At 40.5% G+C, this 144,179-nt stretch overlaps 5 protein-coding genes across 7 annotated transcripts; 2 read left to right on the forward strand and 3 right to left on the reverse strand.

Annotated features, from left to right (window-relative positions):
• Positions 1-906: 906 nt before the first annotated feature.
• On the forward strand, positions 907-19,066 carry znf574 (zinc finger protein 574). 3 transcript variants are annotated; one of them, XM_044359399.1, is made up of 10 exons: positions 907-1,013; positions 3,452-3,609; positions 8,486-9,677; positions 9,779-9,993; positions 10,282-10,461; positions 10,752-10,846; positions 13,897-13,991; positions 16,007-16,155; positions 16,591-16,878; positions 18,039-19,066. In XM_044359399.1, the coding sequence occupies exons 1-10, from the start codon at positions 1,001-1,003 to the stop codon at positions 18,636-18,638; spliced, it is 2,985 nt and encodes a 994-aa protein (XP_044215334.1). In that variant the 5' UTR covers positions 907-1,000; the 3' UTR covers positions 18,639-19,066. The 3 variants fall into 3 exon arrangements, with proteins under 3 accessions (XP_044215334.1, XP_044215335.1, XP_044215333.1); XM_044359400.1 differs by lacking the exon at positions 907-1,013 and adding an exon at positions 1,150-1,233; XM_044359398.1 differs by lacking the exon at positions 907-1,013 and adding an exon at positions 2,435-3,130.
• A 1,933-nt stretch (positions 19,067-20,999) lies between these two features.
• grik5 (glutamate receptor, ionotropic, kainate 5) lies at positions 21,000-112,026 on the forward strand. The gene is made up of 23 exons (XM_044358417.1): positions 21,000-21,399; positions 28,008-28,145; positions 28,426-28,580; positions 31,811-33,893; positions 79,070-79,231; positions 80,845-81,009; positions 83,570-83,667; positions 84,097-84,262; positions 88,531-88,709; positions 89,468-89,521; positions 90,294-90,452; positions 90,861-91,013; positions 92,492-92,596; positions 93,833-93,940; positions 94,832-95,035; positions 96,117-96,230; positions 96,780-96,889; positions 97,142-97,315; positions 98,264-98,429; positions 99,580-99,805; positions 104,709-104,837; positions 106,142-106,263; positions 107,603-112,026. The coding sequence occupies exons 5-23, from the start codon at positions 79,120-79,122 to the stop codon at positions 108,236-108,238; spliced, it is 3,180 nt and encodes a 1,059-aa protein (XP_044214352.1). The 5' UTR covers positions 21,000-21,399; positions 28,008-28,145; positions 28,426-28,580; positions 31,811-33,893; positions 79,070-79,119; the 3' UTR covers positions 108,239-112,026.
• LOC122986910 (E3 ubiquitin-protein ligase RNF12-B-like) lies at positions 42,032-43,128 on the reverse strand. Its single transcript, XM_044358416.1, has 2 exons — positions 43,083-43,128; positions 42,032-42,895 (listed from the first exon to the last, which is right to left on the reverse strand). The coding sequence occupies exon 2, from the start codon at positions 42,593-42,595 to the stop codon at positions 42,143-42,145; it is 453 nt and encodes a 150-aa protein (XP_044214351.1). The 5' UTR covers positions 42,596-42,895; positions 43,083-43,128; the 3' UTR covers positions 42,032-42,142.
• Positions 112,027-124,975: 12,949 nt separating the features above from the next.
• On the reverse strand, positions 124,976-129,549 carry LOC122987339. The gene is made up of 7 exons (XM_044359160.1): positions 129,050-129,549; positions 128,031-128,103; positions 127,279-127,617; positions 126,566-126,668; positions 125,874-125,908; positions 125,704-125,759; positions 124,976-125,510 (listed from the first exon to the last, which is right to left on the reverse strand). The coding sequence occupies exons 1-7, from the start codon at positions 129,104-129,106 to the stop codon at positions 125,373-125,375; spliced, it is 801 nt and encodes a 266-aa protein (XP_044215095.1). The 5' UTR covers positions 129,107-129,549; the 3' UTR covers positions 124,976-125,372.
• Positions 129,550-132,500: 2,951 nt separating this feature from the next.
• On the reverse strand, positions 132,501-135,240 carry LOC122987281 (carcinoembryonic antigen-related cell adhesion molecule 6-like). The gene is made up of 5 exons (XM_044359073.1): positions 135,194-135,240; positions 134,707-135,036; positions 133,709-133,984; positions 132,917-133,165; positions 132,501-132,538 (listed from the first exon to the last, which is right to left on the reverse strand). The coding sequence occupies exons 1-5, from the start codon at positions 135,237-135,239 to the stop codon at positions 132,501-132,503; spliced, it is 939 nt and encodes a 312-aa protein (XP_044215008.1). The 5' UTR covers position 135,240.
• Positions 135,241-144,179: the final 8,939 nt, after the last annotated feature.

Consider the following 144,179-nt stretch of genomic DNA (forward strand, 5'->3'; position numbering starts at 1 on the left):
GCTCTGTGATGTTCCTAATCTGTCCAGATGTTTGTGTTGGTATAAACAAATGCATCAATACCACGTATGCACATTGTTACCAAAGATACTGCAGGTTTCAACATTGCATTGTGTTAGATATATATGCAAACCAAGGTTACCGTAAACTAATAATTAAGTTAGTTAAGTTAATTGATATAGGCAACCTGTCAACATCACTGTTGATATGTGTGTATGATTTGAATGAATGTAGCTTACCCACAAATTATGTTTGTGATGCTACACCTTACTCCAGTCTCTCCTTGCTCTTTCTCATTTGCAACTCATTTTGCACAAAGAAAAACACAAATTCCCTCTTGTATCTCCAATATCTTTCATGCATCCAGGATAAAAGATGTTTTAAGTGATTACTGTTGGAAGTTATTGTGGGGAAAAAGGGGGAAATCAAACATTAACTGACTGGATGGGACTTTCTGATTAATCACTTGTATGCCAACCACAAAGCCATCTACAGAATGTATTCTGCAGCAAAGTTTGCTTGTTTTTTTCATGTGTAAGTAACTAATATTAAAACACCATATACCTATTGGCAAAAGTGACAGTTTACCAGAGCTGAAGATTTTGAAATTTTTGGACGTGTGGAATGCTTTTTAAAAAATCTTTTAAACACATTTTTGAGTTCAAGGGGAACATTGAGTAAGATTTGCAGGACTTTTACTTGTAATGGAGTATTTTTACACTGCTGCATTGGTGGCTGCTATAACACTACAATTACCTATTGGGATCAGTAAAGTACTCCATCTATCTATCTATCTATCTCATCCTTTATATCATCTTTTCCCATAACCCTGGACTGGAGCTGCTGTATTACTGGCGCGCTTTTGGAATACAAACTCCTCTAGCTTTATGTGTAGTGGAATACTATTGGTGCATGAAGTGACCGCCACAGCCAATCAGAGCGAGGCTTGTAACATGCAGAAAAAAACTGAAGTTGCTGACTGTCCTACTTCCTCGACCGGTAATGTCTGATTGCGGTGAGTAATGTTTAAATAATTTTACTAATTTTATGTGAGCGTTACTTTTTTCGGGGAAGGACATATTTAACATGTATTTTGTGTGTGTGTACGGAGGATTTCAACGGGGGGAGACAGCTAATCTTAGTTTTTCGTCTGTCGCCGCCATTATACCACCGAAGAAGCGTATCCCGCCCTCCTTCTTCGGTCTTTTTCTTCTTCTCCTCCTTGGTAGCAGAAAGTAAGCAGCACTGGTCCAAGCGGTTAAAGCAAGGAGATTATTTGCTAGCCAATTTGGCTGCGACGCCCGCTTTCAAGCAGTGAGATGGCAGTTGTCTTAATAGCTATCTGAGCTAGCAGGGGAGCTAGCTGCCAACCACGCCGAGGACACGTTAGCCATATTGTTAGAAAGATGGCCATCATTATATGTTAGCGACACAGCACTGGTCAGAGATAGTACGAGCTTGCTGCTAGTCGATAGCTTTGAGCAGCAGTGAAGCTGGTTGTCTCACTAACTCGGGTCAGAGCTCTAGCAAAACGGTCAAAGGAGCTAACACGAGCTAGCCAGCGTCTGTTTGAAACACAAGTGACTTATATTTTTCTGTTTCCCCTTGTGAGCTGATATTTGAAATACAGACATCTCCTCTGCAGTAAACACAGAAGTATCGACTAGGTGACCCTCCATGATGCATGTCATGGAAATGCATGACATACTAATAATAGGTCCACCTGACCTGCTGATAAAACCATACTGCAAAAAGGGAAATAAACACTGGATGCACATCACATCTGATCCATTACTGCCAGACTGAAGTGAAACAGTCCTGCACTAAGTGGTCTGTATCTGACCATCTGTGCTATTAGAGAGTATAGTTTCTACAAGGACATAAACAGACATGTCCCATTAGACCATTATCCCAACGGGGGGCAGTGGGACATAATAATAATAATAATAATTGTCATCATTCGTTAATTTGTGGTACTCATAATATTTGAATAATTGCATTTTTTTCCTTTTGCCTTTTTTGTCTTTGTTTTTGTATTTTGATTAGATTTATGTCAAGTGCCTGCTGTGGCATTTTAATTTCCTTTCTGGGATGAACAAAGTATCTATCTATCTATCTATCTAATTTAAATTTAATTCTTTTTTTAAATCAGCAAACTCCACCAACACATCTAAACTAACAATAACTTGAGCCTAGTAACAGGCATTGTCTGTGTAGAAAATAAATGCTTTATTATAGCTTAGTCATCTGTGCCACACACGTCCATTGAGGTCCACAAACTTTTTTTTAAACACATCAGTGCGCCACACCGTTGTGCTGAGTGTGTGTTCTTCATTACAATTAACATGGGCACTGTAGTCTAAAATGAATTGTTCCCCCATACACACACTGACCCGCTGCTGTAAATACTCACTCAATCATCAAATCTGCAGCTGAAAATAATCCGCAACAAATACACCATTTACTCTAGTTTGAGTAACATTTGCTAAAACCTGCAGTGCTCTGCTGTGGTATCAAATTACTGTTTTTGGCAAGGTGCCTTTTTAAAAAATGAAGCTATATATCTGTGACCCGTTTTCAAAGATTCACATTCTTTAGTGGGAACAAATGGTCTTGGGGCTGAGTGCCACAGACAATTTTAAGAGACGTACTAATGGCTTTGTTAATTTGGTCTTTCCACAGGATTTATTGACATTATCAAAAAATATAGAATATCCCTTGTAGTGTTCTTTTAAAATGTAGCCTTGTCTGCCAAATTTACTAGACCATAGACAGTGTATCACATTTATGTCTTTTGAAAGGTATTGATAAATTGCTTTTCCCATATATCTTTCAGTGAGTTCTTTGATTTGTATGTTTTAAATCTTTGTTGTTGCAACATGAGGTCTGATCAGTGACCAGAGAGAGGGTGGCGATGCAGAGATTGTGTTTTGATTATAGTTACATTCAGCAGCAGCACGCGCAAGACTGCACTTCCAGTGGGTCCAATTACAGCACATATCTAAATGATGTTAGAGCTAAACGTCAGCTTGGCCCATGAAAATGGCAGAGAGAGTGAGGGACTTGGCAAGGTCTCTACCTGAGCAGCAACCTGCATGGTCAAAATAACAATTAGCCCAGGCTCGGCGCATGGTGAGTCATCTCAGGAACCCCAGAGTTAGCCTCCTGGCACTTGTGTCCAAGCTGTTGTCTTGATAAAATATGCAGGCACTTCTTTTCATCAGGAGAGGGCAATGTTCACAACCCTCTATGTAACGTTCACTAACTTCAAATGTAATGCTCTGGTGGGTAGGCATCTGTATAAAGCTCACGTTGCGATATTGCTTTCATATTCAAAGCTTGCTGAGTTTCGTGAACTGTTGCACCTTTATCTAAATCAGCTTTGCATTGCTGCGTTTCTTATGAAATGTTTTTTTTTTTTTTTTTTTTTTTTTAATTCTAATCCCCTGGCAGCCATGGAGAGTTCGTCAGTGTACATGTGCTTCCCCTGCTACCAGGAGTTCAACACTCTGGAAGAGGTACTCAAGCACCAATTGACATGCACTGCTGAGGATGACCAGCCAGACACATCTGGAGCCACCCCTGTCACTGTTCCAGTGCTACAGACACGGGTAAATACTGGCACAGTCCACAGTTTCCTCTGTGTATTATGTGATTGTGCCTGCCTTGGTGGTTTGAGTGCAATTGCTCAATTTTAGATGGGGAATAGAAAGGAAAAAACACCAATAATGTGACAGTGTGGCCTGAAATGACCAGCTGTGTGATCACATAAAAGCTTCAGAGTCAAATCTGGAGAATGACATTGAAGTGACAAGTAACTTTAGTCATAAACTGACAATGCTCTGCTACTCATCATGGTAAAAGTGACTTTGATCGGAGCACTTAACATTGAGTTGTTTACAGTGATTTACTGATTAATTTCAAGGCATTGCTGTGTATTATCTGATTTAGGTGTATACTGCTGTAATATTTTTAATCATAGAATAGCCAGTAGGTGTTTTGGAGGTTAGATAGTAATAGTGATTATTTGGGAAAATTAGCTATAATATATATATATATATATATATATATATATATTTTTTTTTTTTTTTTTTTTTTTTTTTTTTTTAAATTTAAATAGGTAAAAGTCTCATTGACATTAAAATCTCCTTTTTATGAGAGACCTGGCCAAGAAGGCAGCATTAAACCATTGTTACAACAATAAACATAATAGGCTAAGACATCTGTTTTTTCTTTATTTTAATCATCATAAGCAATAACAAGATGATATTTTCAAAGTCTAAAGTTTAAAATGTCATTTTTTTCTTTATGTGTCCATTACATGTGGAGATCTTGACATTAACCTGTAATTTTTTAGGTCAAATTCTCCTTTTCTGATTGCACTAGAGCACATACATGTACATATATTACACTTTTAAACATATTAAAGACGAATAGTCATTAAGTCATTGTACCAACGCATCTGTCATACCCCTAACTTTTACCCTGATAAATGGGAAAAGACTGTGTTGTAAGGTCGACATGTAATTCAGCTGGTTTTCTAAGTACCTAAGTGATACATGGAACTGCTTTCTGTCTAGCTTAATGGCAAAATAGCACATTAGCATTGTTGATTATCAGAGTAATGAGTCTCTAGTGAGCCAAACAGGTGTAACAGGCAAAATGTGGCAGTGCAAAAACTGAATCGATTATGAATGAATGTTCAAATCTGGCTTTGTATTTCAGAATGTATCACTGTGCAGATTTTTGTAATTTGAGAAATTGCTGGTTGGCCTCTTTTTTTTTTTTTGGACGGGGGGGGGGGGGGGGTTATCATTTATTGGATGGATCGGGAAAGATTGGGAGCAGGAGGGATTGACATGTGATAAAGGTTGCAGGCCAGATTGAGGTCCAGGATGCCACAGTTACATAGTCTCTGCAGAGGCCAGCTGAATCACCAGAATGCTACTCATGCTCCAGTAATACTGAACAATTTGTTTCCAAAAGGAAAAAATTAGTTTTTTTGTTCTTTGTGTGACAAGGCTACCCTTTTGATTCAATGAGTGAGCACTACAGTCTATCCCATTTTCAGTGTTTTCCGTCTGTGCACTAAATGTATGCTTCTGTATGTTAATTCAGTTGTATTTTTTATTGTTTGGCTCATGGTGAATTTGAGAAGCCTGTGGATTTTTACATAATGCATTGTAATCAGCATTTTTTACATTATGTGTCCTGTTTGGAATACCCTTCTGGGATGCATTTCATCAAAATGCTGAGCTCTATTAATTCAGAGTTCTGCGGAGACGCTTTCTGAATTGCAGAGTTTGAAAGTTGTGTAATAGGGTGAGTTATTCCATTTAACTTTGACATATTGAGCTGAGTCTTGGTGCAGCTGGCACTTTTTTCTTCTGCCTTTCCCATGACAGCTTCAGCAAGCCCTCAGGGTTAAAAGCAGTCATTGGCCCTCGTTTAGCAGTAGGGCATGGCTGTCTGAGCTTGTGCCCAGACTTCCATTCTTACCGACTTCAACACAAGTCCATAAAGCACGGTGACACTCGTGATAGACAGATTGGATTCTGAATCGCCAGCGGGAAGACGAGCATGGAAAGGCATCAGTCATTGCCATCCTTTCTCCTGACGGATCATTCATTGGCCTTCTCATAGATGAATCAACTGGAGAAACACTATAAAACCTGGGTACCTTATGGCTTTTTGGCCCCCATTTTACCATAAGCTGGTTTATCGCAATTAGCTAGGTTACCACAATTTCTGTGAACATTATATGACGTTTCTATAAAACAATGGCTGTTTTATAGAAATGTCTTAAATGGATGTAGAGAGCTATTTTAACAAATGTCGCTACCCTTTTAGCACATACGCATTTGAATTCAGGGGACTATAGTTGTAGGACATCGGGTTGCTAGGAAAATTTAAGACCAGGTTGTGTTTAGGTGTGTTTCATATATGTCTATTATATCTGAAAATGATCAAGCTTTAAAGGAGAAAAATAAAGGAGAACGTTACAGAAATGTCCCCTCAGTTTGCTGTAATATGTCCAATTAAACCCTTCATTTCTACATGTCACGCTTTGCCCTTTTGGTTTGTTCTGACCAAACAAATTCAGTCCTTCTGATTTTCCTTATTTGACCAAAGTGTGAAGCATCTGCTGCATCTGCAGAACTCTCCATACCAAAAATGTTCTCTTTACATATGGCCCCATTAGAGGCTCTCAATTAACATTTGAGTTATTGGGTAATCAGATTCACACGGGCTGAAATCCTTACTTTACTGTATTTTAATAAATTGTAATATGTCAACTGCATGCTCAAGTGTCGCTAGACATTAATACTGGCACATTATTTGTAGATTACTTGATGTATATGTGCTGCTTCTCAGTGGTCTCAGTGGCTTGCTACCTTCCTGGCTGATGATACTAAGAGACTCCAGCTTCGACAACACTCAATAACCTATCCAAGCAAAAGTAATTTAGGGTACTCAACATAGTTTGCTGGATGTTTTTCAATAACCAAAAATTCACTAAAACTATTCACAGAAGCTATTTAGTTATTCATTATTAATTACAGTATGAAACAAAAAAGTTCACAGCTTGTGCACTTATCAGCCAGGTGCTAAAGTGAAAAATACTTGTTTAAAATTGTTTTTGTTTGTAAGGGACTATTCACTGTGCATTAAACTTGTGTTATGTACAAATATTGCCTACAGCTGATTAAATGAAAGTCTCACTTTTATAAGAAAAAAAAGAACATATGCATTAAAACAAGCACAACTTAAAACACAAAGTTGTTAACTGGTATGTGAAGGTGAAAGACATTACAGGGCGGATTTTATGGAGGTGCAACTTTCTTCATCTGATAAATCTATGTGTTTCAGGCAGCACAGACTCCATTTTAAAGTGGTCTAAGGTTTTTTCTTGCATGTTGTGAAAAGCCTTATTTAGAACGGTAAAGACCTGCCCACTAACAAGAAGAATCACAAGTTAAGACTCTCCAGTTTGATATCAAGCTATAAACCTTTATAACAGCCCTTTTCACATACAGTTTTACACTTCTAAAGTTGCTTGGCTCAGAAATCTGAGTGAGGAAGCAATCTTTGGTCAGCATTGGTTGACACTTGACACAAGTGTCACAAGACTTTTTTCCTAGTAATACTTACTACTGATATTATTGCTCTGATTTTTAATAATGCGCCACCCATGTGTCGTACCAGAATTGTGCTGATAGTTTTTGTTTGAGGATTTTTTTTTGTGCCGTATCTAGAATTTTTTTTTTTCATGCTGGAGCTGCGGAGGAAGCATTATAGAAATGTTATTAGGTCTTTTGATTGGTTTTGATGTGTAAACTTGCAAGAATGTTTATAGATTACAGAGCATGTGCATAAATAATGCTTACATAAAGGAATAAAGGAAATGCTCTTCAGATCATGTCCTTAGATGGCTAGACTGTGCAAAAAAAAATCATTCTATCTGCATAGAAGATGCAAGTTCTCTATTGTGTGGAGCTGAAGTACAGAAGATAAAACATTCTTAACATTCCCGGTGGGTTCAACACATCGATCTTGATCTTGAATGATCTTCACTTTCTGCTCCATTAAAGGTTTGAGTGATGTAGCCACAAAGGTTTTTAATCAGAACATGCTTTAGATCCAACAAAATTATATTCTGCACCTTAATAAAAAATATGCCCTTTGTTGGCAAGGAATTCATTGTTCTCACCAACGAAGGGAACTGTGTCAGGTGGCACAAGCAGAGAGTATTTTAAAGAGTTTCGCTTTATGAGCACAAAAAAACAAATTCATGTCCAGCTGACCATCAGCCACATCCCCCTGAATTTTCGTCTGCTTAAAGGATAAAAAATCTAGCAAAACAGTATATAACAACATACAAATTAAAGCTCCCATGTGCAGTTTTTTTATGTTGTTATAGCGTCTTTCAAATTATTTTACCAACCTTAGTTTTCTTTGTAGAAAAACAGTAGAATACCAGTTAATGCAAGGTGAAAAATCAATCAAAATGCTATTGAGTCTTCAGGACTCACATGCCAGAATACTAAAACAAAAGCCTACAAATCATTCCTGTATGTAAGACATGTTGAACTGGTTTGATTGAAGCGGTTTCAGATGTCTTTAACCTCGACCTTGATTTTCTGTTTCCATCATCCAAATGGATGGAGGGAGCAAATGTAAACCCACTGGAGTGACCCATTCAACCCTGAAAGGCCTTTGATACTTATCAGCCAGGCTGAGGCCTTATCTTGGCTGTCTGGTGCTCTCAGAGGAACCTTGGCTCTAAACACACGCTGCCCTTATTGACCTCAGTATCCCAACACTGAAATCTCATCCTTCATATGTCAGAAAGAATTAAGTGAAATAAAAAAAATGCAGGTTAAATTGACTTAGAACAGCTTTTGTATTTTTCTAGTAATTTCTAACACAAGTGAAACATTGAAGAAAATTTGATTTTGTCTTTTTTTTTTTCTTCTGTCTTTGCAGCAACAGGTATTAAATATATCAAGGACAGTTGCAGTCCCACAGACTCAAGTCCAAGCAGGCAACGCCTCTGTGCAATCGGTTCAGAGTGCACTCAAGCAGACTGCTGTTGGAGTAAAGGTGCCATCGGATCAGCCCAGAATCCTCTACCAGTGTGGGGACTGTGATGAACTATTCAAGAGCCTGGACCTCTGGCAGCAACACCGTAAAGAAGAGACATGTCAGCAGGCTGCTTCTGGGAGCAAGTCAAAACCTGATTCACAACCTGAGCCAGAGACCCCTTCAGTTCAGAGCTCAACTCCAACTTTAAATCCAGATGAGTGCTCTCTCTCAGAGAGTGATACGAGCAAAAATCTTAAGCCCGAACCAGAAGAGAAACCTGTTGTAGAGGAAGAGGAAGAGGAGCAGCAGGTTGCAGAGGCGTCTTCAGCTCAGAGTTCTGATCTTCCTGTTTCTGAGGTGGTCACTCCGACCTCTAATCGAGAAGATTTGTCTCCCAGGAGGAGAGGGGCCAACAAAAAACCTAAGCCTGAACCAGTGCTCCTGTGCGTGGACTGTGGTTCATGCTTCGGCCTCGTGTCTGAACTCGTTGCTCACCGCAAAACCCAACACGGCTTTGAGGAAGCCCTGCACCGATGCTCTGTGTGTGGGGAGAGCTTTTTAAACACTACCCTCTTCCTCTACCACCGCAAGCAACACAGGCAGAAAGGTGAAGAAAAAATGGTAGCAGTTCCTGAAGTGACAGAGGAAGTTTGCATTCAGAACAATGGGACTGATGAGCAGAGGCAGGACACCACTGCCTCCACCACCAGTGAAACCTCCACTTTTCCACAGCCTGAGTTGTTCATGTGCACCCAGTGTGGGGAGAGCTTCAGCAACGAGGAAGGGCTGGTCACGCATCGTACAGAGAAGCATGGTCTGCAGGAGCCCCTGCACAGTTGCTCTCATTGTGGCGAGAGCTTCATGAACACCACTCAGTACCTGTACCATCTCCGGCAGCATCGCTTCACATCAGAGTCGGAGGTGGTGGATGGAGGTGAAACCGGTGATGAAACAACCACCACGACAGCTCAGGATACCCCACAGAGCTCAAAGAGGCTGCTTTCTTCACCTGCTTCTGCTACTGAATCAGGTTCACCTTTTCCTAAGAGGAGTAAACCCTCTTTCAGGATCCTGAGTGGTGGTGCACTCAAAGGTAAGTGTTTTAAAGTCCATATCGGAAAAATAAGGCATTTGTTGCAGGACATTTTGGTCCTTAATAAACTGTTTTTTTTTGGGTTTTTTTTTAAATTTCAGGAAACAAGAGTTCAGGCACCAAAGAGGAGTCAGAGGGCAGCACTGCAGCAGACTCGGACACCACCAACCTCCCTCCGCCTACCAAGCTGCTGCAGGACTGGGCCCGCACACCACTACCCCATGTTTGCCCCTACTGTGGCAAAACCTTCACAAGACGCGTCTTCCTCCGCACCCATGTCTACAGCCACACTGGAGAAAAGCTTTTCACGTGCAAGGTGCCAATCAAAATTAAATAAAATATATCCTTTCCACAGGGGGAGGGATAATTTGCTTTGATGTAAATGTGATTTATGTCATGTAGCTGACATTGAAAGGATGATGTAATGCTTTGAAGTGGGTTAGGTGTGAGACAGACATAATTTGAACCTCCAACCTCATTATATTTGACAGGTTCTCTGGTGTTTCTGCACAGTGGAATTTGTTTTATTTCTCTTTTATAAGAGGTGCTTAAAACTGTTGTCAATTCAACTGTGGCACTAATCCATATTATTGTTATTGTGAAGGTGTGCACAAAGTCCTTCACTAACTCCCAGAGCCTGCTGCGCCACAGCATGAACCACACGAGCACCAGGCCCTTCAGCTGTGATGTTTGTGGCAAAAACTTCTCCCAGGCAGCCACCCTGAAGAGACACCAACGCATTCACACATCAACGCACCCTCGGCGCAAGCGTGGACGCAAACCGGTACAGTTTCTGCCATTTGAAGGGTTCAATTCCAAAATTGCATATATAAAATTTAAAAAAAAAACATCTGCATGAAATTTATATTTTCAAATGATTCTGAGAGTTTTTGTTAATTTGTTAGCACACACACACTCTTGAAATAGTAGATATTGAGTATGGAATATGGAAGCTTATTTTTAAGTAAAAACCTTGAATTTTAGCTTTCCTAAAAAAAGAATTGCTTTTTTTTTTGTAGAGAACTCACTGTGAAATTGTTTTTTTATTGTCCTTGACTGTGTCCCTTAATGCAGGTGTGTAGTCTGGACAACGAGGGAGCTGCTCATCTCTACCCTTGTCCTCTCTGCCCCTCACGGTTTAACACGGAGGATCAGCTTAACCATCACAAGTAAGAACATGATAACAATAACTCTTGAGTAGCATTAGTCATTCAGTATCCTTTATGGAAACAACACATCTACCAACAACCATTAAATGCTGTATTTCCATGTTGACTGGGGATAGACTTTTATTCAATAAATTCCAACCCTGTTTTTTGTGTAAATACATTAGAATTACAGTTCCAAACCGAACCCAGGATGGGATTTAGATAACCTTCCTCTCCCTAGCCAGGAGCTGTAGTATCTGAGCCGTGTCCGACTACTGAGCAAGACCTTTAAGCTGTGTTACGAACACACTGACTGAGATGTCTGGGTGCCCTTGAGCTTCAGCCACATATGATTGACAGACAGAGGCCAAGTAAATTAAGATGATAACGATAACAATCCAAGACGAGGGAAGAGCCCGGTCCTGTCCTAGCTGATTGAGCAATGGGGAGAGGATTTACAGAGAGTCTGTCTGCATTTTGTTGGTTTTGGCTGCAATCTATTGGATGTCAAAGAAAACAGACTCTAAGGTTAAAGTGCGAGCTTTTAACTTTAACTGTGAACAGTGTAGAAAGTGTAGAAGTAAGTGTTGAAATCCCTTTTTATACAATTTGTACCAGCAGGATAGTGAGGTTGATGTGAACACTTGACTTAAATCTAAAAGTTGGCACTTTAATTTCATAGTAGAGCTGCAATGATAAGTTGAATAATTGATCAACAGAAAATTAATTTGCAACTATTTTGATAATCGAATAATTGTTTTAGTAATTTTTTTAAGCAATAAAGCTAAACATTTGCTGGTTTCAGCTTCTCATATGTGAAGATTTTGAAGCTTTCACATGTCATACATGATAGTAAACTGAATATCTTTAGAGTTTGAACTGTTAATCAGATAAAACAAGACATTTGATGACGTCACCCTAAGAAATTATAATGGGGTATTTTATAGACAAAACAATTAATTGATTAATCAAGAAAATAATCATCAGATTGATCGATAGTGAAAATAATTGTTAGTTTCAGCCCCACTTCATAGTCATTGTTTCATTTTAAATCCTGTGTGCTGCAAAAGGAAAAAGTTGTGGGAAATTAAGAGGACAGAAAGTCTGATAGTTGATTTTGATCAAACAGTTCCAGGAACTATTGAACCAGAGGAACTAAACTGAGGGACTAAACTGGCAGAACCATTAAGATTAATCAGGCAAATTAAGACCATTTAGAAAAATGATGAATTAAAAAAGCAGCGGTGACATTTGAAATTAAATTTTCACACACAAAACACAAAGTCATCCTGTTGTTTATTGTACTAACTGTTACAGGACTCTGATGTTTGAGTTTGGTGAAAAGAATGAGAGTAAAGGAGACGTGCAGAGATAGAAAATGAGGCAGAAAACTCCAACAACGCCTGTCTCTAAAGAAGATGATCTGTTGAGTGTTTGATAGTTATGTGTTTCTGTTTTTAGAACGAAACTGCAGTGAAACTATCAGGAAATTAATTTTATTTCTCTCTTATTCCTTTGCTTGTGCTTTCAGCTATCACACAGTCTCTCTTTTTTATCTCTCTTCTTTAATTAATTAGTTAAGCCTACAACATAACCCCCTGAGCAGTTTTTTACACCTGGAACTATGCTACAGGAACTAAATTTTGTTTCTAGTTCCTCTGGTACCTCAAAAGGTTCTGGGTCCCCTTAGAAAGTTCCTGTGATGGAAACACTTGAGAGAATAAAGCAAGACCCCCCAAAAAGTCACTGTTTAAATACAGACTACACTTTGATTGTCTTGTCATTGACTGCCAAAGCCAGTGGCATGTTTGGGAACCATTGTTTTTGGTTTACGAGTTGAAAAAAAAGGATTCAGTGCATATCCACGTATGTGTACTTCCCTAATGCACTGTTTGTGGAGCGTCATTCCTACTCATTAAAGAACATCTGGCTCGGAGGAGAGGTGACCCTGACTGAAATTCTAATTTTCCCAGCTACCTCAGGGTCAGCTGTCCCTGAAATATTGATTTTTATTGTCTATTTAACAAGGAACAGACACAGCCAGGCCTGCTGCAGTATATGGGCCTTGAGAGGTCCTTGCAAATCACCTCTAGAATCGTGCTTTACTTTAGGTTATTTTGTGGTTAAGTATTGGGCTGCAACTAACTATTTATTGCTAGTTATTGATTAATTATCTGCCGGGTTATTTTCTCGATTGTCTATCAGATGTCCTAGTGTCCCAGAGTCCAAGGTAATTCATTCAATTTTTTTTCTGAGAAAAGCAGCAAATCTTCATATTTGAGAAGCTGGAACCAACAAACCTTTGACATTTTTGCTTGAAAAATTACTGAGACAATGAATTGATTATCAAAATAGCTGTTGATTAATTTTCTTTAGATCAACCAATTGGCTAATTGTTGCAACTCTAGTCAAATACTTCTGCTGCTACATTACTGGTAGCAGTATAGATAATACATATACTGGTATATGTTTAATATTAAGTGGAGCGTAATGGTTCCTAAATGTCAGTGTCGGCTGTGTTTGTTCTGATTATGAGAAACCAGTGTTTTCTTTTTACTTTGCATTTTCATTTTGTACATGCTGTGAATGCAGACCTGATGCAGCATTAGGTGAATACATCCTAACACTTCTCTCCTCCCCTAAGGCTACATCCAGCGTAATGTTATGAAATGGATAAATATAGTCTTTCATGTCCTAACTCTGACTCCTCCCAGTTTACTGCTGTTCTTTTATCTCCAGCCGTTTATACACTCAGCTAATACCCCTTATTTAACCTGAAGCACAGCTAAGCACATACTTGGAGGTAATCCTCATATGAGTTGCATACAGGGTGCCTCTCTATTTATTATGTTTTTTTATGTGTCTTTGAATTGGGGCATTTAAGTCTTCATACTGCTAGTAATGTATGATTATTTAATTTAATTGTATGTATGAATACAACCTGTAGTTTTTCCTTTTGCAAGCTAAAGCAAGTTTGAAACTTTAGATTATCACTGGTGCATACGATGTTTAAATCATCTTCCTTTGGTATGTACTTCTGTTAATATGTGTGTTTTTGTGTGTTTGAACAGACTGCTCCACACCAGCCACCCGTTCCCTTGCCCAGAATGTGGCGAGGCTTTCAAACGCAGGAAAGATCTCGACCTGCACTCGCTCACTCATCAAGGTCAGTTCAAGGGTCAGTCTACCACATACTATACTACATACAGGAACAATATACAGCGGCCATTGGGCTGGAGTGTTTTTCTTTGTCATTAAATCTCTTTTTTTACTGCACTGTTTATGTCACATATCTTGCTGTAAAAGTCACATATCCCCACATCCTTTCTCTATGTGACCATTTCTCGCCTGTCATTCATCTGTGTGAGAATGCAATATCAAGAAATCCAATCCAACCTACTCTGCCTCATCGTAAAGGAAACCAATTAGATATGATGCTCTTATCAGTACAACATGCAGTGAATTACTATTGATTAATGCAAAGTCTGCGATAAATGCCCTGATCAGCTTGCCTGGGTGGCCTATCTTGTTTATTTACAAACATATCCATGTTATATGTGCATTGTTCCTCTGATGCATTAGGTCAATGACTTTCCATTGATTTGTGTCTTGTGGAATGGAAGAGGAGGGTGGAGGTAAATGAATAGGGTCAACATGTTGACACTTCATCTTAATCGAGGGGGGGCGTTGGCACGGCAACCTTATTAGTTAAGCTTGAAGAGTCAGCGTGCAGCAGGGGTCAGAGGTACGTGGCTCCTCTGAGAGAGATGATTGGAGAGATTGATCCATTGATCAGTCCAGGGCCATAGGCTGAGATTGTCCTTATTAAAGGTTTAATTAGAGGGTCCCAATGGGGAGCAGAGTGGATCGCCCCCACTGGGATAGACTGTACAGATGGTTAGCAGATTGCAAGATGTTGGCGTGACGACCTATGGTCATACTGATGAACCATCAGTGTCAGCAATTTCCCTGCCAGATTTTCAAGAGCAACCCACTGAGAATGTGGTTTGCTTTGCCAGAATTCAGCTAGGGCAGCAGCTGACTTGATCTGAAACGATTAGGTGATTAATTGATTAGCTGATTGACGGAAAATTAATTTACAATTTTTAGAATCGAATCATTTTAAAATCAGTTTCCGAGTCAAAAATGCCAAATTTGTAGGTTGTAATTTTGCAGGTGTGAGGATATGCTGCTTGTCTTTGTTTTAAATTAAAAATGTTGCTTTTGGACTCTCGTTTGAGCAATTTATAAAAATAAGTTTTAGTTGCAGCTATAAAACAAATGATCATTTTCATTATGATAAAGCTGCAAGTTAATTTCAAGATAAACTGATAACACCATAAATTGTCCAAAAAAAGTGAAAAATGTTATTTACAGGTTCCGAAAGACAAAGTATTCAGGTTGCTTGGTTTGTGCAACCAAGAGTCCAAAGCAAGTGTTTTTAATGAAACTGATTACTGATCCGATATCAGTGCTTTCTTTATCAAATTTAAATTTGTATAACTCACTGCAGGGAACTGCTGGGGTCATTTTTATGTAAATTAACAGGGACTGCTGTGGCACTTGAAATTAGTCAACGGCCTTCTTATGACTTAATTAATGTAACTGGTAACAGAAGCACTGAATTAAATGACATTAACCAAGTAACTGTATTTAACGTGGATCAATCATGTTTGGCCAATATTCAGTCCACTTAATAAGGTCAATTTCTGCCCCGACACTGACTCAGTGTATTGGATGAGTGCATCCCCAGAGAAAGTCAGTAAATCATCACATTTGAGAAGCGGAATCAAGCAAATGTTTGTTTTTGCTTTAATGATGAATAAACTAATCAAAACTGTTAATAAATACATTTTCTGTTGACAGACTAGTCAATTAATCAACCAGTGTCTCTCATTACAACACATGTAAATGCCTTACTCCTTATGTCTTTGTCCCTGTTTATCCACTTTATAAACAACCGCTGACCACAGTCACATTCTTCCCGTGTTTGACATTGAAAAACTGGCTGCATCTAAATGTTTGGGCGCCATCGCCAGCCATTTCTGTATGTACCACCTGTCACTGCAGGATCATTGGCACGACATCTACCAATCTACCGACAAGCCCAAATCAGCCATCAGATATTGGCAGAGTTGTAGTAGGACCACCTGTCTAAAACCTGATTTTGTTCCCTCACAGACAAGCAGCCAGCGATGTGCCCTCACTGTTCATCCCAGTTTGTGAATCAGTCAGTGCTGGATATCCACCTGCAGCGATGCCCTACCACCGATGAGGAGAAGAATGCCGGCCGTGGACGGGGCCAAGGCCGAGGACGGTGCACTGGACAGGTTAGGAGCATTGAAAATTATTATGGGCTTTTTTTTTTTCCTTTTAACTTTTCCACATCAAGATATTCAGAGAGTGAGAAACTGCTGAATCTTAAGTTTTTTTTGTCAAGGAAGAATGAAGTACTCAGATCATGCGTTGAACTATTATGAAATACTTAAGCAATTTCTCTTAATCTTTTTAAGACTTTTTTGGACTTTATTATATCATATATTATAGCTGACAGTCGAGACAGGCAGGAAATGTGGAGATCAAGTGAAAGGGTTGACCTGAACAAAGGTCCCCAGTCTGAATCAAACTGTGACGTTGTGTTTATGTCACTGTAAGACCATGAAGACACCAACCTTTTCTCTTCTCATTAATTGCCTCCTCCTTTCTGTTTTCCCATCTTCTTACTCCTTTCATCTTTTTCCTTCTTCCCATTACCCCTTCCTCAGATTGAGTGTGACCTATGTGGCCACCGTTGCATGACCCAGGAGGGCCTTGATCTCCATCGGTTATCCCACACGGGCCAGACACCTCTCAAATGCCCAGTGAGGCCTTGCCGCCGCCGATTTACCTCCAACAGTGCCCTGGAGGAGCACGTGCTGGCCCATTTCCAAGGCACGCTCAGCAAGTCCAAAAACCGACCCCGCTTCCGCTGTGAAGTTTGCCACAAGGAATTTGCCTACAATTCCACCTTCATTGTTCATATGAGGACACATACTGATGAGAGGCCCTTTGAGGTGAGAAGGGATGTGTGTGTGTGTGTGTGTGTGTGTGTGTGCTTACATAAAAAGGGAATTTCTTTTAGCCTTCTGAATCATATTTTGTCCTTATTTATACGAGGCTTTCAAGGCTTATAACACCTCTATTTCAAATTGAAATCCAGCATTGCCTCACCCCGTTCACACCCGTTCAGAGCTGTGGCCATCTCTCTGGTTCCGGACCATGGCCATTTGTGCAGTGTGTGTCCTGCGGGTGTTTCCTCCCTCCCTGTGTACCTGTGATTAATGGCAGGGCTGAGTTAGGGCCTGTCAGCTCCCCTCTGTGCCTGTTACTATTCTGGGACTCTTCCCCCCTCTCTCTCTGCTGCTCTGGTGACGAGGCAGGACATCAACTATAGACCCACCGAAGCCCATCACAGCACGTTGGACTGTAGAAATTGATTGAATGTTTGTGGCTTTGCTTTGAGCCCTATCTATCAGGCATGCTAAAGATTAAGGTTCAACCAGCATTGGTCCTTCAACACAGAGGCGGTTATGGGGATGAATTTTAATTTAAATCAAATATACCGTGTGCGTTCCTGAAGGAACACCTATATTTGCTGAGTATATGAAACCAAACTTAACAGGAAAGCTAATTTTGATATATTTTTGAGAGAGACCGAAACTGAGAACAGGGATTATAGTTTAAATCTGAGTGTCCTCAGTGGGAATCAAAGCAAAGCACAACATAGCCTTTCTTTTGTTGTGCTTCAGGTTTAATCAAGTATCTTGTAGTTCATTGCACTCAGGTGGGAGGAAGTAGAGCGCTAACATTAGTGGCAGGACAGGTTCTGCTGCTGAATTGTTAACGTGATTTCTTTATTTAGAAATAGTTTAATTTTAAACTGACTTAACATCTTTTTTTGTTGCCTACTGTGTAACTGTAAGCCTCCATTACACACTTGTGTGCTTTTTATTGCTTTGTATCTGTCTTTCCCCATATCCTGTTCTCTCTGCTCTTCTGTAACACAGCCAGAAGTGCTGCATCTGCAGAAAAATATAAAGAGTGGTCTCAGAAAATATTAATTGCAGTTGAGTTTGTGCACTGGCACTGTTGTTGCGAATTGAACTGTACTTTCTTGCCATCCTCTTACCTCATATTTTGTCCTCTTCCCCATTCCCCACCATCCCTCCACCAGTGCAACACATGTGGCAAACGCTTCCGCCAGCTGCCCCATCTGCAGGACCATGAGCGCATCCACAGCGGCCTGCGGCCTTTCTGCTGCTGGATTTGCGGCAAGAGTTTCAGCGTGGCTGCCCGTCTCACCGAGCATGCCCGCACCCACAGCGGCGAGAAGCCCTACCCCTGTCCCCACTGCCCTGCTGCCTTCCGCTCTCGCTCCAACCTGGATAAACACATCCGGCTACACGGAGACCTGCCTCTGGAAAAGGCAGAGGAGGCTGCACATGCAGCCGAGGCGGCCCACGTCCAGAAGGTGCTGGAGGGGGCCAAGGTGCTGTCCTCTCTGCCCACCGCAGAGGAGGTTGAATCTGGCTCTGTGCAGACCATCTATGTCCTGCAGGGGGCCGAAGGAGGCACCGAAACGGTCATGATCCCATCTGATCAGCTCAGTGGCATAGAGGGAACCTCACAGGTTGTTATCCTGCCCTCCTCTGTTCTGGGAACTCAGGCCATTACTGTTCCGACTATCACCATGGATGGCAATGAAATCACTATGGTGGAGGCCAGCCAGTCACCGCAGCATGCCATTGAGTTCATCGTGGAAGAGACTGTATGAAGGCAGATACATATGGACAACACAGAAGAGAAAGACTGAGAGATTAGTTGAGAATGTAGACTGTTAATGGAGTGAAAAGTTTGATCATTTAAGGATATGCAGTTATTTCCTCATATGTACTGTATATAGTTTGATAGGTTTCTAAGCCAGTTTAAACACAAGTTCCAGTTTGTGTAGTTGTTCAACTTGAGCATAAATTGAATTTAACATTGTTGTAACAGTGAACCTTGTGACTTAAACATTGATACAAACATGAAACATTCAGGGGAACAGATTAAATTAGTCGTTCAGTTGGATTGAAAAACATGTTGTAAAATTGGCCCGTGATTGTACAGAAGACGCTTGTTCACAGCCCCTATTTATTAGGGGAAGACTGGTGGTGGGCCATGAAATGTCTTCTGCTTTATAATAAAACACTTCAGCTTTCACGTTTGTGTGCGTCCGTCATTTTATAAGGTGGATGACATGAGGGCATTGCCCCATCCCATCAGACAGAATGGGCTTTATAGGTCCGGCTGTAAATAGCCACTTCTACCTTTTGACAAACAATATGAGGAGAGAAATATACAGACTCACTCAGCAGCAGTCAGTGTTCGTCTTTTCAAACCGCTCTGTTTCTATCTGTCACACAAACACTAATGTTAGTTGAAGGAAGAGTGAAAGAGAATTGTGTGTATAGATCAGCACTATAATTTGTTGGACATTATGTTATTGATTGGTTTTGTGCTGTAATTAAATACAATAATAGAGATACGGCAAGACTTATGATGATTTAGCTGAAGTACAGCATTATGCAGTGGCAAGTGGTGTAATGAAATTATCCAGCACTTGCTGCATAGTTATCAAAAATAATGATCCTATTTGTGTCTGAATGGGAAGAGGCATAATATGATATAAGTTTTGCTAGCGCTGCAGTAGCCCATTATAGGCTTCTAAAGTGCAGTTTATGGCTGTCTCCCACCCAGTGATTGCTGACAGGGGGTTTCAAACCACACACACGTGGAGGCACTCAGTCTTAGTTTGTTTTCATGTCATGGAAGGAGAAATGCTGATGATTGTGCGGGGAGCTGAAATGGGGAAATGGCACCATTTCTGCAGAGTGAGAAGCATATCTGGAAATAGAGGGCTCCTGAGGAGCGAAAAGAAAGCTAGTGCCAAGAATTCAGCTGCTCTTCATTGCTTTTTTGAGAGAGTCAACAGGCAACCAGTCGATAAATACATGTTTTTTTTCCCTTCCTAGCAAATCTTTAGAGCTAATATTCTGGTGGAGTGCCGTTTATCATACCTGCTGCCTAACACTGAAGCCGAAAACACACACAACCAACATATAGACATGTAAGGAAATTGTAGATGCTGGAGGTGAAATCATGAGACTCGAATGCTCCAGGGAAGCAGTCTGACTGCAGTATAATGGTCTTTTTGCTGTGCAGAAGACAGTATATTATTTGGCTGTGTTCAGTCCTTAGCTCAGACTTAACCTGGTGATGGTTTCTTTTTGTTTTTTTGTGCTGGGTTAGTGATGAACAAAAAGAGATTTTCCTAAACTCACAGAGTCTTGAAAAACATTTTAATATAATTTAAATTCTGCTGAGTCTTTAATATAAACATGGTTTTTATGTTCTATTATGATGTTTAGCTGACAGATCTGATATTATCTGGTGTTCTCATCTTATTTGCAATATGTGTTTGTTATTAAAAGCCAAAAATGGTGTGTGGTGTAGGCTATTAATTAAAAATGCATATTCCAACTGTTAATTTTGGGTTGGAGAGTGTGATAGCTATGGACAACCTAATTTCTGCTTCTTCATTTTAAAAGTGAACATACAATAACAGCATCGTGATCACGTCTTCACAAAGTAATTTACAATAGTCAAGGAAGCGGCAATGTGTTATAATAATAATAATGCTGATACATAAAAACAGCAGGCGCTTGATACATAGAAATGAAACTGAATAAATGCAGGAAGGTTAACCTGTATGATCATTTTTCAAAAACTCAATTGAATTGTCACCTCACTCCATTGTGTGTGTGTGTGTGTGTGTGTGTGTGTGTGTGTGTGTGTGTGTGTGTGTGTGATTTACAATCAAAAAACTGAAAAACATGGTGAGATGTTTACTCTTTACAGTAATGTCCTTTGGAGATGTTAAAAACACTTTCAAGGACCTTTTTAAAAAGCCTTCTGTACACGGGAATAATTGTTGTTTCAGTGAAAACACACATTGGACTACACTTGCATGGTCAGTATAAAAATGAGCATTTTCTTTATTGCACCCCATTAATGAAAATACACATAAACCAATATACAGTACAGTAAATGATTTATAAACACGCATGTACACAGCTGAGAGGAATATAAACTACATGCTTTCATGTGTGAAGATTTTTGCAATTATGTCTTTAAATTATTCATGACAATTATAGTGTGTAGAAGCAGGCAGTGAAAAGGGGGCGGGGGCTTATCTTTGAATACAACCAAAGGCAATCATTCAGATGCGTGGGGCCCTAAAATAACAATCAGATTTAGGAATGTCCTTCACTACCAATGAAAACATGAGAAACAAGCACATGCAGTAGCTGCTCTCACCCTGGGCATCCCTTTGATTCTCACCTCTTTTTATATCATAAACACTAAAAATACCCAAGTGACCCTCAGGAGAGAATGTGCATATTCAGCTCTCTCAGCAGTAAACTCGCTGACATCACAATGTCCCGTGCAGGGGGGAGGACACCAGGAGCTCTGTTTTTGGCTAACACCTCCAGGTAAGGATAGTGGTGAGGTAGCTATCAAGTGAAAATACATGGTTTAAACACATACAAGCTGCTTTAAATTTTAATTGAATATTACAAGCAATATTTTGACTATCTTTACTGTGGCAAGTGTTTTCCAACCTTTTTTTGTCAGACGTAAACACCTTGGGTATATTTGTTATAACAATATACAAATGGATATTGTTATTACAGCATTTTTTCATATAATTTAACTATCAATTTTTGATGATTTAGTTAACTTTTCATTTGTACTACAACCACCTGGAGTGGCAGAAGATGGACGTTGCAACCGTTTAATGTTAGCTTATCATTCTCCATTAACGTTGCTTTCAACGTTTGGCTAACTTTTAACCGTTAGTCCATTACCTTTGCCTATTACACTCATTTATCCATTACTTTTTTCTCTTTCAACTATTTATCCATTTTTTTTAATTTTTATTTTTTTTAACATTTTCAACCATTTGTCCTTTATTTTAGCTAACTATTTCAACCACGTATCCATTACTTTCAGCCTTTTCAACTATTAGCTTACCCATTACTTTGAGTTAGTGGTTAGCTAACTGCGGTTAGTATATAAAGATTTTATATTTTTTGTATTTTTATTTTATATATAACATAGATCTTTTCTTTATATACAGTCTACGGTTTCAACATTTTGGTTCCCTTGCTAACTAAGCTAACATTAGCTCTGTTTTCGTGCACTCTTATTCGTATCATGGTGTTTTGGGGTTTTTTTTTATAGCTAACTATGTATGTGTATATATATATATATATATATATATATATATATATATATATATATATATACACACACACACATATATATGTGTGTGTGTGTGTGTGTGTGTGTATGTATATATATTTAAATCAAATTGTGATTTTTTTCAAAGTTAGCTCAGCTAGGTTACTCTTCACTCTACAACTGCAGAAGTACCCCTGGCAATGAATCCCTGGTGTGTAAACACTTAAATTCAATTAGGAAAAAACAACAAATATGTATAATCAAACAAATAAATTCTATGAATGAATTCTACTGTACTACCAGTACTCCTGCCTTCCTTTTAAATATAAACTGAAGCTTTTTCAATCTGCAGTGTGTGCTTCTAGTACAAGGTCCACAGTAATGCTATACTGACCTATGTGAAGGATACACTATAAATGTATCCTGGAGGTATATTATAGTAGTGTTGTATCATTGGAATTAAAAAAGGCCTTGAGTAAACTTCTATACAGTGACTATAAAACCCACTAATCACTGAGTCCCCATTGGAGCTTTGTTTGTTGTTGTTTGTTTGTTCATGCTTTGTTGATGGCATTTTTATTGACATCATAGCAGGTTGGAGATGCTGGGCAAAGCTTTGTTTCCAAGGTAACATGATGGAAATATTCATTTTGCTGACAGAGATTAGCATGATAAAAAAAAGACAGAATATTTAACCATGGAAACATTTTCTCTGTATATGATTATTGCCGTACTGTTTCATCTTTGATGTGACACATGCAACATTCAATGCAGTGGGCTTTATTGGCATGAAAGTTTCAAAAACAATGTTGCCAAAGCATTAAAATACAGTTTGTCCAAATATTTATACAGTAATATGAACATTAACACAACATTAAGATTGATATATATTAATTATATACATACAGTATATTCTATGTGTGTATGTGTGTCCCTCAGGTTGTGGCATGTTGATACATACTGGGCAGCAAGATATGCCCTGTCTCCTCCTATGAGTATTTTTAATTTTGAGAGGTCATTAAGCTCTTTGAAATCTGAAATTACAGAGTTGAACATGTTAAAGTAAATGTTTCTTGTTTCATTAATGTTTTGCATTGTAATAGTGTTGTATGAGCATCCATAATGGATTAATTGCTATATATACATATATGTGCTGCAATAATAAATCCATGTAAATCATGTCTCATAGAATTAGATGTGGCAGAGAGGCAGCTGATTTTATCAAATTGTAACAGCTCATAATAAACTAAGAAATAAAGGATATTGGAATATATGAAGGAGTCAACGTAAATATCACAGCAAAACTACATGTAGTCATTAAAGGTCAAAAAATTTTGCCAGTGAAAATCACATACAGTACAAATGCTACAGGAGAAGGAAAATACAATAAATCATGTTAAGGTCAATGTACTGTATATGCAGCACTACACAGTGTGTCCCTGCAAGAAATATTATACTGTGTTTTATAGGGAAAAAGCCATGTTTTAATAACTTGAATTTATCCATATACCACAATATACTGTACATAACTACATAAATCTGGAATGACACTGGTGACCTCTGCTTGGGGTGTGTGCCAAAATAATGCATCCCTATTTACCTCAGCTGCTCTTCTATAATATTCCTTTCTCTTTCACACATGCAGCCTCGGAGATTTTAGGGTGATTAATATTATATAATCAAACCTGCAACATTATGAAGTTGTAGTAGCATTTTATACAGCTTAAATATTGTTATAAGCAGAACTGTTTTTGGCTTTCTAAAATCAAAGCATCACTGTTAGATTCATCTGTTGTTAAAACCATAAAAAATTAATGTTACTCCTTTTACAGTAGACAGTGATTTTTGCTGTGCTCTACAAATGACATTACAGTAATTTATATGCAATACTGCAGATTTTCCATCTTCGTCGAAAAACATTTCGCTTCTCTTCTGATAATCCGTCTTAAAAAATAAAGTCTGAGTTAGATGGCGTGCAAAAACATGATGTAGTTCTTTGTATTTGACTAAGTGAGTGCACTTATGCAAACTTACTCAGTCGGCTACAGCTGACTTCCCAACTCTATTATCATATCGCAGTTATTAATGTATGATTGACCTATTTAAGTAATGGTACACATTTATCATTCTCTATGCCTTGTGATTACATATTTATTGCTTGCACATGCTCCACCCTCTGTCCTTCTCTTATTTTCTTTTTCTCCTTTCTCTCTTTTTTTTTGACCCCCCCACCTCGTTCTGTTCCTTCCCTCTCTTCCCCCCTGCGACATAGCCTCTGTCTCTCTTTGCTGAGGTGGCTGTACCTGCTGTGACTTTGACAAAGTAGTCTCCATGCGTGTAGTGGTGTATTTCTCTCTGTGTATGTGTGTGTGTGTGTGTGTGTGTGTGTGTGTGTGGACGCAAAGGAACAGAAGTTAAGAGTGTTTGTGTGCATGCATTGCTTTGCACTGCCTTCAGTTTTAGCTTGCAAATTTGTGTGACTGTTACTTTTGTTTAATGTGTGTATTGAACACATGCAGCGAGCATCTGTGTGCGTGTGTGTGTGTGTGTGTGTGTGTGTGAGCATACTGCAGCATGCTAGCACCTACGTCTACTGCTCATGTCATACTACTCCTCTGTTTTGTCCTCCATTACCCCTCACTTTTTTCATCCCTTGCTCTCTTGTTCACCTTGTTTCTCCCTGTGTGCTCCTCTTCTCCTGCCTTCCCCCCTCCATACCCCCTCCCGTCGCTCCCCTCACCTCCCTCTGCTTGTCTCCTCCCTCTCTGTCCCCTCCCTCATGTTTCCTCCTTCCTTTCTCTCTCATTGATAGTGAAGCATATGTGACTAGAATACTGAGGAGCTAATCATTATTCCACGAGCGGAGCACAGTGCTCAGGCAGAATGTCAATTCCTGCCCCCCCCACCCCAACCCCCCCACTCCCCCTCTGTCTTTCCCTCCATCTCCCTCCCCTCTTTTGCATGCTTTCCAAGCAATAGTTAACATGGAAGCAACATTTGCGTTCTGCAAAGAGAGAATTAAGGAAACACGCTTACAAATACACATTCACAATTGCAAACACCAGGCTTTTACCACCTGCAGCGCAGTGTATGTGTAATAGTTGAGTTAAGGTTTACATTTGTGCTGTGGATGTTATTTTGAGTGTGCGTGTGTGTGTGTGTGTGTGTGAGTGTGTGTGCGCGATACGTAGTTGTTATGTAAAAGTGCTCCACATCAATTTGTCAAGAGCAAAGAGGTGTGGGATGGAGATGAGAGAGAGAGACAGCTGTTGAATGCATATTTAGAGAGGAGGGAGACTGAAACAAAGAGAGACAGCAACAGCGGATACAGTTAGGCCTAAACCATCACTGATATTATGTTTAATTGCCTTATTGCATGTCTGCATGTGAGTTTGTCAAAGTACGAACATAAAACAACCAAGTTATCTATAGCGTGACATGTGATATGCGACAATCACTCTTTGAGTAGATTCAGTGTCACAAAGTTGTGCTGAAAACCAAGTGAGGGGTAAATTAGACCAGAGGTAAATTAAATAGACAATACACACTTAGACAATATACACACACACACACACACACACACACACACACACACTCTGGGACTGCAGGGCGTATGTCAGTGTGTGTGATGGAATGGGAGAGACAGCACACGGAGACTCCTCCTGACTTCCTGAAAACTGCAGCTGTGGGTCACAGCCAGGGGTAACGCTGTGTACACGACCCTCCCAACCTGCGCACACACACACATACACACACACACACACCACATGAACAAAGCCGCACAGCCTAAATAAAGAATTTTAAATTTGCAAGTTGGACGGCTGCAGATACAGTCATATCCAAACGTCCACACAGACATGCACACACACACACACATACACACACACACACACACAGAAAAAAATGCCATGGCCTAAGGGAACCTCTGGCGTGACATGGCTGCAGTCTAATAGGCTCAAGCATGAGTGAGTAATAGGTGCTCCAGCACTGTCCGCCCACTGGACAAAGACATCTTGAGATGCGCATTATTTTATGAGATGCAAAGTGAATAGGTGAAAACATGATGAAGCATTGGGTAGGGGTGGGGCTGGGGGTGGGGGGTGGGGTGTTTGAGACCAGAGCAGAGGAGACAGCTCAGCATTGTCACATACTATATTTGCTTCCCTATTTGATTAGGGGACAGCTACCAGAGTTGAAGTATCCAAAGGCTCAGATCAGAGGGCATTAGTCAATATGGGAGACACAAATAGGCCCTAACTTTAAATTATGCCACTACGTATTCACATTATGAGCGGAGTAAGTAAATGCTGTGGTTGGACGGGAGCAATGTGGAATTCATTTGTAATACACAAATAATAAACACATAGCAGGTTTTTATCATTTTATCAATTTAATTACTAATAGCTATCTTGTAACCTAACCGCTCTTTTTAAATATGTTTAAGCATAATTTACAAATATCACAGTAAGCCAGCACAGTGTTGTCACTAGCAATTAAAGGGCCACCTCATGCACAGTGTGACAAAATCAATGGTTCAACACACTGTGGTGAGTTTAATAGCCTTGGAGGACATGAAATGCTAAGGGAGCATTGGGGCTGCATGGTTGAGAAAAAGATCTATACTGAAAAGGCTACTCGGACCAACCAGTGCACCAGAGAGGAACAAAGGCATCATAAGGCCAATGTCCCAGCCTCGTTAGGGGGGATGAGACAGCGTAGCGTGATACAAGTTAGGCTTGTGACATCATATAGTGTGAGTTGCCTCTCTGGAGACTGCTGTCTGCTTGCGGTGGGCTCATGCTGTTGTGGAGTTGTGCCTTATATGAGTGAACATTATAAATAGTGAGGAGGATGTCAGCTCCATTCAAGGAAGTCCCACGTGAAGTGTCAGTGTGCTCCGGTGAGAGGAGAGATGATTTTCAGAAATGCGAGTGTGCAGCATGTGTGCATTGCGTACGCCTGCATACATGTTTGATCTCACCTCATGCTCTGATAGGATTTATACTCATGTGTGTGTTTACCTCTTCTTCCCCCGCTTGTGTTTGTGCATATCAGTGACATTATGTCAATATGTGCCGCTGTTTGTCAGCCCAATAGTGTGTTTACATATGATTCTGCTGTGTGTGTTCACATGTATATGTTGGCGTGTGTATGTCATAGGGTATGGGGCGAGTTGCGTGGTGGTGTGATAGTGTTTGTCACCCTGAGCATGTAGCCATGTCAAACTCTGTCAGGGTAGTTTACTCTGGCAAGGGATGTAACACATCCCTATGATTACTCTCTCTCTCTCTCTCTTTCTATCTATCTATCTGTTGGTGTGCGTGTAAGTGTGTGTCTGTTTCTGATTGTGTGGCCAGTTTTTTGCCTTTCCTCTTATTTCAAATGCTTATCGCAGAAACTGACAGAGAGAAGAGAGAGGGTGGGGAAGGGGGGGGGGGGGTGAGTTGATATTCATCTTTGAGAAAAATACCTTGGAGGGAGAGAGAAAGAGAGAGAGAGAGAGAGAGTGAAGAAGTGGGTGTTGGGAAAGAGGAGGGAGGGAGGGGAGAGAGTGGGAGGGTGCAGAGAGAGAGAGAGAGAGAGAGAGAGAGCTGATTAGATTGGAGAAAGCCAAGGAGGTATGGGTATACTATTGAGCAAGGGGAGAGACAGAGAGGAGAGAGGCAGAGGGGAGGGTGACTAAGTGAATGCAGTTTGCCATCGCGTGTCGCCGAATCACAGCGAAGTCCACAGGCAGGCGGATGGATTGGACCTGAATCAACAAATGGATACAGAAAAACTGGATATACACTGCATATGAGGCGAAAATACGGGAGGACGAAGAGTCTGCCTTCATATCCTTTTATCTCTGCATCAGATACTGCTGTGAGGTACCCACAGGGAGGGAAAGGAAAAAAGCGGACAACTCATTTCTCTCTAACACCCTTGGAAGCTGAGGAGCTGTGAGCCAGAATAGAGTCGACTGTGGGACTTGCTGGGATTGAATATATGCTCAGTAAGTATTTGTATAGGCTGTAAATGCCAGTGTATGAGTGTGTCTATGTGTGTGTGGATTAATGCCTCTGGCTTGTGCACTGCCTCTGATGCTTTTTTCATGAAGAAAGAGAAAAGGGAGAAAATAAGAGAGGAAAGAAGGGAATGCAAATGCAGTTATGCTGCAATGTCTCTTCTATTGTGATATGCTGTTTGCATCACTGAACAGCTTTTTAAAAAAACAAAAATTTAAACAACTACCCCAGACTTGACTCTGTGTGTTTGTGCCTTTTCCTCCACAGTGCCGGTGTGTGTGTATGTGAGTGTGTGTGTTAGCTGATAATAGCAGCCCCATTGGTATTCAGCGGAGGGAGCTCCAGGATCTCGCTGCGCCTTTCCCCAGGATGGGATCACAGAGCAGGGATTGTGCTTGCCTGTGGAGAGCCCGCTGAAATGGGTGAGTGTCCGTCCTTCTCTTCCTTCTTTTTTCCCTTTCTCCGTACTCTTTCTCCCCTCTTTTTTGTTTCTTATTATCTCTCTGTCTGCCTCCTCTTCTTCAGTCTGCAGTTATGTTCAGAGCATTTTCACCCCTGATGGGTTTTCCCTTGGTTTCCTCATGTCTCTCCTTTTACCTCACCCATTCAGCCTGTCCAACCCACCTCTCTACCTCTCCCCCACCTGTTTCCCTCCATCCCTCCTTCTGCCCTCTTTTCATCCAGTATCCATCTCTCCTCATCTCCTCCCCCCCCCCCCGTCGAGACATAAACAGGCCTGTCCGGTTTGATGGATTTTGATGAAATCTGAATGGCTCACTTCAATTTGTCCCCCCCCCACCACCCCCTCTCTCTTTGCCTCTCTCTCTCCTCCCCTCCTCGGCTGTGTCACCCCTCCCCCCTGCTCGCCTCCATCCCCTCTCTCGGTCTCTTCAAGCTCCTCTCCACATTCACTTTGAATTCAGACACGCCGCCGATGTTTGAGTCTCTCTCCTGACATAGGCAATGAATGGAGATGCTGTGGATCAGTGTGTGTATGTGTGTGTGTGTGTGTGTGTGTGTATGTATGTGTGTGGAAGGATTGCTATTTCAGTGTCTGTGTCAATCATTTCAATAGTGTTTCATGTGTATGCATCTGTGACACAATGCAGAGAGGGCAGAGGTCTGTGTTCAGCCTCAGTGTGTGGGATTGGTGGAACATAAGGTTATGAAGTAGATCAATGTGTTTAATTGCTTCAGGCATGTCAGCTGTGACACATATGCAGGTGCAGACACACACACACACACACACACACACACACAGACTGTAACTCTTTTTACACGCACCTCTGTCTTTTTGCACTCCATGCTGACATACCTTCTGCACACCAATTCACACCCACCTACATCTTTTCGCACCTGCGACACAATAGCATGCTAATGGCAACAAAGGCTGTGTGCGCACACTCACATACACACGCAAAAACAAATACAGACACTACCTAACCACTGTGCCAACACACACATGTGGTCTCATCCTAAATGGTCCTATGAGGATATGAGTGTCACAGGAGGGTCATATCTATCCTCACAGCAGTATTGATTGGAGCTGATACACTGAATGGCCTCTAATGTTTCATTTTAAATGGACCATCACCTCACTGGACTCTGTAAAAAGGAAGCAGTCACTAAACCTATTTAATGATTTTGTTGTGTTCTGTTAAAAGAAATGATTTTGTGACTGCATGGCTCTGAACTCTGGACATCTACTTTTAAAAAAGTGTGTGCTCTCTCTTTACTGTTCTGAATTAAGACAGTATTCATTAATTTATATGTGAGCTGTTTTATTAGAAAAAACAGCTTATAGTCAACAGGTGCAAACTGTTGCATAGTAACAGAGAGGCCACTACCTGTTGGGTAGCTAAGATTTGACATCCTGCTGCTATTTTTAGATTTAGGTGATCTATTTGACAAAACGCTGTATGATTTATTAGGAAATAAAAAAAAATCTGCAGGCAGCCAAGTCTGTCTAAGCTCAGGCCAACATTAGTTTTGCCATCTGTCATCGACATGCATACCTGTCAGCCTGGAACATTGTTGGTCTGAAAGGATGTAAGAATATGTCTTGGCACAATAGAAAGTCATACATAAATGTGACAATATGCATTGGAGTCAAAATAATGATCAAAGTAAGAACAAAGTCTGATTAGTCATGGCTGTATTTTGTTTGTATAAATTAAATGCCAAAGGACACAGTCAAATGCCAACACTTTACCCTGTCAATTATCTCAAATGCTGCCTGAAAGCTGTGACACACTTAAAGTCGTAGTGTTTGACTGTAGAAATATAAAATTAGTTTGTGTGAAGACATGAAACCTAGAATTTGTGGCAAAATGAAATTGTTACTCCAGTCAAGTTCAAAATTTCTTTTAGTGGAAGGTCTCATCTATACATTTTTCTTCTTCTGTTTATTATTTTTTTCTTTAATGTCTTGAACAAAGCTACTCAGTGACTTAATTAAGAGATTACTTTTTTATTGCATTTGCACAAAAACCTCAGTTTTACACCTAAGAGGGAATTTTCAACTGTAAGTTTGTTATGATTCCAACTTTGTTAAAATATGAAATAAGTGTGTCAAACCGTGATCCTTGTAAGGTGTTTTGTACTGAACTGTGAGCTGAATAGTGTCACACTCCACCACTCCTAGAATCCAAACCTGTCTATACTAGGTCACTTTTTCAAGAAAGAAAGTTCTAATGAATTTTAATCCAAACCAAATAGCCAAATCTAAAAATATATTAGAATGAACTTTGTTACACTCATTCATGGTGCCTCTGCTGCTTAAGTGACAAGCTCATGTTACTGTTGCATTTACCTTCATCCATGATTTGACTATGGTGCCAAATCCAAAATATTCCCTCCCATTACTTTCAGATGGTTTGGTGTCAAGTTCTGCACGACTCACTAGTTTTCTCCTTTTTGTATTAGCAAAGAGAGTAACAATAGTCTAAGGCAGCGGGGCATGCAGTATTTCAGACGGACAGTGTGTTTTAGGAAGACCCCCGCTGGAGTACAAGGCACACCCTGTTGCTCTTCTACACAGAGAATTTTGAATTTCAGCAGATCATTACAGATCAAATAATAGTTTAAATTTTGTATAAAAAGTGACAGGCCTAGTCTATACCAGTCAAGTATGACTGCTTGTACCTGACCAATGCTATGTGCCCGGACTGCAGTCCTCCACCTGCCTCAGGCACATTCACCAGTCAGAGGTCTCTCTCTGTCCTTCATTGTGCTCCCTCAAATGCATCTTGTCTTGGATACTGTGTGACATGATGGACAGCTAACTTGGAATTGAAGAAAAAGACAGGAGAAATGATTGGATGAAAGTAGTAGAGGTGTAGATATAAAATTGGATAGAAGGAATAGAAGAGAGATGTGACGGGGGAGAGTGTTTGAAGGTGAGCTTGTTGGAAGAGAGTGAAAGGATCAAATCATAGAGTGAGTGGAGAGGAGGAAGGAGCAAACAAGCAGCAAAGTCGGAGGAAAAGTGACAAGGACGGAATAGACAGCAGGACGACAGACAGGGTGGAGTGTGATGAGGAGGAGAATGACGTACGCGATAAGGCAGAGTGACACAAATGTCAACATGCTAACCTTTCATGCACTCTCACTCTCTCCACTTTACTTTGCCTCTCTTCTTCCTCTCCTCTAGATCTGAAGCCTTGCAGAGATGGACACCAAATGGGCAACATGGAAGCCAACATACACCCTCCAGCGACTAGCTTTCCACACCTAACTGCCTCCACCTTCTCCAGCCATCAGCTTGAACCATCCCAGCGAGGGTTGCAACTGCAGAGTTGAGGACAAGCCAGACTGTGATACCAGAACTACAGGAAGTAGAGAAAAGCAGAGGGGGACAAGCCTCAGAGGAGTTGACGTACAACAAAGCAATCAACCTGTTGAGCATACGATTGAGCTTGTCGGACTTCATCAGAAATGAAATAGGTTGCAGTGATGCTTGAGCAATGGTATGGAGCCTTCGGACATATCCGGATTTATCGACCGGATATCCTATCGAGATTACGACACTTTTGTGCACACCTCAGAGCAGGGCCGCTCTTCCAGATTGGCTTGTGGGCAAAAGCGAGTAATTGAAAATCCCCCCTCGAGAGGCTCTCTGTTCTGATTTGTTGTGGGGGGAGGAGGGCTTATTTTTTATAAAGAACAATTTTGAAGAAAAACCCCCCCCCTCTTTATCCCACATTTTTTCTTTTTTCTTTTCCACCATCTTCTCACACATTGCGGAGAAATACATTATGAAGCAGCACCATTCTTCTTCATCCTCCCTTGGTGACGGAGAGAGAGGAGGGACAGACTGTCCAGAATAGATAACGAGCAAGGAGACTGGCACTGAGGAGAGGAGAGGGAGAAAAAAAGGAGCAGAAAATAGAGGGAAACAGGTAGAGAAGGAAGAATACAGAGAGTAAGAGAAGGAGGTAGAGAAGGCAAGAAAAGAATAGAGAATTAACTAAGATTGTTCAAAATCCTCTTCAAGACCTCAAGTCTCTCTTTCTAATTCGTCTGTGCTGTGTTGGAGGCTAGTTAGCGCAATGGGCAGGGGAGGGGTCAAGATTTACACCAGGGGGGGCACTTGAGCAGGAGAGTAGGGTTATGTCCCCCCTGCACCTGCCTGGTCTGTATCATAGTGTTTGGCAGGAAGACAGATTGAGAGATGGCTTGGTAAACAGACAGCTATACTGAATGACAGACAAGCTCTGAGGCTGGTAAGACAGACCGATAGGAAGACAGAAAGAGAGGAAGACTGGAAGACAGGTACACAGCCTATTCCAAGTGTCAGGCAGAGAGCCAGGCAGACAGTCAGCGCCGGCACAGTAGACAGCATGCAATTCATTGTCATTCTATGCAGTGTGTGAGGAAAAGACAGAGAGAAGGAAAGAAAGCATAGACAGAAAGAAAGGAGAGGAGTATCCCTGTGTTTGTAGCTTCTAGAGAATCTCACTTTGTCTGCATCCACCTCAGTCAGTACTGTGGCAAAGCTCATGCACTAAAAAAACAGGTGGGGAGGGAGGGGGCTTTTACTAGAAAGAAAATACAGGTTGGAGCGAGAGAGAGAGAGAGAGAGAAAGAGAAGGAGGGAGGCAGGCAGAGAAACAGAGGGAGAGAGCAGGTGTCTGAAATCCTCCCCTTCATCTGCTTGTCATTTACTCCTTTATGTTCTCTCGTCATCTGGTGAGGTGATTGGTTTTCTGATGCCGGTGTTCCTCTGCTCATAGGCCCTCCGCAATCCCGAGGAAAACAAGAGGTGGGCAGACAGAGGAAAGCAGAAAAAGACAGCATAAAAGAAAAGGTGGAGCCCCATTTTGATTGACTAATCTTCACCCCTACCTTTTTTTATTTGTCAAGACGGGCTATTGTTATTTTTTGCCTTTTTTTCTTAAAGTAAGAGATAGAGGGAAGAAAAACAGCTTCCCGATCAATCCCTCATTCTCTTTGTACACAGAATTGAACCTCTTCTCTCATCAATTGTAGATTTTTTCCTTACCTTGTTCTAAAGGGATTATTTTCTCCATCAGAATATAAACACTGGGATCCTCTAGATTCTATCCATATGTCCTCCCCCCGATGAAACAGTGTGAACCCCTCTGACTCCCCCTAAGGCCTCCCCCCTTGGCTGAAGTGCTAAAACCCTGTGGTCCCAGATCTCAATGCCTGTGTTGACTCACTACAACAGCGATAATATGGCACAGCGCTTCTGATACTGTCTGATTCATTCTGTAAGTAGGACTCTCTCTCTTTTTCTATGTGTTTGTGTGTGTGTTTCTGTTCACATGTACACTGCATGTCATTAGCGTGTATTCAGCTCATGTATGCAGAAACACAGACGTGGTCTGTCTTTCTGCAGTGTTGGTTTTATGGTGTCTTCACAGCGGATTTGCTTTCCTGTGCTTCCTCTGCTTCAGGCAATTTGAGCATGTGTGTGTGTGTGAGAGTGTGTGTGAGTGTGTGTCTGCCAAAGCAGGAGATTTTGATCTTACAGCCAAGCTTACAACAGCATCAGAGTGGTGTCAGAAAGAGGCGAAGGAGGGGCTTTTCTCTGGGTGTGGGTTTGTGTGGGTGTGTGTGTTTGTGCAGGCCCACATATTGGTCCTGAGGTTAATTTGAACTAATTAGTGGTGAGTATTTTTGCTTCTCAGAGCAGTTTTTTGGTTCTGTGTCAGTGTACTTGCATTCATTAGGGTGAGATGGAAAGGGGATGGGGGGCTAAAACTGAAGAGGGTGAACCAGCTAATGAGAATGACTCTGATTCCCTGACTAGTTCTTTGTTGCCTCCATTTCACGTCTAATGCCCTGAGCATTACACCCCGGCTGCATATCATTTCAGCCTCCTTTTATCTCCCTATGTGTTGCTTTGGATGAAACCCTGTACTGAGACCCAGCCTCTGCAATGTCCTGCATATTACTAAGCCCATCTATCTCTGCAGACACATCCACATCTTTATACACTCCCACAGTCACCAGGCCCTGCACCAGGAGACGCTCAATCAAGATAGTCCCTTCAAACAGACCAATGAACTGTGAATAACGCCATTACACAAACTCCCAGCTCAGAGCGTTACAGAGACAGAAAGATTGGGAGGGTGGAAAAAAAAAGGAAGGAAAAAAGCACAAGAGAAAGAGAGAGAGAGAATAGAAAACATTCTAGAGATGGAAGAACAAGAGCGGAGGGGAATGAGAGAGGAGACATAGAAAGAGTGAGACAGAAAGCAACAGAGAGGAGGACACATAGAGGAGGGAGGGTGAGAAACAGAGAGGGAAAAGGGAGCGTGTGGGTCTAGAGGGGCCGCAGAGCAGGAAAAGACCTCTGCTCCATGGGAGCACTCTGATGGGCTTAGCAAGGCCCCGCTTTGTTCACACTGTTGGTCAGCCTCTCAGAATTAAGATTACTAAATAATACGATTACTGCAGCTGCACACTGATAACACACTGCTGCCGATCCCCTTTGTCACTGTTAGAAAACCCAGAGAAGAGAGGAGGAGTGGCATATGATGGCATCAAAGGCATGACTGTACTGACTACACAACACTGTCACAAGGGCTTTCGCCTCACAACATGGCTTCTCTGTTTGGAGATGAGTAAAAGTGGGAAGAGTTGGTGTGACTTTTCATATGAGAAAAAATAAACTAAAGTTTTTTTTTTCCTCAAATGGATGAATGTCGTGACATATGTGACATCAATTTTGACTCGTCTTATCCTTTCTCCAGTTGTTAATGTGTCACTGTCAGCCCCAAAGGGACTAAAAAAGTCAACTAAACAAGACACGTCCCAATCTATTGCGACTGCACATGTGTAAACATAAAGCAAGGCTCTAATGGTGAGACGCCTGCCCCTTATCTCCGATGTTTTACACTGCATCCACTGGGTGGGCTATTTGTTTCATGTTTCCGTGCTTGACAGCTTTGACACGGATTCCTGCCAAGTTGACCTTGCAGTTTAAAGAGTAATAAAAGCTGAATTCCCAGGCTATGTTGCACATCGATACGTGTTCTTCTGGTAGCTGATAAATGGTCTTCCACCCCTCGGGAGTGGGGAAAAACAAGCAGGCAGCAGAAAACTGCTGTCCAGTCCTGCTCAGCAGAAGTAAAGCACAACCATCTGAAACCTACTGCTCCCAGAGTAGTGAGCTAATATCAGGGTTGGGCTGGGCTCAAACCCCCCTCCTATGAGATATGAAGTATCTTCTCTTTCCTCTCAGCAGGAGAAACCATTTGCCTGCAGAGCTAAAGATTAGCTTGGAGCAGGAAACAGAAAATACGCATTTAGCATGTGATGGTATAGTAGAAAAGTAACAAACAACAACCCAGAGTGGAGGACACAAAACGAAACAAATGAATTATGACACACAGCCCAAACATCCAGTTTAAAACAGCCTTAAACCACTGAGATTTAGCAACCATTCATTTCAGTTTGTTTCTGTTCCTGTGCAGCACATTTGTCATCTATTGGAGGTTTCATGCAATGTCATGTGGTGTATTTACTTCAGTGACATCATATAAACTTTGAACCCAGGCCCTTCCTAGCCGAGCCCCCCCTTAGTCACAAAATAACTGTATGACTCACACCGTAGAACCAGTACAGCTCCAGTCAAAAAGGATCCATGCTGAAAAACATACACTCTGCTCAGCGAGTCCAGACATGCTGAAACAGAAAGGCCATATGGAGATGAGGTGCCAAATTATCAGTTACGTGTTTGTGTCATTCAGTCTCTCCCTTTTAAGTGCTTTTTACAACAGCAGTATACAGTGTTGGGACAGTATACTCCAATCATTTCACTTGACTTGGTATAAATTGCAGCAGAAAAGCACATGGTTCATAGGATAATCTTTCACTTTGAGTTTCAGAGCTTCCTATTGCCCCTGTTTGTGCCAGTCAGGTCCTTTCAGATCAGTGATCCCGTCATCCCTCAGGGTAAGATTTTCTAATTGCTGGTTCAGATTTTATTCGCTTGTTCCAGTTTTGATTGTGCTTACATCAATCCTTGATAATTCTCCACTTATGTTACCGTTTAGACAAAAGCACATTTTTACATTGTTTGCACCATTAATCATTTTACAGTTCTTTGGAAGTAACAGCTGTTCTTTCTTCAAAGGTGGTCAGCACCTTTCTTTAACTGTGCTATAATAGCTAGCAGGAAATGCTCAATTCTTCTAAAAAATGTCATAGATAATTGTTAGACTGTTAACAACAGTGAATCTATCATTTTCTTATCAACTCTGCTTCTGCTATCATACCCCATGATGCCTCTTGTGTGGCAGTACACCCCTGAAGTGCCTCTGACAGCCCCTGCTCAAAAGTGAGCCAGGCTAATTTTGGATATGAGATCTCTTCTAACACTGAGCAGCACTTCAGTTTCCTCTGCCTTCAATCCTCCACCGCTTGACCACCAGCGCGAGGCACTGCAGCCTGCACTAAACCTTTGCTCCTCATTGCCTAATGGAGCACAAAAAATGGCCCTGTTTGCTTAGTCGTTTGTCCACTCCTGCTTGCTTCAGGCTAGCTGGCCTTGGGGGAAAGATTGAGTGTGTGTGTGTGTGTGTGTGTGGAGGGTGACAAGAAACGGACATTAGGACACACATGCCCTTTCCATAATGTGCTCCCGGCTGGGCTGTTTGGCTGGCCATAAAGTGAATGCCGCTAATGGCCTCTCAGTTAATGGAGTCATTAAGATTGGATTGCAAGAAGATAAAAGCAATGTGTATAATGTGTGTGAACCTGGTGGAAGTGTGATCGTTAGTATACATATGTGTCCTGTTACTGTAACTGCTTTGTGTATTTCTAGTTGTAGTGCCTCAGTAGCTACACCCAGGACAACACTAAAGGCGGCAGTGACACTCCTTGGCATTAGCATTAGTAGAAAAGGTCAGTATTCTATCAATGTAATTGTAATACGGTCTGAGGCTCAGGTGATCAGTCCTGACCCGGCCTGTCCTAATCAGCCGTCTCACGGAGCCTCAGAAAGTCACAGCTATAATGTTTCACTGCTAGACTGCCACTGCCTAGTGTGAGTGTGTAAGTGACAAAGGCTGATAAGCTTGCTTTTGAGGTCATTTCAGGACCCGTCCCCAAGAGAATTCAGCAAGGCTGGCGAAAGGCATTCTGGGTAGTGTTGCGTGTTGTTTTCATGGTGGCATGACTGCTCATTAAGTCTATGTCAATTTCTTGATGCTCACCAGAGGGTTTGCTTATGTCACCGTGCTCATCATATTTTAAGCTTCAGCTGCAATTGGTCCAGCTTGCCTCATTCACTTGTTGTAATGCCCTTTATCGTACCACAGGGGAAGTTAGTTTGCAGACAGAATTAACATTAAATCAAAGATAAAATAATTAAAACAGAATGGAAAACTCTTTCTAATTAGGGCAGACAGAGAGTCAATAGCTTGACTTGCTAAATTCGGCATATATTCACATTTGTTTTGCCGACTTTGGAAAGTATTACTTTTTAAAAAATCTAATTGAAGGTGCATTTTACTACACTGTTTACAAATATACCACACTCACATATCTCTGCCAGCCTCATGGGTAATAATGGGTAATATTTATCTGTCAAATGGTGTCAGTCCATGTATCAGGAGATCAGAAAATACATTTCAGAGTGAAAGAGCGCGCCTTTTAATCTAATCAGTTACTAAGTAGGCGAAGCCCGTAGCTGGAAAATGGTGTCTCAGCAGGGGATGTCATACTGCAATCACTGATCAAACCTGTCTGCAGACCCCTGAGGAAGCCTGAGGGGGTCATGCTGCAAAATAAGAAAAAAATGGTTTAATTTCAGTTATTTTATTTTGAGATAGGATAGCCAGGGCATATTTTAGAAGCGACTCATATCTCAATTCAGAGATTTTTATCATTACTGTCATCACATTATAAACACTTTGTAATTATAGTGTATTCAAATTATATATGTATCTGTTTGGGGAGTCTGTCTGTGAATATGTTTGGAAAAACTGTATTTATACAGTTTGACTGTGAGAGCAATGTATTTTTTGCTACAGTATGAGTTGAAGTACCCTGTAAGCAATCTTGTACTGTTCATCCACTCTGGTATAATTCTACATAACTGCTTTTATGTGAAAAAATGTTCAAAAGTCATTCAGGTAACAGCATTGTCAGCCTTCCTCTAGTGAGTCTCTTTTACATTTTAATGTTTCCCTGCTGTTCATGCTGAGCAGCAGTTTGCCTGACAGTGTAATAATGGCACTCATCATGACATCTACAGGTATCGCATCTCTCTGAAACCAACCATTAATACATGTACGACTCAGCTCAGCTCCACTCGCCTCTGTAGGAGTGCATGGTGGACCTGCATCAGATAGTATTTGAACATATTTGCTTTTCCATACTTGGAAAAATAAAATAGTAGTGCAGATAAGCGCACCACCTATGTAGTGTTTGAAAGTGGGACAAAGCAACATAGTAGTTGTTGTTTGTTGTGTCATTCACATACATATACATAAGAGCCTAGAGCCCACATTGACTTCTTATAACAAATATTACAATGTAAACAACTTTAATTAAAAACATTACAATCTGTCAAAAAAGCTGCTCTTATGAAAACAACTACTACAACTCAATTCATGGATAATCATCCAAATACAAGAAGTAATTAAACATTTTTCTAAAAGGCATAGCCCCTAAATCATCATGTAATGAAAAAGTAAAACATAAAATGGAATCTCTGTGCACACAGAGATCTTTGACTTTTGCTTAAATTCTTTTTCACATAAAATTTATAATTTTTTTAATGAGGTAATATATTCTTTAATTGGGCTGGTACCAAAAATCAACAGCCCATCTTTGCATATTGTAAAATGAAAAATAAATTAATCGTACATAATAAAGATCCCATCTTAGTAGTCCAGAGATGTCAATGAAAAATGTCCAAACTAAAGATCTTTCTAGTAAGCCACTGTTGACAGGTGTGCTCCAAAGCTGGTTAATCTCATACTGTATGTATGATGTTCAGAGGTTCCCATCTTATATCACGACTGACAGATTTCACTGCAACAATATTTTTTTAAATGTATCGACAATAAAGAAGATAAAACACCAGCATAAATGTTCATGTCATTGTAGAATGTTAATGAAATGACCTACGTAAAAGTGTTCTTCCATAAATTAAGATCAAACACCGTTATTTAAGTTGTTTTCAACCTGGCCCAGTCTCAGACTTCAGCAGATGGATCATCGTTTATTAAGAAATCCATAAAAGGTTAATTCACTTAACAAGAAGTTGTCACTTTTTTGACATTTATATCTTCAGTTAGTCTGTAAGTAGCCCAAACTGCAGCCCACTTATATATAGTACATCAAATACAAAAGATGCCAGCATCTGCGTCTTCATACTAAAATGTAGTCTGAGGCCAAATTTCATCACTGTTTCCATGTTTTGCCCTGTGTCTCGTTTCCACAACAGTGGTATTTTGGGATTGTGAGTCAAGAGCCTGTAATCAGCTCCACCAATTAGAAGTATTAACATGCGAGTCAGTTCCAGCTCAGCTGCCTCGGTCCAAATGGTGATGCGGCAGTTGATTATGGGCTTCTGCCTGATTTTAAACAGAATATTTAATTGACTGAATGAAACATATTATTCTAAATAGACTCATATTATATCATTTTAACTGGATTAAAAAAATACAACAGATGTGATTAATTAACTAATTTGTGGTTTTATGGGCTTTTGATCTGCATGAACATGTGGTTGGTCTGGAAAATAATGGCAGCGTTTTTTCAGCTGAGTCAAAACTTGGCCGTGATGACAACCCCCCGCCACTGCCCCCCGCTGCAACCACACACACAGAAATGTCATGGAATAGTATAAATATTATCTGCATCATTGACTTTTTGTGATATAACTTTCAGATGAACTCAAATGTAATAATTGTAGTGTGTGAATGATGTAAATTCAGACACCCAGGGAAGGAAGTGATGACTATAATTAAGGTCATATGAAGGTGTGCGTGACAATAAGTAAAAATTATTTGCTAGAGCAAAGTTATTCTTTAAATGGTTTGACACCTTCCTGATGGTGATAGTTTTCTACTTCACTTAAGCTCAAGGGCGTAGGTTTGGTTTTAACTTAGGTAGGGACATTTTTTGTCGGACAGCTAAAATAATTGTGTATGTGTACTTGCTGTCTATCATTCTTTTCTCTTTCATAGGCACATGTGCACACAAACATACACACAGAAAGAGCCTGACTCTGCAAAATGTTTACTGAATATGCATATGTTGACTTGCCTGAAACTGGACTTGTATCATGATTTTCGCTCTGATTTTTACATTTAATTTTATTGATAGTATACTTAACTATAAATCTGAGACCAAAATTAATATTTAAAAATAACATGTCATAGACTGTCACAATAAATATGTCTACAATAAATTAAATGTATAGAAACATGTAGGCAATGTGCTGTTACTAGGTGCTGTAAGGTTTTCAAACCTCACCTGAGATTCTGTCCTTTCAGTTTGTGGATTTGGGTGACACAACTCAAGAGTTTCATGACTGAGTCACAGTGATGCTCAAACCTATCTTTAAATCATCTCAAAAACTTCTATTTGTATTATGTTTCATTCAACTCCTGAACTTATGGCTACATCTTTCACTATGACATCAGAGCTCACCTGAGAGGCTCCAGCTCACGTGTTTGTGTGTCTCTGTGCCGCTCAGGCTGCTGCTGACAGGACTTTCATAATGAAATGATGCCTGACAGTCACAAACAGATCAGTTGGACAAGCTATAACTAATTTAGCTTATAAATAATGTTCATGTCTAAATGACACATATGCAATAATAACTCTGCTCTTGAGTCACTCATGGCACACTTCTTTACAGAAAACACACAAACCTGGCAACTCTGCAGAGATCTTATGGTTAAGATTGATTGAGATTGGTAAAAATATTGGTTGGGACAGTCTAGCAACTCCTTCATATTGGTAGTGACATGTCCTTACCCTACTGTCCATACCCAAATCTACGCCCATGCTTAAAGGTAAAGTCAGCAATTCTAATCTGATACACTTTTTGTCAAATTCAGTGAATATCTCCTCATGGTCTGCTAGCCGTCCGTTCTGTGTGTGTGCTGAAAAAAATATGGCGTTCATACATAGCACTGGCTCTGTAAACGGGCATGTAAATACAGTGGCTCTGAGCAAACCACACAACACTACTCCAGCCAATCAGCAGCAGGGGGCATTCGTGCTCATGCACAGGACAGGAGGAAGTCATCAGAGCAGCTGTCAGTGTGAAGACATGACAGTCTCCTGTCTCCAGCACTCGCTGAATGGTGGGGGAGGGCTGGCAAACTACAGAGAGAGAAAGGCTGTGGCCAATTCACTTAAGAGTTTTTTCATGAAATAGATATGCTTCCATTTTATTAAATGTATAATTCCACACTGAATCTGAGACAGGGTGTGTAGGACAGACAGATCGCTGTGCAGAGCAAGAGGCGGGCAGCTGGAGGTCTGGTTAGGTGTTGGTAAGGACGGCCAACTGATGTTCTAGGAGGTCTGGCTGTGGGTTGGCGGAGACGGCTGACTGCAGGTCTGGTTGTGAGTTGGCAGGGGCTACTGACTGGACTTCTGGCTGAGTGTCGGGATAGGAGGCTGACTGGGGTTCAGGCAGGGCATTGGCAGGGGTGGCCAACGTGGGTTCAGACAGGAAGTCGGCAGGTGTGGCTGACGGCGCGGGAACAGGCTGGACATTAGCAGGGGTAGCCGATGGCTCGAGAACAAGCTGGATGTCGGCAAGGGTGCTGGGCAGCGGAGACTCTGTGGCACTGTACTGCTGAGAGAGCCAGTGGTGTCGCATACCATGGGGACCACACCTCCTTTTAGAGACTCCACAGTACCCTGTAAAAACAGCAAGGCGAGTCCCAAAGTATGACCACTGGATGACAGGGTGGCTCCTTGGTTTTTCCATATGAGGCTCGTGGGGTTCAGGGAATGCAGGATCAGTTCAGGCAGGTAGCTGGCTAGCTGGCTCAGGATGGGCAGGCTGCAGGCTCACAAACTAGAGCCTAATTGACTGGCATGCAGGCTGGTTGTGAGCAGTCTGGGATGCAGGCTGAAGGCTGGCAGGCCAGCGTGCAGGCCGAGATGCAGCTGGAGTGCAGGCCAAGATGCAGGCTTAAGGCCATTATGCTAGTCCCTATCATGCTGGTGGCTATTATGCTGGTTGCTAGCATGCTGCAGGTTAGCTGGCTGGGAAGCAGACTGAAACCTAGGAGGCCAAATGCAAGCAGACAAGGAGGTTAGAGCAGTAGTCAAGTCCCCCTGCAGTTCCAGCTAGGCAACTGCTGCTAGGCAAGGCCTGGAAGAAACCTCCTAGAGTGCCATTTTCAGAGCTTGTGCTCTATACTGCAGGTATTGCTGTAATAGTTCATGAGGCACTGAGTAGTGTGACTCACCTCACCAAGTTCGTCCACTGGGTCCATGTTTGGCCAATAACATCTGAGGCAGAGCTAGATGTAGTTCGATGATTTAATATACAAAGTGGAGGTACAAAAGCATACAGGATGGTGAGGCAGGCAAGGGTCAAAACCAGAGACAGCAGTCCAAACAGGCAAACAAATCTGAAGAGGAGCAGGCAAGAATCAAAAGTCCATTAAACAGGCAAGATACGAAACAGGCAGGTAACAGGTCTCGGGTACAACAGATGAACAGAACACAGATACAGAGGCTAGAGAGCAAGACGTGAGATTCGTGGCAACTTAACAATCTAGCAGAGAACAATGGAAGTGGACCGCATAAGTAGTGAGTGGCTGATGAGGGAATGAGTTGCAGGAGAGGAGTGGGCGGAGTAGGCCAGGACTGATGAGAAGTGGGAACAGGTGTGTAGATGGGGAAAGGAGGGAAAGTCTGAGGGCATCTGGTGGACAGCTTGAGGATGGCAGGTCTGGGCAGCTGGAGGAAAGTACATGGCCTGGGAAAAGTGAGCAGGGGCTAGAGAGAGAGACAGAGAGCAATGCAGAGGGCTGGGGATGAGAGAGTGTGGCTGCAGAGAGGGACTGAGGAGCAGATTGTGACAGTATGATGAACTGCATTTGGGCACAAGAAGACTGACGAGGTGTTTGTGTTTTTGCATGTGTGAGCATAAGCAGTTTGTATGTCCGACTGTGTGTGCGTGCCATGTTTATGCATACCATGCTTGTATGTACATTATAAATGTTGCGTAGGCGCTTTTCTGTCTGTGTCAAGATGAGTGATCTGTCAAGACGAGAGCCCTATTGTGCTGCCTGTGTGTGTTTATAATTCCTTTGAATTGCATACATGATGAAACCCTGTGGGGGGCCGTTTTCATCGGTGCATTCTGCCGATGTCATGGTTAGCGCTGGTGTGTGGTAGATGCCAGAATCGATGTATTTCACACAAGTGGAGCTGTGGTCACGCTGAGAGGCACGGAGGATTTCAGACTGCTCATGAGACAGCCTTTGATCCAAAGGAAAACAGGCTGAGGGAGCACACACTCCACTGATCCACACAGCCGATACCAGCCTATTAGCACCTGCAGTCAGCCTCAGCTCTGTTGTTTGCAGGTCGGTAGTAGAAAATAATTTAAGAAAGTCAGCAGGATAACTTACAACTAACAACATATTGTTTGTCTTACCTGAAATTCAAGCTGTTAAGCATTGGGTACTAGTGAGCAAATTGGGGATTAGGAGTAGATTTAGGTGCTATATATGACTTTTATTTTATTTTGTTTTATGTTATTTGAACCTGAGGTGACAGATTTTTTGGCCAATTGGGGCCAATGAGAACAAGCTGTAAACACTTCCATATTAATATTACCTCATTAAGTTGATATGGCAAACACTTACAAACAATGCAGATATGAAGCAACATTAGATTGACAGAGATTGTACAGTAAGTCCAATATTCACTCTCCTTATAGCTCTGGTTTGGTCTTCACCAACTCCTGATGGAAAACTTTTGCTCTTTAGCGGCTAAATGCTCCACTATGTTCACCAGCTGGTTGCTAACTTTGTGTGCCATTTGTTGCCAGGCTGGTAGTGTGCGCGGGAGGTTTTTAGAGCTTTTTTTGCTGAAAAAAGCTGTCTGCTGCATCTGAAAACGGTGACTAAGAGAGTGAACAGTAAAGTTGTGGGCTGTAAAATTAAATAAATGAGCTGACAGATGCTAAAATGCTCTGTAGAGCTGAGGGGAACTACAGTCATGAGTCGTGTGATAATTCTGTTTTGTGTAATTCTGAATTCAGAACTACAAGTGATTAATATAAAAATAGTGATTATAGCAGCTTTAGCAGTACTGTACAGAGTAATCTGAATAATACATCTAAAAAAAAATTTTGGTCTTGTAGTCGGATTGTATCTCGATGAAAACACAAATACATACCAAATAGCAGTTTAGCAATTATATGTTGTTTCCCCAGTGAAAATTCATGGATGGTGACAATTTCAGACCTTTGCCCACTCCAACAAATGAGGGCAAAACACACAGCCATCATTTGTGCTGCCTGAAGATCACGTAACTTCACCTCCCAATATCACCATTTTCCAATTTCCCCCGCTAGTCTCAATGGGACATAATCAGTCACTAGCAGTTGGCCAGTGGCACTTGCTGGTGATATCCTGTCTATGATAATAACAACAGTGTCTCATAAGGGCATAACCTGCCTTATTGCTCAATGGATTTACATACAGCAGGTAATCATTTTGACCGCAGGCTATGTGTGACTGATGGTGTGTGTCAGCACTATACATGCAGCCTTTGTTTTCATTTGGCAATTAGGCCTGTCGGGCCATGCTGCCGCGGAGATCAATGTACCGTTTGGATGATTGTAATGCGTTTGATTGTCTGTGTGTGTGTGTTTGTGCAATTCATCTAAATGCTTACCTGTGGGCCATCATCTTTACAGCCTCTATGTATCCATCTCACTCAGTGTTGCTGTGAAGCAGAGAAAACATAAGGCTCCTTTCAAGGGAGACCACACCATTACAATTGTGACCTGATTTACTCTCCCACAGTGGCTTTGATATTAAAACACTGTTGTACAATAATCCATTTTAAAAGAAAACCCAAATTCAGAAATATGCTAATAAAGTGAAGTGTGTGTGTACAACCGCATCCTCCAAGGCTTCTCTAGTGAGGGGATGTGAAAGGGAGAGGGGAGTAGGTGTGGGGGAAGAGGAGATAGGAAGCGATAGCTCAGCAGAAAGGTGTAAAGTCCTCTGGTGGCTAGCTAATCTGCCAGGCTTAGGGCAGCTGGTTTTCTCCGTCAACCTGATGGAGGAAGGGGGAAGCTCTGCCGGGCTCACCTTTCAAGCTGCCTGGGCCACAGCCACAAGGGGAAACCCAAACACATCGATTAGCCGTCAGGAGGGGGGGAGGCAGAGAGGGAGACATAGACTAACTCTCCTCTTGTCTTCCCTTCTACCCCCACCTCCTTTGACCACCTCCTCCAGCTCAGGCCAGTGCTTTCTCACGGGAACATATGGGTATGGCGGCGAGAAGATTGAGGATGGAAGGAGAGCAGTCAAGAATGAGGAGGAAGAAAAATGAGGAAAGTGTGGTGAGGGAGAACAATCAACAAAAAGAAAGACAGGAATCAAACAAACAGGCAAGCCCAGGACAGCCATGTTTTGCTTTGCTCTGATCATAAGCCAAAATCTGGGAGTGCGTGTGTGCACAAAGGGGCTTGGATGTGTCTGTATGTGTGTATGTGAATGTTCGTGCACAGCAGCTGCTGAGTTGCTGTGTTTATCTGTGTGAAAGCTTTACGGTAAATAAAGCTTGAGCCCTGGCAGGGAGACAGGTGCAGCAGGCTGGGCCAAAGGAAAGCTACTGTAACTCAGGACGAGAGAGAGAGGGGAAGAGAGCAAGTCTCTTGAAAGTGCCAACCGGACAATCTTTTGAAGTGGCCCATATTGGCATATCGTGAATAAACATGAGCAATGTTTGCTTTCGAGCAAAGCAGAGGCTGAAGGGGTGAGGCTTATTAGAGACCAAGAGGCCATGTTGATGATGTTGAACTGTGGCCATGATCATTTACTTCACTGAAAAGCCGCACAAGCTCATCCGGTAGTATTTATCATCTTAATCCTCATGTTCGTCTAATCATGCATGCGCTGATGTGAAAGAATGGAGGCGCTAATTAAAAAGAAAATTCCACGAAGCTGAAGTGTACCATGTAGACATGAAAACATCTGAGATCATCTACTGTACTGTATTATCTATTCATTGCTCAGTTTTTCAAAATTATCTACCAATTATGTTGTCAACTGCCTAATGATACTATTTTGTCAGCGCATTTATTAAGAAAACCATTATAATAATCTCGAGAGTTTCACTGTAATGCCATTTTGTAAGGATAGGTTTCACAGTTTTCAGTTGCCGGAAACAAACGGATGATAATGTCTATTACTGCTGATAACGATGGCGCAAATTACATAACTCTCCCAGCACCTCCACTCTAAATCATAACTCATCTATAGGCACTTGGAATATTAACCCAGTCTTCCCCCAAGGCTCAGAATATGAACCAGCACCTTATAAGCTGATGCAGCCCTGTGCAGCGGTGGTGTGATTAGAAACCCTGCCTGGTGAACTGCTAATACACTCACTGGAGTTTGATAGCCTCCAGTATGTCAGGCTGCTGGTTATGAATAACCCTCTGCATAACCGACCCTCCCCCACATCACTTAGGGTGAAATACATAGTTTTCACTGCTTTTCCATCAGTGTTTTAGGTTGTGCACTTTAAGTTTTTTTTCTCGCTAACTGAATACATGTCAGAGCATAGGGTTCATCTGAAAGCATTAGAGGAATCAGTAACAGCCCTTAAGTCTTTCTGAGGCGGATCGGGGTGGAGATTAAACAACATCGGTTAAAGGGAGACGGGAGGGGAAATGTGTTTTGGTCTTATAGGCATCTGACAGCTCCTCCATAATAGTGAGCTAATCCGTTTTATACAGTGTGTGTCTGTCTGTCTTCCTTTCCTACACACACTGGCAACAACCAAACACATACACAAATGCACCGCATGCATGCAGACACAAATTCATAAGCACACACACATACACGAGCATGCACGCACCTACACGCTCAAGGGCACAGACACATGCATTCATAAACACTTATCATCTTAGTATTCTTGGCTGAACTGATGAATGGAGAGGCCTTTGAACTGTTGATAATTTATTGAAATGTCTTCTCATGTGACTTGACATCTGTCAAAACTACTCAAAAAGATTTTGTCCCTCCATGAAGACGCTGGCTAGGAATTATTATTAAGGCATGCTAACAGATAAGGTGTTAAAGGAGTGTGTGTGGTTATTCCTGGCAGGGCACTACAAGATACTTAGACACCAAATTGACTCATTATAAGTGCTAATGACAGGTGTCCCTTTGTGTTTGGTTTGTGGTACTGAAACGCTGCCAAATGCCTGCCATCACTAGCGTCAAACGCCGCGGTGTGCAAATATTCTGTAGAATGAGGTGCCCTTATCTGTTGCTGCGCACTCGTTCAACTCATTAAAAATTAATTGATATGTGACATTTGATATCCATTGTTGAATCACTTTAATGACATTGATGTGACAGACTCAATTTAGCCAGTTAGGCTACATAAGAGGAAGAAGTCATTTTGTCCCTCCCATCATTATCGTCCTCATCGCGCTCTGTGATTGCACAAACCAATTAAAACAGATTAACCTCCCATCCAGTTCACTACTTTCTGCCACTGGATTGTTGTGTCATTTATAGAGCATTATGGCTGCCCAAGCTCACTCTTTGTTTTTTTGTTCCACTCTCTCAGGGGCTGTCGAAAGTAATAATTGTGTTTCTTGCTGTGTGATAATGCGGTGCTCTCTGTTCCTTTCGGGTCTGTATTGAAATCTCGATCCTGTCCCTCTGCAGTGGCTATCTCCCTCCGTATCTGAAGAACTGATGGTATCTCCCTCCCCCTGTGAATTTTCTCCTCTCCAGCTGAATTATCCATCCTCTCACTATTGCTCTCTTTCTCAACTTTCAATATTTCCTCTCTGGCTTCCCTATCTCACACCCTTATCTCTCCTTCACCACTATATTTCCTCCATCTTGCTCTCTCTGTCTTACTCCTCTCCCTCCTCCTTTCCCCACTTTGTCACAATTCTCTCTTGCCTCTTATCTGTCCACCTCAATTGCTCTCCTCTGTCTCACTTTGGTCTAACTTGGTATCCTAAAGACGCTTTGCATGTGTCTGGCCAGGAAGCATCAGAGTGTAACCTGCTAAATTGGAATGTTATGGTGAGGCAACACACACGCATGAGGAACTCTTGAGTTAATGGACAATTTACCTCACCTCATTGTTATAGCCTTTACATTCATTAAGCCCCCTCTGCTCTCTCCTCTGCCTCTCCTTATCTTTCTCCCACTCACTCTTTTATTCCTTCATTCTCTCCAATCTTTCTCTCCCCTGGTTGTCTTCATCCTAAAAGCCTGGCTGCATTCTTCTTCATTGTGTCCTACCTACTGTATGTTTCCTGTGGCTCTGGTGTTGCCTTTTCTCTTCTGCTCTCCGCTCTATCCCCTCCCCGCCCCGACCCACGGCGTGAGCTGTCCAGCCTGGTACCTCCAGCTCGCTGGAGTAAATGGTAAAATAATGGTAACAGCTAGCCATAAATCAACCCAATTGAAAAACATCACCATTAGAGTCTCCCTCTCGTTCCCTCCCTCATCTGCTCTTTTCTGTGCCCTTCACCTTTGTTCCAGGAGGGAAGGAGGGAGGGAAAGACAACTACTAGCAAGTGTTCTGGGGGGAAAACAGAGGCTTTCAGAGAAGGTGATGGATAATGAAAAATACAGCTCACGTGTTACTGTTTGTACATGTATTTATTTCGGTGTTCATGTATTTTTGTGTTTGTCTATTTGAGAGAAACCCAATGTTTAAGCTGATACTGCTATATGTGGATGCTATGTACATTGTCCTGACCCGAAGCTTAGAGGAGAAGGCTCATGCGGAAGGAAGAATATCCTTGTGTCAGCACATCCACAATCCGTGTGTGTATGTGTGTGAATGGGCATGCATGTCTTACAGGCTTAAAGGAGGAAAGAGGAAAAATGCGTCACAGTGAGACACCGCAAAATGGCAAAAAGAAGGAGTGATAGCAAGAGATAGACAGAGGCAGAGTGCATGATGGTAGTAAGAAATTTGCAATAATGGGTGGTGAGTGAAGCGATGCATTAAATGTGATATGACACACAGACAGGCTTTTATCTATCTGATTCAAACAAATGTGTAGATACACATATATCCGTGCACATACATTTAGTTACAGCTGCTGATTGCGGGCAGCGGTGCGTTGTTCAAGCTTTATTGGACCAATAAAAGCCGGTGCCAAGCAGAGGCCTGTCTGGGTTTGGTTGCTGTGGTGATGCTTGCCAAGGTACACGGCAGAGAACAGTGGTGGTAGTATTCAGTATTCAGTATTCAATACAACTAAGCACTACCACAATGTAAAAATACTAAAATACAAATAGAAGTCCTGCATTGTAAATTTTACTTGAAGGGTTGGTTCACCTGATGTACCGAAATGATACCTTTAAAAAAACATTCTTTCTTTCCTTATTTAAGAGAAATTTAGTGAATTGGCTACAGAAGTATTATCAATAAAATGTATCAAATATAGTCGTCATTATGGCAGAATTTTCCCTTCTCAAGTGTTTTATCATACTATTGGATTATGGTTATTGAAGCACTAACATGTAAGCAGCATTCAAATGTTGTAGCTGGTTGTGGTTTTAACAAATTTTAAAGATCCTCTCCAGACATGTGTTAAGACATAAGATACTCTGCTTGGAACAATAATGTGTGTCTGGTTTTGGTTGTTTTTCCACAAAAAAAGTATAATTACCACTTTTAAATCCTTAAAATGACATCTACTCCTTCTCCCTCATTAAAAATTCCAGACTCTATGAATATGCAAATATATTCATGGCAGCGTGCAGCGGCTTCTCTGACTCCCGGTTATGGTGTAAAGAGTGTTAGGGAGTCTTTTCTTCAGTGTGTAGATAACACGACCAGTGCAACTAGGCCAAGAAGGTACAACCCAACCGAACTTCTGAACATTATCAACAACTCGCCCGACTCACTTCTACTGAAGCTTAGAGCGGCGCTCAGCAGATTGCAGCTCCTGAGGCCCTTCGGTAGCAGACTGGAGTAGCATACTACAATGGCTCAGAGGCACGAGGAAGCCGTGTGCATGGAGGCAGAAGAGGGGTTAACAAGCTGGTCTGTTAGCCAAGCTAAAAGCTAACGCGACCAGGCCAGCCATTCCATCGGTCTTTCTTGTCAACGTTCACTCTCTGGATAACAAAATGGATCTGATCTGACTGAGACTGAGCGTTCATCGGGAGAACTGTTGTGTTTTTCTTCTTGAAAATTGGCTAAACAGCAATGTGCTGGACTCTTCTTTTCAACTCAACGGGTTGCTACTTGTCCGTGCAGATCGGAATCAGCTGTCGGGGAAAACCCGAGGAGGCAGAGTCTGCATATTAATTATCTTTAATTATAAATGATTAGTTCTTTAAATTTGTGATGTAGGAAATCCCGCCTGACTGAATCTGTGTTTTTGAGACTGTCCTTTGCACACTGCAGCTTCAAAATGGAAATGCTCAGCCATGGCGTTGACTGCTTATTTCGCTCTTGATATGTCTTGCAGGATATAAAAAACACCACATGGACATGTTAACAAAGTTAAAAACTTGATTTTCATTGGAGGGGGTCTTTTATTACATATGTTGTTTAGTAGTTTAATCTACAGTGATGCATTGTGTATCATAATCTTTGGATTAAATTTTTAATCTAAAAAGTAATAAACACCCGCAGCCATCAAACAAATGTGGTGGATTGAAAAACAATGAGCTGAAAAAACAGCTGAGAATACACAACACATACAAACACATACAATAAATGTAAAATAAGTATTCATGCGTGTGCTGTCTCGCGCACACAGCTCCCACACACTTGACTGAACCACACATGCCGTGACACATCTTGACAGATACACACCCATCCACGCATTCTTACAGACTCACAGCGCAAAGGCCATGCTGCACAGAGGTGCTGACGGCTGTCATGTTAATATACTAGGGAGCCTGGAGGATTGGGTGGTTACTAGCAGGATGAGATGGAAGAGAAGAGAAGAGAAGGAAAAACTGTCAGTCTTAAATGATTTATTTACTAAAAGTGACATCTATTCCTGCAGATTGATTAAGTGCACAAAAAGCTTTTTATTTGTCGTCATTCTTTTACACAATACATTGTAAATAGGGCTGGGCAGTCTCATATCGTGGTGACATGGACATATTGTGTTACTGCTTTTAAAAAATGAAAAACTGCTAAACTCCTCCCCTGTAAAGTGATTGTCCAGTCATAACTTAGCAACCCTAACTAGGCATGACAGGCCTGTCAAGCTTTGGATTTCTCCACATGTTCAAACAGTGTGCAAGGGGTCGTAGGAGGAGAAATACTCTGTATCTAGAGAATTTGGAGGATGATGTCTTTTTAATTGGCTTCCCAGAACCAAAAAGACTACTGCCAAAATGTAAAAAATGGATTAAACTGTCTGCTTATCTGCTCTAATGTAAGATGCAACCCGTATGTCCAGCTAGTATATTAGCATTACTTTCTACAGCAGTAACACCAACAAAGGGTTATTACCCTTTAGCTAATTTTGCGTTATTTTGTGGGGTTGCTGGTAATATAAATAATATAATAATATAATAAAAGAAAAAAACTCCATTCAGGACTGGAACAGCCGTGGTGTGGTATATCACGCTACAACAAGCTACTATATCATAGCAATGTCAACGGCTCTCCCCTGCCATTTATTGGATCTGAGCAAGTTTACACTCCAGCAACCAGAGAAAGAGATAGTTTAGCATTGCCAAACTCATTGATCGGTCCTCATCCTCGAAACCTTTTTTCTTGTAAAAGTGACAATAGGAAGAATAACGCAATCAGTGCTTGTGTGTCTATAGTAAGCCAAGCATCCAACCAGTTTACGTTTATGAAAAACCAGTCTCTTACATTTTCCTTATCATACTGTACTATAATAACAGGACCAATTAGCTCTACACTGCAGTACGAGAATAATTTTATTTCTTTATTTCCAGCAACTTGAGGGTGTTGACTTTTTTCCTTCAGTCTTTAGCTCACTAGCTCACACTCTTTAACATGGTTCTTGTTTTAAAATGATACAGCTAAAAACATTTAAGTCAGTCACAGACTGCGTTTTCAACAGCAACATTGCAAAATTGTCACTGGCTAGAAATTAAAAAATTGCTTTGTCTTCCTCTGTGAAATCAAGAACCTGCAGTTTCAAGAATAATTTTGAGTTTTAAATCTGTCTTCATTAAAATTGTAAACTGCAAATGTGCCGTGCGAGAACAGAAAGTAGCCATAGCAACAGTTAACTTAGGGGGACGAGGTCAGGTCTGTTTTCCCACAAATAACGATTGCAAGCAAACTAATTAAAAACCAAGAAAATTCGTTAATATTGTATCATGTTTAAAATTATGCTCTGCCCACATCGTTTCACTCAAGACCATAAATTCATATGCCTGAACAGGAGTTCTGTGTATACATTTCCAAACAACAGAAAAAGCTCAAATATAGAAAAGCAACTCTTCGTTATCTATAATGATGTGAGCATCATTTTAACAATTTTGAGTATAATATGTATAAATATTTGGAACATATTGTTCCTATAATTTCCCACTTGCAACTTCCAAGCAGTGATTTTTTCCCCTTAAAATGAATAAACAGAAGCATGGAGGAGAGGTCCCTCGTATAAATGTAGGGATAGTGGTTGATGAGATGAAGATGAGGGGTGGAGAGATGAGGGAACGAGGGAGAGAGGGAGATGGGGAGTTAGGGAGGGGCAGAAGGAGGATACACAGAATGAGGGAGGGGAGAGAAGTCAAGACTGAGAGCGCAAGAGGGGATGTTGATGATAGGATATACAGGGCGGGGGGTGAGGGGTGAGGGGGGGGAGGGCTGTTGTGAAGGAGTGAGGACGAAGGGATTGTTAGAAGGAAGGGAAGGAGGGGGATTTGTCCTCCATCCAGTAGGAGTGTGGTCTTTGCTGGCCCCTGCGGCACTGTCTTCCCAATCTCCATCCCTTAATCAAGAGTAAGAACAAAGATATGCATGTTATTAAAAATCAGGCCCGTCAAAGGGAGCAAGGGAGAGAGGGAGAGAAAGAAATAAATAATGGCATAGTAGAGTATAAATATAGTGATATCCTCCAGGCATGTTCTATCTATCGCTCTTTTTTCCTCAGCCATGAAGGAATTCTTCTCTCTCTTTTGCCTCTCTCTTTTAAATAAAAATGAAATGGTGTTGATTTTCATTGTCTGCCTTCCACTATGTCTCCATGTCCCATCTCTATTTTAATGCCGGCTGTCCATCTCTTTTTCACTCTCTTTTTCTCTGTCTTTCTCTCTTTCTCATTTCTATGCTTCTGTACTGTGACTGACTCTATCTCACTGTCTTATTAGCTTTGTTCTCATTCCCTGCCTCTCACCTGTTCTTCATTTTTCTCTTACGCTTGCTAGCGCACCCGTCCCCTCCTCTCTTATTTTGTGTGATGTCAAGCTAATCACTCTGCTGCTGTTTCTCTCTGCATCTCCCTCTCTCTGTCCCTCTGTGGTGTGAAAGTGATTATTGTGGATGGTGCATTAGGTGGTTTGTGGTGTGTGTGTGTTTGTGTGTGTGTGTGTGTGGGAGTGATTATGATGGCATGTTGAGAGACAGGTGAAAGGTGAAGCATGGGGTACAGCTACAGACGGAGGCGTCAGTGTGTCATCTCTTATCACCAGTATTTAGTACTGGATGTGTTACCCCAGTGTAATTTGCAGCTCAATATGGAATTATACAATATTTACAGCCCAGGATAATTAGAGGGCTGCAGTCAGCTATCACAGTGTCACTGAGGACACAGGCGCTCCTAATTACATGTCACATGTCTAAATTTAGACTAAAGGGGGTTTGGTAATTATCTGTGTGTCCACTACACAAGAAAATCAAGACCCAAAATACACACATTTTCAAAGCTGGTTTTGATTATGTAGTGTGTTCACAGTGGAAAAGGGACAAATTAAGTATCCTCCAAAACAGTCTGCAACAGTATGCAGACAAAAAAAACTTGATTTTTGAGTATGCTCTTGATGTACACTATTCCCACAATGTAATTCACAAAGGAAATGGTGGAGTTGCTCACATATTGCATCATATCCAAAATGATAAAGTACATTGACTTGTATACTAACTGCAAACACAATATACTTTGACAATAATTATATTGTACATACTGTATACAGATAATATCGAGGGCTTTCGCTTGTTCAAAAATCAAGTTTGAGAACTAACATTTGATTCATTTGAATTAATTTGAAGTCAGCTAACAGCCTTTCCGTCTAGGCTGTTGCATCCAAAATTGCTTCCAGACATTCACCTCTGAGATAGTTTGGTGTCACAATTGATTATTCGTTCAGCACAGCTCATTAGTTTTCTTAATTTTGCATTAGTGAAGAGACAACGATAGCCTACTTTACTAATCATACGAACTGAATTTTAGGAACGTCCTCCGCTGGAGTACAACACTGTGAATTTTGAATTTAAATGGATCATTTTAGATTTTTTAACCTCACGTTCAAACAGTTTTGAATCGGAATTTGAAATAAAAAGTAGTATATGGTATTTAATTAAGTGAGGCTGCAATGCTGCTGATTGTTCTTGACTGTATGAAAAATGGCAACTTTGCTATGCCTACATATCCTTACCAGTAGCAGGGAAAAAATTATGATTTGGCCTGATGGTGGCACCATAGGAAGGACCATACTGTTATTTAAACAGTTTATCTTCGGTTCAGTGCTATTTCAGGACATCTCATACTCAACTGTCAGGCTCAGCTCTATTTGGCTCCACTTTCATCACTTAGAGGCCACATTAAAACAGACAACAGCACTGTGTGGAAAAATTGCATCCTCCTCATTCAATTGAACGGGATGACTGCATTGATGCAGCTGGAGGTACCAACGTAGAGGGCGCAGGGGTCGTCTAGCAAAAAAGTTGAACCTGGCTCAACTTTGGCCAGAACATAATGCAACATCATCTGGCCAGGGGCTGCGTTGGCCAATCAAATACGTGCAAGTGCACATTCCTGGTAGATGACTGTGCAACATGTCTGCTGTATTCCTACTGTTTACCTGGTGATTGCTGTGACAAAAGATAAAATGATTGCCACAGTGAAAAATTTCCGGAGCAGTAAAATCCTGTCTTATAGTATTACAAACTGCTCATGTAAACTTATGGATCTGTTAGTAAAACTGAACTTGCAGGATTGTATTTTATTATCTCGCTGGTAAAATGCACACTCACACCAACGCAGACACATGCTTTTTTTAAATGCAAGTCTGTTTCCGGATGTTCTTGAATGCCCACTAAGCCTCAACTCTACGTAAAGTTCAGTGAATGTTACCTGAAACATTAGTACTGCACTACTAGCACATAGCATAGAATGCTAATATCACCAACACCTGTATAATAGCCCTGTTGAGTTCAAAAGCTCAGCAGTGACTACCTTTGTGATGATTATAATGTTTCTATTGAATGTACTGTATGTCACAAAGTGATCATTCATAGGCTGCAGTTGTTTCAGGGCTGTTGTTTCGGATTGCGTAATACTGCATTATATTTCATGTTATTGTGTTGACCTGCTGTATTTGCCATAATGTAAGTTTGAATCAGTCACTTACCACCGCTTCTCCCTCTCCTCTCTATTGTATAAAAAATGTGGAAACACAGAGGGGGTGATGACCACTTTGACCTTTATTGACCCTCTCCTTTGTTATCATTTATGAGTTTAAAGTGCTTCAGTATTTGTACTCTGAAAGTACATAAACTGTGTACTCTCTCCCTCTGCTCTGTTAAGCTCTCGCTGTCTTTCTCTCTCTCTCTTTGTAACACTCACACACACACACAAACACGCAAAAAAAATGTACCTGCCTGACACAAACCATTTATTCCAATATATAAACAATCTACCAAATGCTACCCAATTTCTCAGGTTTTCCAGCAGCATTCATGATTTTCCTTCTATGACAAATGGAACATTTGTAGAACAAGAAATAAGCAGATTGCAGGAAAATAAGTGAGATTTCTAGGGTTGCTCCAAATTTCTACCATCTATAGGCCCAGGTGCAGAACATGATTGGTTTTCTAATAGGTAAGCTGGGTTGAGACACATTGAGAATATGGGACCACCTGGGCGTGGGTATGTGCACATGTGCCTCATGGCATCTTTGACAGCAGTGTGTCTATGTGTGAAAGCGTGCAGCTGCATTTGCCCTTGGTTGTGCTCATTAGACTATTATGAGGACGGTATGTGCTCATTACTGAGAGAAGATTCACAAGAGCTGCCATAGTATCCAATATGAAGTCAGTGAGGAAGACAACAAAGACTGTGCTGTATATGATTTGTCCTCTTGTACCATCAGTCGTTTAAACATGCATTGAGATCAAAGATTCCTTTGAGTTTAACCAAGTGGCAACCTTTAAGTACTTTAAATCCTGCTTTGTTGACATCCATGTTAGCTTGCAGTTTTCTCTTCTTCACTGCCTTTGTTAGCGATGCATTTCATGGTGCATTACCGCCACCTGTAGATTGGTGGAATAGTGTGAAACCTTTGACAGGACTCTGTATCCTGCATGCGCACGCACATCTCTGTGAGCGTGCACGAGTGGGGACAAATGGGGACCAACTTATAAAAAAACACTTCATTGCACCAGTAGAGGTCACAAACTCCACAAACTCCACAGATGACCTTTAAGCCAATGCATGCTCATTGAAACTGTAGTGAGAGCAGAAAGTAAACCAGAACATATTGGTTCTGTTCCAATGTAAGAAAACCTAATTCAAAATTACATTGACTGTTGTAATAATGCAAATTACTAAAACTTCAGCCTTGGAACATAACCTTGCTCCACACTATGTTGTGCTATTTACTGCATTTGTATAGACAGGGAGTAAAAATGAATACAAGTGTTAAATGTGGGTTGAATGTTATCAGCTGGATAGACTAAGGCTTGTCAGTGTTCCTTGTCCCTAATAGCACCACATACACTGAAACATGAAAAGGCATAGAAATATTCAGAGGTAAGGATAAGGAAGGGTAAGGGAGAAACAGTTACCACGGTGTATGTAGTAATACTGAACAAATCATCGTTTTTTTTCCCAGGAAGACCGATGAAACAAAGAGGTTAGTGGAACAGCAGCTAGCCCGAATGTCTCATCATGACTTTGCTCTCTATTGATCTCAACAGAAACACCCTGAACTGTGACAGTAGAGAGATGATGAGGGGAGAGAGAGTTAGGGGATGACATACAACAAAGATCCACTGCCGGAATCAAACCATTGAAGCTGCAGCCACGTGACATGTGTCCCAACCAGCAGGGTTCACACCATTGCTACAATTTGAAATTTCTTGCTTTGGTATCTGATGGCAGCAAGCAATTAGTCCAACTTCAGGGTTTAAAATCTCTTATCAGACACCTTTGGGTGATGTCACAGATGTGAATCCCCTGTTTTTCTACAGTCAATGAGTCCAGGCAATCACTACCATCCCTCTGTCTCTGTCTCTGAATCCAGCAGTCGCTGCTTGGCATGCTGCTGATGTGTCCTCCTTGCAGACATGACTAATGCATGGAACACACAATATATATGCCAGTCAAAGCTCATTAGACTTGTGTGGGTGAGAACGTTCTCACATTTACCTTTTGTGTGTGCTTAATGAAACAATTTGATCTGTTAAATATACATAAGCCTGGATTATAACATATGAAATAAGATCACAGACCTCACACTGCACACACACACACCATCTCTATGTTCATTGTCCTTCACCTGATGAGTGTGTTTACATAGTGGTGCTGAGATTCCTGTGGTTCGCTGATGTGCCATCATAGCGTTCCCTCTCTGAGCTGGCACTTCGCCACAGGGCTGGTCACGCTAATAAAGACCCTTTGAACTGAACCGAATTGACTTGAGACACGCAGAGAAAGGGGGAGGAGAAGAAAAAAAGAGAAAGAGAAATGGAATTAGGAACAAAGAAGGAAAGACAGAAAGAGATAATGAAAGGTTTTGTCCTCCAGGTAAAGACCTGCCAAGGTACGAGTCTATGAATTTTGCCATTTTTTCCGTCACCCATGCTAACATTCATAATTAAAGGCTAGGCAGGCTGGATGGGTCCCCTAGATAAGGGCAGATGACGTCCACAGATAATGCTTGTTTCAACCTTCACTTTGATTTTTAAGGTCGTACTCAAGGGGCATTTGACATTTTGACATCTGACATTTAAAAGGAGTGGGCAATAGACTTCACTTTGGCATTTTATTAGATTTCTTTTTTTTTTTTGGACAGTACTTTGAAGCTAAAATATGAAGAGATAGAAATGTGACACAAGCCTGATTTGAACTCATTTCTGGCTCTCGTGTCAGTACTCAAGCGCTGCCAGACTTCATGTCATGCCCTCCTCTTCAGTCATTCTGCACCTCTAACTGTTCCTCCAATGACAATGGAAGTCTCCACATTTCAGTGCCCTGATGTTAATACTTAGTGTTATCTCTTTCAAATCTATCAAAAGATCCTGTACAATCCACCTCACTTGCAGTCTGAAATATAAACTGGATTGATTCTTATAGATCAATGTTGATGAGTTTATTTGGGACCTGGTCCCAGATTAGCAAAAAGGCTATCATAAGAACCAGACTGAATGTCAATCAAACAGTCAATTATGGCACAACAAGACATCCACAAGCAGGATGAAACCTAGGGGCTGTGTGCATTAGTTACTGTACCACTGATGAAGCAATGTGACATCTTGTGTGTGGGCCTGCGGCAGCTTCAGGCCTGTAGAGGCTGTCTAGTCCAACTAATGAGGATGGAGAGAGAGGTCAGAGATGATAGCCAATCTAAATAAGGACCTTGATATGACTTTAACACTGTGTCATAGTGTGTCACTGTGTATGTGTGTATGTGTGTGTGCTTGGAGGTGATGTCCTCCCACCTTCCTGCTGTTATGTTATGACTGGTGTCCTTGCTGCGAGCCCACTGTCAACAGGAGGTGTCATCCATGCAGCTCAGCCATCAGCGCACTGCTGGCTGCGTTCTGAACGCTGACAGATACAGACACACCTTCACAAACACAAATATTTTAATGCACACAAATATACACACAGTTGCATATCTAATGTGCTCTTTATTAGGCATTCTCCGAGCATAGACAAATACAGGGCACATGCTCTCAAATGTGCGCACATGCCTCCTGCTCTGTCAGTTCTCCCACTGGCCGTTGCTGAGTGCCCATGTTATGCAAACTCATAACAAAACAGTGTCAGAAACTGTGAGTGTGTGTCAGCTCACCTGACAGGAGCAGAGGGCCGTCTTCCTCCCTTAACATCCCATTTTCCCTCAGTCCAACCTCCTTCCATCCTGAAGCAGACTCTTTACCACAGCAGTTAAATTCAACTGAAGTTGACATAGACTCGCACATCTCTTGTATCTGTCTTTCTTCCTTATCTAGTTCCCTTATTGCACCTGACCACCTTTGGATTTTAACAGATAAAACCTTTAGTTTTTTTTGTTTTTTTAACAGAATGATAAACCAGTTGCCAGTATAGACTGGGCATGTAATTGCTTACTTGAAACTGGTATTTTTTGTTTTCAGAAAGTCTGTAATTTTCCCTGCTCAGCGGGACTCTGAATGAAAGCATGCCTATCTAACGTGGCATACAGAGAACTATTTTGGCATGCTATCTGTGCTTTAATACAGGGCTTAGCAGCCACAGCGGAGTTGTTAAGCAGCATTGTGGCTGAATGTTAACCAATACTGTAATGCCAACAGGCCTCATTGTGAGTGTAGCTGTCAGGAAAAACAGGAACTAAGCCCCACACTGGGGCCTGTTTCAAACACACAGCAGATGAGCGGCTGATGAAGAAGACGTTCCCTTGCAGAAGAACACAAGTGACATTTGAACACTTGAACAATTCCCAGAGATGTTGTTGAAAATATTTCCTGGGCGGGGGGAAAGATTTTAAAATGTGGAGGTACTGCACATATTTTTTTTTGATGATAATAGATAGATTTGCGTGTGTTACTGAAATATTGTATACAGCATCCCTTTCGTGTGCCAATGTTTACAAGTATGCTGGCAGATACGACGTGGGTGTGTGTTTCAGTTTCCCCGCAAAAATGTATGTTCACTCCTCTGAATCTTAATAATAAAGTCACTATTTTCTGAATTCATATGCTGCCTTCTTGTCTGCCTCAACAGCTTGTATATAATTTGTCAGCTGTTGTGTGTTTCTTGCCTGCAGGCCCCTGTGATGGGATCATTTAAGACTTATTCGCTTCAGTGATGGTGAGAGTGACACCTCCCTTTATGTTGTCCATATATGAAGCAGTGTAAAGGGACTTCACTTTGTCACATTTAGAACCATCTCACCTTGCAGCCCTATTCTTTGAAGGCATTTCTTGACACATGGCCGGCTTTAATATACAGTATAGGAGATGTTTAAGTTGTTTCCACAGCTGCAGGAACGTGACACAGACACAATAATGAAAGAAAAGCACTGCCTCTCGTATAATGGCTAAATTCAGGCAGGAATGGAATTTGTCAACGGATGTGAGACCCACTGGTCAATCATAGCAACTCACATAGCAACAAGACCTGCGTAGGAAAACTGAAATAGATGAGATGAATCAGTAGCAGTGCTTTACTGCTGGCATGCTTTAATCCTGGCCATGACAACACCTTTGTGATCAGTGTTTGTCAGTTTGTCCCCACATTCTGGGGTAGGTAACATTGCCAAGAAAAAAAACACTGCGGATAAAAGAATCTAATTAGGAGTTGGAGAAAAAAAGGAAAAATAATGTTTACAACATAGATACACTGTGGCTTTTATCTAAGAGCACTGCCTTTACCACACAAGCAACAACAGGAGGTGAGCCACTCGCAGCGATGCCCTCGGTCTATCCATATTTGTACATTCCTGATTGCTGTCCATGTGTACAGATGTTGCAGCTGAAGGTTGTTGACCTGGCCACATGGTGTGTGTATGGTGCGCGTCTCCACTCTATTACACCGTAGCCTGAAGTGAAACCTGAGGGTAGTCTTCACAGATTGATGGGAGTTCACACAGCTCACTGGAGCCTCGGGTGGGGTGACACAGATGCATATAAGCGACCAGGCACATACGCGAGCACACTTATGTGGCCTGAGAAGCACACGCAGACACACACAAGTACAATGTGTTCACAACCTGTTCAGTCATCCTCAGACACTCTAGAAGCGTCCCTCATCGCTGTTTTCTAGATGGGGTCGGCATGTCAAATAGCTCACCGTGAAAGGATAGGAATTAGATAGATGAATCTGTGCGTGTGTGTGTACGTAAGCATGCTGTAGGGCTTTGTTTGTATATTAGGCCGAAGTCCTGCATCACTCATTACAGCACGACACATCAAAGAGACAGGAGCCAATGCTGCTGCCCGCTGACAATATATGGTTCTTCCTGCATTATCCAGGCTCTGGTTTAGCCCATTAGAGAAAGTAGGACAGAGCTGGGTCCTGATGACCATATTTGGCCGGGTACTCTGTCCCCTGCAGCCATCTTGCCTGCCTCCACCACATGCTGCCAGGGCACTGCTGCTCAGCTCCTTTCCTCTCATCGTCTATCCCCGTTTCTTCTGTTTTCTCCTCCTTCCTCTCCTCCTCTACCCACCAGAACAGAACACTTTTCACCCCCCTCTTGGTTTCTCTTTCTGCTCACTCTGCCCCTTATCACTCTTTTCCCTCCTCCTCTCTCCCACTCATCCTGTTACTGTGCTGTTTTGTCTTTTCTCCCCAAACCCGCTTCTTCCGCTCATCCTCCTTCTCCCCGCTTCACCCTTCTTTACTGCTTCCTTTGTTCTTTCCCTCCTCATTACTTCCTGTGTTCCCCCTTTCTCCCTTATCCTTCCCCAGCAGGAAGCTCTGCGCATCCAGGTTTACTCCACTGGCTGTGTACAGGGAGCAGAGTCTGCTGGCCTCTGGCCTATTCTGGCTTCATCCCTGTGTTCCTAATCAGCCCCGCTGCACGATGCACACGTGTTTGCAAATTCATTAACGTACGCACTTCTTCGCACATGTGCACAGACACTTTTTGTTATATATGAGTCTGTGAGGGTGTTTAGCTGACATCTGCACACCCACAGCCATGTGTAAATGTGTTTGTCAATGCACGCGCACTTTCACACGCACTTAATTTGTGGCAGCACGTTAATACTCACGCGCACAAACACACACACACACACATACTCTCTCCACCTCCTGGCAGCGGGTTTGATCGCCTGGAAAATGAATACTAAATGCAGGGCAAAATGGCTGGCAGAGATCACCTTGGCTGCGTGCAGCTCACCGCCTGCTCTATGCAGGCATGAAACTGAAGCTCCTGCACACCTGTCTCCCCAATCAGATATTCTTGGACTCCACAGATTGGTAAGGAGACACAAAGTGATAGTTAGCTTTTGTTAGTAATTTTGTGTCTAAGTAGAGAGGACTGAGGCTCCTCCTGTGCCCTGGCTGTAGCATTCCCTCTGAGCCCTCAGTCTTTCCTCTCACTGCCTCAGACTGGAAGGAAACACACAAGGCTAGGCCGTGCAAAGGTTCCTACAGCACATACACATGTAGTGTACAGACTCACATTCATGCACAGGCATAGACAGTTTAGGCTCACATACACACAAGCAAGCACACACACACACACACGCACATGCAGAAACTATTTAATTTCACCATTGCTGTGCATCAAAGCAGGAGGAGAAAGCTAGTTGAGGACAGGGCCAGCTGAGGCTGTAGGAAACTGTTTGGGTCCCAGACACACACACATGCATACACGCACACACTCTGGATTTTAAAATAGTTCCTGTAATGATAATGATGCAATATTTTTTGATGTTATTCTTTAATATTTGTTGGGATATAATTAAATACTTGTAGCAGACCAACAATTCCTTCTAAATGTACACTATTCTAGAGGTGGAAAAAACACAATGTCAACCTTACAGAATCACTTCATTCTCTGTTTTTCAGCACAGCCTCTTACCAGTTTAAATACATCTGAGTACGAGAGTATGAGAGTGTTGAAGTTTTTACTGTGAGCAGTGTCAGGGTTTGAAGAATGGGAGCATTGTTAAGTTGTTACATTGTCGCTTTCTTCTGCACACGATGCTCGAACTGTTGAAATCCTGCTCTGCACTCTGATTTGGTTATGGAGGCCTGCAGGTTTAAGCCACTTGTTGAGCAAATTTTGCACTCTGCTTCCTTCACACTCATTCTAAAAATATTTTGCCGCACAGCTGAGCCATAATCTGCCTTTTTAGCATAAAAAAGTAATTGTATAAAACTCTTGCAGGAATTCATTTAGGTATCTCAAGGTTAGACTAGTTTTAGTAGATAAGACAGTTGTGTGGTAGCAGTAATGAGTTTTGAGGAAGGCATCTTTATTCCAGTACACACAGAATACTTTAGTACGCACACAGGCACATGAGCACACTCTTGCTAAAAATTCTGGGTTCCCGCAGGTATTTTTCCCAGGAAAATTGAGTGAGAGCAAGAATTCCAGGAAAATACTGGCATTTCAATTCTCGCCGTTCAACCCCACTTGATACACCTCCCAGAAAAATAAATCCATTGCTTCATCTAGTAAGAAAAGGCTGGATTTCATGAGCAAAAAATGAACAATTAAGGCCCCTACTATGGCTCTTTGTGTGTGTGTGTGTGTGTTTTGTGTCTGGTGTGTGTGAGGCAGGGGAGTAGCATGGCTATTTGGATGGAGTGTTTACAACACAGCCATGTCTGTGTGTTTATATGCGATTATGAATCTTTTTATGTATATGAGATGTGTTTATAGCACGGTGAGAGTGTGTTTGTGTCCAAGTGTTTGTGTTTGTGAGTGGGCAGTGTTTGCTTCTGTTATCAATCCGGGCCAGATGACAGAAGCCCTTTAGTGGAGAGTTAGTTCAGTTTAGCATGAAGATGAGGTTTGCTGGCCCGCGTGTGCCAGTTTTACTTTGCCGAGTGTATCCCTGCGTGTATGTGTGTCAATGAGTGTGTGTCTGTTGTGGGGTATTTCTGTGTGTGTGTGTGGTCTTTGATGTCAGCTGGTGGCTGCTACTGTTTGCAGATGTGAGTTTTAGGTAATCACAAAAATCACTCTGATCTATTCCTGAAATGCTGCCATTATATATAGCATTCTCCTCTTCCACCCACAATCTCTCTCCATTTTCTCTCTCTCTCACACAATATTTTCTCTTTTTTTTCCCTCTCTCCTCTGCCTCTGCTACTCCTTGTCTCTGTCCTCCATCTCCTACTCCCACACTCACTCTATCTCTCTGTTTTGTTATATATTACTGCTCTCTCTTGTTTGTCTCTGGTCTCTGGACATTTTTCTTGTCATCTCTCCTTTTTTCCCTGTTCCTTCACCCACTGCCCCCGAGCCCTACACTCCCCATCACTAACATTTCCCTCCTCCCCAGCATTTCTGCCCCTCTCCTTCCTCTTCTCCCTCCAACATCCTTTCTTTACCCTTGCTGTCCTCCTCCTTTCCTCCCTTTTTTTTTGCCTTCCATCACATGTGTGCACACTGTCGGAGGGGGAGTATTGATTGCACGCTTGGCTGACAGGCACAGTAATGGACAACTTGGAGTGTGTGTGTGTGTGGTGGTGGTAGTGGTGGGGTGTTTAAGGAACAGTCCTGGCAATAACTTACCTGACCAAGTGGACGGCTGCCGGGCAGGCAGGAAGGCAGGCATGCAGGCGGGCAGGCGGAGTGAGAGGTACTGCAGCATGTGGCGCAACATGACAGGCTGCATTTTAAACTGGGCCAAATATAGGGCAACTTTCAAATCACACCCTATATCTTCCCTGGGGAACTTGTTTCTGACCAGACACACCATGTAAAAACACTAATGGCAATAAAATGGACAAGCAAATTCAGGAATGGAAGTGACTAACCTTCCCTGCCGTCATATAATATTGTTTTACATTTATCTCGAACACACAGGATATCAAAAGTGCCGTTTTCAAAAACACAGCGGGCTTTGTTGTTGTCAAATCCTGAGCCATGCTCCTCAATAATCACCACTGCAGCATGGACAGCAACACACTGTAGGACATACACTGCAGTTAAAATGCTAATATGGGCGATTCAATTAAAACGATCTCTTTTCCATTGCCCATAACACCGCTTTGTGGATTTTTGTGTCCACTCTTTTATGGATTATTATGGAAAGAGAGAGTTGGTTTCTCTTCTCTCAGGCAGTTTTTGGACATTGTCATAATGATTGCAGAGCTTTACGCAGTAGCCTTTTGACAGTGCAATAGCTTTTGTTTCATGGTGCTGATCTAATAGTGAAGGCCTGTGACATTTGGGCTCAGGCTGCATACTATTACAAATACTGTACATATATAAACCTCATTCTGGTGCATCTGCTGCATGCCAACTGCCTAATTATGTGATACTGTTACACACCAGCACAATGCAATGTGTGTTATTACTAACATAGCACACATAGTGTAAGTGTTAATATCATCCCGCTGGCTTTATGTGCAGCATATACAGTACATAAATACATGCTAAAACACACGAACGCACATGGTGTGATTAGACATTATAGCACATATGCCACATCATTTTTAATTTATTTCATTCAATCTGTATTCAAAAGTACAGCTTCTAGGCATGAAAAAGGTTATGGCATCCTACAAATACTAATTCAGATAAATAAGCAATTGAATAAACACACATTTTTCATACATAATTAAGCAAAACCTGACCTAGATCAAGTAACTTGAATGAGTGATTCTAATTTGAGATGCCAGTTGTAAGCCATATAAAAAATGAATGAGGATATTCATAATTCTGTAGTAAGTTGTGGAACTTCTAAGGCTAATGTACCATAGGCTAACTACATGTATTATGCATTTATTCACCAGTGCTTACTGATTTCTGAACAATGGAGCAAACAAATGCTAATCTCGCATTAAATATGGTGCATGTTGCATAAATGTTCTAACAGATGTGGCTTTTTAGCATATGCTACCATCTATTAGAAGAAAGCCTGCGGAGAGATAGCCAAAAGTTTAGCATTAGAAAGCTGAACTGAACAGAGTGCAGCAGTGTTTGACCACTGGATGACAAACTGAATCATTTAATTGACCTTGAGAAGGTTATACCCTGGTCATGGAGATGTAAACACACACACGCACACAGCTTGAAAGTAAGTGACCCACAGTATGACACTTTATTTTGTTTTCATTTTGATGGCCCTTCTGCAGCTCTCCTGCTTGGCTGAAACATGAACGTGTTTTCTGGAGATGGGTGAACAGCCCAATCTGTCCTGCTGGTAAAGGTACATTAAATATTGACTTAAAGATAGAACCAAGGCCTAAATGGCAAGAAATTATTCATCATATGTCAGATATGATGTTTTTGATCATCTGAGCCGTTGATATGCTTCAGACCTCTGGCCTCCAGTGCTCTCCTGCTGACCTTGGACTGAATCCCATCATACCCACGTTGAGATGAATTACAGTACATATTGGAGTGAACAGTTTACTTACTTAAAAACATGATGTGAACAGCTGAAGACGCTGATGAAAAATTCATCTGGTACGCTAGGAGAATATGAGGATATGAGGAAGTACACACTGTCTTTACACCTGAATTTATACTTCATTGTTGGAAGCATAAATACAAACATAAATTAATTAATTACTGTTGATTGTATAGTACACAGTTACACTTAGCTTACTAAAATAAAATAGCATTACTTTAAGCAATATACAGTACAACTATTGTAATTATGATGTGTTGTAAAAAATGTCTAATTTCCATACTTTGGTTGGGGGAAATTTGCATAACTGTTGTATTATACTGAAGAAATCTAATTCGTTCTCATCAATGATGGTAAAAAACATTCATCTTCCCAAAACTCTGGAGCAAATCTTGTGCTCATTAATCACACTAAGTGGTTGAATCCTCAAAAAGTCCTCACTTTGGCTTTGTGCGGGATGTCCTGTTTTGTTTCTCAACTGTCTGAGAGGTACAGAAAAAGAGAGAATGCCTCTCTCTCGCCTGAGGCATCGGAAAACAATTTGAGAATGCTGTTGTCGGCAGTGCATTTAGCACAGATGGATACACAAATAAAAAGCTTTTTATGCAAAACTGATGCATAACAACATTTTGAAAGTGCCCAGTCACTCCATATTTCTGTATTTTGCTGAATCTCTCAGCCCCTCCCTCTCCCCACTCCAGTCAGTCCCTATCAGGCTTAATAGTTTGATGTCTCGTCTTGAGCGGAGATGACCAATTTTAGACTCAGTCATGGGTGACAGAATTATACAACATCTTGAAGAGACATGCAACATATTCAGGGGAACTGTTAAATACATTTTTGGGGAATAAAATTCTGATAAATATCAACCATTAGCCTCTGGTTATACCACAAATCTAAAAACATAATTATATGAGTAATATGTTCTGATTAATATGGATCACAGCTGGTTGAATAGCTCAGCAAGGCTAACATCAATCAGGATTGGACAAACTATCTCTGGGCAATTTACATAACATAAACCAATAAATTAAACTTGTAATTCATAATATACAATTATAATCTGCAATAAGCAGCCATGACAGAACATGCAGTATGTACAGCCTTAGGATTAGTAAAATAAAATATGGTCAGATATAAGCAGTTTTTCATGGTCAATATTCAAATACAGATATGAATGTATTGATGGTCTGTAGGCTCATACAGCAAAATTGAAAATGCTGATAAAATTATTTGATTAAAAGGATAATTTATGGCTTAACAGAAACAGAAAAGTCATTATTTTCTGTTTGTAGGCTCCTCCAGCACTGTGACTTTTTTTTGTGTGTTTGACTCTGGCAAAGGACAATATTAATAATTATTTTCCTGGCATTTCTTGTGCGCTGGATATTGCAGAGTGCAGAGTGAGAGACAGCATGGAAGTGAAGGAATGACATCAACCAAGGTCATGAGCTATATTCATACCCATGTTGTTTTGAACACGAGATGCAATGAAAAGAAAATGCCCCAGGGCTTCATTGTGTTATCCTATTGTTTCTGTGACCTTTTTAAAATACATGTATTTTTTTTTCCTGTTTTAATGAAATTGCTCATAAATAATTTGATCAATTATGTAATCCAACACATCCAGCGGGAGCACATGCACATTTACGGATGAGAAATAAGAGATACATTAAATTGTTTGTACTGTTTTGAGTGTTCTTTTTCCTTTAATTGTAGATATGATAGATAGAATTAGTTTTCAGTGACAGTCCAGATTTCTCCGCTATAGTAACATGAAGGCCAAAGTCAGTATTATCTATTAAGACACAGACTTCAGACTGTAACTGAGTCAACACATATTGGCACCGTCTCAAGTCTCATGGTATTATTCATGGTTTATATTCACCATCTGGCACTAATGCACAGTTTTCAGTTATTTTAGCAGCGGCATTAAAAGTAAAAGTGTATTTTTCATGCATTTTATCCCAAGGCAAAATCCTCCAGAAAACAATAACGGGCGAAGAAACAAGTAAACAAGATAATTGCTACATTTGTTTTGATTTCATTAAATTATTTCTTTACCCACTGCCTGGCGCCTACAGTACTTAGCTTACAAATGTATTACATTAACAGATTAACAAGTGAATATGCGAAGAAGGCGTTGATTCAGCCAGGAGGTTGAACTGGCTGGCAGGTACTTAAAAATGGCAAATAATAATAAAACACTGCTTTTATGCTGTTGTTAATTTGAAATGATCACCTTGTATGATCATTTCAATTAACAAGTTCAAGTTCTATTCACAGAAAGACATTTACTGGAAGCTCACAATGTTTTTTTTTTATATGGTGATATTGATTCTCTCAAAGCTTTTCATAATACCTGCAGCAATCATGAAAACACAATTCATCTTCTTTCAGAGCTGATTCAAGCCTTTTTCATTCATCACACATCCATGCATGCTTCCCTTGACCTAACAAACAAACTCACTTTCTTTTTGAAACATCCTAAATGAAAGAGCTGATAGACTTCCTCTGAAAAACACAATGTAAGATTTTGCCTTTTAATAGGATTTTAACCCTGGCGTTCTACATTAATACTCAGCAATTTAACTCTGCAAGAGAGCACCATTGTTCCTCTCCTGAATGAGAATAGTGCCTTGTCCTACATATTTTGGTCTTTGCATAGTTGCTTTGCATAGTTACAAGTGAATCCTTTTCAGATGTTGAACTGAGTCTGAGAAGTGCAGTCAGAGTGAATTTGTCTCTTGCCCGCAGCAGCTGAAAACAAACCAAATTTGAGCATGCTGCTTTCTGCAGAGCAAATTAGTACAGACGAAAACACAAACCAGAAGCCCCGCATGTAAACTTGAATCAGAAGAGCACTTTCGCAGTACTCACTTGCCCCTTTATTTTCATGTTTTCATTCCTCTCCCCTTCTTTTTCAGTTTTTCTCCTCTCCTCCCAGTCGCTCCCTATCAGTGCTGATAGTGTGATAGTCCTGACTTCAGATGACCAAATTTAGATGTAGTCGTGGGTGACAGAATTATACAACGATGTGAGTGGACACGCAATGTGTCGTAGTCATAGAGTACACAAACCCGAGTCAGGCGCAGCGTGCACACTTGTTCCCAGTCACGTAGCAAAAACACCATTCTCTCTGTTTGTGCCTCTCACTACTAGGGCACAGTCAGTCACACAAACACACACACACACACACAAACAAAACACACACAGCGACGAAAGCCCCACTTCACATGACCAGTGAGCTCTGACTCCTCCAATCTCTCATTTACCTGTTCCATCACCAGCTCCATCTCCTCTCTCTGTCTCCCTCATACTCCTCCCCACTCCCACTCCCTCCTCCTCTCATCCTCAACTCTGTTGCCACGGCAGCAAAACCTGACAATGAGCAAGAGAGAGATAGAGAGAGCAAATGCCATCTGAGTCATTTAATCCACAACCTGTGTATGTGTGTGTGTGTGTGTGTGTGTGTGTGTGCGTGCATGAAGGCGAAAATGTTGGATATGTTTGTGTACATCTCTATGTATCTGTTGTGCGTGTGTCTGATGTGTGTGTGCGCGTATGTGGCGTGTGGGTGGCTAAGTGGGAGAGCTGTGTGGAGTCGGTTCATCGGTTCACCACAGAGCTGTGGCAGTGCGAAGACAAACACTCTACCTTTATCTGTCTCGCTGCATATAGTAGTTTTGTTTCCGCTTTCTATTTCATGTACACTGTAAATATCTAGTTATTTCAAAGTGATATTCCCTGACCAGCTTCAAGTGATTCACAAACATTTGCATGTTGTGACGTCTTTGTGCCCTGACTGATCGAAAAAGCGAAACTTTGAAATGCTTTCGTGACGTAAGGTAGTTTATCTTGTGGTACAGCAACAGTCGTAATCAGTGGTCAGCTGATATGTACAGAATATCCCTGAGTTAATCCGAGGTCCTAGTGCCGTTGTACCAATTCTAGTCAAATCAGATTTATTTGTACATATATCATACAAATGTCTCAATGGGCTTTACAGGCTCCCAACATTGGCACTAAGCCCTCTAAGAAGACAAGGAAAATACTATTCACACTCACAAAAACCCTTAGCATGAGTGAAAAAAATTGAAAGAAACCTCAGGAGAGGAAATTCAAAAAGACTCCTCCTCCTCGGATGACCGGCTTCTCGAGTAGGAGCTGTAGTTGTGGAGAAAAAGACAACTACAAAGAAAGATCAGAAAATTGTAACAGTTTGTAAGAATTCATAACGCAAAGGGTTTAAAGTTTAACAATGGGATCATAATATGTCGAATACTAAAGTATGTACCAATACTATTGTGTAACATCCTATAACTAAAGTCATCCCTTTATGATATAAGTGAAAACATTTCACATCCACTGTGACGTCCACCTGATAACTACCACTGATTTAAATTCACAGCAGTCTATTCTCACTCAGCCATTGTTCTCTTTGCAGTGCTGTGTGTAATAATATCACTCTTACATTTCCAAGGCTTTGTTCTGAATGCAAATTTTAGCTCTCCAAACAAGCCAAGGGGCGAGTGAGTTCAAGGAGAGCTTCCTAATTGTGATTAAACTGCTGTGCTTACATAAGCCACAGCTGCAACAAGTGGGACCTGCGTCGACAGCTAGTGACACTGAACAGCGCATCTTTTTTAAACAGCTCCTGAGGAAAGCAGTGCACTAAACTTGACCCCCCCCCTTGCACTGATCTGAACAGCGGGTGGTACATATGCATGCAGGAAGGCTGAAATGCAAACTCACTGCTGGCACGTACAAACAAATAACACGCAGTCATGAATCGGGACGCAGATGTTGAGAAAAAACAAAAGACATGAGCTTACGCATAAGCAGGCACACACACGCAATGTTCTCTGAACCTTCCTGGAAAGTTGGTGTATGTGTGTGCAGCCAGTGGTTATGTGTATATTTGCGCGTGACACACTCGGATGTGACAGTGTCACAGGAGCACGGTGGATCCCCAAGCAGGCAGTGTCACTGACTGAGGGCCTCTTTGTCAAGGAGAACAGTGAGAAGAATTTATCCATGTCCAATGAACAGAGAGAGGGAGAGAGAGAGAGAGAGAGAGAGAGAGAGAAGGAGAGAGAGGGAGAGAGAGAGAGAGAGGGAGAGGGGGAACTGTAACAGAGAAAGTGCACTGCCCAGATTGAAGAAACCTGTGAGAGCTGAGATAGGGTGAGAGAAGAGAGAGGTCAGTAAAGAGACAGGGGTATAGAGTGTTCCTGGGGAAGAGAGACAAAATAGATAGAGGCTGAGTGAGAGAAGATAGAGAGGTGGGGGGAGAATGGAGAGGGAGAGAGACAGAGGGAGAGAGACAGAACAGGGCAGAGAGATCAAAGTGTCTGCAGCCCTGCTGAGAGAGGACAAGGTGAACACCTATAGGAAGTGGATGGGAGTAACAGAGAGACAGAATCCTTGAGACCGGAGATACTCGGGTTAGACACAATAACATAAACACCTGTGCGGTCTCATTTCATCCATAATATAATAAGTGTAATAAGTATTGTGAAGCTTATAATTCAGGCTGCAACTAATGATTATTTTTTCAATTCATCATTTACTCTATAAAATGGCTGGAGGCTGTAAAAAAAAAAAAAAGCCCATTGCACTTTCCCAGAGCCCAAGGTGACATCTTCAAATAACTCCAAAATCAAAACAAAAATGTTGGTTATTGTTTCATCACTGCTTATGAAGTTACCTTTGAGCAGCCCAGTATCCCGAGTTCATATTAGATGATTCTGTGGTGCATGATTCATGTTCAGTGCTGATGTTTGGGCCCAATCTAATGGTGCCAGTGCAGGAAGTAGTGTTTCCTTTATGTATCGAAGCGGAAAGTTAAGGTGTGAAGACTTTTGTGTGTGAGGCTGTGGTCCATGTTCCTGTACAACACAACAGTTAATGTTTGATTTTTGAAAAACACAACTACAATCTTTGCCTCAACTTAAACCAAGGCTTTTAGTTGTCCAAGCTTAACCATCATAAAAGATATTATTTTAAAAACACGAGGCCCTGGATGTAAAAAAAATATTGTCATGGGACATAGTGTGGGGTTTTGCAGAGGTGTGGATTTAATTTTTGAGGCTATAGCTTGTCAGACTTATTTTTGTGTCCCCAAACCTTTCAGAAACAAACATGTAACACTACCAGCTTCACAAGGTGGTGTTTAGTGCACTGCTGTTGTTTTGAATTGCATTATTTACTGTAGTTCTTCATGTTATTGTCTCTACTCCCTTTATATGATTTTGTTTGCATTTAGAGTAGTTTTAAGATATGGAGCCTTTACTTTTTCATATTCCATATGGCTTAGCTAATATAACCTTTTACCTAACATTCTGCACATAAGTAAACGTTTTCAAATTCTAATTTTTAGATATTCTGTATGTACCAGTTTCTTGGTAGAACGACATCACATGAATAAATCATCTCTACTCAAAATGTTGAACCTCACCTTAAAGTCTGAAATGTCTTCATATCCAAACTCTCAAAAGCCTCTAACACGGAGAATGGCAATAAAAGGGAAAGATGAGGATAAAAATCTGAAATACGGAGACAAAAGGGATAAAAGGAACAGAGAGACTGCTGTAGAGCGGAGGACAAAGGTGAGATAGAAGAGGAAGGCAGAGATGGTGAGATTAGAAAGGTACATGTAAGAGGAGAGGGGAGGCAGAAAGTGTGAATGGGTGCAAAGTGAAAATCCTGAGTCAATGCGACCAATAACATGTGCGGCTGCTATGAGATGCAGACACAAAACACTAAATATTTAATCCTACAAAAAGCCAAAAGGGGTGAGCGAAGGGTCCTTGGTATTTTTCCATTCCTGTTGACACCACTTATATACACACATGCCAAACCGACCTCCCAGCTCCTCCATATTGTCTGGGGGTTAACAAATGCTCTGAAATGGCAAAGGGACAGCAGCCCAGCTGTCTCCAAAAGGCTCACTCTAGTCAACAATGACTATTAATTGTGAGAAGAATGAGCAAAATAACACTTGAGTCCCATAATGGCTGGCGGTACAGTGTTCTTAAATCCACAGCCACTGAAGCCATTCCACTTGCAAATTCAATTACGGGAATGATTCATCCCTCCATTATGATAACTGTCAGATTTTCTTGTGTCATACAATAAGGCAGAAGGGGAAAAACAAATGATTCGCCAGCTCCACCCCCCCCCCACTGACACCCTTCTTTTCTCCTTCTCCTCATCCCACCCTCAAGCTTCTTTTCTCCATATGAGTTCTTTTTGTCTTTCTCTGCATCCTTCTTTTCTTTCACTCTTCCCCTGCTATCGCTCATCCTGCTTCCTCTGCTTTACTCTCCGTTCATCCTCTCCTCATCTGCCTGGGGGTGCGAGGCGAGATAGCGTTCCCTCGTTTTCTGATTTTTCTCCACATCCCCCTCCTCCCCTCCATCCATCCCACTCTGGCCCTCCCTTGCTTCCCTTCCCTCGCCTACCACCCCCAACACCCCCTCCCCTCCCCCCTTTCTCCCTCACGCTCCCTCTAGATAATTAAGATCTCTGATTTTACGGTTTTCTCTTTCATAATAGGCACTGCAGACACTAAAAGCAAGCCGCCAAGTCGCCAACACTCACTCACACACACACACACACACACACAAAACAGCAAACACACACAAATATGCATATGCCTTCATGCACACACTAAGATGAATGCATGCACCAAACAGCTAAATTCCCAACTGGGATGAATGTCCCCTCTCTCACTCTGCATTCTCTCTCTGTCTCTCTCTCTTTTATACTCTTCTGCACATACACACACACACACACACACACACGCAGCAAGTCGGGATATTTATGTATTTTTGCTTTTGTGTATATCTCAGTGGTGCCAGCATGCGGGGTGACATACAGCTGGGTGCAGAATGAAAGTGAGCGAGGGTTGGGGTGGGGTTGGGGGGCTAGAAGCAGTGTTTTCTGTATAGCTCAGACTATTCTGGCTCCGCTCGGCCCTCTTGCTGCTTCAGCTCCCTGCAGACTGACACCCGACTGCTACAGGGACTCAGCCATGTACTACTACAGCAACAGAGCACGTACAGCAGCCAGACACACAGCCCTCTCAGATTAAACACGGCTATAGTCTCTCACCGTTTGCTCTCTCTTTCTCTCGCTGACTGTATTTGCTTCCCTGACTCTCTCCACCCAACTCCACCACATCATGCCTACTTTCTATCTTTCATTCTCCTGCAGGAATGGAAGAAGCAGATCCTTTACTTGAGTAAAATCACTATTGCCACAGTGTAAAAAAAACTTATTCTGTTATAAAAGTCCTGCAATCAAAATTCTACTTGCACTGGCAATTAAGTATCAAAAGGAAAATTGTGCAAAATTAACCTTTTCAGAGTGTTTCAGAGATATTTTAGTAACCTTTTTTTTAATCAGGTAGTCTCATTGAGATCATGATCTCTTTTTTAAGAGAGACCCAAGAACATGAAAAATAGTCAGACAACCACACAACATGTAAACAGTACAAAAACAGCACATCTAAAGCCAAACAACCAACATCAAACATCAAACGACAAAGTGAATTGAAAAAAAAAACAAGTCATGAAAAGCATCGGATTGTACATTTTTTTAATTCTCAAAGGGAAACAAGCTTGAAGGCAGTTTGCTGTTCATTCCATTCAAAAGGTAAACATACTTGAATCTAGTTCTGCCAAGGTTAGTACATACATAGGATATATAAAGTTAAGTAGTTATTTGATTGTGTCTGTGGTAACAACGACTTAAATGAGAGAAAAAATGTCAGGTATCGGAAGCTTTAGCTGTAGAGCTTTGGAGGTGAATATAATGAGATGACTATCCCTTCCTGTTGGTAAGAAATTTCATGCAACTCAGTGATGCAGAGAGCAGTGATGAGAACAAAACTTGTAACTTGTGACAAATCATAACACACTGTGATAAACAGGGTTTAACTGCTGAAGTAACGATGGGGCAGCAGGACAGTGCAGAATGTCCCCAATACATTTTAATTAAGATAAATCACATTATTATTATTGTAACATATAAACAGCATTTTAACATTGTAGGTGATGTGGAGCTTATTTTAACTTAATGTACTGTTGGGAGCTTAATCTATGACAATGCATCTTATTTTATAGGTTGATCATATCTTATTTCTACCAAGTAACTAGTAGCTATCAAATAAAAATATTTTCTGCTGAAATATAGTGGAGTAAAAGTATGAAGTAACATAAAAGTACTTCAACATTGTTCTTATCTACAATACCTGGATAAATGTACTCAGTTACTTTCCATCACTGCTCTTCTGTCTTTCTATCTCTATCCTGTCCTGCCTCTTTCATTCTGCTGAAACACTTTCCAATTTCTTCTCTCTGTATTCAATTTTGTTCTTTTATTCCCTCTACGTCCACAGCCCATTCCCTTTGCTTCTTTTTTTCACTTATTCTCCTTACTTCTATCACAGCTTTCCATCTCCTTCTTTCCTCCTCCCCTCTCCTTCTCCTCGGAGTATAGATGCTGTAATCTTCTCTGTCTAATGCTGTCAATAGCTCTCAATAACAATGAAATAGCACCGGTTCCATCCCATCATTGATGAAGGCATAGCCTCAGTTAGGATCTTATTCGTCATCATGGCAGTCTGCTTCTTGGTAATAGCCAATCAGATGGCTCCTGCGAAATGCAGTGCCCCCATGATAGGTTCCCCATTGTTTTGATTGACTGCACCTGAGGGCCCGCCACTTCAGCTGGGCTCGATCAATACGCCATCACACTCACACAAGGTAAGCGCATGCGTGGAATAAACACACACTCACGAACCACGGGTCTGGACAGCACACACACACGCACACACACACACGCGCTTTGGTGAAGAGTAAATTGAGAAAGAGACCACTGGTGTGGGAAGCAAACAGAATACAGTAGTAACAGCCAGCAAAATGGAGAACTGTGAAGCACAATACACAACGGTGTGACAGCAGTGTGCTGTAGTGATCTCACTGTGTGGTCAGAATAATCAGCTGTTGCATAACTGTCTCTGTTGTACATGTACCATTATGTACATGCACACAAATATGACAACAGCATGGACCTTCTCTACTTTCTGGTGAGGTAATTATTTATTTGAACCTTTAATGTAACATACTGTGTTAAAACACTGAATGTGAACAATAATTTACTGAAATCAATGAAGGAGGAAAAAAAAGGCTCCTACTGTGTGCCTTGTATTTTATGTTGTGTCACTCATACAGATGGCCTTGCACAAGCCCTGCCTCTGTTCACATTGAGCTGCGATAACCATAATGAGAACAACACGGCCATCTGCACAGTACGGTGCATGCTATTAGTATTACAAACATGTTTGAACACACATTTGCCCACCCTTTGACACAACAAACCCGAGAATGAGCAACACATGAAGTTAGAGAATAGGAAGAAGAGGTCAGTAATTGCAAAGAGAGAAAAGAATAAAAGGGAGGAAAAAAGGAAATATGATTGGTTTATGAGGCGTAAAGATGGATTCAAAGCACAAGGTTGCAGATTTCTTTTTCTGATGTGTTTAAACATCAAAGCCAAACAAGCGTTGGAAAGGTGAGTGGGGAAACAAAACAAAATGAAGATGAAGATCTCAAAGTGAAAAGGCTGTAGAAAAAAGGATTGATGTTTGTTTGACACGATGGCAGACAATCCATATCATTTGTCTCTATGATGTACACACAAGTATATATGCAAACACACGACGCCAACTCATCTCCATCCCCGCATGCAGTCGTCAGGGTCAAAGGTCAGCTTTCTACAACTCCAGCACCGGCCCTGTGTTGCGCTGCATGGGTCAATTGAAGGTCATGAACTGACTCTCTCAGCTGTCTGTCAGACCTGTCTAGAGCTCAGACCAGTGAACCAGTTGTTTGAAACATTCCCAGGTCAACAGCCCCCACCACCACCACCACTACTACCATCTCCACCCCTCCCTCAACCTGTCTGCCTGTCTGTCACAGAACAACTCCTTCTCCTCTCCTCTGTCTTCATCCCTCCCTTCATCTCTCCATTCTTTCACGCTGCCTTGTCATGTTGTCAGTCAGAGCAAGGCTTTGTCACTCCTGGTGAGGGCTGCTTAGTACCAATGGAGCTCAGCTGAGCTCTCTGTGTGTGCTTTTTTTGTGTTTCTGTGTCTTGTTTGGAGGTGGGGGTGAGGGGTTTGGTCATGGAAAACATGTATGTGCAGGCGTGTGTGGGTGTATAGTTTATGACCGTGTGAGTATTTGAGGAAGTTGTCTTTGTACTTGTGTGTCTCTCTGTGTGTGTTCAGTATGTGATTGTGCATCTGCGTGTTTGCGATTGTTCATATGTGTGTGTATGTACAGTGTCGATTGTGTATGTGTGGGGATGTGTGTGCCAGTTGTTGTGATGTTGTCTTTGAACTGCCTCTGGAGATCTCTTCAAGGCTGAATCCTGTCACTTCTAAACAGCTGACTTTCCACAGGAGACTTAAATAGAGATGTGTGCACTGTATTTTATTATTAGACAGGCTGTATGCACGGGACCGGGCTGCTTCTGTGATATGACAGTGAACATCTTCATAGTTCAGTATGAAAGTCTATACTAGTGCTGTCATATTACAGGTGCTACATGGAAATATGACAGAGCAAACTGAAGATAAGCCGCTGGGTGACAATTTGAAGAGAGTCATCTTGTGCTAGAAGAATGATTTGGTGTCCAGTAACATGCCATGTGTCCTCCACTCCTGCAGGTGGTGGTACAGGCAGCCAGCAGACCATTCTCCATGAGGAGCAGTAGAAGATGCCGGCTCTGCCAGCACTGCTGCTGTCAATACACTTCCTCTCCTTCCTGCTAGTCACCATGCCACCACGCTCCCTCAGTCAGGCCCCCTTGCTCTCCTCCGTCCGCATGGGTGAGTGGCCCGGCCGTCCCTCCACCCCCCCCTATACCTGAGTAAAAAAAATTCTACAATTCACGATCATAGTTTGTTTTTAACCTCCTTTGGTGCCTGAAAGTGGGTTTTGTTGCATTGGACAGGAGAAAAAAAGATAGGGTGACATTTTAAAAAAACCATTTTTTAAGCCAAATTAGCATCAATAACATACCTGCCACTGTTGAAACACTCCTAATACTGTAAAAACATGCAATAAAAGTTTCCCTATTTACTCTTCTTTGTGTAAGCCAAATTGATTGGTAGATACAGAAAATAATATCTTTTTAATCTACTGTATGTATGCAGGTGTAAGACTAAATTACTCCAACTAAGGAAAGGCCTTGTTACAGTTTCAAGCTTTCAGTTTTACAGAAAGAGATGTCTAACACCAGCAGCAATTCTTGAGTCTTTTTGAGTTATTAGACTAACTCTTTTCTTACATGTCTTAAATATCAGTGTCACTATACATTATACAGTGTCAAATATTAGAGATGGAAATCTTCCATATGCTCTAAAGCTTGTTGTCTGGCCAAAATCAGCTGACACACACAGAGCAGACAAAATAATATAAACATATTATACACTAAAGCAATAAAGTTCTGAAGTAAGTTAATCACAATAACAATCGCTTCTACAAAGCTGGGTAATTTAGTGCTGAAAACTAATTAGCAGCATATGTCAGCTATGAAAGAGGAGTTCTGGCAATCAGCACTTTGAAGTACAGAGTTCCATAGAGGCCATATCATCTCTGCACCAAAATTATGTAACATGGCAGGGGGGACCTTCTTGTAAATTGTGACAACATATGGTAAATACAGAAAAACTGTTTGTGTACAGATTAGACAAACAAGACATAACATGTTAATTAGTGAGCTGGCAGTTGGTAGCTGGTAGTGATCTGGAGGTGCTGGTAGACAGATTTGTTTTAACCTTTTGACAGTGTAAGGCTTGCTGTTGCTAAGGCCACCTGTTTCCAGTCTGTCAGCGAGAAAGCGAATTTCCCAAAATGTTGAAATTTAATTTCCAATACTGTTTGTATTTCATACCACTTACTAATTTGGACAAGGTCAAGTCATTCTCATTCCTCTCCCAGTCAGGGGTTGTGATCTTTCTGTCAGCCCCTCTTCTTCATCCTCATGTCTTTTTCTTTCTCCTCACCAGAGCTGGAATGGTTAGTCTATTAATCGATTAGCTGATTGACAGAAAATTAATTGGCAACTGTTTTGATAGGCGATTAATCGATCAGTTATTTTTCAAGCAAAAATGACAAAAATTCTCTGCTTCCGGTCTCTCAAATGTGACGACTTTCTGTTTTTAATATATGACACTAAATTAAATATCTTTGGGTTTTGGACTATTAGTCAAACAAAGTAAACAAATTGAAGACATCTCCGTGGCCTCTGAAAAATGTCACTAACTAAATAATTTATCAGTTAATTGAATCAAGTAAGTGGATGATTAATCGTTAATGACAATAATTGTTAGTTGCAGTCCTACTTCTCATCTGTTCTCCCCCTCTCTGTCCTTCTCTCTTCCCCCTCTTATCTGCACCCTCTCTTTTACTATCTTTCCTTCTCTCTCTGCCTTTCTAGCGGCGATCCTGGATGACCAGTCTGTGTGTGGGCGTGGGGAGCGGCTGGCATTGGCCCTGGCCAGGGAGAACATCAACAGCGTTATGGAGGGTCCGGCCCGAGCACGAGTGGAGGTGGACATATACGAGCTGCAAAAAGACTCCCAGTATGACACTACTGACACCAGTGAGTGAAGCCGAAACACTCTAAAACTGACCAGTGGAGCAGATTCGCACCCCCCGTAAGAGAGTGATAAAATCCAGTTAAATCCATTAGAGGCCAATAGGGCACTGTGTCTAATTAGCACAGGAAAAAAGTGACCACTAAAAATACCGGTGCCTATTAATAGACATAATGGATATTAATATCGAAAGTAACCAGTCCAGAGTAGAAAAGAACAGTAGAGTTCTGAATACTGCAGGTTTTATTCACTTGAGCAGGGTGTCAATATTTCTAAAAATAGGTAATTACATTTTCTAAAAAACTGCTGTTTTGGAAACAAAATTCTCAAACGATGACTGGAATGATAAAACAGCACCGTTTTCATATGATTAGGAACCAGTAAGGGCTTTTTTCTGATTAGTTTACATGTCATTAGAGACCAGTAATGGGCCACTAAGCCGGTCTCATTAAAAACAGTGGACCAGTGCCCTCCAGTAACAGTTGGCATCATCTACTGCGCAGACACGACAAAAACAAATCATGGAATACTAGTACAGATCAGCAGTACAGGCCAACATGAAGCAGCTTCAGAGACTGCTCCCTGAAATTAGTATTGATATACAGAGTTAAAAAAGATTGTTTGGTGTCTGTAAAGACTGAAGAAGTACTGCTGAATCCAACCACTGAGGAGACAGAAGCTCCCTGCTCCTATTCTAATAGGTCACTGACCCTGCCACAAGCTACTGGCAAAATGTCTGTGTGTGCTTGAGAAGGGTTGTGTACATATGTGCATGCTTGAGTTGCAAGCGTGTGTGTCTCTGCATGTGTATGTGAGTGAGTGTGAGAGTGTGTGTGTGTGTGTATGTGTGTGTCCTTGACCGATGGACAGAAGACTCTGACAGGCTTGTTTGCTCATAGCGTTTTTTTGGTCTCTGGATCAGAGAGCTCATCATCTTACAGCTATGACTGTCTGAAGCACACTTGCACACACACACACACGCACTCGCACACTCCCGATCACACATACACAAAGACACACGCAACGCATGGTCATTCACACATGCCTTCACACACATCCCCTTCTGCAGTCACACATTCACACATAGGCAGAATGTGGGCATATACGTGCACACACACAGGCGTAAAGGCACACACACACACACATACACACACTCGGACACACGGGCAGTGGCAGTGACTGAGGAGGACTAATTAGGATGAATTAAAATACCAACAAAATATACCATCAAGAACAGAGCTTTACAACTATCAGAATAAGACAGTTAAGTGTCCAGCCCATAAGTGTCCAGACTCATATCTGCTGCATCTATGACAGCATTGGTCAGGTGGGTAGACGGAAAAAATGTCAAAAAATGAACCTGAATACTGTAAAAAAAACATTTATGTAAAGTATTTCATACTGCACAGGATTTTAAGCATTTCCTACTTTCTTTCAATTGTCTTTGTCAGGTGAACATTTGAGTCAGTTACAGTTGTTGATCAGTAACACAGACTGCAGGCTGGTCAACTGCCGCCGCCGCTGCAGCTCATATAGCATTTCAAAAGCCTCATCTCCACCCCTGCATCCACCTGTAGGGTCTGAGTCTACAGAGGGAAGTTAGTATTATCGCTCCCCACGTCCTGCTGTTCTGAGCTTTATGTTTCCTTGCGGGGTGTGAAATATAAAAAACCTGCATGCAGAATGCAGCCATGACTCATGTTATTAATAAAATATGAGCTTTTTCCTTGTATGACATGATTTTTTTTTTTCAAACATTTCAGACATTTAAAAAAAAAAACCCAGCAAACTCTAAGCACTCAAGTGTAGAGGAACAGAAGTATGTGGGTTTTTTGGGTAATTGGGACTACAGGTGGGAGATAATGAGCGTCATTGAGAAATTATTTCCACAAAATTTCACAAACCAAACAACTTACAGAAACCTCCAACAAGCAATACTTCAAAAACAGAAAATAAAACTAAACTTGCTAACGGACTCAAATGAACATATGTACATTTTTTCTGTGTTGACAAATGTCTCACAAAGAGGTGTGAAATCACTGTCTTCATTTAGGCCTGGATATAGTATGTGCATGTAGTGGAGACATGTGTTGTCACTCAAGGGTTTAATGTTTTTTATTAAACCCCAAATAAAAAGCAGAAAGAGTAATCATGCAAACTGGCATCTCCTCCTCCTGTTAATTGAAGGCAACCACCAATCTGTTACTATTGTACTGATGCCAGAGATATAATTATAGCATGATGTCTTGAAAATCATTAAAAACGACTCTCCAAACAAGTGAATAATAGCAGTAGGCAACCCATGGGCTGCACTGCTGTAGTCCTTGGAGTATTTATCTCAAAATAAATCAGATTATAATGAGACAGATTGTGCTGCAACAATAGAATCAGCGGTTAAGCTGAAATCATAATGTGTCCTCAGAGTTTTTGCTGCTTTTTAAATTTCCATACTCCACCCCCCCAACTGCAGCCCCTACTGTATGCCAACTCTGTGCTGCTGTCAAAATGAAGCAGAGGAAAAGTGTGTCTGCATATTTGATGTTTACTTTCCTTTTTCCCTTTCAGTGTGTCAGATTCTACCCAAAGGCGTCGTCTCTGTGATAGGTCCAGCCTCCAGCCCCGCCTCTGGCTCTACTGTCAGTCATATATGTGGAGAGAAGGAGGTGAGTATGTAAGATAAACACACACTTGCAAATGGGAGTAAATATGCGTACATCTAGTACCTATTTCTCTCTGGCTTACTACCCCTCGTACTCACAAAGACGTCATCATGAATGCATCTAGAGATTCAGTTTTTCTTGGCTATTGAATTTCTTCTTATATAATTAACGATTATCCACTTCGTCCAACTGTTTTCTACTTTCTCCCCGTAGCCTTTTATCCTCAGGTCTCTGTGTTCTCTGCCTCTGCTATCTTTCTTATCTCTTCTTTTCACCCTGTAGCCTCTCTAATGGATCTTCCTTATTCACAGTTTTTCTTGGTGTGTGTGCGTGTGTGTGTGTGTGTAGGGGAATTAATCATGACACATTTGCTTTTTTTGCTTTCCTTAACTCTCCTTTCTCCTCTCCTCTCTTCTCCTCTCCTTCTTTCAGATCCCTCATGTAAAGATTGGTCCGGAGGAAACTCCCCGCTTGCCGTACCTGCGCTTTGCCTCTGTCACTCTGTACCCTAGCAACGAGGACCTGAGCCTGGCCATAGGAGCCATCTTGCGCTCGTTCAATTACCCCTCAGCCAGCCTGGTCTGCGCCAAGGCTGAGTGTGAGTACACATGTAGTCTGTTGTATAGTTATACAGTACATTATGTGTGACTGCATAGATGTGTTTGTGTTTAGGTGGGTGTAAATGCATTGGTTGTGTTCCTGCAAGCTCATTCACCTAGTGTATGTGTGCGTTTATAAGTGGGTGTGCAAATGCCTCAGTGGGAGTGTTGGCACATTCACACTGTTTCGGCGGATATGACTATTTTGTACAGTTGAACACTCATTTTGACAGTCTGGTCATAAAGTTCTGTCTGTTGTCAGAGTTCAGAACACGGCTCACACTGCAGCCTTCCTATTTATTACTCATGCTCTTGCACACTGTCTCTTATCCACCTCAGAGGGCTGTTAGGCCAAACCAATTTAATAAATATTCGTATTTGAAATGCTTTCCAGTACTGGAAGAACTTAGGGGACATTTGATTTAACTTGCCAGGCACTCAGAAAGCTTTAACATCACAGGGGATTCGGGGCTTAGTCACTAGCCCTCTTTATTTTCATTTTGAAAGAGTGTGTTATTGATTTATTATGCACTCCCCTATCGAGAGTCACAGGAATTAAAGGGCCTGGTCGGATTGGTGGCTGTAGTATTCAAACAGAGCTTTGTGAATACATGACAGAATACACTTTGTATATGTATGAAATGGTAAAATTCTATTTTTTCCACTGAATAATCGCATGACTTTTTGTCTAGTCCTGGGTGAAACTGAGCCAGGATGAGTTGTTGTGCAGCTGTTGACTGCTTTCACCAGCCAAACAGAACTGCACAAGAACTTAAGGGCAATTACATAAAGAATAAGTGGGACCATTGAAGTCCGTGAAAACTTCTCATGGCAGTTTGAAAAGGGTAGATGACAAACAAAAGCTGTGACATTATGAAAAATTGATTCAATCATTGACATGCTTTCATTATCTCCCCAGCAGTTAGCCAGGCCTCCTGCAGTTGCCTGAAAGTAAGCTGAAGTTGTGGACTTGTCTGGTTGACTTGTTTTAACAACTATTCACATTTGTCGTTCACACTTAGTCTCAGGTGACTCAGGCGACTCTAACGAATGTCATTACAACAGCCAGGAGCACTAACGAACCAAGTGGTATCAATAACTTTGATAACAATCCCACAGAAGTTAAATACCTAGGACTCCCCATCAGTCAGTTAGAACTGAAGAAGCCCCTTGGATGAGAGGCGAAACGTCTTCAAGTATCTACAACCAAGTCCACTTGCCCTCAGTTCAAGCTTCCTTGGATAACCATGACCTGGATGACTGAGAATCTTTCACAGACATCTTGTGGACTTGTCAATTCATTCAACTAAAAGAGCTTTGAAATGGCATCAGACATCTTTTGCAGTTTTGATCATCAGTTGAATGAGTCGATAAGAGCCTTGTCTTTCATCAGGCTTTTCCTCTCATAAGAATTAGAGGCAACAGATAGCCTGATGGTTGCCGTCGGGGCCACGGGATGTAGCATTTGCTGTTGGAGAGACCGAAGGGTGTGTGTGTGTAATATATTTGGCTTGAAGGTGATCTTTACAAGGTTATCATACTCACAGACTCTGACCCACTTGGCTGCGCTATCTATCGCCATGGAGCTGGTTGCCATGGCTGCAGAATAGGTGCTAACTGCCACTCAACAAGCTTGTTCCACACTTTGAACGACTGTGTGGGTGTACGTGTGGCATGGTATGTGTGTGTTTGATATATTTTTTTGTGCTTGGTTCACTTTGTCCATACATGTGTGTGTGTGTTTATTCTTGCCCCTCAGTGCACTGTTTGTCTGTACATGTGTGAGTGGGGTACTTGTATGAATGTACTGTATGTGTGTCTGTGTGTGCGGCTCTTCTGTGGTACTGCAGAGGTTCAACATCAGACAATGTTTACCACCAGCCCACTTGTTTTATTCATCCTGTTTACCCCAGTGTAGAGTGGTGCGTTCAAGTGAAGTAGACAATTTCTTTTTTTTTTGTCAGTGAAGCGAGTAACGTGTAAAATCACACATCTCACTGTACACGCATCCAAATTAAGTAACATATTTAGAGACTGGTCGTTTTTGCATCACCTTGTTAATGCTGTGAATCTAATTCATTTTCTCTCTTTAGCCCGCGCAAGTAGCAGTCCACAGATATTCTGTTAAATGATAGTGAGTCAGAGATTTTTGTTCATTTCCGACGTATCCTTCTCTCGCCGTGCCTGGGTCACAATGCACTATCTGAACCTAATTCCATTATGCAGTTTTCATGAGATGGATGAGGTTAAGGACAGCGAGAGGGAGAGACTGAGCACATGGAGGAGGAGACAGTGGCGGCGTAAGAGAGAGATGGATAAAGACAGAGTGAAAGGTAACTAGAGCACAGGGCTAAGACAAGAGAGATAGAGAGGTTAGAGCTTCTGTGTGAGAGCAAGAGAGAGAATACGTGAAAGAAGGAGAGTGAGAGAGGGGAGGAGAGGAGAGGAAGCTGTAAAGTGCATTGATTTTTCCCCTCCTTCCTCAAACTAATTAAAGTTTTGGCCTGGTTCAGTGATTACCCCACTGCTTACAGAGGCTTTCTCCTGCTGAAGGGCTCTGTTCGCTACCTCTCCCCTCCTCCTCTCTTCCCTCTCCCCATCTCCTCTGTCCCCCAGATGCCTGCCCCACCACTTATTTACATAGCTAGGGGTGCTTTACTATGGAATTACAATTAGGAATCAGCAGAGTAGACTTTCTAGTAAAGGCTCATTCCACACACAATGTCAAGTGAGTCTTGACTGCCATTGGTTATACTCATTTTCGAGAGGAATTCGCTTGGAGTGGGTGAATTGGCTCAAGTACTGTATTTCACGTCTTTCTGCTCCTGCTGTTCTCCTCTTTCTGTCCATCTTACTGCCAGAGTCTTGCAGAATCCTTGCATCCTCAGTTTTGTCATTTCATTTTAAGCTTTTCAGTTTTTTGAATGCATACTATTTTATTCATTGTACCTACATCACTCAAAGAACTGAAAAACAATCATTGAGGGATGGGAAAACAGACACAAAGTGAATTGCAAAGCGCTCAAAGAGCATACCTCTGCCAAGGCCACACAATCAAAATTTATTATTCCATTAATAGAAAATGTTAAGAAATTTGTCATGCTGATTGGCTGATAGCAGCCATGAATTTTGGAGAATACTGTACCTAAATCCTTTCGGGTTATATGAGGGCAAGGATGAATTCAAATGAGTTAGACTTATGACCATCTAGTCATGACTTTTTAAATTGATCATGTTGCTGCAGAACCATACATAGCTAAATATAATCAGAATTGCTGTACTTAATTAAGAGCTGATATACATATGCACTTGTTATCTGCTTGCAATTGCACAATGCATTTAAAAGTTATGACAATGGATGTCAAAACCAGAAAGAACATTTCAAGCACATACTTGAAAACAGGCAGATGAAAAAATTAATTTAAAGGGTCTTTAGAGCTCATCCGGATATTTTATGTACTAAATTTGATTAAAATGGAATGACATCTGCAGGATTAACATTAAAAAGTAAATGTGAAAAATGTGAGATATTATAGTAATAATATATAAGATCCATTGGTATAATGTCAGACTTTCAAGTGGATGTATAAAAAAGGAATGTAATACATATGGGTTTAAGTCAAATTAAAAATACACCAATCTGTACCCTTTCCCCCCTCAGGATGCCTGTAGGAGGGGTGTTGAAAAACATGTTTTGCAAAAAAATTCAAGATGGTGCAAAATCCGTCTAGGTGTAAATGTAAATAGCCTGAAAGATTTATGAAGAATTAAAGTATGCAGAGAAAAAGATTTTTTCCTCAGTGCCTCACAGTTGAGGTGTTATGGGAAAAAAGTGAAGTTCTTCATAAATGGCATAATGGTGGCTGTAGCTACACCAAAAACTAATCACTAATTCTCTGGCCTGTGGCCCAAGTGTGGAATCTGTCAAATTGATTTTGAGATACTCTGCTAACTAACAGATAAACAAACAATCATATGGGACTGAAAAACAAAACCTCCTTTGCAGAGGTCATAATACACAAAAATAAATCATACTGAGAAAAACAGAATGCAGTCATACTGTAGACTCCATATTAAATAATGTTTCATATCCTGGGGGTTTAGACAAACCATCAATCATGCTTTGCAAAATGACATAAATACATGGCCATCTGAGGATAAATCACGATTTTCATAGGTCCTGCAAACTTACATTTTGGAAATATGAGTTGTGTCTACTGATACAGACATTGATATGCGGCTCGGCTCTGCTTTGGCTCTGCCTCAGGCCTGCTGAGATTGGAGGAGCTGGTCCGCCGCTTTCTCATCTCTCGGGAGACGCTGTCAATCAGGATGCTGGATGACAACCTGGACCCTACGCCACTGCTGAAGGAGATCCGTGACGACAAAGTGGCGACCATCATCATTGACGCCAATGCTTCTGTCTCCTATCTCATCCTCAAGAAGGTCAGGCCTTAACCATCAATGCATTCTTCAGAGCCGCCCACACATGCGCAGGATATGAAGTCAGTCTTGTATAGAGAAGACACAGTAAACATACAGAACACAGATTTGCATTGCCACTTTTATCTACCCAATGGCGAAATTCAGGTTACAGTCTTAAAGGGCATGCAGAGCATATAGTCTTTAAAATAATAAGACTCTAAATCCTCTCAAACTTCCATGGGCTACACATTTGTTGTAGTAACAGAATTAACATCTATTTTTACCTTCTCTGCCCTCCGGAGCAGCATAGGGAACAATATTTATGCAAGTCTGCCAGCAACAATCACTTACACTCTGAAGAAAGTATTTGACAAAAGAACATCTTTTGCTGGGATGCGGTGCAGATGTTACCGAGGCTCGTTCTGATTCATGGTACGGCCTGTAACGCAGTGAGTCACAGTTTGAAAGCGTACGGGATGTTTTCACTGAGCACGTTGGAGCGGCTGTCCGCCCTCAGCGAAATGTCCTAGTGTTAGCCTGATGATGTAAAACTGTGATTAACGTATGCTCCCTCTCCGCCCCCACATTCTCTCCTACTTTGTCCCCCAACTGTCTTCTTTGCTCTCTAGTTCTCAGTAACTCTCATCTTTTGCCCTCTCTATCACTCCCTACATCTGTCTTTCTACATCTTCTCTCCTTCCCCTTCTGGTTCTTTCTGTATCCCACCTGCCTCTTACTTATTTTTTTCATCTTCCTCTGTCTTTCTCTTTGTCCTACAGGCATCAGAGCTGGGGATGACATCAGCATTTTACAAGTACATCCTCACCACCATGGTAAGAGCATAGCCACCCTACCTGTCTTCTGTCTTCTAGTCCTCCATTTTCACTTCTTCCCTCCTGCTCCTCCTCCTCTTCTGTCCCTTTATGAGGGAGCAAAGGTGCTAAGGCGGAGAAGGAATTAGATAAAGGGAGAAGAGAGAGGTGACAGAGAGAAAAAAGTGAGAGGAGATGAAGGATGGGGGAGAGATCTGAGAAACGAACATACTGTACAAAGATGTGGAAGTGCAGAGGAGGATGGCAAAAAAAAAAAAAAACAAGAAAAAGGGGTCTGAGGTGAAGGTGATGACAGATGTGATGTGCCCTTTTTCTTCTGCCACCCGCCACCCTCTCTATGCTTCCGGTGTTTTCATGTGCCTCTTTGATATACTCCCCTCCCCTTCTACCATTTGAATTAATGTGTCACTTTATACTGTGTTCCTGATTTCTTCTTTTTTTCTCCCCTCTCCGCCCTCTGTACGTGCCGTGCTCTTATGCTTTAGATGTCGCGACTTGTGTGTATATATCTGTGAAAAGCTACTGGAGTTATTTCCATCAACCTCTCTTTCCCCTGTATCACTGTTTTCCCCTTTTCCTTGCTGTCTATATCCTTTTTTCACCCTCCATCAGAGATTAGATGTTGTCACTCCCCGTAACCTCTCTTTTTCTTTATCACCCTCTTCTTTTCACAGTATTTTTCTTCCACGCTAAGATTTGACGCACTGTCAACATTGTCACTCACCTGAATTTTCCTTCTCTCTCTGCAAACACCCTCCCCGCTCCTCTCTAGGACTTCCCCCTATTGAGACTGGATGACATAGTGGATGAGCAGTCCAACATTGTGGGTTTCTCCATGTTTAACACCACTCATCCGTTCTATTTGGAGTTCATCAGGAGCCTCAACCTCTCTTGGTGGGAGGGCTGTGACCTAACGTACCCCGGCCCTGCGGTCAGTCTCATGGACTCAGGAGTACTCATGCATGCGCACATTCAGGAGCAGTTTTCAAAGCTTTGTTTGTATGCCACGTAACATTAAGCTTCTTTATTCCTCACACTGATTCATAGTGCAGTTAAAGAGATTCAGCTAGTCTTTTGCTTGTATTTAATGGGTATTGATGTATCCATCTGTGTTTCCTCCCCACTGGTTTACTCATACCTCACATCTCTTCTCTCTCTCCTCTTATTTTCCTTGCCTCCCTCCATCCCTCTTAACCATTCAATCATCTGTGCTCTCACCCCCTGTCTCCTCATTGCATCTATTCCCTTGACTACCTGTCTTTCTTCACTATGTTTCAAACCCCCTCTTCTGCCTTTCTCCTCCTGAACATCTCTCGTGTTTCCTCTCTCCTTTCCATAGCTCTCGTCAGCGTTGATGTTTGATGCGGTTCATGTGGTGGTGGGGGCGGTGAGGGAATTGAACCGCAGTCAGGAGATCGGAGTGAAGCCACTCAGCTGCACCTCACCTCAAATCTGGCAACATGGGACCAGTCTTATGAACTACCTGCGCATGGTAATCGCTTGATGAATCTGCATGTGTGCAGTATGTACCGTACTGTACGATCACCTGCTAATATGCATGCTCATGCACATGCATATGCACTCATATATATCATAAGAATCATGGGTAAGATATGAGCTTGATGTATTGTCTCAGTTTATTGGTATTCACATCCATTTTAGCCAGAATATGTTACTTTTTTGCATTTGTCCATGTGTTCTCATCATGGTCAAGTCATTTCTTTTTTACAGAAACTGCTGCAACTAACAATTATTTTCATTATTGATTAAGCTTTTGCTTATTTAATCCATCAACATAAAATTAATAAACAGCTATTGATTGATAATTGATTAATTGTTTGAGTCATTTTTCAAGCAGAAATGACAAACATTTGCTTGTTCCGGCTTCTAAAATGTGACGCTTTTCTTTGTCACATGTGATAATAAACTCAATCTTTTTTTACTGTTGGTCACATAAAACAAAACACCTGATAACACTACTTTGGACTCAATGAAATTGTGAAGTGCAATTTCCATAGACCAAACAATTATTAATATGAAAAAATAATCTGCAAATGAATCTATGATGAAGATAGTCTTCTCAGTCTTACTTCAGATTAACTGATCAACAGATCAATTTAAAATGATATAAAACAGAGAAAAACAGAAATCCTCACATTTGAGAATGTGAAATCAGCAAAAGTTTGGCATTTTTGCTTGAAAAATGATAGATGAGTGGTACTTGATTAACTTTCTCTTGAGTGACTTATTGATTAATGACTACAATATAGCCACATTCTGTGTTGTCCTCATCTGTTGTTGCATGTAACCTCTGTCTCTTGTTATTCTTTGTCATCTCCCATCTCTGCTTTTCTGTGGGTTTCTCTCATCGACAACCTGTTGTCAAGGCAGCCTGAGCCCCATCTCTCATTGCATCCTCCCCACTGGCCCGACATCTGTCTTTGTTAAGGCCTTTAGTCAACATCATGGTGTGCTCCATCTTCAGCACCGTGCCATTCATCATAGATCTCGCTGCCAGCACCTGGGTTTTGGAGAGGCTGAGCTGAGCTGTGAGGTGGAGTTCTGAGTCTTATTAGGGAGTTGTTGACTTTCTCTGCTGCTCTATCTGAGCCTCTCGCTCAGTCAATTTCTCCTAGTTGATCCGAAGCTGATCATCCTTGTCTGGTCCAGCCTCAGACACTTCCTCTGCCTCTCTTGCTCTTTTACCTTCTGTCTCTTCCTAATCCCTGTCGATAATATCTGTTTGCCCAATCATGATTGATAGTGAGAAAAAGTATGTTTGGTTTTATATAGAATATTTATTTCCACATCTATTATCGTTGTCTCTACCCATTCTTTTCTCCTTTTCTTAGCTTTTCTTAGCTTCCTCCTCCTCCCCTCCCTGTCTTGCTCTCTCAAACTCCTCCCTGCTTTATCTTTTCCCTTCCTCTCTCATGCTTAGTCAGCTCACTCTGTTCATCTGCCTGCCAGGTGGAGTACGATGGTCTGACAGGGCGTGTTGAGTTCAACAGCAAAGGTCAGAGGACCAACTACACCCTGCGGATCCTGGAGAAACACCGAGGAGGCCACAAAGAGGTCAGGAGTCACCTGTTATCATGCCGCAGCCAAGTCACATTGCCCATAGGCTTTGGGTTAGTTACAGGTCACCCGTCTGATTTCACAACGCCAGGGGAAGCATTTAACACTGAGGTCAGCCACATCACAGAATCCCCTGATAGCGACCAAAGATCTCTATACTTTGTGAAGTTGATTTGATGCATTTCACCAGACGGCACTGTCTTATAACCAATCAGATGTGTGTCATGTTTTAGCTGCAAATATGTTTTATCTGAAGGCTACTGGAATACATTGATTACTTTAGTCCAGCAAATTTCAAATTGTTGCTAAACATTCTAGCAGGTTTGTAGTATCACATCCAGTCTTGTGAATGTATTTGTGATGTGCGATTTATGACTTTCTCTTCACCTTCCCTTAAAATGTCTTGCTGGGCTCTATAGGCCAAGTGCCTCCCATGTTAACACTAAATGTCACCTGATAACCACAGTTAAAGCTAGACTTTGGCTTGCTGAGAGAGTTGTGATAATTAACATTTTAACTCTGCACACCTCTCAGCACAGCAACACCCACACTGTAGGCAGGCAGTGGTGGTTCACAGAAGAGCGCTCTTAAATGTCAGGGCAGGATAAAGAGTGTCATAGAAAAACTGTGATTCTGTCTGAGGAGTCATTACCTCTCCTCTGACCTATTGAAAGATGTACAGTAATATCTCCCAAAGAAATGCCCCTGCAAGCTTCGGTTCCACCCTTGCACACTGGTTAGGTCATAATCACACACTTATGTACCTAAGTGACTTTACTGTCTAATAAAAGGGAAGTATGTGAGCGATTTATGCAATTTAAGAAAGATGTTAGCAAAGGAAAATAGACGTTGCAATGAGACTCCTTTTCATGAATGCTTTTCATTACCTTCTTTGCCATCTTGTCCCAGCTCATTGCTCTGCTTGTAAACAGTAGTTTATTTACAATAATGCATATGTAGCACTGCAGGTATGTGTATGGCTCCATTGGGGACAATTAAATCAATGTGCATATACAGTGTCTAACAGTGTAACAAAGCCAAGCACAAACATATTAAACTTGCAAAGGTGCTCTATAAAATAGCCTAATAGGGTTAATGTACTCACTGATATACTTATCTGCAGTAGATGGTGTGTATCCTGCCACAAAAGTAAAACAGTTGCAGTAAGCTTAACAGTACATTATTTATCCCACAATGGCCATTGATTTTCTCTCGCTTTCTCTTCTCTGTTAGATCGGGATCTGGTACTCCAACAACACCCTGGCAATGAACTCCACCAGTCTGGATATTAATGTCTCAGAAACACTGGCAAACAAGACCCTTATTGTCACCACCATTCTGGTAAGGTCATACTTACCTTCTGGACCACCACGCTGGGGAGGTTAGAGTTGTTTTTGTGTTTCTGGGCAGGCAGTGCCGTGGCTCACGCTGTGTTGTGGTCTGTTTCTGCTAATTTTGCTGTCACTGTAGCTGTTATAGAAACTGACAGAGCACTGAGAAAGTTGTGTTACTAAATTCAGCAAAATCCTGGTCGTCTCATGATGTCAAAACTCAAGTTGGCCCCTTCTTGTTTCCATATGAGTAATGTCATATTGTGGATAAAGTTTCTTCGATTCGAGGTTGGCTGAGATATATAAAAACACCACATCACGCTATGATGTGACACCACACGGACAATCCTTTCCAAACTCAAATAAGCCTCTATGTGATGAATATTATTGCCAAAGCTTAATTACATGTTATGAATATTACATTTTTTGAGAAAACAAAATAAATTAAATTAAATTAGATAAATTACATTTAATTTGACTAGACACTCAAAAAGTGCTTTAGAGAGAGTCAAATGTGGAAAAAAGGGACACTTTTCCAAATGGAAAGTTGTCTCAAAGCCAGGTAAAACACAGAACACAGAGTTGAATATAAAACATAATTCATAAAATATATCACAAAATATGTAAAGATGTATGCTAAACACCACCTAATGAGCTCACATAAAACAATGTACATCAGTGACAGCATAACATAAAACGAGATCATCACACACCAAAATGACTGCTGACATGCTAGTAGCAACTTAGTGGTAATCTATTATTAACATAACAAACCTTTTTTTTTTACAATAGAAATCACTGTTTTTGAAATATTGAACATTGCATTTCAGTTAATCATTTTTCCTCAAACTGGATATATTGAGCTTTGGACTGAAATCCCTCATGTGCCCCCCGTGTTCAGGAGAACCCATATGTGATGCGTAAAGACAACTACCAGGACTTCCAGGGCAATGACCAGTATGAGGGCTTCTGTGTCGACATGCTGAGGGAGCTGGCAGACATCTTGAAATTCTCCTTCAAGATCAAGCTGGTGGATGACGGGTTGTATGGGGCTCCAGAGCCCAACGGCTCTTGGACTGGCATGGTTGGAGAGCTAATCAACAGGGTGAGTACTCTCCATCTCTCTCTTTCTCTCTCTCTCTCTCTGTCTCTGTCTCTCTCTCTCTCTGTCTCTCTCTCTCTCTCACACACACATACACACACCAGAAACGTGCACAAATGTTCTAACCAGTCTGTACAAACAGAAACTTATATTGAACATACACACACATGCACATACACACACCTACCCACCCACACGCACACACACACTCGCGCTGTAGCCCCAAACCACAACTCTGCTGTTACTTCCCATGTCTCAAATTGCCCTCAGAGGGGAGTAAGACTCTTATCTAGGACAAAAGCTGACTTGATAATTCCCCAAAAGAGAGTGGTAGCATTGCCTAGAATTGTCTGTACCATCTTTTTCCTCGCAGTAACCCACACCCTACTAGCCCGTCCCCCCTCTTCCTCTCCCTGTCCAGGCCTAGCGTGTCTCTGACAGACACTCTGGTTGAAGCAGGCTAATGAGAGCCCCTCTCTGCTTAATTACCATACGGTATACTTCAATTACCAGACTGTGGTCCCTGTGTGGGGCCTGCCACACTGGTGCTCCCCCAGCTCTCCACGCTTCCTCTCCCTCCCTGCCCTCCGCATTGCCTGATCACTCAGCTCTAATTAGCCGCCCATGTTCATCAATTAGCTTTTAATGGAAGAGATGGAGGGGAGGCAGAGCAACCAGATGAAACCAGCAACCAACATGCAAGGTTTTATACAGGTGAAAAGACCAGCCACCCAGTGCTTACTTGCAATTAGCCTCATTTGGACAGTGGATAATGTGTATGTGTGTGTGTGTGTGTGTTTCTGTGTGCCAGAGGTAAAGAGAAAGTGTGCATGTCTGTATGTTCTTCCAAATGTGCTTTTAAGTGGATAGTCAAACTTTTCACTTTTCATTCAGGTAATCAACATTTTGTACAGAGCTCTCATCTACCCAGTGCAGCATCAAGTGTGTTTCTGTTTTTGCAGTTGCCTGACCACTTTTCGTTTTTTTTCCCCCCTGACTCTCCTCCACTCCTCCAACTATTTTCCTCTCACCCCCGCTACTATCTGTCTATCCATCTACCCATCTATCTTTGTCAATCCTGCAGAAAGCAGACCTGGCCGTGGCAGGCTTCACCATCACATCAGAGAGAGAGAAAGTTATCGACTTCTCTAAGCCGTTCATGACACTGGGGATCAGCATCTTGTACAGAGTTCAACTGGTGAGGGTGTTATCTGGGGCTGTAGGGCGCCTGCTAGGTGATACTCTCTACAGCTCTTGTATTGGATTTAATTTCTTTTTGCTTTTAAGCCGGCAAAGTCATACAGAAGACGACAAGCTAAACTTGCGAGATGAAGCTTAAGGAATCAGACTGCATATTGCATAAGGGTTGATCTCATCTTATTGTGTCGTATTTGTGTAGTATGCTGCATGCTGTGTCCACACTGTAATTTATAGGTGTAATTTAAGTCAGTGCTCTGTAACTGGGTAACAGTGGCAGCTTTACATTGCTAATGAGGTTTTGGGACCAAGCCGAGTATGCTTCAGCAGTAGGCATTGTGAAACAGAGCGTTTATGGATTGTAGCATTAGCGTATCAAAGCACTGCAGACTTACTATCAAAGTGCAGTGAAGGACACTGCCCTCCTGTGGTGCAAAGGGGACATTCCCTGACTGCTGAGACATGACACCTCTTTTTCTAACACACTGTACCTTCCTGTCTGTCCGTCTGTCCCTACTTCTCTTTTTCTTGTTCTTTTTCTCTGTACCAGGGGCGGAAGCCGGGTTACTTCTCCTTCCTCGATCCCTTCTCTCCAGCTGTCTGGCTCTTCATGCTGCTCGCCTACCTGGCTGTCAGCTGTGTGCTCTTTCTGGCTGCAAGGTCAATACATTACATCACACACTGTACTGATAGTCTGCAGCTCACACTTGTGCTCCATTGTCATTTATCTTGTTAAGCACAGGTCGCCTGTCACATATTGGAATTTTTTACCTCATACAACCCCTCTGCAGACAGTTTGACAGGGATTGAATGACTGATTGCTGGTAACTTGAATGATATGACAAAGGTACCATATATTATTGTACTGCAGTTTGACCTCAAGGTTGTTCCACTGTACCTGTGTTACACCAGGTTGAGCCCCTATGAGTGGTACAACCCTCACCCATGTCTTCGAGAGCGCAGGGACATGCTGGAGAACCAGTACACCCTGGGAAACAGTCTGTGGTTCCCTGTCGGAGGCTTCATGCAGCAGGGATCAGAGATAATGCCCAGAGCCCTGTCCACCAGATGTGTTAGTGGGGTTTGGTAAGTTATGGATTGGATAAGTTTGTGCATGTTTGCATGCTATAATATAATGTCATAATAATGATACAAACATTGGCACAAAAATAGAGGCTTACAAAATGCAACAAAAAGAGTAAAACAAAGGAAGACTAATTGGTAGAAACAGTGAAGATAAAACATTAATACAATAGTAATAAAACAGTAATAAAATAAAAATGTTAAATATACATTAAGTATACGAAATACATATTAAAATGAAAAAAGGGCTAGTACGCTAGCATAAAATATGAACACAATAAAATAGCAGGGGGCAATAAATATAGCTTATAACAAGAAGGCCAACCTACAGTATACAAATGAGCCTTTAAACGTGATTTTAAAATATTAACAGAATCATTCTAACATGATATGGTAAGCTGTTACAGATTTTAGGGACCACATCTGCAAAACCTCAATGTATTTTAAAGTAGACTCACAGGCTTCCTCCTTTCTTGCATTTTTCATTAAGGTTGCTTTTTTAAGCACATCTGCTATGTAAGATAATGATATTTACATTTTGAATTTTAGGCATATAGCTGACATATAGCTTGTACGTTTCAGTCCCTGAGCACAAACCTTTCATGCAAACAATACAAAAATGCTGTGTTCACAGAAATACTAGCCTGATGATATCCCTGTGGCAACAGAGTGACTGTGAAAGAGACATGTGCTGAGAGAGAAATAATAATCGCTAAGAGCTAAGGAGATAAAGGGTAGAGGAAGACAGGAAGAGCAAATTACACTGAGTTGAGCAAGACATGGGATAGGGGATATTATTAAGTATAGCGGGTACATGATGTTCTTCTTAAAGAAAGTTTTTAGACATGCAGCAAAGGTCATAATAGAGTCCTATCCTCAAGGTAGTGGGTTTACAATATTATCCAGGAAAACTGAACACCTTTTCTTCCTCCCTTTGTCTTCATCATATAGGTGGGCGTTCACCCTGATCATCATCTCCTCGTACACGGCCAACCTGGCGGCCTTCCTGACCGTCCAGAGGATGGAGGTTCCCATCGAGTCCCCAGACGACTTGGCTGACCAGACCAACATTGAGTACGGAACCATTCATGGAGGGAGCACCATGACCTTCTTCATGGTACAACCCACTACAGCAACTATGAATGGCTATATGTGTGTGTTTGTATCCATGTGTATGTGTTAAACTGTGTTATGTTTTTGATGGATTTACTTTAGAGACTGACAATTTCCTGAATTGCCTTTATAGCAACAATTTTTCATAAAGACTTTGTGCTTGTGTAATTTAGTGCAGCGTTTTTGTCTTTATGGCGGTGCTTGAAGTGACTGGTTGGCCTCATATTTGTCACTGTATCTCTGAGTTGCTCTGTTGTTTTCTTTATGGCTGTTTGTGTTAAGTGGCTGACTGCCTGTGTTTGCTTATGAGAGTGCTTCCGGCATCTGTGTTGGCATCTGTGTTTGTCATAGAGTGCGTGTGTGTGTTGTTATCTTTGTGTGTAGGTGAGTGTGTTAAAAAAAAAAAAAAAATTGTTTATTTGTTTGCATGCACGGGAAATGGCTACATGCCAGTTTGTGAGTGTGTGTTTTGCATTCTATTGGTGTTTGTACATATTGAGGAAATAAGAAAGAGTAGTGTTTGCCTACATAAGCCAGATTCAGTGCTACAGTACATTACCCCACTCAATACCTAATCCACACACAGACACACACACACACACACAATACACATCAATATTATTACACGCAGATGCCACCTTCTCTACTCTTTTCCTTTCTTCTCACACACAATGCAGGGAGATACAACATGTAATTGTGCACTTTAAACACTTAATCCTGTTTTGGAGCTTGCCATATTTTGCTAAGTGCTAAACCACCTCCTGTGTGCTGATTTACCTCCATCTTTATGAAAGATGATGCATCAGCTATGCCATGAGCGAATAATCTGTTCCCTTGATTCACCTCGTTTTTTTCCCCCCATCTTCTCGCCTCTCTCCTTTTTTCCTCTATTTGCCATTGATATTTTACTCTCCTTGTCATTATTCACACTGAATTTTCTATTCTACACTCACTTCCCTCCCCTGTTTATCTTGGATGCACTTTTCTTTCTCTCTGTCTTCCCTCTTTCATATTGACCTTCAGTTGATTTCTGCTCCCAAGAGAGATGTGAGAGACGTTGTTAGGAAGCCTGTATGTACAAACACACATCTGCTGTCAGTGTTTAATTCCTATATACATGATATTCCCATCATTGTTTTCCTGTTGCTCTGCAGAACTCACGTTACCAGACCTACCAGCGGATGTGGAACTACATGAACTCCAAGCAGCCCAGTGTATTTGTGAAAAGCACAGAGGAGGGTATAGCTCGTGTGGTCAACTCCAAGTATGCCTTCCTGATGGAGAGCACCATGAATGAGTACCACCGTGGCCTCAACTGTAATCTCACCCAGATAGGAGGCCTGCTGGACACCAAGGGCTACGGCATTGGCATGCCACTGGGTAATAATACTTAAAAAATTAATAATTTATAATTTTTCATGTAAATCATTAGTTATAGAATGCTTGTAGCGACTGATAATGTAATAACTGCCAGATTATAACTTTGATAACTTTAAAATGTAATATAGATATATCACAAGATGAATCATAAATGTGGTAAAACCTGATAATTTAATAATTTGCTGGAATGGAACAATAGCTTCTCTCAATATTGACAGAAGTAGACTACAGTAACACAAATAATTGCATTGTAGTAATGTAATCTCATCTTTTGTTCTATAAAGTAATCATCCTCATATCATTGTGTCAAGCTACTCTCTACTATATTTTCTTTTTAGAGAGAGGCAGTATGTTATCACATTTGATGATTTATTTTTTATTGATATTTGTCTCATTATTAGTTGCAATTATGTTTTACAAACATGAAAAAATGAAATTGAAAATGAAATTTGAAAAAGTCATTTAGAGAATTGATATAAATATCAGTATTGATTAAGTCAGTGTCATTTTCTCAGGCGGGGCATTTCAAAGCCTGCAGGCACCCACAGCAAACACTCACTCACCTTTTGTCATTTGCCTCAACTGACATGCCAGAAAATCGAATGTAAGGCTGCACTTGGCCTCATCAGGGGTTTAAAGGTCACAGAAAGTCACTAATATAACTAAGGTCATACAGTTTCCTCAATTAGACCTATAATTGATCAATTATAACATTGACGACATGCAACCAGTGCTAGGAGCCGCAAGGGATACAGCAGTGACCCAGAATACGGTCAGTGCTGTATCCCTTGCGGCTCCTAGCACTGGTTGTGCCACAGCTTGTGGAATAAAGCAAAAAGACAATGTTTCCACCTAAAGACAGCACTTAACTCATTCAGGTGGCAATAGTTGGAGAGAACATTACAAGAACCATAGTTTTGGAACATTATTCAAGCTTTAAACTGAGATCAGAGATGTTATCTTGATAACATGTTAAAGCTGTGGTTCAACATGTTGTGCTTGTGACCCATTAATATAAAGCAACATCTATTTGCAGTGTGTTGTGTTTAAATGTGAGCAGTTCAGTCAAAGAGTGACTTTCCCTTATTAGACTGTTTCACTTGAATAAGCCTAAGAGCTAAAACTGCAGTATTTCACAAGAACAAGAAAGCAAACCTTAGGCTTTTGGAACTGTGATGGCATTTTTTTATGACCCTCTGACACTTACAGAGCAAATGATTAATAAAGAGAATAATTGGCAGACTAATAAATAAAGAAAATAATTGGATTGATTGGATCTCAGTGCGTCTTGGGTGCATTTACACCTGTACTTAGATTTGTCCACTTGTGATCAGATCACCCAAGACGCATTTTAATGCCAGGTGTGAACAGGACATTAGACAGCCAGTTCTGAACATCAGCAAACTTATAATATAACACAACTTGCTTACAAAGGTTATTTCATTGTTGTAGCAGTGGTAAGCAATGCTATTGCAGTATACAAGTGCATGTACCAGAGATATAACCATATTGTGTCTGCCTGTTAGTCAGTGTCCTCATCAGTAGTGTCACACAGATTTATTCATCTGAGAAATAGAGAAAACTCACCGGCATATGTGTTAAAGATTACATAATTTGAGTCCCCAGCGGCCTAGTGTTTGGGGCACATATCATGTGGCTGCAGCGTCCTGTATCAATTCCCTGCTCTCTATTAGATAAAGGTAAAATGCCAAAAAACACATATTACATAATAATTGATAATGTTTGTGTAAAAATGCTGCTTGCTTAAAGATTTTTTAAAATGACTCTCTACAATCTGAAGGTTGAGTTTCCGCAGAGAAGCTGGACTCTTGCTATCTTAAAATAGTCAAGGACACAATCATGAGTCCGCAAGCTATTTACAGTTGAGAGTAAAGTAGGTCACCTATAACCCCAGTGACCTCTTGGAGGAATACAGTGGGTAGTATAGTTGCAGTATACAAGTCCTATACAAGTCCTAGCAGAGAAATTGCCAGAAATGTGACCGATCACATCCAACAGAGAGCAGGGTGTTTAAACATGTGCGAGGGGAGGGTGTTATCTTAAATCTAAAAATCTCGACCTCATCACCAAAAAGAATAAAAACTCATTAATTGACAGTGGAAGAGGCAGAAACACCTGCATGAGATCAATTATGCTAAATAGACACATGTAGTTGTACTGATAGATCTGAAAAATGTCTTGTACGTGGTTGATTTATTTTTTATCTGAGGGATTAGTAAGTATTTCAACTGGAAGTAATGAATAAGTAGTTAATTGCTTTTCCACACGCGTCCAGCTCTTCTGATGCTCCTCATGTAGAGGTGGTGTCCCACAATCACAGTGATCTATTCTAACAAAGTGGAGGAAGACATGACTAGAGAGAGGAAGGAAAAGTACAGAAAGTGAGATATGTCAGAAAGGTGTGAAGAGATAGAGAGAGATAACACACAGTCACAGTACATCAGCATGGAGAGAAGACGCACACACATGAAGGAGAGACAGACTAGAGAGGAGAATAGGGTCTTGTAATAGACCAAAAGAACAGACATTTTTATATTCTGAAAATAATATAAGGATTGGTTAACCCTAAATTAACAAAAAACATTGCTTTTAGACATGCAGATACAGGTTGGTCTTATGCACTGGACTATTTCTTGACTGAGCATAGTGACTTCTACCTTTCTACTTTCTACTTTATTGTCCTCAAAGGAAATTTTGTCTTGCAGCCAAGCAAAACACATAGATGTGAACATAAAATGTCATAACAGAAAAAACATAGAGTCTTGTTGTTGGCAATCAACAGACACTGCAGGAAGTCACTGTGCCCGGCCAAGAAATTGTCCGGCATGTGACCCTCTGTAAAACCATGACTTGTCATTTTTACACTTTGTTTTTTCTATGGACTAAACAAACGAGATATAATGTAATAATTAGTAAGATTAGGACATGCTGCTAGGTGGATTTTATTTACCTTTGGTCAGAACCAGGCTAGCTGTTTCTCAATGTTTCCAGTCTTCATATTTAATGGACATATGATGAGAGTGTAGTATCAATCTTCTCATCTTGTCTCTCTCTGCAAGAAAATCCCCAAGTATATCCCCCCAAAATGTTGAACCACTAATTGCTGGTGGAGTCTGTCATGAGTTTAGTGTGCATGTTGTTCATTGCACAAACAACAATCATGTCACCACAATTTAGATTTGAGTCCAAAATATCCAAACAACATATCAGAAATACAAACAGAACAACAGTTCCACATTGTGCAATTCAGGACAGGAGATTTTTTAAGAGCTTAAGAGTTCAGGGGCTGTAACACAACCATTCTGAGAATATGCTTAGAGAGCCCCTAACTTAGCCTAAAAATTTCTAGCAAGGAGTCCTAGCTTAGGAGGGATTTGGGAAAAATCTCAGAGCACCTCTGAGCAAGGAGGAGACAGAAACTTTTATCTTAGTGAGGAGGTGTGGTTGACCTCATTGCTAGGTATGACTCATCCTTTTAAAAGGTGGGATTGGTTGATCAAAAATAAAGAAAAATGCACCCTTAATGATAATGGGCATATAATGGAGAGTGAAATTGATAGGCCTAATCATAGAATTTAGTCTTTATTAAGACATGGTGTAATAATAAATACTATTTTATGTAATGGACATCTCTGTTGAATAAATTGTAAGTCATACTTTAAAAGTAGCCTATGAAAACACAGACCTACTTGTGCAGTAGCCTATTCACATGCTGATAGTTGTTATATTTATTTTCTTACATTTATTTACCATGCTACAATCTATTTGATATTAACAAGGGAAAAAGGGCTCAGCTTTCAATTTCTGTGATTGCTGCTTTCCAGCTGCCAGCAAATTCCAAATTTTTTTCCAGTTGCCAAATATTTTAGTGTTGTGATCACTTTCATTGCTGACATTATAGCGTTATTGTGTTGGGTGGGAGATGTGAGTGTATCTCTAATGAGATCAACCACAAACATTATCCCTCTGCGATCTAATCTGTAGCGTTTCATTAACTCATTGTCATTCAGTGTTTGGAGAATATTTCTCCTGCCTCTTTGTCTTTCCACCATTTTCCCCTCTGCTTAAGAAGCTCTTAAGCCTCTTAAAAGTCATCCTCCCTACTCCTAACAGTTTTTTGCCTTAGGAGCTCTCTTAAGGGCTAAGATGCTTTGTGAATAACTTTTGTCTTTACCAGGATCTCTGTAAGGGGAAATTCTTTGAAAACGTTTATTGTGATAGTCGTAGTGACCCCAGAGGGTAGCGGCTGGAACATGGCTGGATGAGTGGTATCTGAGATTAGTTTCTGTGCTCTTTTTACAGGTTGTTTTTAAAAGTTAGTTTAATTTGAAAAAAATTTAAAAATTAAACGGCAATGTCCCAGTTATTCTGAATAATTCACAGAACACACCATCAACCGTTTGCAGAGGGATTATATTTTTCTTAGACAATAACTCCAATAAAAACTGAGCATATTGAGGAGTGTTGTTGACTATCATCATGGCTGGAATCCTCTACGTGTAACTGAGAACAAAATGTTTTGTCATTTCAGATGAACTGACCCTTTAAACCTTCCAGCCTGTTCTACTGTATCTAGTTCATAACATGCTTTGTGTGCTTTCTGACCAGCAGCTGTACCACTGGCTGCCTAGTTGTAATCTCACTCTTTATCTCTCACTAATCCTCTCTTTATTCTCACAATAAGATCACTCGCAGCCATCTCAAGGCTGTAACAGCAATTCTCTCTCTGTTACTTCTGCTTTTCTCTTTGCTCTTTACACTTTCCTCCTCATTTTGGGTTTTTCTCCTCATCCAAGATAAACCCTCTCGTCTGGGCTCTCTCGTCCTCACCTTCTCCATCCTCCACTACTTACTCTTATCCTGCTTTCTTGTCATCCGCCAGGGTCTCCGTTCAGAGATGAGATCACGCTGGCCATCCTCCAGCTGCAGGAGAATAACAGGCTGGAGATACTGAAGAGAAGGTGGTGGGAGGGAAGCCAATGTCCCAAAGAGGAGGACCACCGTGCCAAGGGTCAGTTGACCGCAGCTGTCTGTCTCCTCTCTCTCCTTCTCTCTAATTTCCCCAGTAATAGTCTCCTCACTCTCTGCTACAGTCCAGCTAATGGCTAATGCCTAACTTAATGTCCTTGTGAAGGGTGCTTAGAACAATCTACTTTCCCAAATGTCATCTGTTCATCTCAGGTGGTGTGTAATGGGAATTTTATTAGTGTGAGTGTGTCTGTTTTCGTGTGAATGTTAAATGTGCGTGTGTTTATAAGTCTGCACCTGTATAAATGAAAAAGATAATGAAAAAGCCTTGGTTTTTATGCTGCTGCTGTCAGATGAAAATCTCTTTTAAAAAGGATTTTGGTAAAGACTCCATGCCCGGTTTTTCATCTGTATAATGTATCTCGGGGTTTCAGGACCTCAGACATGGCATTCACACAGTCACTTCATCATGGGCCATTTAAATTTTTAATTCAATCGAAAGAGCACTCTGGTGATTTAATATTGCACTTACATAACGTTGGAGCACAGATTCGAAAAAAGAATTGGTCAAAGGTGAAGCTGCAGAGAAATCCTGATTTTAGTCCCTAGTATGGGTTGAGCGCCTAAAATACTGGATCCTACACTTCCCATAATGCAACACGATAGCATCTTTCATTAGACACCCTGACTGATAAACACCCACATCTCTCGAACTCCATGTCCCCAGCTTGTAACACAAAAAACATTGTAGTCTCCAAACCCAACCTGAGATTACTAAAGTCATGTCACTTTTCTCAGCTCTAAAGAAATAGTTCAACATCTTTGAAAATACGCTTTCACTTTCTTGTTGAGAGTTAGATGAGAAGATAGAAACCTCATACTGTATCTGTATGTAATATGTAATGTATTGTGTGGCTCTGGAGGAGCTTTGTTAAAGGAATAGTTTGACATTTTGGGGAAAAATGCTGTCTTGCTGAGAATTATTTGAAAAATTTGTCTTATAATATCTTGGTAAAAAAAACTGAAGTGTAAAGACAGCAAGTTGTGTTTTTTGGGGAATTTATGTGAATTTATTTAGTTATCTTTGGACAAAGCCAGGCTAGCAGTTCCCCAGTTGTTTCCAGTCTTGATGCTAAACTCAGCTAACTGGCTGCTAGCTGTAGCTTCATGTTAATCATACAGATATGAGAGTGGTACTAATTTCCCAAAATGTCAAACTATTCCTTTACCAAAACTCCTCCAGAGCTACAGAAGACATTTTATAAATGTTTTCACATGTAAAATGCCTTTTTAAGGTGTATTTGTTTATTTGTGTATTAATGTTCGTCTCCTGTGGCCCACTCTCAGGTCTGGGCATGGAGAACATTGGGGGCATCTTTGTGGTGCTGATCTGTGGCCTCATCATTGCCGTGTTTGTGGCCATTATGGAGTTTGTGTGGTCAACGCGCCGCTCAGCAGAGACCGATGAGGTATGCCCCCATACCTGCCCTCGCCGACCCCACAGACACACCCCAGTAGGTTCCCATGGCATCCCGCCAACCCTTTTGATTATGTTATTGTGTGTGTTTGTGTGTGAGAGTGGGTAGATTTCTTTTCAGCTTTTGCCTCCATTTGTATGTGTTTGTTCGTTTGTGTGTGTTATAACATTTGGGGTTCAATGTGTTATGTGCATGTGAGATGAGAGGAATGTTCAAGTATGCGGCACTGAACTGCTATAGTGTTCAAAAATTATACAACAGATAGAGAATTTGATTTCACTTTGCATGTCCTGCCTGCTTTGAAGTCATTGTGCCCTTTTAGTGTTTGGTGTTTAACAGTATGGCAGTAAGTGCAGTGTTTGTGAGCTAAACTTGATGGTACGAATAAGCAATATTGAGAAATGCCAATATTTGCTTGCATAAAGAAGTAGTGTGATCTTTTTCCCTGGCATTAAATGTCATGATGTATCTTCTTTTACATGCCTCACATGTACGCTGGTATTCTTCGTTTCCATTCTTGGATTACTTCTCACCCATCTCACTGTGCGTCTCCCTCTATCTCTCTCTCTCACACACCTCCTGTCATTTGGCCATCAGTGTCTGTTCTCCGATAACGAGTACTGTTTCTGTTTATGTGAGCACATGACTTTTTTACTATGATTTGAATGAGAATGTTGTTTGTCTGTAGTGGACCTGTTGATGCATTTTCTTCACCATGTGTGCAAATTACAGCAGTTGTGCTGTTGGAATGATGAACAAGATTTGTGCGTGTGAAAGTGTGTCTTACTCTGTGTGTGTGTGTGTGTGCGTGCACAGCTGCTGTATGTGTGCGTGTGCCTTTGTATATGTGCACCTGAGTTTGCAGGCCTGCCTGTTTGTTCATAGTACATAGTGCCATAATGAAGTGCCCATAAACTAAACAACATTTTGGTGTTTTGTGTGTTTGGATTGTAATAACTCTCTCTGCTCCTTGGATATTCTCCCATCTCTATCCATCTCCACATCCTCCCCCATCACCTCATTTCTGTTTTCAAACCATCCCTCCATTTCTTGATCTCTGTGCCCTCGCTTCTCTTGCGACTTTTTTTTTTACCATGCCTCAATGTGTCTGTTCTTTCTGCCTTGTACCCGTCTTGTTCTTTTTTTGGTTTCCTTTCAATTTTCTTGTTTTCCCTCCGCTCTCCTCTTTATGTACTGCCTTACCACTGTCTTGTTCTGCTGCCTGCCTACTTTGTGTCTGTGGCGCCCCTCCTACCTTTGCCTCCTTCCCTTCCCTTTTACCTCCCTTCCGTCTTTCCCTCTTTCCTCCCTCCTTCCTTTTCTCCTCTAGGTGTCTGTCTGTCAGGAGATGATCACAGAGTTCCGAAACGCCGTCTCCTGTAAAAAGAGCTCCCGCTTGCGCCGTCGTCGGCCTCTCAGCAGCTCAGCAGCCCTGCGTCACCCCACCCGCATAGCTCTTGGGGCCCCTCGGCCCCTGCGCCTGGTCCGAGAGATGCGCCTCAGCAACGGCAAACTCTACAGTGGAGCTGGCCCCCTGACAGGTGGAGCTGGAGGAGGAGGAGGTGGAGCAGGAGGGACAGGACCTTCCGATCTGGGTCCTGGGCCCCAGCGGATCCTAGATGATCCACTGGGTGCCAACACCACCCCTCCTCCCCCAGCCCCCACCCCTGTAATGCTGCCTGCCCGCAGTTGCACCCATGTGAGGATCTGCCAGGAGTGCCGGAGGATCCAGAGCCTGAGATCAGGCAGCAGTATAGGATCAACCTCAACAAGAATACCACCTTCATCAGCACCTCTACCCAGGCTACCACCACCCCCTCCTCCATCTTCATCCAACACAGACAGTGAGGGTGGAGGGGGGCCCAGCCCAAGGCGGCTACACCACAGTCCTCCACCTCATACCCCCCGACTCATTCCACCTCCACAGAGCAGCAACACCACAGACCTACTGGGTGAACAGGACTGAGACCAGAGGTACTGGGTGGGGTGAGAGGGCTGCAGGGAGCCAGTGATGTGACTGCTGCTTAAAGAAACAAGTGGGATTCATTGGAGAAAAAAGAGGGGGAGATGAGGGAGAGGTGGAGATAAAAATACGAGTTGAACTCGGTGAGATCAGCCAATAGAAAATGTGACGATCTTTACAAGGAGAATGAACAGGGGAAACTGTAACCCTTTCTCCAGGTGAGGTTTAGGCCTAGAGAAACAGACAAGGCTACTGGCATGCGGTGAGATTGTCATCAGTTAAGCTTTTGCAATCTTCTCCGAAGAACATCAGTTTGGACATATCTGAGCGGAAATGCACATGACCAGATGATGATTTTCATTGGCCTCCTTTTCCTCTCCTTACTCCCCTCTCACTTCACCTTTAGATGTGAAGGTGCTGGTTTTCTTCCACAGACACTTCCCTAGAAGCAAACTATCCCTCCAGTAAAATGAAGCCTTGTTGGAGGACATACGTACTGTATCCGTAAGTGATTTAAAACAGCAACTAAAAGACTTCCAGAGAATTATTTCCTGTTGTTGTTTTTTTTTTTTTTTGTCTTTTCTTGTTTTGTTACCATTGTTCTAAGTGGGAATTACAGAGTTAAATAAAGACTATATGTGACAATATGGTGGATTATAACATACTAAGAAACTTGACTACGGCTAATTGTGTTCAAGAGTTTTGTGTCCCTCCCTGTGTCCCATAGCTGCTTTTTGGATGGCATCAGGGAAGGTGGATGAAACAACTTCAAGACAACATAATGCAAACAGTAGCAGAGGAAACTGTTGGTCTGTCTTTCTTTACACTGTGCGTGTGTGTGTATGTAACAATTTGTGCTTCCTGTAAGTCTGTAAGTATTCAAACCATGTACCCAGCAACAGCACCCTTCTACCAATATTAGATAATTGGAGAGCCACAAAAAAGGGGGGAGAGAGAGAGCAAGAGGCTTTGAAATGTGAAATTAATGTCCCTCGTTATCCTGGGTAACGCTTGCCAAGTCTTTACTTCTTTTTCACCTCTGTTCACACAGCGTAGCAGAGATAGAGAGACTGGGTGGGGGGAGAACCAGAGATAGAGAGGCAAGATAGAAAAGAACAGAAAGAGAGGAGATAGAAAGAGGCAGAGAGTGAAAAGGACACTACAGAATTTGAAAGAGAGAGCCCTAACTGAACTTCTTCCATTATTAGATCAGTCCTGATCTGTTAATTCTGGGCATCTTTTAAGGGGCTTGTTAATTCGCCAGCAGGCTGTAGCTGCAGCTTCTTCCCCTCTCTCTGTTAAACAGACAGAGTTGGCCGTCCACAGTGCAAGCTCCTGCCAGAGTGATAGACTCAACACAGGCTTGTCAATACTGTCTCAAGCTTTTGATCGTCTAATTACTCCCCTCAGTGGCTGGGGACTCATTCAGGAGGGGGATGAACACAGGAAAACATACCGATAAAAAGATTTAGAAGAAATACATCTTTTTCGCTCTGGCTAGGAAGGGAAGCTGATCTATCTTAATTATGTTCTTAATGTTACAGCCCTAAACTTTAACTAAAACAGTCTAAACACTGCAGTATATTAGTTACCGGGGCTTAAAGGAATTCACTGGTGGATTTGCATGTTCTGCCCTCAAATCTTCACACTTCATGTTACTACTGATGATTTGTTAAAGCACTTCTCTATCTTATTTTTTGATATCAGCTGTGTTTGGTTACTGTGGCATAATTTTCTTTTGGTGTTACTAAATCACATTAGTTTTATGTTCTGCAGCTGTGTTGTCTGTGGTATGTCCGCATTCACTTCATATGGGATAGATGGTAGAGATGGGAAAAATTCCCATGTTTACAACTTGCGAGCGTTCATGTCACAGGACAACTCAAATGTTAACATGATTACAAAGTTGGTCAAAAATAGTGTGCACTGAACATATAGCACCACATCCAGTAAATGTGGGTTTAATCACCTTGGACAACGGACTTTGGCTGACACGAGGGGTCTCTTGCTTGTGCTTGATTTTCAGGCACATTTAGTATTATAAAGCGCAAAGTCGGCTAACAAAAAAATCAGTTTCCTAGTCATTATTACGGCTTGGATGTTGACATGAACGCTATTTACAAGCAGAATCTGGTTATTATGATTATTCCGATATGACATGAATGCGGCATAAGACATCTCTGTGAAAATGTCTCATTAGAAGCAAATGTAACTCAGTTATATTCAGTATATTCAGTACAAATTTAATGACTTTTAAAACATAGACATAATAGCCTATTAATCCGAGGATGATATGTTGTTGATATAACATCATTATCATGTGCTGCATTGGCATTTTCTGCAGGTCACAATCTGTTTCATCAGGGTCTCAATATTCAATGAATCCTTTTCTTAATCAGATCCCAAAATATTCCCTGTAGAATAATTCACAACTAGGGGGGAGGTTTGATACACACCCTTAGTTATAATTAGTATACTTTGTAATTAAAAGTATTTTGTTGTGTTCAAGGAAACGCTGACAACCTGGATTTGAGAGTTAGCTGATGAAAGGAAACTTTTTCAATGCAAGATATTATCAAATTCCCACCGTGCTGTTCATGTCCGTGTTTGCTTATTGTTTGTCTTTTATGGTTCAATTTCTATGAATGTAATGTTTTGAGCAGCTGATTCTCAATTCTTGAACATCAGTGGTTCCTACTTCTTGAGTTTATCTCACCCCCCTTATCTCCACCTCTTGTCTGGAACGACAGTTTCCCCTATTTGTACCACAATCTTTGTTTCTGAAAACCTCTTGACAGCTGTGAGTCTCTGAACAGCTTCATGCTATCATTTCAGATCTCACCAAACAGCAGGAGAGCAGTAACAAAGACATGATCCCTCACCGGCTTCCCACCCATGCACATTCAGCAGTAAAACCAATTATGTGGGGTAACATGCAACACCACCAGTACAGCCCTTTACAAATCCCCTGAAAAATACAGGCATTGTTGATTCAGCGTGCATTGCATTGCAATCTTAAATTATGCATTCTGCAGTGAAAAAAGATTTGTTGACACTGTTGTGTTCCAGATATTGAATGATAACATTGTTTGCGCACATTATGTTGTTTCTCTGAATGATCCCTGTCAGCAGAACCAGGCCTGGATTTGATGTGTCTTTTTCTTTCTGTTTACTTCTGCCTTTGTGTTCAGAATGCTGACAAGGCAACCGGAGCCAACCTTTCCCACAAGTCGTCACAGTACACAAACGCATGCACACACACACACACACACACACACACACACACACACACACACACACACACACATATTCTCACAAACAAAAATACACTCATCCACAACATCTTCATTTCTGATTCCCCTGTTGTCCAAACGCAGTAAACCCACTGGTTGTTTTTGTTGTTTTCAAATTTGTCTTCAGAGTCATTTTCCTCGTCTTCTCTGGTTTGTTCTGTATACAAATTTACACGGCTTGATATGTGACAGCACCACGTAGCCATTAAGTGGCTATCAACAGCTTTAAACCATCAGCTGACAGAGTTTATAAGCTGCAAAACATTATTGTGGAAAGGTGAGAAGAGGGTACAACCCCTAAAAAGCCAAAATATTACTAGTTTGAATATCAAAGGGAAGGGAGGGTCACAAAACAAATCAAATGGGGTGTCTGGACGGTCGCTCCATGAAACAAACATTTTTTGTTTACTTTTATGTTCTTTTCTTTGGTATTTTTTTCATATTTCTATACTAGTGCTAAATGGATTATTAAAACTGATGATGAATATTATGATTAAATTGTTGTTATTATTCCTATTGAAGAGCAAGAGGTTCTATGGTGTGCTTGTGGGTGAGGGGGGGGCGGGGGGGGGCTGGAGGTGTTGGGACGAGATTCAGTGATGTTCCTCAGAGAGATCCCCCTGTTGTTCAAACCTATAGACACACAAACTTCTTTTGGAATAAAAAAATATACAAACAGTGAAACAAGTCTTTGATTTTCGAGTGGAAAGTTCGCTGCATTTTCTTCCTTTTCATGTCTGAGTGATGTGATATACTGACATGGAAAGACTCCCTTCAAACAGCATTTATCTTTCTTTCCTGACATGACAGAACCACAAACCAAAGATTCGGTGAGGTATGTACAAACGTATAAACTTTATTTTTTCTTTTAGAGATTCAACGTTACAACAATTCAAAATTAAATATGAGCCCTTAAGTTATCATTTTACACAGATAAACGCTGACTATGTTCTCACCTGACAGCACAGAGTGAATGTGACAGACATAATCTCACACTCACAAAATGACACAGTCAGGGGATGCAGAAAACGACTGTTGGCAATGCTCACTAAAAGCATGCGTCATTGCAACAACTTTGCAAAAAATGTTTGTCACCTTTTTACATCATGTCTGCTTAGACACAACATCTGCATACAGGATTGTGACATTAGCACTAACAAATGTTCTGCACTACAGACCCAAAGTAGACAGAATACTGGGCAGGATAAAAGACTACTCAAGCTATTACCAGTACCTGAATAAACACAGTACTGTGTTATAACATGCAGTTCTTGTTTTTATTTTAAAACTGCTGTAGGTAAGTTAGAAGCAAGAATACAACCACAACTCAACTCCCTAATGGAGTCAAAGTAAGAGATAAACATCACTGTGATGTCCAGTTTAGTTCAGAAAAAAACATGGGAAATCTAATTTCCCACAGAAATGGAGTAAGCATTTAAAATTCCCTCAAAGCCTTAAACTCTTACCATGATTGGACCCACCACACTAGTGTTGACTCTGGTCATTGCTTTACTTAGTTTAGCTCCCTTTTGGTCGGGTAATTTTACATTTTTGTCTTTATTGTCTTCCTCCTTTCTTTGTTTGCAAAGCAGAAATAGGAACTTTGCCTGCTTACCCCTATTGTGCCATTATGTTGTCTATTTCCCAAACTTGAGCAAGAAATCTCTGCTGCTTTAGTGCTGTTTCACATAAATTTGGATTTTTGGCTAATCCCTCTCTGAGGCAATTTATATCACTGTAAAGCCTCCAGGGATTTGACTGTGCAGGAATTCTGGTAAAACAGCACTCAAAATTGCAAGTCATGTAGCACAATTGAAAAACACAAGTGATAGGCCTCATTACTGACAATGAGGAGATAGCCTACAGGAGAGAGGTCAACAAGCTGACACAGTGGTGCCTGGAGAACAACCTCTCGCTCAACGTCGATAAGAACAAGGAGCCGATCATGGACTACAGGAGAAGACCCCATCGCCATCAATGGGTCTGCTGTAGAGAGTCAGAAGCTTCAAGCTCCTCAGTGTTCACATCACTGAGGACCTCACCTGGGACGAGCACACTGCAACTTCTCTTTCACCTCAGGCAGCTGAAAAAGTTTGGCATGGGGCCCAAGATCCTATGGGCCTTCTACAGAGGCACAACTGAGAACATCCTGACGGGATGTGTTACTGCCTGGTATGGGGTTCAACCGCAAAGCGCTGCAGAGCATCAGTGGATGTGAGCTTCCCTCCATTCAGGACATTTACAATGGATGGTGTGTCAGTTAAGCCCGCAGGATTATCAAAGACCCCAGCCACCCCAACCACGGCCTGTTTGAGCTGCTGCCGTCTGGCAAGCGCTACCACACCCTCAAGGCCCGGACCAGCAGGCTAGCAGGCTCCGGGACAATTCTTTCCACCAAGCAACCAGGCTGATGAATAATGGACACTAACAGCCTGTTGCCTGTCTGTCTGTGACACACACGCACACACAAACACACGCAAAACATGCAAACAACTACATACACATATGCACATTTATTAAGGCAGGACCTACACACAGCATTTTACAAACGCTATATATTATTTATATTATTTATATTTTTATTGTATTTTTAGGACTTCTTTTCTAGTACTATTTTTAATACATACACACAGCATTTTACACACACTACACATTATTTGTGTCATTTATATTTTTATTGTACATTCTAATACTATTTTTACTGCTACTTCTATTTCTATTTTATTGCTATTGTTGCTGCAATGTCAAGGAGCTGAAACCCAAGAATTTTACTCTCTTATACTTGTATAATGGGATGTAACAATAAAGGAATCTTGAATCAATTGCAGCCAGATAGTTTTTTTTCTCATACACATCCATTACCAAAGAAAGGGATAAACTAAGAAGTTAACTGTCTGAGTTCAACAATCATATTGAAACAAGACAAGGAGTCAGCTACATTGACACCAAGGTCTACACAGTGGTGCTTTGAGCTAAATGCCAATGTCAGATACATCTTCACTATCTTGTTGACTTGAGTGGTGGACAAATTAAAATTTTGACCTCATGGTGGTGCTAGATGAAAAGTCAGGAGCTTGCAGTGCTGTTATTGTAATTCAGTTCAATTTTTAGTAAATTACACCAGTTACCAGGTACACAAAAAGAGAACCTTATCATCACTTTAATGTACATCTCTCTCTCTTATTTGGATTTCCAACTCCCAACCATCACTTCAGCGTATGTGACATCATCTACGTGTTTCTGTGTCATTAACAGAATTATCAAATTAATTCAGTTTTATTAGAGATGTAGCCAAACCATATATGAGCTCACGTCACCCCTTTCAATCACAGATGGCTGACATATCCATCACTGGACCACCTGTATTTGAAAGACAGATAGGCTTTAGTCAAGGGAACTGACACAAACAGAAAAAGACGTAAATTAATGTGCTGCAGTTTAAAAATTGAGAAAAGAGGAAGTTGTGCATTTGTTCTTACCAGCGAAACACGGTGCCTGACCAAAGCCTCACATCTGAGTGAAGAAAATAGTGCACTTTCATAAGGGAATTTTTTTCTGATGTATAAACCCTTGACAGTATGTGTAACCCATGAATAAAAGCTTCACAGTTTAAATGGACCAGATATAAAATTGACTTTTATACCGTACAAGATAATGGGTAGTATTACAGATTCAGTTATGTGACACTCCTGGTAATGGAAGGGTTGTCTTTTCAACAGCATATCCCTACACACACCTTATTCTGATGATATTGATGTAAGTTTTGGAGGCCATGATCAATACTATCAGCATGAATATTCCTGTGGCAATCATCCTCAATGCGAGCATCCTTGGTGTCATCTGCATCGGTTCTGTGGAGAGAAAAACATGTGAAATTAATTTAAATTTAAGCTCACTGTGCTGATACAACCCTGATTATTTGATGACAGATTCAGACCTACTGTACAGTATTTATGAGGTGCAATAAATGTAGATTAATTTGCCATGGAAGAGTAAGTGGTAAGTGGACATACAAAGTTCAAGGTAACACCCCAATGTATACAGTATATTTAAAAAAAATATTTCAGATCTCATCTATATAAGAGAAACCAAACCATGTTATTCAACACTTACCACAGTAAGTACAGTAAATGGCACTTTGGATCATTTTGAAGACTGTCTGTACCTGTACTTAATGTTAATTTGGCTACAGATTGTGAAAAAATGCTTTACTTACTAACCTTGAAGAACAAGGCAGGTGGTTCCTACAAATGAACCAGTGGGAAAGGTTGCTATGGTGCAGCTGTACAACCCTGCATCCTCTGTTTTCACATCTCTAATTACTAGAGATTGTTCCGCAAATTCCACTCTCCACTTCAGAGGAGCTTCAGTGACGACCACTCCAAATTGGACATTAAACACAATAATGGTAATTTTCTCTCCTTCTGCTGGCTTAAGATCCCAATGAACCTGCACAATATCAGACTTATTTGGTCCTTGGATGAATTTACATGGCAGTATGACATCAAGCCCGAGGTATCCAGTCACTTCAGACAAGACTTTGATTTCTTGTGCCTGCACAACTGTAAAATACAAAAAAAGTAGACATTGATAGTTGCAGGATGGAAGATGGAAATGTAAAAGAACATTTTGAAACAAATATGATTCACTAACAAAGACAAAAGTGACGAAAAGACTGCCTTTTCAGATTGTTATTATTACTGTGTTATGCCCTGTAGTGTGATCTCTTAGTTCATGTTATTCCCGTTGAGTTTATTGAGCGTGGAGTATATTGAGTCCTCGTTTAGTTCCAACCAACAGCATATTTGCCAGTATATGTTGTATTTGTTTCACAGCAGTCTCTAAAAAACTTTTGCGTTTTTAATTAGTCTTTTTTATCTTCCAGGCTACCACCACACTCCCGTGTAGTAATTTTAATTAAGCTGTTGTCAGAATTTCATAATTTAAAGCTTTTTGTCTTACCTGAGAAGGTGAAGTAGACAAACCACAGAAGTACAAGGTGAGATCTGCTGCAAGTTTTCATAGTGCATACACCAGCCAATGCACCGGCAATTCTGTGCATCACAATTACACAAATAGCTGTAGCTAAAACCACAGCTCGTATCAGCTGTAGCAGAAGAGAAAATAAAACAACTTACTACGTAAAGGGGGATGGGAAAAAAATCACAACGTCTGGGGAAAGAGGAACCGTACCTCTCAAACTGCAAGAAACATAATATTAGGTGTGTCTGATACTTTTTCCATACCCATTTACTTGAGGCTTCAATCTATAATCTGTTACACTAGTTTGTCAGCAGCTTCATCATGAATGTAAAGCAGTAACAAAAGAAACAAATGAAGGCAAGGTGAGGCAAAGCAAATTTATTTATGCAGCACATTTCATGCACAAGGAAAAATCCAAAGTGCTTTACTAAATTCAAAATAATATAAGAACAGGACAATGAAAATAAAAACAAGACAACAAGAAGCAAGTAAAGTTAATAGAACAATAAAATACATAAAATTAGATAAAGAGTAAAGGAGCATAAAAAGCAGCATAAAGGATAAAAAATATAATTGAATTAAAAACCATGGCAAAGATGAGTCTCAAGTTTAGATATGAAAGTAGTCAGCATTGTTTCTAGTCTGAGATCTTCAGGTAGTTTGTTCTACATGTGAGCAGCACAGACGCTAAAAGCAGCTTCACCATGTTTAACTTTAGGAACCACAAGTAGCAGCTGACCTGAGAGCTCTGGAAGCTTCATACTGGCCGAGAAGATCTGAGATGAACCATTCATGGATTTATGGACAAGCAGTAATACTTAAAAGTCAATTCTTTGACACATTGGCAACCAATGTAGTGATTTATGAGAACTGTTGCCTGCTTTTTCAGTCTTTATTAAGAATCAGCAGCAGCATTTGGATCAACTGGATCTATCTGATTGCTTTCCTTAGAGAGACCTGAGAAAAGTCCAGTACAGTTGTCCAGCCTGCTGGAGACAAAGGCACACACCAGTTTCTCCACATGTTGTTTTGACATGAGCTCTGAGCCTTGAGATATACTTAAGCTGATTTTGTTAAAGATTTAATGTGACTGCCGAAATCTTCGAATCTTTCTGAAAACACTAAGGTTTGTAACCTTCTGGAGGGAAAAGCCTTCGAGGGGAGCACTGACTTTATGTCTCTCTTTGTGCCGCCAAAAACAATGTTTATTTAACTGAAGGAAATTTTGGCACATCCAATTACTGATTTGCTCAATAAAACAGGCAAGTAATTAAACTAAGCGTTTTAAGAAATAGACTTGCCTGCAACAGGTAGTGATTCCCAATCTTCAACAACTTTTACTGGCAATAAAAACAAAATCAATCTGTTATCGGATTAATAAAAATCTCAGTTTTCTTTTCTCTGAGTTGCAATTCACCATTTGCCTGTTCATATGGTTCAGTCCTCCCTGCTGCCAAAAAGCACCAGAACAACAGGGACCTCATGTGGTCATATGATGATAATGCAAAGTAGCACTTCTCTGGTGTTGAACACTGAATAATAGAGTATAAATGGAACGAGGGGAAAGGTCCAGTGCTGTTCTGGCTGCTCAAAATTGCAATTACTTACTCCAATGGGCTCTACTGTTCACAGTTCATTATGTTGGAACTGAAAATTAATTTGCCATAGGTATACTAAAATTTTTATGATTGATTTTTTAAAATTTAATACGCTTCATAGGAATACTATATAATACTATAATAGGTGCATAGATCTAGCTTTGTAGATTGCCAGTGTACCAGTAGATATGTTGCTTGCTGGAAAAAAGCAGTGGATATGACCTCAAGTTTCACAATAGTAAATTAACCTTGAGTTCAAAGTTTATTTGAAAGCACATGTATTCCCAAGATAAAGATTAAACTTCCAACAGAGCTTTCCTTATTTCTAATTTTGAAAATGCACACTCTGCGAAGTGCAGAACAATGAGCTTCGATACATGTTCATCAAACTTAAACAAGTTGCACAACTCCTCCCCAAATAAACAATGCTTTATTCCCCAAACGTTTCCAGCTATCTCGCCTTCATCAGGGTGGTGCTTCCTTAACTCACAATTATAGATGGGAGTTAATGCTCTTAAGCGAACATAGGAAGGCTCCAGTGGAAATGCACTTTCTGAAGTGAAATAAGGAAGCAGGATTCAGACCTGTGCACAATAATCTCAAGATGAACACAAAGGGAAGAGTGTGTAAAGGTTTGTGAATCTACTAGTGTAGTTTTGTGAGGGAGCTGTCCTCTTTTACCATGAAGAAAGAGGAGAGTTTTAAAGTCTCCCAATGAAAAGAGGGCTTAGAAACTGTATTTAAATTGATAATTCATAAATTATTAGGTGACCATTTTGGGTAAAACTTGCTAAGTAGAATGCTTTTACTGTACTTTCAGATCTGCAAGATACAACAATTATAATGAATTACACATTTGAATACAATTAATTTAATCTTCAAATGGTGCAAACAACAACAGCAACAATAGCAAAACTATTACTACTTATGTTTATTTGTGAGTAGCATTTACCAAAACAGATTTAGTGAGTGCAGAAACACCTCCCTTTTTCACACAACACCCACAGATACCGTACTTTACACACACAAAGTCACGGTAGCATTTTCAGTTAAAGTGAGCCATAAAGTGTTCCATAATCCTCTGACTAAGCTGGTGTTGGTGGTTAATAGCTGTCGTCCTTCGAGCTCAAGGCTCACGTTACCTCCTCCCTACCAGACTCACTGGACCCCTTACAGTTTGCATACGAGCAAAACAGGTCCTCACCCACCTGGAGCAGAAGGGCATATATGTGAGAATACTGTTTGTGGACTACAGTTCAGCATTTAACACCATTGTGCCCTCTCAGCTGGTCATCAAACTCATTGGACCTTGGATTCAGCAGTGCCTTTTGCAGCTAGAACCTGGACTTCCTGACAAACAGGCCCCAGAGGGTGAGGCTCAGAGACATCATTTCCTCCACCATGATGCTCAGCACCAGAGTCCCCCAGGGGTATGTGCTAAGTCCAGTCCTGTACGCCCTCTTCACCAATGACTGTGTGGCAACACACAGCTCCAACACCATCACAAAGTTTACGGATGACACCACCATCATCGGTTGGTCGGCGTACGGAGAGGACGTAAGAGCCCTGACGTCATGTTGTCAGAACAACAATTTCCATGTCAACGTCTGCAAGACCAAGGAGATGGTGTTGGATTTCAGGAGGGTACAGGAAGCACACACCCCCATCTACATCTAGGGGACACCTGTAGAGAGAGTCAGCAGCTTCAGGTTCCTTGGGGTCCACATCAGCGAGGACCTCACGTGGTCAACTCATACTGAGTTGGTGGTGAGGATCGTAAACCAGCACCTCTTCTTCCTCAGAAGACTGAGGAGGTTTGGCATGGACAGGATGATCATCCTGCAACTTCTACAGATGCACCATTGAAAGTGTCCTCTATGGCTGCATCATGACCTGGTATGGGAACAGCTCCAAGCAGGACCGCAAAGCCCTGCAGAGAGTCATCAGAGCTGCTCAGCGTGTCACCAGGTGTGAACTGCCATCCATGCAGGACTTGGATGAGGAAAGCTGGAAAAATTATAAAGGACTCCAACCACCCCAATTACAGACTCTTTTCACTGCTACCATCAGGCAAATGGTACATAGAAGCATCAGAGCCAGATCCAGCAGGCTCAGAGACAACTTCTATCCACAAGCCATTAGACACACACATACATATAGTCTCTCTTTCCTGCTCACTCTCTCACTCTTCCTCTCCTACACACTTTCTCATCCCCCACCAAGTACACACACACACACACCTCCCCACTGTATATACAGAATAAAAGTTGGCATTGTACGTTTCTGCAAACCACAGAAATGTTGAATATCTACATTTCAACACGTGTAATACGTAGCATATTAACATTTCAACAAAACGTTTCATATCAAAATTTAAACAAAATGTATCATCTCAACATTTCTAAAGTGATATATGAGCTGACTTTCCTATTAGGAGGAGGAGGGGTTGGTGGATGGTTAGGAAGTTTCTTGCCAACCAATGCCCACTCCCCATTTTAACCGACAAAAGCAGGTGGGTGTTTTTAGCGAGATGTCAGGACATTTGCAGCCATTTTTATTTTATTTTATTTCTCATTTTATTTTAACCCAAACCATGATCTTTCCCTAAAGCTAACCAAGTGGTCTTTGTGCCTAAACCTAACCAGACCTTTACCACAGCGTTGTCACATCATAAAAAAAAAAGTATATATATACACACATACATTTTTTATGATGTGACAACGCTGTGGTTATACTTACTTATATATATATATATATATATATATATATATATATATATGTATGTGTGTGTGTGTGTGTGTGTGTTTGTGTACATATTCATTTCATACTCTGATTAGAGCCAAATTTCACTGCCTTCAATATTGCCACTCGCTTTGTTGTTGTGCATGTGAAAGCTCTTGAATCTTTCTTTTATTCTAGGATCACACATTTAACATATATCAAATTATCATCAAAGAGATTTCAAGTTATCCTCCAAGCAGAGACTGACTGAGAATGTACACTCTCAATTTAACATAAACATTTAACGACGTCTGTATCATTAGCTTGAGTATAATTCCCCCTTGATACAGGGTTTGGACCTCCTAGGCTGGCTCACTTGTGACAGAGGAGAAAATGTTGGCTATACAATCCTGTCTCATATATGCAAGCCACTGTGTGATGTTTTGGCATCTAGTAAGCATTCAAATTTGGATGTATTATTCAAACTGGACATCTTGAAAGCTTTCCACTACTTACTTAAACAACTTTTTTTTTGGATGCAGAGCTAATTTTGGTCTGAAAACAGCCAAAGATAGAGGAATAATGGGAACAGCAGTCCCTAGGAACTGCTAGAAGACAGACCCTTGATAGTAAGTTGATTAATTGCTGTAACACAAACACTGCACCCTGACTCATGCCACCTAAGTACAGGTGTTTTTTTTGGCCTGGTAAGTTAGAGTATCTATGAGTATGAATGTACCCTGATTATGATTATTATTAGCAAAGTAGAAAACAGTATGTGGTACTGACCTATTGTAATGTTCAAGATGAAGCCCAGTTTACACAGTAGCTAATCAAATTTCAGTTTCATTTCCTCCCTGGAAATGGAAATTTTGCAATCATTTTGTACTGTTAGTGTTGGTGTTTAACAGAATGGCAGTAAGTGTGGCGTGCATTTACATGAACACCAGTATTATAATCAGGTTTTTGGCTTTTATCTTGGTTATGTGTTGCACATGTAAACACCTTAATCCTGGGTTGAGTAACCTGGATAAGCCCTCATCCAGTACTCCAATAGAAACCAGGATACTGTGACATGTAAACAGATTATCCAAGTTTCTGATCATTCTCTGTTAGAGAAATGAGAGGCTGAGATGTTGAGGAATCAAGACACAATTGGATGCAGGTAATCAGAAACCTGGATACTGTTAGAATCATATATACAGGGATATGAATAACCAGGTTTGTCATGTCCCATGTAAACATCGTATCCAGAAAATGATCAAAACCTGGATACTTGTGTGCATGTTAACGAGCTAACGAGCTAAAACCTGATGTAAACAACACTGCAGCACAGATTTGCTTATATTTGTACAGTATGCGAGATGAGAGGAGAGGAATGTTTAAAAGTACGCAGTATTTAAACTGTTGTAGTGTCCTAAAATGTAGAGAATTTGATTTAACTTTACATGTCTTTAAAGGCCTGTAGTGATGTTTAACAGAATGGCAGTTAAAGTGTAGTGTTTGTGTTTACATAATATTGAGAAATGCCAATATTTGCTTGTGTAAAGACTTACAGTTGTGTAGTTGTTCTCTCCAGACCTTGCCAATAATCACTGACTTAACAATACACTAAACTTTAATAAGTAGCAAACTGTTATTTTGACCAAGTGTTACACACAACAAGCTTTAACTAGCTAGAACTGTCACAACAAGTAGTTTGGGTTAATAACCCAATAGTAAAATAAAAAATAACACTACAACTGGGTCAAAAGAACTGCATGTCTTGAGTGGCTTTCTGGGTAACTTTAACCCAGTATTGTGTTGGTGCTATATTGAGCCAAACCGGGTAAAATTTTAACCCAGTGATCCTGGTGTGTACATACTATAGGCATGCGAGGCATGAGGAAATTGAGAGTTTGCAAACAAAAACCCCTTTATAATGCAAGAAACTACTAATTTGCATACCATCCTTTCTACAATGTCCATGATTGCTTGTTTTTTGTCCTCAGGGTTTGATTTCTCATTACATCTCATTATGCTTTCTGGTAGCTTAATTCTTAAAAGTACCTCAGTGACATGAGTTTCTGCTTCTAGTGGAAAGTTAACTGCATTTTTGCATGTCTATGTCTGAGAGGTACGTGTTGATATACTGATATGGAATGACTGTCACTCCCTTCAAACAGCATTTGTCTTATCTTTTGCATCTATTTCCTGTCATGAAAGCACTAGAAACCAACAATGCTGTAAGGTGAAAATGCAACTTTATTTATACAACAGACAGAAAGGGTTGTGTTCTACAGAATACATGGGGACAGTTTACATAACTCTGCACTGTCATTTCTGTCTACAGGACTGAATTAACCCAAAAGCACAAAAACACCGATTGTAATAAAATTTCTTAAGCACAGACTTTCACACAACACAATCAAAAAATAAAAAGAATTAAATATGAGCCCTTAAGTTAACATTTTTATACAGTGACAAACGGATTTTGTTCTCACATTTTCTGACAGGGCAGAGTGAATGTGGCAGGCGTAATTTCACACCCACAAAATGACACTGTCAGGAAATGCACAATGAAACCACCAGGTGATAGATAGTGACTGTTGCTAATGTTCAGAGATGGTGTGCATTGTACGAAACTTTGCAAACCATATTTTGTCACCTTCTCACACAATGCCTGCTTAGACTGCAACATCTGTGTACAGACAGGATTTCTGACAGTAGCTCTGACTGTTGTTCTGCATAACAGATCAAAAGCAGACTGGCTAGGATAAAAGGCTTTGTCAAAAAGGCCCTCCCTACCAGTGACATTTTCACCATAATGTTCCCCCTCACCTTCTCTCCCCCCACCTGAACTCTGCCTCACATGACACAGACTTTGGGCTAACCAGAGCTGAGCTAGCTTGGCCCACGGTTTTCCTCAAAAAAGTAGTCTGAAGTCCACCATGCATCAAAACCACTGAGTCATCAGACTGTTGTACAAGGATTGTGGTTGTGGTGATGACAAAAAAGACCTAAAATTGAAGACATCTGCGTAATTCTGATCAATCACCTGCAGCAGGTTCTCCTTGAACAAATCCAGCACATAGTCATAGCAGGGAAACTACACGGGCTACTACAGTACAACTAGTATATTAGAATACATTTTGTTTCTATTATATTATGCCGTATGTATTTTTGTTTTAAAGCTGTTGTGGGTAAGTTTAAGGAAAAAGGCACAGGAAAGAATAAATCAAAATTTGAAAGAGTCCAGCCTTCCTCTTTGACTTTTTGACCCTAAATGAAGCTCACATGCAAATACTGACTAGAAAAACCTTCATGTCCAATTTAGTTGAGAAAAATCACAGTAAAATATAAATCTAGACAGTTCATTTTTTTTTTGTAGAAATGGAGAATCTGGGTGTAACTTAAGTCACTCACTAACATGGCATGCAAGTGCTGACTGACCTTTGAATTTCTGAGTTTAGTTCCCTTGTGACTATGCTTCTTACATTTTTATGTCTTTGTATCTTCCTCCTTTCATTGTTAGCAAAGGAGAACTTTGTGTACTGGTTTGTTTGTGGTGTACTGACAGCACTCAAATTTGCAGGTCATGTGACACCTTGGGAACCACACATAGTCACAGACTATATCTGTCTCCATTACATAACTGCTATCTCCTGCAGAAAGAGATACCGATTGTTGGGTTACATTCAGGTGCAGAAACATTTTTTCTGAGTGGTAGAGAGCGGTAGGGATAGTTCCTGCGATCTGTAAGCAAGCATCAAGTTTAACTTGATGACATGTTGGAGGTGTGCTGGAGTAAGAGCTCTCTTCATCTAACAGCTTCATGTGACTGTTTCTGCTTGTACTATTCCTCCTTACAACTTTTAGAACTAGAAACAGCATCAAATGTGTCCATATCTTGTTGTGTAGACCTGTTTTTATTGAGGAATAGCATCACTCACTCTGTGATAAACATTACATTTTCTATCTTTTCCCTGCTGTGACCAGGCCCATGGAAAAACAATACAGTATATAGGAGCATGAATAAAAGTTAGGTTTTATTTTAGAAGCTATTGGCCCTCATGCCAAAACATTTTTGTATTTTTATCCTAAAATTTGCCTATGTTTTTCTGTGAGGTTTGCTTGTATGAGTGTTCCATGTCAGATTCAACAAACTCTCTTAAACTGCCTGAACTTGTCGTAAATTGCTTGTTTCAGCCTGATGAATGCCACCTGTTCATGAGGAGGTGCGTGTTCCTGAGATGTGATCATTGGCATAATCACTCATAAACTTTGTTCGTACTTCAGAGAAAATTGATGAATGTCACAAATGTTCTTAAATCACTTGTACATGCATCTTATGAACAAATCTGTTCATACAAGTGCTTTTTGCAGGAGGCCTATTGATTCATTGATAGGTGTCAGGATGTGATACACATTTCACTAAATGATACCAAAAAGATGGTAAATGGAATTTAGAGCAGCTTTAAGATTGATGATTTTTTTTTTTTTTGCGATCAACAGGTGTGAGAAAGGGAACATCATCATCACTTTAACGTACATCTCCTCATCTCATTTGGGCTGCTGACACAAAATTACGACCTCAGAGTATGTGACATCATCAGCATGCATGGTCTCAGTGTGCTTGTCATTGGATAAAGGAGTGACCTCTCTAGATGATTTGAACTTGATATCAGAGTAGACCACATCCTATGAGTAAGAGTGAGAGAGAGTGTTATGGTGGAGACTTTGTTGTGCAGTATTATCATCATAATCATCATGTTGCTTTGTTGAAACAACTATCATCTTTCTGTTAAACATCCTAACAACAGTATAATAATATTTATCTGAACTAATTCAACTGAACTTCATGGATGTGGCCTAAAAGCAGCTCTGAGCTCACCTCATCTCTCCTGATGACTGATAGCCTGGCCACATCAATCACAGGACCATCTTTATCTGAAAGACAGACACGCATTAGATAAGGGAACTGAAACACATAACAAAGGGTATAAACAAATCAGCTGCTGTTTGGAAATAGGGTGAAGAGAAACTTGTGCAATGCATCCTCACCAATGTAGACACGGTTCCTGACCACAGAGTTACATCTGAGTACAGGAAACAAAAGTGCCATGATTAGTTCTTCTGAATGTTTTGAATTTTCTTCCAAATCCTTGAAATCTCGAATACAAACAGTTATTTGTTGAAACGATTTGTTGTTAAAATGAACCGATTAAGGACAGTTTTTCTTTTTACGTCTTGGATGGACTGAATATTCAAAACATATTTGCAACAAGAGCGAGCAAATTAAAGAAATGTGTATGTTTTTTTTAAAAAAGGGTTGTGACAAGTTAGAAACCTAAATGTATTTTAGTAAAAGGGGTGAATTTATGGGACAAACTTGAGAATAATTTCAAAATGTCCGGTTCAATACACAAATTAAAATATGAAATAATAGTTTGATATTCCATTACAATTCATGTACATGACAAATGTCCTCAAATGTAACCCATCTGTGAACTGAATATATATATTTTTTCCTCCTCAGTCCAGCTTCAGCACTGAGTCAGCAGAGCAGATTTAGTTATTTTTAAAAATGTGTACTAAATGGATGATTAGTCTTGTGACATAAGGCTCTTAGTTCTGGGAAGAGTTTTTTAAAAATTTTTTTTTTACAGTTTCTACACTCCCACACAAAATACATATCACACACACACACACACACACGCACACACACACGCACACACACACACACACACACACACCTTCTCATGGAGATGTGGTAAACTGTGGCCGCCATGATCACTAGCAGCAGCATGATGGCGATCACTACTGCAGCAATGACTCCTGATGATAACGGCATCTGTTCTGGGAGAGGAAGCATGACTGTGATCAACCCTGTGTGCATCTGTCCCCACGGACTTTTATTTTTATTATTGTATATCAGAATCAGACGTGATGTATTTATTTATTAGGTACAATAAATGATGAATTTATCCTTTCAGTATAACTGGTGCAGTGACATTTTTAGGAATATTTCAAATGAAAAAATATCTTACAATCGTCTAATCACACAACACTTGACATATTTTTCTCATGGCGGCATCAATTCAATTTTGAATTTCTAATCAGTTTCAGATGCCGATCCAAGTTTCTGACCCACTATAACATCAAATTGCAATACTGATACACACCGATTTTGAAAACTGTCTTTAAATCATCTTAATTTGGCAGCAGATTGTATAGAAATATGTAGGGTTGCAACTAATTATATAACCCATTATTTTATTTATCGAATAATCAGCCAATTATTTTCTTGATTAATTAATAATAGTGAAAAATACAAAACTGTCATGTATTACACAGAAAAGCTTCAAATCTTCACTTTGAGAAGCTGCAACCAGCATTTTTCCCTAAAATTAATCAAAATTAATACTGGATTATATTACTTTACTATTAGGTTACTGTACATACTCACCTTGAACAAAAAGTTTGGTGGTTCCTTTAAATGCACCATTGGGGAAGGTTGAAACACTGCAGATGTATGACCCTGCATCTGTCTTTTTCACATTTTTAATGATCAGAGATTGTCCTGTAAGGTCCACTCTCTCCTTCAGAGAAGTATTATGAGTAACCACTCCATATTGGCTACTAGAAACAATAATGGTGATTTTCTCTCCTTCTGGAGGGTTGAAGTCCCACTCAAACTGTGTAATGTGTATGTCTGGTCCTTGGATGAACGGGCATGGCAGGGTGACATCACGCTCAACATATCCAGTCACTTCATACCAGGTTTCGACTTTTTGTGCCTCAAGAGCTGCCAAACACCACGGTAATATGGTGACAGGGAAAGAGAAAGACAGATTAAATGGAAATGAAATGTACAGTCTTGTAAAACTCTGACTGCACTCTTTGACTGACTCTTGTATTTTCTTTATAGTAATAACTCATTTTATCTTATTTCAGGCACATATGGAGTTAACAGCTCTGATTAAACATATGTACTTTTCACATCACTACATTTATTTGCAGTAATAGAGGAACAGTGTGTCATTATAGAACTGGGCTCTAACGTGTCTGTAAGTGTATAGATTGTGTCAAAGAGAAATTTCACACCTAAACCTCTAAAATCATCAATTTAAATGATTCATAACAATATTGCCAACCACCACATGTTCCATACACAGCAACCTACGTACATTTGCACTGTGAACAAGCTTTTTGTCTTACCTGGGAATAATGTGATGTGAATCAACTTCAGCAGTATGTAAGGTGATTTTCTGCAAATTTTCATTGTGCAGAACTACAGGGTGTGGACAAAATAAACATATACGAATGAATGCACAACAATTGAGGAAGTTACTACAGTAAACCAATGTTACAAAGTCAGTCACATTCACTGGTGGAATGTAACTAAGAACATTTACTCAAGTACTGGACTTCAGTACATTTTTAACGTACTTTACTTGAGTATTTTCATTTAATGCTACTTGATACATCTACTCCACTATATGTCAGAGGGAAATACTGTACTTTTTTCTCCACTACATTTATTTGACAACTGTAGTTACTCGTTACTTACAGATTGAAATTTTACATAAAATAACATAATGATGATCTTATAAATTACACTGCATTGTTAAGATTAAACCAGAGGTTCCCAAACATTTTGTCTTGCGGGCCCTTACAAAAAAACAACAACAAAAATAAAACCAGTGCGTATTTGTGTCTCTTTGTCATGAGTTGTTTGCAGTTCCACCAAACAGACTATTCACCTCACATGGCTTCAAATAAATAACAGTTTGAGATCCAAAGAGGTAAAACTCTCCAATATTTCACAAAAACGCAAAGATTAAAGAAAAGTTCTGAAAAATTAATCCAAATTCACGTTGCAGAACTGTGTTTCCTCTTCTTTCCTTCCCAATCTATCATCTCAAGAGTCCAGATCCCTCAGATGTATCTTATGACCCTTATAAAGCAGTTCAAATGAGCTCCATCTGGAGCAGCTACAACAATATAAGGCTGCTTATGCTTAGACTCATCAGTATGAATAATGTACTTTGTTAAATGTATATCATATATCTGTCACAGCCCGATTTTCTGCAAAACGAGTATTAGCTGATATTACTTAATACTTTTACTTAGGTAAGATTTTAAATGCAGTACTTAAATAAAGGATCTGAGTACTTCTTCCACCACTGGTCACGTTAAGTTAAAGCAGCTTTCAAGTCAACATTAAGGAAACTTACGAGGTTACAAAGAGGCAGATCCGTCCAGCTGATCAGTCGAAAACACTGAAAAATCATGCAATGTGGCGACAGGTCTCAAAAATGTGGCAAACAGAAAAATTAGCATTTCCAAAGAGGAACATACAGATTGGTGTCAACTCGGACCTCACCAACACTGACTCAAACACACGCGATATTTGCCACAACGTTACAATGATCGAGCTGCCTCAGATCCTACTGTACATATAAACCAAACTTGTAAAATGTGTGTTTGATGTTGTGTTTTGTCCGCTCACTGTAGGATTCTCAAGCTTCAACTTAGATAAAATCAAGATTTATAAACTGCTTACTAAATCACAGCTGAGAAACAAAGCAAATGGCAGTCAATTAAAATAACTTGCCCAGAAAAAGAGGAACATTTTTGCGTGACTACGGCAGGAGGTGTTTTCCCATCTCGCAGCACTTTTTCTTGGAATACAAACGTAATCAAAAGTGGTTTCTTTATTGCGTGTTTAAGTCTGTGATAATTCAGCAATGAGTAGTCTGCACCGTTCACTGCTGCTCATTGGTGTGTAATGGTATCCACAGAGAAACACTGACCTCATGTGGTCAAATGGTGATGGTGTCCTCTACAGCAGTGGCTCTCAAAGTGGGGTCCGGGGACCAGGCGTCCTTGAGGAGGTTCCAAGGGGTCCCCAGCAAAGTTTCAGTGTAATTCCACGTAACACAATGACAGAATATATGACTATTTTGGTCATGTGTTTCATACACTTTCTGTACTAAAACATTTAAAAGCAAATATTTTGTCAGACAAAATCTTCAAATCAAGATTCAAATCAAATGGGGGTCTGTGGTCTAATTTGTGTCAGTTTAAGGGTTCTTGAAGTGAAAAAGTTTGAGAACCGCTGCTCTGCAGAAACACTAAAGCAGTGATGAGAACTGTTTGAGAAACAAATAGAGTTGCATGAAACCTGTAGAGTTATGGTTGGTGGATTTAAAACTATGTCAGTATCAGAGGCTTTGCATCACTGCTGGCTGGTAAAAATATTGACATCTCTCTATTATGGTGGATCAAATACTCAAGTCCTTGCAGCAGCAATTACATGATTTGATGTAGTGCATTACAAGTAAAAATACTTTATTATCAAATAATCAAGCAATATTATTATCAAAAGAGAAACCTTGTTATTGCAAGACTCAAATCATTTTCTCATTTTTGACAAGTAATTTTGTGGTATCAACCTCACTGTCAGTAAATAATGATGAAAAAAATTTTATACTCAGCTTCAGGGTTACATTTTCAGATGATGGTTTGATGATACTTTATTCATCTACAGTGATAAATTATCCTGAATCAGTGTTATTGGCTAAAGACAGTCATAATGATTGGATTAGAATTTGTTCATTGTGTTAACAGACACACAGTCTGAGGACTAAAGTAGAAAGCTGCTGCAACACTTGGTATAGATTTAGGTTTTACCACCACATGTACTCAGTCTGCCACTCCAAAGCTCGCCATGCATGCTCAACAGTTTTAGTTAAGATGCTGGATGATAACAGTGTTAAGAAACAAAAGAGCAGCCTCCTGAAGGAAGCTGCATCTCAGAAAAATGATGTATAGTTATCTCCACCAGTCAGAGTTCCTGGCAAAATTTACGCCAGATGTTGAACAGGGTAATCAGGTCAGGGATGCAGAGCTCTGCCTGTTTCAGTTGGTCAAACACGGCTTGTTCCCTGCATGTTAATTACTGGTCTACAGGGCAAGACAGGAATAACACCTGCTCTGCATCCTGTTATGCATTCCTCCAAGTCAAAGCATGCAAATATATTTTCTTAACGGAAACGGTGGTGCATTGATAAAGAACATTTAAATCTATGCTTAATGCTCTTAAAGGGCGAGTTCATACAGATTACAAAATAAAAAATTCTAAGATGACACATTGCTCACCAGGAAAATTTTGCCATACAAAGGTTTTCACACTGAATAAACCCCTGGATGACACTTTGGTTTATAGAGGAGGACAGGGGAAGATGCTACCAGAAACTAAAAGCTTTAATTTACCCTGATCACAAAAAACATTTTCTCTGTTACTTCTAGTGGTACCTAGTGATGCAAATAGTTTTGATCAGATAATGATCGGATAATTCTGTTTAGAGAACTTGTTGCAGAGGAATCAATGAATATATAGTATAACAGTTCAAATGTATTTCATACTGTAAATGGACTGATACATTTCCTCGGCAGGATTATCATATATAATTGAGTGAACCGTGTTTTTATTTATAGATAATTTTGTACATATTGCACATATACATTTACATAGTTTATATACCAACAAATTAGTATGTCAGGCCACAGTATGACTGCACACAATAACCTGCACAAATACACAAGCTCTTGTGCATTCCACTACTGTGACATACATTTACATAACATTACTTCAAAGAATTTACAGATCAGTTTGATTATTTGAGACAGAAACAGGAAGAGAAACAGGAGAAGTGCAGAAAATCTAAAGTCAGGGATGATGTCACAATATTTGAACTGTGATGCAACGGTGAAGCAACACTGCTGAACTTTTTGTCATCCAGATTAATTCACTGAATATGAGTAACAGTGGATTTAAAAAATGTAAAAGTTTGTTAAGTTTGGATTAAACAACAGCTTCCTGGAAAAGACTGGACACCTAGAGTAGCGTGACCAGAGGTGGACTGGCAACAAAAAGCAGCCCAGGAATTTGCTGTCAAGTGGCCCCAATTTGATACACCAAATTTGAACTGAAACAACATGTTTGACAATCAACTAATAATTAGTTAAAAAAAACAAACAACAAAAACACAATCTGTTAATTTGTATTGCTTGTGTTAGGCTAATATGTACAACAATTAAACTATTTTTCCAGTGTTTTCCTCCCCATATTTGTATATGTGTATGTAAAGATAGATAGACAAATAATTCACAGACATACATTACACATTTTTCACAATTAAGAAAAGCTTAGTAAAAAAAAACATAGTATTTGAAGCCACCTTTTCTAAGTTCAGTGTGAATATGAGGTTCAGCTAATGTTAAAATGTCCTGTGATTGGACATTATAAGTACTGTATTTAAGTGTAACCAGAGAGCAGAGGTAACTAGGCAGTTTTTGCAGAAGAGCCTTATAAATAAACAACATACAATGCTGCTCCCCTCTGTTTGTTAAGAAGGACCATATGCAAAGAGCCCACATGCATATCCACACAATGATTAGATTTACCTTTGAGCCAGGATAGCATAACATGTGTCCAAGTAGTACTCATGACTGCTGATCTGAAGGATTTAAAAATCAGCTTCTTCCAAAATAATCACACAAGCCTGGGATGTTTGACATCTACTGTACAGTGAAGGAACAGGTTTATTTTACCTTTAACAGGTGAATGCTATATTTATTACTTTGGAAAACTAATTTTTGACACAGATATTTACATATCTGTCATTTGGTTGATTTTAAACAGGATCCACCATCATAACCTAAACACAGCAAAGAGGCAAGAATCTGTAGATAAACATGAACAAATGTTAAATAAATGTGATAATAATAATAATAAAAAGATAAAGGAGCTTAAATGTGAGTTATTGGGCATATGTATCATAAATTGTTAAATTCACCTGTCACCTCCTGCTCATTATCAGCTACATCAACCACCTCAGGCCCATTGAGCTGATCACCAGCATTGACAGCGACCAGCAGGGAGCAGCGCAGGATGCTTCATGAAGTAAATAAGACAACAATTACCATCACTTGAAATGTCACTTGGCATTAAAATGTATTAGTGACAAAATGACCATTATATGTTATTGACAAATGAAGACATACATCACTTTCCAATTTCAAAAGTGAAATCTTACCTCTCAAGTTCAAAACTGTGGAGTTCTCCTGCAGGGTCACCATATTTCTGGCAGTGCAGGTGTAATTTCCTATGTTTTCTGCCCCCAACCTCTCTATGATGTACAAGGAGCTATTAACATGTGTCTCGTTGCCGTTCAACATCCAGCTGAAGGTTGCTGGTGGGACCGAGGCTGCTGTGCACTGCAGTATCACTTTCTGGCCAGGTGGAGCTGCTGAGGGTCCAGTAATTGATATATTATGTGGTCCAACTGCACAGAGAAGAGAAATATGCAGTATGTAAAGGGGGCACAACATTCTTTTAGTGAGTTTCTGTCATTTATATACTGTTATAATATCAGATGTCTATGTTAAACATGGTCAGAGTTCCAAAACTTGAGGTGAACGCCCCATTTGCAAAGTAACAGGAGCTAAAACAGCCTGTTTCGGAAAGAGGCTGACCTGAGAAGCTGCATAAAAAGCCAGTATAAGATAAATAAAGAGCTTTTTGAACTTTAAATCATGCAAAGATATTCCAGTAGAGCCCCAAAACAAAACTATAGACCTGGAAATGTGCATAATATGTTCCCTTTAAGCTAGAGAGTTCAGAACTGTACCTAAATGCCCTTAAAATGGCTAAAAAAAATTATAATCACTCCAAAGAAGGTCTCCTATTCACCCCCCCCCCCCCCCCTCCTTTTTATATAACATATACATATCATTTTCACATTAAAATTACACCTATGATCTTTTTTTGTTGGGACCAGCCCTTTATAAACTACTTCAGACCTACAGTGAGCAGTGAGTGTACTCACAGTTGACAGTGAGGTTATGGGCCACAGTCATGGTGCTGACTGGGTTGCTGACTCGACACTGGTAGGTGCCATGGTTGGAGCTGTTGACAGGTTGAATGAACACTGTTCTGTTGTCAATGGAGAAACTGACTCTATCACTGGGATTGAGAGGACGGCCATCTTTCATCCACACTCTTGTGCTGATGGAGCCGGAGGCCTCGCAGGTGAGGTTGGTGGAGCTTTTCTCTTCTATCAGGATGGCTGCGGGGCTGCGAATGGTGGCGCCTGATATCAGTGCTGGCAGAGAACAGAGTGTCAGTCCACTGAAAATGGTAACAAAAAATGATGCTTTCACACAGTAAAAATGTTGTTATCAATTTATATTGCTCCTGATCAACTTAGATTTTAAATTGGCTACACAAAAAACACTCCCATGTCATTTTATGTAGATTTTTTGACACATTGAAATGACAAAAATCACCACCTTAAAGTTTATTCCAGTTGTTTAAAGGCATTAACTATTATGGATGTATTCATAAACACTAGCATTTTGTTTATTTTAACAATATCAGAAACATTTTTTTATTGTCAGCCGAAAATTGTCATTTTCCCCAATAAAATTTCAACATTTTACGTTTTTAATCCAACAATGTCAAAAAACTACAAAGAGCTGTACTGCATATAAATGTATAAATTGGATTAGATATACAATTACTCAATACCTTATGGTCTAAAAATACATAGAATTAAAAATTAAATGCAATAAAAGCTTGATAAAGGTAGTATTTATTGTAGGTTTACTGTATTGGATTACATTAGATATTGCATTATAATATTGTATCCACCATGAATGACTAACTGTACTATATCAGAGGATTGAGAAAATATACAAAAATGTTTTATCTAATTTAATATAATTTAATAAAATGGGCTTTGAAGAAAGCACTCATTTTAGAGGAATTGTTACTCTTTTTCAAATGACAGACATGATTTTTTAATATTCTAAACATTAAACCCACCATACACATTCAGTGTGGTCTTTCCCTGTTTCTGTGGTTCTCCGTCTGGTATGATGGTGACTGTGTACTCCCCGCTGTCCTCCAGCACCAGGTTCCTGAGCTCCAAGGCCCCTGTGGCTCGATCTAATGAAATCCTGTTGGCGTATCCGGCCCCAGTGTGGTTGCCTTCTGCGGAGGTGATGATGTTCCCTCCTCTGAAGCTCCAGCTAACGGAGGAGAATGGACTCTCAGCAGGTCTGAGGGTGGTGGTGAACATGACTGTGCCTGCCACACCTCCACTTAGAGGTCCCGGGGGTAAGATACCCTCACCCACACATATACCTAAGTAACCTAAAGAAGAAATGACTGTAAGAGCTGCAGAAAGTACTGTATGGTCTCAATGTTTGGCAAAATAATAGATCTTGTTTATTACACTAAGACAAAAGCTCAATAATTCAGATTAAAAAAAACATTTTTTTCCATTAAAACCATGTGAATCTAAGTCTACCTGATAAAATGAGCAGCACAGCAGTCCTGAGCATCTTCTCGTCCATGGTGAACAGTCCTCTCCGAAGTCAAAAACATGGAGTCTCGAGTGCTCCTGCTCTTTTATCGTTCCACACCCAAAGCCACAAGAATGACTTCAGCCTCCCACTCAGTAATGAAAAGCACTCACAGTGTTTACGATACCATTGTGTACATACAGCAAAATGCCTGCGGGTATACAATATGTTCAGTCAAGAGTTACTGAGGTCCAGCTTGATGGACTGTTGTTGTTGGACTAATTGGTTTTGTAGAAATGCCCTTTGATCAAGTGAATGGTGGCCATTTGTGTTGAAGGAACAACCAATTCCTTGTTCCTGGTTCTAATTTTACTTTAAATCTTTGACAACAAAATTGTAACAGAAGTTGTAATAAAAAGTCAAAGATGCAAATAAAAGTCATTTAACAGCTCAACAGACCTCGTTATGATCTTGGTAATCATACAGTATAGCTGTGAATATTTATATTTAATTTAATGATTTTACTGAAGATTTTACTCTGCCAGAGGCCTCATTCATAAAATAATTTTTACGCTACAAGTTTACCTCTATGATACAGAATGTGTTGCATGTACAAATTTATATGATAATTTGACGTTTAATTGACCAGCAGTTTATTATTATTAACTCCAGATCAATTAATCAAAGATTAATTAACATCTTTATGTTGAATTTAGTTGTAGATAAAAACAGTCTGTGTTGTGCGATCCGCCTCTCCTGTCAGACCTGTGTGTGATTCTTCTCTTTGTGCATCAAATTAAGCTTTTTTCATTAGATTTGCATTTATTTCCAAATGACCCAAACAGTGCATTTACTGTAGTCTTTGTTTATGTATTTTGTTGCATTTTCAGGCTAGTCAAACCGGTATTCATAAAAGAGGTTTGAAAACACACATAGTACACATATTTAGCCAGTTTCATAAGTTCTGGAGAGGCTGACCACTGGTCTGAGAAGGATAATACTGAGCTACAGGAGCTCAGACATGCAGTATTGTTGAGTATTTCTAATGTAAAATTGAGCTGACTCTCAGGTATTGTGTATTATTACTGATCTCTTTGGGAAGCCTTTTTACACGGTTTCCTGTGGATTCCTTAGATTGAGAGTCATTCATTAGTTTTGCTTTAATTAAGCAACATGTATTCAACCTCAAATATCAGCCTCCAAGATGATGTCGTCAGCTTCAGGACAACAAATACAATTTTAATGAGCTGAAAAAGCTTAAATTGGTAGGTCATCACCACTCCAAGCAACCAAGAGTCAATTTATTTATTATCAGATTAGGCATGAGTATAAATGTTTAGGCTGTATTGTATGTATATGTGTGGCTGAGTCATGGTGGTGGTGGGGCTAAAGGGGAGGTGTTGTGCATCAATTTTATGAGCTCTTAAGTGAGTGCTTTTGGGCCTCTTACAGGGTCATGTTTGAGAAGCAGCAGTCAGCTGTAGCATTCCTTGAGGAAGAGGAGGATCAAAGACATCCAGGAGACACTCAGCCTCCCTCAGACAGCTTTACAAACAGGCCGCTATTTGCTTTCATGTCCACAGATACATTGAATTATAAACTGATAAAAAAGGGAAATATTGCATACAGTGTCCTTCATATTGTGACCCTTATATTTTTGTGTATTATTGCTATTTTTTAATAAACTTCGGTCAAATCACAGTCTGGTAAGTGCCATGGCTTTGTGTCTCTGCCTGATGGCTGTGACACAAAGATCAAATCAGCTGAAACAATGAGGTATTGACAATGTGTCATATGTGTCTATAACTCCTGACATGAGAATGTACAGTATGTGAGGTGAAACGTCTGTCAGGGATGTGTCACCAACAGAACAATGTGCTTTTGTAAGTGGCACCCTCAGTGTAAATACACTTGTCTCACTGTATATTGGGAGTAATGGAGGTAATGTAATGTGGCTCATTAGGGGCTGAGTGACTGATTCCTCAACGACAGCAGGACTTCTCAATGAAAAGTGAAGCAATGTCTACTTGTGACCTGAGTTTTATTTCTAAAAATGTGTTTAATTTGAGGACTGAAGAGTCCAAAAAATTTCATACACATCCGCAAGGCAAAAATATGTTTTTTTTAATTTCCCAAATCAAAAGTATATCCACTACCTCAAGTTTTATGAAGCTGAATTTCAAAACTGGACTATGGTAAAGTTAAATACAGAAGAAGTTTGTGTCAGAGGTATTTATGAGCTCAGAATGGATTCTTTGGCTATTGTCTGTAAATAAAACCCATTTTTACAAGATATGACTCTGTCAGTAGTGAACAAATTGAGTGTCTATATTATTTTTCTTGCATCTGCCAAAATAAGAAGCAATTTTAAGACTTTGTGTGTGTAATTGATGGATTATCATGGCAGATGTTTTATTTGAGTGAAGGGATTTGGTTTCTTTTTGTTTTAAAATAACCATTCATACACTTTTATAAACAGTGCATGCTGAAACTCTCATTTATGAAGATATAACTTTTAGGTATACAGGGACAGAAATAAAATATTTAAACCTGAAATTCTGTCTTTTGATCATCAAACAGGATATTTCTAATACAAGTCAAACCTTTTTAAAATTTCCCTCATGATTTGGAAATGTTGTAAAAAATGTTTAACCTTGTGATTGTGAGAACAATTAACATTTGAGCATTTATGAAAGAATATGGATTGTGTAGATTATACAATACCTGTAAATTTGATTTTGATGAGAGGAAAGAATAAAAGTCTAAGAAGTTACAATCTTTTAGATCTTTCAACAAGGTTGACCTGTGACCGCTAGAGTGTAGCTACTGCCAGTTCTTATCTGTTAGCTTCTAAATTAGTTAATATTTTACAACAGAGATACGTCATTGTTCTGCATATCAGAATATATGACATAAATGCATAATGAGAAAACTTCAAACACCTTTTTAATATGAATGTGAATGTGAATGTGATCTTTTGATTTCTTAAACCTTTTCTATGATATTTTCTCTATTTATGTATACTACAATTTAATTTCATATAATTTAACAATAATTGAAAAGAATATATAGCACAATTCAAAAAGTTGCAAAACTCATACACTAATAAGGACAAAAAAAGGTACAGAAAAAACAAACAGAAAAAAGAAGAAAGCAACACACAATACTGATAAAATAAAATAATAAATTGAACAATTTTCTAAATTTTACCTTGAACTATAAAATGTTGCCAGAAGGCACCACTGTGTTCACTAATTAATTTCCAAAATGTTTTGACGTTTGACATTTATTTAAATTATTTTAATGTTCAATCCTACTAAAACTCAATTATTCCTTCTTGTTTGTAGCACAGGGATGAATTGATCAGTGACTGATGTAGGAACCTCTATGTGTCCAAGTGATCGGGTGTTGAGAGATTCTTATCAAAGGTTATCATTTGTTTCTTATGTCAGATGTATTGTCTTTGTGTGTATTATCTGTTGTTGATTTGTTTCATAATTCAGTATAAGGATAAAAACAGATAGAAAGATGGAAAACAGACTCAGTGGTGCCAAAATGTGAAAACAAATGCTGCAATATAACCATTACTGGATATTTCTACGTTGTGCGATCTTCTATCTCCTGCTCCAATGAAATCACATAAGGTCACAACAAAACAGTGTTAATCTATGTTACTGTATAGATCAAAAACAGTAATAGCCTGATATATATATCTATATCTATATCTATAACTGCAGCCATCATTCTCCTTATGAAAACACAATAACAACTGTTAGATCTGTCACAGGCTGCAGCAAATAGAGACACAGCAATGTATCAGCCTATTTCTGTTAAACTTGGAAAGTTTGAAAATACAAAAGTCCATACTTAAATGTTACGTACCTGCTTCCTTGCAAACACTGAACGCCCCTTCAAGACATCCCGTAATGGTTCAAAAATAGTTCCAAAATGACAGTTGTGTCGACGTCAGCTGGATATCAGCTGGATGTCAGCTGGATGTCCTCCCTGGATGTTCCAGCAATATTGAGATATACTGCTACCATCATCAAAGGGCCTATTTAGCTTTTCTGCTAAGGTTTATTTATACAGTGTGTATTCTGCAGCTTTATACATCCTATATGTCCAGGTTAACAACTTAATATGCTATATTTTCTATAATATAACATATTAATCTGTCTGGTTCAGACCAGATGTCACACATGGTCAAATTAAGCTGTGGTGTGCTGTTTGCACTGTTAAGCTTGGAGGCAACAGAGGCCCAACAGCAAATTTTGACCCCAGTGGGTCCGACTAGATGTCCTGGTCGAATCCAGACATTTGGACATCTGTCACTTTCAAGATGATCCTGATAATAAACTGCTATTGCTTCATTTCTTAAGTTGTAACTTGATGGATCAGATCAGCTGGCCTGACAAATATTGTGTTCTTTGACCTTGGCCTGATCTGCCAGACACTTGTAAATTAATAATTTACTTGTGTCAGAGTAATGGCTAATAATAATAAAGATGATAAGATCTCTCCTGACAAGACATCAGAGTAACATGCCTCAATGACTCCTTTTGTGTCGTACCTGATCTGCTCCATACACATGCACACATCTGTTTAAGGGTCAAATACAAAACATGTTGCTGTCTGTAATAAATAACAGACAAAGTCCATTTATTTTGTGTGTGTCATAAAATATTTATCAAAGATATCAATTATGAAATCAGAAACATTGTTTGATAAATCCCAGAAATAATAATTAACAAAAGTGATAGTGTGATTATTTAACATCTGAATCCACACTTGGAGCTTTTGGAACATTCATCAGTATTTGACATAAATTCATAAACTTGAAATGTCACATTTGCAGCAGGTACTGACATACTGAATGTGCAAACAAATAAGATAAATAATATATTTCTCTTTGCTTTAAATCAGCAAGAAATTAAAGAGTAGAGTGTTGAGGCTGTTTTACTTCATTTCCCTTCCTGTTTTAATAGGTGAGACTAATGTTCCACCGTTTGAGAGAAAAGTTATATTACCTATAGTTTATTATGTATTATGTGGCACTTAAAATGGGTTATTTATTTGTCTTTTGAGAGCTGGAAGACTGTCAGTTTCAAAGCATAAGTGGACTGGCTAGTTTAGGATGGCTATTTTCTTCACCACAAGTGTTTTCCAGCATACACTTGACAGAGGAGATGGAAACAAGCCTGTTTCACAAAAGAGAATTGCAAGCACTGCTTACACGCAGATCACAAATGTTGTCAGTTCCCTGTTTCACAAATGATTGTCACTTGCAAATTGCAGAAAGTTTTTTGAGTCCTACAGTCTTCTTGCATGCTCATGCATGTTCATGTGTGGGTTGTAAGTATGGAGTTTCTTTTAATTAGTTAAACAAGTCAAAATTAATATGAGAAGACATCGTCTCATGTTACAAGTCACAGCTTGCATGTTGCAAATTTGATGAAATGGGCCCCTGAACAGGTCACCAGTTCAACAGGCCATACAATTAATCACATTCATATCTATGATGAGTCAGATGAGTTTCCAACTCATCTGACCCATCATGACCCAATGTCACATTTCAGATGAGTCAGATGTCATCTGACACATAAACTTGTACAGACCAAACTTAGATCCACAGCCACTGACTTAAGAGATTTCCACACACACTGCTGGATATAAGTGTGCATTTGGTACATCAGTTTGGTCTCACTGATGCTTCCAGCACCTTAGCAAAGATTTAGCTGAATGGTGGGGTGGTCATCCTGCATAGATCACAGCCACCGAAAATTCTGAAATATTAACTCAGCATGTTACATTACTACGTCACTTTTACCAATTACGTTGATCTGTATGGCAAGAAATGTGATAATAACAAAAAAAGCATCAATGGAAACAATTCTTAAAGTGATGAAGTCTATTTTTAATACTTCTCAAGCTGAAATAAAATTTCAGTTCACAGTGAAATGTGTGTACTGCCTGCCATAAAGAAAGAAAGGTTGTTGCTTTGTCTACTCTGCTGATAGAAAGATAAAAGCTAGAATAAAGGACATAAAAGTAAATATAGAACACTGAATGAATACTTGTTAAATAAAAAGTAAAATAAAGATGATGAACAACGAAGTAGTAAAAAGATCTTTCATATCAGCATCTCTACCACCTATCTTTATCACCTATGATTACTTAACATACTTTAAAGATAAAATTAGTTCAGTAACATTCAATGAAATAAAAATTTTATAATCACCTAGGGGAATTTGGCATTGTTAACAGACTATAAACTCTGCTGAATGAGGCTATCAGATACGTATAGTGGAGCAATTTGCGCCAGCTTCTGTCCTGGATTTCGTCACAAGTCAACCACTTTAAAATAGGCAGAAAAAATCTTACACTCACACTCACTAACATACACACGTTCTGATTCCAGCAGAGTCTGGAGAAGCACTGCTCACCATTTTGATAATTATTTGACTAACATCTGGGCATCTGCCTTGTAAGATCAGGTAAGGTAATGACTTTAATGACTTGAATGGGAAATATAACTCACTACACAAATGGTCCAACAGCCCACAGTTGATGTTAAGCTAGTTTTAGCATGAAAGTTCTGCTTTGTGTTCAGTATAACCTTAGTAATTGTGACCATTGTGAAAACAAAAAAAAATTGAGGACATGCAAATTTATAAACCATCAAGTGTGCCCATGTCTGCTTGAATAAGATAAATGTACTCAATTATTAGCCACACTAGTGCCATCGCTCTACAGATGGTGGTGTCCCTCCTTTTGTCTGATGGTCGGTCAGTGCACCACTTTGGTCTAGACTGAAATATCTCAACAACTACTGCATGGATTGCCATGTAATTTTGTACAGAGAAGGCATCCTAATGACTGTGATGATCCTCTCACTTGTCCTCTAGCAGTGCCATGAGGTTGACATTGATGTTTTGAGTGAAATGTCTTGATAGCTTCTGGATGTATTTACTTGAAATTTGGTACAGATATTCCTCTTCTCCTCAGGTTGAATTTGAAAAACCTTTATGATCTCTTCACTCTCCATCTAGCACCATAATTAGGTCAAATGTTTAATTTATCATAGTATTTGTAATACTTTGGTTTATGACCAAATACCTGACAACCAATAACATTCCCATCAGTCTCATACTTTGTATTTAGTCCTAATTAGCAAATGTTAGTACGCTAACATGCTAAATTAAGATGGTGAACATGGTAAACATGCTCAATCACCATGTTAGCATGCAGGTGTTTGGCATTTAGTTCAAACCACCACAAATTGTGCCTCACAGAGCCATGAGCACGGCACAGACTCTTAGTCTTGTTATAGTGCAGATAGTCTGCAACATTTATATTGTGGTAGTTTATGTTGAGTGATAGATTAATGCCAGTGTTCATTTTTAAAACACAACAAGTGACAGCAATGCAGCTGGCTGCATCTACAAAGATTGGGCATGTTGTTGAGATGAGTGAAGTGCTGATGTGCTGCTCCCAGTGGCCCAGAAGAGATAAAGAAGATAACAGGTGAATGTTGCTGCCTGTCCTACATTTATGTGGATTTATGATGGTGAAACTTGACGATGACTTTTCCATTGTATTTGTTTCCATCTTAATAGGGTCTCTCTAATGATCACGTTGGCTTGGATTGTGGCACAAGTGATAGTAACATCTTATCATTTGTACTGATGAATGTTTAACTAGCTGTGGAAATATTTTTGCTTTGATTGAGCCCTGTGGTAATTATGAAAACTGGTATGAACATAATCACGTATAATTTGATGCAGGCTGTATGATACAGAAGGCACTGAACAACCAATGGTTAGTCTGGAAAAGTTTATTAAACATACACATACAGTATATTCATAACATGGCTTGCATAACAAAGGACACACTTATTTTGATAATTATTTAAAATAGATACTAGTTATTTTTAAACAATTTACATATTTTGTATTATAGGAAGTATATATACACTAAGTGATAATTCTAAACTAATTCTGCATGATGAATAAATACATGAATAAATACATAAAAAACAATAACACTGATGTCTATCTTTGAGACGGTTGGTCTAGGAACTTGTAGAAGACTTCTTGTGTTTTCTTGTTTCACTTCTGTTGCAGAAAAGTTTACAATTAGACAATTGGTTGAAAGATGACTCAATTTTGATCAACAATATGCTAACAAAATATCAGTAATTGTTGGGCTAAAGCATGACGTTAGTTCTGAACCAAAAAATAGTGAAATAAATCTACTATAAAAAATGTAATAATAATAATAAAATTGATAATACAATTCAATATTTTCAATATAACATAGATCCTCTCAATTAAGTTTAGACAACAAAACAGGCATTCTCCCTTTTAAAAATAAATTCTCTCCATTTCATTCAGTCAGAGTAACAAGCTCAAACTCACCTTCAAAGGAAGAGCCTATGAGTTGTTCTGCACCTTTTCTGTCATCTTATACATGTCCGAATGTTTCTCCTTCCCACTTAACTTTTCTAAGTAGTCAAAAGAGAGGATTGTTGAGTCAGATGATTGATTAGGTCATTTTCTAAAATGATTGAAAACCAAGTCTGTCCATCGTCACACAATAAGACAAGATAATCTTCAATGAGATCAATACTAACCTTTTTGATGTGCTGGATAATTACTGATGACTCTGAATAATAGAAAGAGGCCAGATGTTACTCAAAGTTCAAAGTATTTCAGTCAGATTCCTAAAGCTTCCATATTAGGCCAGTGTGTTGTGTTTGGATGAAACTTTAGACATACACCTGCATTACTTCAGTTAGGCATTAAGAATTGTCACTGTTCAATAATGTTAAATGGATTAAAAGTTACACATGAATTGATGTCCACTTATCAGCAGGAAAGTGTTACCAGATGATGACTTTATTGAGCTATAATGGTTAAACATTTAACTATTATTAGATTATGGGCCTGCTTTGTTAAGGTTAGTAAATGGAAAGAAACAGGAAGCTCCACA

This window comes from Thunnus albacares, chromosome 8, assembly GCF_914725855.1.
Source record: "Thunnus albacares chromosome 8, fThuAlb1.1, whole genome shotgun sequence".
Taxonomy (NCBI): domain Eukaryota; kingdom Metazoa; phylum Chordata; class Actinopteri; order Scombriformes; family Scombridae; genus Thunnus; species Thunnus albacares.

What these genes read in the sequence shown, in the direction of transcription:
- znf574 (XM_044359398.1), top strand. Translation starts at nt 3,094, where the DNA reads ATGGTCAAAATAACAATTAGCCCAGGCTCGGCGCATG. An exon ending in TAGCCCAGGCTCGGCGCATG is followed by an intron (nt 3,131 to 3,451) that starts GTGAGTCATCTC and finishes ATCCCCTGGCAG; the next exon opens with CCATGGAGAGTTCGTCAGTG. An exon ending in GAGGACGGTGCACTGGACAG is followed by an intron (nt 16,156 to 16,590) that starts GTTAGGAGCATT and finishes CCCCTTCCTCAG; the next exon opens with ATTGAGTGTGACCTATGTGG.
- LOC122986910 (XM_044358416.1), bottom strand. Translation starts at nt 42,595, where the DNA reads ATGGAAAAACCAAGGAGCCACCCTGTCATCCAGTGGTCATACTTTGGG.
- grik5 (XM_044358417.1), top strand. Translation starts at nt 79,120, where the DNA reads ATGCCGGCTCTGCCAGCACTGCTGCTGTCAATACACTTCCTCTCCTTC. An exon ending in GCTCTCCTCCGTCCGCATGG is followed by an intron (nt 79,232 to 80,844) that starts GTGAGTGGCCCG and finishes CTGCCTTTCTAG; the next exon opens with CGGCGATCCTGGATGACCAG. An exon ending in ACCGAGGAGGCCACAAAGAG is followed by an intron (nt 92,597 to 93,832) that starts GTCAGGAGTCAC and finishes CTTCTCTGTTAG; the next exon opens with ATCGGGATCTGGTACTCCAA.
- LOC122987339 (XM_044359160.1), bottom strand. Translation starts at nt 129,106, where the DNA reads ATGATTTTTCAGTGTTTTCGACTGATCAGCTGGACGGATCTGCCTCTT. An exon ending in TCACATCACATTATTCCCAG is followed by an intron (nt 127,618 to 128,030) that starts GTAAGACAAAAA and finishes GGTGTTTGGCAG; the next exon opens with CTCTTGAGGCACAAAAAGTC. An exon ending in TACCACATCTCCATGAGAAG is followed by an intron (nt 125,909 to 126,565) that starts GTGTGTGTGTGT and finishes TCCTGTACTCAG; the next exon opens with ATGTAACTCTGTGGTCAGGA.
- LOC122987281 (XM_044359073.1), bottom strand. Translation starts at nt 135,239, where the DNA reads ATGGACGAGAAGATGCTCAGGACTGCTGTGCTGCTCATTTTATCAG. An exon ending in TGTGCTGCTCATTTTATCAG is followed by an intron (nt 135,037 to 135,193) that starts GTAGACTTAGAT and finishes TTTCTTCTTTAG; the next exon opens with GTTACTTAGGTATATGTGTG. An exon ending in CACAGTTTTGAACTTGAGAG is followed by an intron (nt 132,539 to 132,916) that starts GTAAGATTTCAC and finishes TGCTGTGTTTAG; the next exon opens with GTTATGATGGTGGATCCTGT.